Source organism: Pangasianodon hypophthalmus, chromosome 11, assembly GCF_027358585.1.
Source record: "Pangasianodon hypophthalmus isolate fPanHyp1 chromosome 11, fPanHyp1.pri, whole genome shotgun sequence".
Classification (NCBI taxonomy): Eukaryota; Metazoa; Chordata; class Actinopteri; order Siluriformes; family Pangasiidae; genus Pangasianodon; species Pangasianodon hypophthalmus.
The window spans coordinates 20,420,318-20,548,509 of NC_069720.1; the positions used below are offsets into that span (position 1 = coordinate 20,420,318).

At 38.1% G+C, this 128,192-nt stretch overlaps 5 protein-coding genes across 11 annotated transcripts; all 5 read right to left on the reverse strand.

Annotated features, from left to right (window-relative positions):
• Positions 1-39,672: 39,672 nt before the first annotated feature.
• fam174c (family with sequence similarity 174 member C) lies at positions 39,673-47,286 on the reverse strand. Its single transcript, XM_026933252.3, has 4 exons — positions 46,861-47,286; positions 43,787-43,915; positions 43,368-43,398; positions 39,673-41,876 (listed from the first exon to the last, which is right to left on the reverse strand). Exons 1-3 carry the CDS (start codon positions 47,115-47,117, stop codon positions 43,395-43,397), a joined length of 390 nt encoding a protein of 129 aa, XP_026789053.1. The 5' UTR covers positions 47,118-47,286; the 3' UTR covers positions 39,673-41,876; positions 43,368-43,394.
• Positions 47,287-51,896: 4,610 nt separating this feature from the next.
• Positions 51,897-64,544, reverse strand: ptbp1b (polypyrimidine tract binding protein 1b). Its single transcript, XM_034308714.2, has 16 exons — positions 64,436-64,544; positions 63,833-63,883; positions 62,691-62,721; positions 59,656-59,716; positions 59,407-59,579; positions 58,867-59,013; positions 57,842-57,997; positions 57,599-57,709; positions 57,078-57,258; positions 56,873-56,953; positions 56,609-56,757; positions 55,360-55,393; positions 54,410-54,502; positions 54,028-54,244; positions 53,869-53,946; positions 51,897-53,760 (listed from the first exon to the last, which is right to left on the reverse strand). The coding sequence occupies exons 1-16, from the start codon at positions 64,441-64,443 to the stop codon at positions 53,628-53,630; spliced, it is 1,704 nt and encodes a 567-aa protein (XP_034164605.1). The 5' UTR covers positions 64,444-64,544; the 3' UTR covers positions 51,897-53,627.
• Positions 64,545-72,400: 7,856 nt separating this feature from the next.
• si:ch211-262i1.4 (thymic stromal cotransporter homolog) lies at positions 72,401-75,654 on the reverse strand. Its single transcript, XM_026914628.3, is given in 5 exon segments — positions 72,401-72,674; positions 73,770-73,853; positions 74,101-75,093; positions 75,405-75,457; positions 75,554-75,654. Coding segments are annotated over 5 exon segments (1,392 nt in total). The 3' UTR covers positions 72,401-72,513.
• A 1,477-nt stretch (positions 75,655-77,131) lies between these two features.
• Positions 77,132-87,187, reverse strand: misp (mitotic spindle positioning). 4 transcript variants are annotated; one of them, XM_034308904.2, is made up of 5 exons: positions 87,005-87,187; positions 80,016-82,284; positions 78,294-78,493; positions 77,999-78,037; positions 77,132-77,917 (listed from the first exon to the last, which is right to left on the reverse strand). In XM_034308904.2, exons 1-5 carry the CDS (start codon positions 87,062-87,064, stop codon positions 77,828-77,830), a joined length of 2,658 nt encoding a protein of 885 aa, XP_034164795.2. In that variant the 5' UTR covers positions 87,065-87,187; the 3' UTR covers positions 77,132-77,827. The 4 variants fall into 4 exon arrangements, with proteins under 4 accessions (XP_034164795.2, XP_026776872.3, XP_026776876.3 ...); XM_026921071.3 differs by lacking the exon at positions 87,005-87,187 and adding an exon at positions 85,520-85,667; XM_026921075.3 differs by lacking the exon at positions 87,005-87,187 and adding an exon at positions 84,393-84,460.
• Positions 87,188-89,002: 1,815 nt separating this feature from the next.
• On the reverse strand, positions 89,003-120,508 carry palm1a (paralemmin 1a). Of its 4 annotated transcripts, none has more exons than XM_026922664.3 (9): positions 120,187-120,508; positions 106,983-107,028; positions 105,590-105,670; positions 100,573-100,700; positions 99,194-99,302; positions 97,603-97,624; positions 97,128-97,202; positions 94,053-94,184; positions 89,003-92,628 (listed from the first exon to the last, which is right to left on the reverse strand). In XM_026922664.3, exons 2-9 carry the CDS (start codon positions 107,025-107,027, stop codon positions 92,072-92,074), a joined length of 1,149 nt encoding a protein of 382 aa, XP_026778465.1. In that variant the 5' UTR covers position 107,028; positions 120,187-120,508; the 3' UTR covers positions 89,003-92,071. The 4 variants fall into 4 exon arrangements, with proteins under 4 accessions (XP_026778465.1, XP_034164714.1, XP_026778474.1 ...); XM_034308823.2 differs by lacking the exon at positions 120,187-120,508 and adding an exon at positions 109,071-111,824; XM_026922673.3 differs by lacking the exon at positions 97,128-97,202 and having other exon boundaries at positions 120,187-120,507.
• Positions 120,509-128,192: the final 7,684 nt, after the last annotated feature.

Sequence of the window (128,192 nt, forward strand, 5' to 3'; positions counted from 1 at the left end):
GGAAACAGAGCATTGCACAATGTGAGATTCAGCACTGATTAATATTTCAAAAGTCGGGGTAGGCGGACAGGGAGAGGGTGGGGGGAGGAAGAAAAATACGAATGAAACTTTAATTCCCTGCTTTTAAAAATGGCACAGAGATTAATGGTGGACACTTATAAAAATTTCATCGGTTGTTATGCATATATGCATGGAGCAGAGGGCCTTGTCGACAACTTGTGGCAGAGGCTGCAGGAGTGACTGTGCTGCGGGCAAGAGCATGTACACGAGAATAATCTTCAGTCTGATTATTCTCTCTCAACAAAGCTTTTGGGGTTCTGAAAAGAAAATGGGACAAGAAACAAAACCACCTTTGAATGTTCTATTACCCTTGAATAGATTCGGAGTAAGAAAGTAATGAAGAGTAATGAAGAATAGAATGTCAGTGAATTAATTTCTTTCACCTTGCAACATCTACGTGTGACAAAAGAGGAAAGTGATCTGAATTTGGAGTTCTAATATTAATAAAATGAATAATATTAATAAAATACAATAAATATATGGAGGAATCCTAGTATATGTGTATGTATATACTGTATAGTTTTGGTGAGTCAGATTGCTATTCGTTCCTGTTCTTTGCTGAGCCGAGTGAAACCTGAGGTGGTCTTCTGCTATTGTAGCCTCATGGTTCAACATGTGCATTCTGAGATGCTTTTCTGCTCACCACGGCTGTAAAGAGTGATTATCTGAGTTACCATAGCTTCCTGTGTAAACTCTAGAAACTGCCGTGTGACAATGCCAGGAGATCAGCAGTTTCTGAAATACTCAAACCAGTCTGTCTGGTATGCCACTGTCAAAGTCACTGAGATCACTTTTTTTTCCCCCATTCTGATGTTTAATGTGAACATTATCTGAAGCTATTGACCTGTATCTGCATGATTTTATGCATTGTGCCACTGCCACATGATTGGCTGATATGTATACAGTCCTGTGCAAAAGTCTTAGGTACCCTATTTTTTTTTTTTAGTACAAACTTTGTTATAGATTTTGATTTTATAACTTCTACATTATTGCGTCAGTACAAATATAGATTTCCAAATATTAGTTTTCCAGCACAAGAATTAAATGTTACAGAAAAATGTTTGTATGTCAGTAAAGAAAGCAGCATATTACATAAGAGACACTTTTCAGACAAAAAAAAAAAAAAAAACATAATGAAGGCTGCTGGGTTTTGCTGCAAAAATAAGAAGCAAGTGTGACAGTCAAAGTCTCCAGAAGAACTGTGGCTGCTTCTGCAAGATGCTCAGTAACACTTACAGCTCATTTCCTTATAAACCTGCACAAATTATACCTGAGACTACTATTTTTTTTAAAGTGAAGGATCGTCACACCAAATATTGACTTCGTTTCATTTATTACTGTTTACTGCTCTTTATAGTATTTTTTTAAATGTAGAAACATTTAATTTCATTATTTTTGAAAGAATCTTTGCTCTACAGCATTTCTTTGCATGTGACTAAGACTGCTGCAATATATATATTTATACACACACACACACACACACACACACACACACACACATACTGTACAGTCTGTATCCTCCCTCCTCCCAAAAACATTCTAGGTGTAAATGTGTTTGAATGTGTGTGTGTGAATGGTGTCTTGCAATGTATTGGGGTGTATTCCCACCCCTTTTATAGGCTCCGGTTCCACCACAACACTGACCAGTATAAAGCTGAAGACAGACAGATAGAAAGAGAGAATTATTGATTAATTGAATAATACAGAGATTTTTTATTTATATTTATAAAATTAATATGTTTATTCTTATTTATATTTCATATTTAAATAATGAAACAATTCTTATATATTGCATTTTAATATGCAGTATAATGTATATATATATATATATATATATATATATATATATATATATATATATATACATATATATATATATATTCTTGTTTCGTATTATATATTCCAGGGAGTAACTGTAGTGTACTTCAGTAATAATAATAGGAAAACAAAACAAAAAAACATCAGCTGAATATCAGTTCGAAGCACTTTGCTTGTACAGCCCCCTCCCCCCCACAGACAGGCACACACACACGCGCACTCACACACACAAACACACACATTCATGTCTGTGGGAGGGTGTGTGAGTGTGTGTGGCTCAACATATATTTCAGTCTAGTGACTGAGGAAGGCAGCACATAGATAAATAACTGCATAAAACTTGCCTTGACTCTGACAGTCATGTGCAATCAATGAGACTGCTGTGCAAAGCTCTCTGAGATTCATCTCTTCATTACAGCAGTGGCAAAGGGCAGACGTCTGATTCACAGGTCGTATTTCTCCCTTCACCCCCTCTCTTCCTGAAGGCTTTATGAAGCCAAATACACCATTTCTGGGGTTACACGAATGAGCAGAGGGCAATGGCTTTGCAAACGACTGTCCAAACCCTGTTGCCCTGTGGCTATGGTCAAGGCCTCATCTAGGACAACAAGCACCTGCGCTATGGTATGACCTGTTGAATCGGATGAGCCAGTGTGTGACCGGGTTCAGGTCTCTCACGCAGAGGTCACATGTGGCTATATTTTTGGTTCAGGGCTCATATAATGGGTCAGCAGGGGGCAGTGTAACTAATGCATTAACCCAAATCATGCCCGTCAGTGTGAGCCATGTTAACATTTTCTTGTTTATATCCACAGCAGCAATAGATCAGTGAGCGTTTTCAAATGCATCCACTGAAAGTAATTATTAAAAGCCCTGAAGTGCCATGTTAGTGCTGCTGTAAATGGACTGTGCATGGGCTAATTTCACTAACCACCACCAGCTCCCCACCCCCCTTTATCCATCTACAGCAATCATTTGACAAGCCCCGCCAATGTTTGAAAAATATATCTGTCATCGGAACAGGTCACTTTGTGAAAAGCAGTCAGTTGGAAATGTATATAGGCCTGAGGAGAGATGTCGGGGAAAGGGAGAGAAGGGGTCACATCTGTTATTTCTTTACAGACCAATCTGTAGCACACGCCAGCAACCATGCGGTGTGTAGAACAATCCTGGAGGGAGCCAGCATACCTTTTTAATAAGCTTCAAACAGAGTTGTGGTTGGGTTGGGCCAAAGCAAAGGTTTGGCTGGAGCATTGTATTTGTCAATAAGTGACACATACACAGCAAAGGGATCTGGGTTAATGTGGCATAAGAAACTAGGTTTAATCATTGTGAATAATTAAGCTGACTAGTACAGTTATACATGCTTGATTTTGAAGCCTTGAATGAAACAATGGCACAGTATTGGATTCAGCACACCTGCATTTTATAACGCAGAACCATTTTATAACCTCTTTAATGCAATTCCTCTCCATAAAATAATTTTACTACATTTTAGGATAATCTCAATTTAGTTTCATATAAATATGTGTGTTCCTCCTGCTGTATAGCCTTTTAAACACAGTTGTAAATGAACAAACTATCGGCCTCTTGCTCCTTGTAATACCCTGTGTCACAGACACAAACCATAGCTCTGTCTTAAAATGGCTACATTAGTCTCAGCAGTCCCTCTCTAATAAGTGTGTGAACGTTATGAAGTCTCTTGTGAAGCTCAGACATAAATTTTAAATGCCTCCTGGCAAGAGGAAAGTCTGTAGTTAGTGGCTTTATGACCGGGTCCTTTAACTTGTAATCACAGGGATCATCTAACTGTAGCCTTGTAATGGTGTAAAAGCCACAATAAGCCTTTTGAATGATGAAATTGCATTGCAGAGGAGACAGATTGGGGAAAATAATAATAATAATAATAATAATAATAAAGCACATATTAGAATCATAAACTAAAATCATTACCTTTATTAGACATAAATATAAATTAGTAAAATATGTGTAGTGTACTTAAATGAATGCTATGAATAAAGGTATGTGCACGCATATACACATACACTTACACATACACACACGCACACACACACGCACACACATGCACATACACGCAAACACAATGGCTGTCTGGAAATGTGTTTATGATTGGAATAAGACGGAAATGTAGTACGTGCTCAAATTAATTACATTCTCAGTAAGCATTAGACTGAAGACAGTACTTTAGAACAAACTCTCAGGGTTTTACGTTCTTTATTTTCCACTAAACAAAAGCCTGTGTAATGAATTAGATCTGTTAATAACATAATGAAGGCATTTACATCACCTCACCAGCAAATATGAGATAGTAATTGTATAAATCAAGAGGTAAACTGTTTCTAATGCTGTTTCCTTGGCATAGGTGTGCACCTGTTGTAGATGTGTGTACTCCTGTGTGTGTAATCTTGTGTATACCTACTGACTCATGCTGTGATGATCTTGTTGGTTGCACCCCCTATTGAGTCCAGGTGGTACTGCACGAAGACCTTACACACTTGCCCATGAGAGTTTTGTGTGTGTGTGTGTGTGAGTGTGTGTTGAAGAAGGGATGGTACTGATACTTATTTGTGTTGCACAACTTCACTTTGCTGTCACACATCCATATCCTCCATGTCCTATTCAAAAATGCATTCATATTTATAGGTGAGGACGGTAATTGAATATCTCATGTATAATTCATGTATTTGCTAAAGAGAGACAAGGACAGTAGTTGTGCATGGGCTTCCAAGCGGTCCTAAAGTCGAGTCCAGTATTTTATTCTCTTCATGGTGTATGTAGTTTTATGTACTATAAACAATCCGAGTCTTTGTAGTCCATGAAACTTTTGACCTGTGTCCAGAGTTTCTCTGTTATTAAGCATTGTACATTCTATGTTGTTGCTGTGGCATATTGAAGTCTTATTAATATTTATAACATTTACTCTGAATAGCTAACGCTTTAAATGCAATTCGCCATGCCCCAACCAGTGTTGAACTGTGGCATAATGTCATTCAGGCATGTCTGTTCAAGCCCAAGTGAAATCCTGAATCTGAGAGAGCAGAATAGTGAATACTTAGTGACAATATTGCATTCTCTGTGTTATGATTTCATATTACCGAGGAGACTATGTAACATTTCTTGCAAGAAACGTGTGTGCTAGAGTTAGCTAGCCTGTAGTAATGTTGTTGATTACATTTTTTTATTTTAGTATCTACACCATTTAATATATTTACATTTAGTTGATAATAGAATAGATTACATTTCTAGCTATTATATACTCTCAATAATCTTTCGAAATTGTTTGTTCACATAGCACCTAAAGGGTTCTTGGGTTTGTCTCCTTGGGGTTGATACCTTTACAGATTCTAGGTAGAATCCTACAACACTTGGGCTCTCTTTCATAAAAAAGGCTCCATGCAAAATCCTTTTAGAAAGTTAGAACATTCATCCATCCAGAGAACCCAGTAGTGTTGCACTTAGCCAGCTAGCTAAGTAAGGAATAAAACGCTTTTACAGTGTGTGCTGTTTGCCCACACTAACATTTTTTTATTTATTAAAGAATGAGAACACACTGTATGTTTTAATCCATATTATTCATAGTTACATTTGTCATGTGACAGCTTTACCTCTGACCGTTACAAAGCGCTAACACTGGAGACTCCTTCCAAAAATGTTAGATAAATCTCCTTACAGAAAACTTCACCATATCAACAAAATCTATTTTAAAAATATGTTTATGTGAAGTGCCGTACAAGTCAACACCAATCAAATTACAGTAGCAAATATTTAGCATCAGAACATTGCCACACTGCAGTCTTCTTATTAGTGTACATATGACTAGTTAATAAAACAATGATGTGAAGGTGAGTCAAATGCAAACCTTAAAAGTGCGACATAACAGAGAAACAGTCTGTTAAATTTGTAGTTGCAAAAGTAAAACGTTCTGCTGGTCCATTGTATTCAGTAGCCCCTTCTACTGCTAACTTAAACCTGATACTTGTGTGACACCAATTTGCAATAAACGACAAATGGCAAAATTAATTAAGGGTTTGCATTTGACTCACCTTCGTAAAACATTTACTTGCATACTGTATATATGGATGTGTTGTAGGTTTGGAGTCGGGTCCAAGAATCATTTAGTAATTAATTTGAACAAATCTTGACCTGTCTATAGGCATTCTGTTCTGACTGAGCCAATGTTCAGACATTTTTCCTCTACGTCTTTGTGCCACAGTAGGCCATTGCATGTTCTGTTACTCCAGCATTCATTTTCTGCCTAGAGCAATGCTAATGTAGTGGTGGTGGTGATGGTGATGGTGTGGTTGAAAAGTATGTATCTTTGTGACCTCTAAATATTTTACATTGAAAAAGGATTCAAAAAAAAAAAAAAAACCCAAACACTTTCCACAAAACTGGACTTTTATTGCATTTGAATTAAGTTCCTCAATGTATGAGTCAGCCACCATTATGAGCTGGTCATGTAATTACCAGCTGATTATACTGATTACATTAGCCATCAGGATAAAGTCAGAGGGTGGATAAGGCATTAGATTGGACAGTTAGACAGAGTGAGTTACAAACATGTGCTCAGTCCACATTCCACGAACAGTTTTGCGCTCAAGTCTCCATCAGTGAACAGTTTGATAACTTCAGCAAAATAGACTTCATGTGAAAATTATGATGAATTTACTGCACTTTTTGATCATGTAGTACACAGCAATAGAAGGGAATTATTCATAGTTGCACTATCCGGTGTCACCCAGATGAGGACGGGTTCCCTTTTGAGTCTGGTTCCTATCAAGTTTTCTTCCTAATGTCGTCTCAGGGAGTTTTTCCTTGCCACCGTCGCCTCTGGCTTGCTCATTAGGGATAAATTTATACAGTTAAAACTGATATCCTGAATTTATATATTTCTGTAAAGCTGCTTTGTGACAACGTCCATTGTTAAAAGTACTATACAAATAAACTTGAATTGAATTGAATTGAACATTCAGAGCAGAGAAGTTGAGTTGCTAGAAGAGTGTTACGCCAGGCTAAAGGAACAAGGAAACTGCACTTTCGAGCCAGTTCTGAAATGAAATTGATGAAATTGACATTAGGTGGCTAGATGGCTAATCTCACAACCACTGTCTTTTTCATAAAAAGTATCACGTCCTGTTGACCTGTATAGTCAGCGCTCAGAGTTTAGCCAAATAGATTTCTTAGTATTGATAAATATTAAACAATTCTTTTGTATTTGTCTCTTCAAATGTATTCCAGTCAAATTTAATTTGACTAAGTCAATAAAAGATCCAGCAGCTTTGTTTATGGTTGCTGATTTCTGAATGTATTAATCTTCTCATATTGTACAGCTATTTACCAAACACGCACAAAAACCCTGGCTTGAATCCATGCCTTCTTGTTCTGACACGTGAACTGCTTGAAAAATATTTACAACATCTCTGAAGAAGAAGAATAGCAGAGGTGTTTATCGGAATCCAGGAAATGTTGCATCACCTGGAAATTTAGAGGCTATTTGGCATGCACATGCTGCTAGTTTAATTTCCACTCCCTCTCTCCATATTACCACAGGGTTTTCGTTTATAATATAATAACGGTGGAGAAATATTAAACCTCCTATTTTTGAGAGGTATGCAATATAATCGCCCACTGATCACAACATATCTAATTTGTTAATTATTTATGACTATGAAAGATCTGCTAGGCATCAGTGAGGCAGCAGCAAAAGACTATTCTAATCATGTACAAAAAAATCTTTTTTTGCAAATCAAATTGTAACTAGCTGTAAATTTCTAGTTTCCCTCACGAGAATATTACTGACAAAAAGGAGTAAAATGGGACACAAATAGTAGGACCATACATGATATCTGCTATACTTCTAGCCAATGTTTTCTTGCAAAACATTTGATAAAAAAAAAGTCAAATTAAAGGTGTTCTTGGTTGTGCTTGAGGAGAGAGAAAAAAGTCCCCACGTCCACCATTTATGAATTACAGCCTAGCAGAGTTGGCTCTGATGTATGAAATGGACGGGCAAGGCTTTTACCGAGGAAAATGGGGCCCATTAATGTAAATGGAAGACTATCACGGCCTGTAACACAAACCCGAAGCCGAACTCAGTGTTTCCACTGCCCGCTGTGAGAGCAATTATGGTGGGATACACAAATGTACCGTAATGGATAAAACTAATCGGTGCCCTCAGATTCTCAGGGAGTAATCCATTTGTGGAGGGAGGTGTCCACTCTGAGAACACCGCAAAAGCGGACCGCGCACACCACTGACTCATGCCTGTGTAATCACATTATCAAAACTTTATAAGGTTAACCTTTATGCTTGTTTCTACGTAAGTGGCATATATAATATTCATATACCTAGACATTCAATCTTTAAGTTAAATTGCTAACTGATATAATCTTGATATCCACGCACAGTCAAGTTTGGTGTATTAGTGAATAAATGTATTCACGGTGTGTATTCGCAGGACTATTTTTGTCCAAGGTAAGTGTTATATAATGTGTTATTGGTGCTTAGCTTTATGCTGTTTTGCACCTGTTGTGATATCCTAAGCCCACAGGAAAGCAGCAAGTATTCATAATTTTCTCAATTAGATTTTACAGCAGGAAGAGCAACATAAAAGTGTCAACAATGTTGTACTTTTTTTTTCTTTTTTTCTTTCTTTCTTTTTTTTTTAGATCTAGGCCGAATATTCTGGTGGCTGACCTTAATATTTCCAGACGAGATCATTAAAACCTGCCCTTGCTCAAATATGGAGGTTCATCTGCAATGTTGTAATTAAAATTAAGTGTCTACAATCCTTCTGCTTATAGATAATTGACAGCACTTCACCTAATGTGAGGAACTCTGCTGTCAATAGTGATATAGTTGGAACACCATGGTGAACACTGTTATTGTTAGGCCACGATGGACAGGACAAGTTTGATGTTGTACTGCTATGGCAGCAGAACTGAATGTAACCTGCATTCACATAGGGTGGGTTTTCATCCTTTCTGCTTCATAAGTAAGTGCAACCATAATTTAACTTGCCCATTTGCTGCTATGGATCAGTCTCAGCACAGCAGCAATACTGATGTGGAAAAAGACTTTTTCCATGCCTGTCATTTGCCCACTTGCCCCTCATTAGTGGTTGGTTTCTAATCCTGAGACCATTATTTACTTTTTCTCGTTGCTGGGGTGGTACCATAAAGAGTAAATATTTTATACCTGTAGTATGTATCTTTTACATGGAAAGGTACATGTGGTGTGCCATAATTAGCTTGTAGAGTAACGTCCAATTATATAGACTATATGGTCAAAACCATGGACATTAATATGGAGTTGGTTCCCCTTTTCCTGCTATAGCCAATACTCTTCTGAGAAGGCTTTCAGCTAGATTTTGGAATGTGGCTGCTGGGAATTTGTGACCGTTCAGCCACAAGAGTTTGGGTACGGATGTCTGGCAAGAAGACTTGGTGTGCAGTTGTGTTCCAGTTCATCCCAAAGGTGTTCATTGAGGTTGAGGTCAGGGCTCTGTGCAGGACATTTGTGTGCTTTCACTCTAACCTCAGCAAACCATGTCTTCATGGAGCTTGCTTGAAGGGAAATATTAATGCTACAGGATACAAAGACATTCTATAAAATTGTGTGATTCCAACTTTGTGGCAACAGTTTGGGGAAGAATCACATATGGGTGTGATGGTCAGGTGTCAGGATACTTTTGGCTGTATAGTGTACCTTAAAATTCCTTATGCATGCAGTTTTTACTATATTCACATTTCTATGATAAAAAAAAATGTCCTTGATGATACCTCTGCAGAAAGAAGGAATATATGTAATGGTTCAGTACTTTATGACTGAGAGTGCTATGAATGATCCACTGTCATTTGGTGGCCCCCATACACTTATATAGTCTCAGATAGGAGTGGAACTTGATGTGGTCTTCTGCTGTTGTAGCCCATCCACCACAAGGCTTGTCATTCTGTGCATTTTGAGATGCTTTTCTGCTCACCGTGCTTGTAAAGAGTAGTTATTTGTGTTACTGTAGCCTTTCTGTCAACATGAACCAGTTTGGCCATTCTCCTCTAACCTCTGTCAACAACAAGGCATTTCTTTCTGCAGAACTGTTACTCACTGGATGTATTTTGTTTTTCCGCACCATTCTTGGTCATCTCTAGAGAAAAATGTGTGTTCCCAGGAGATCAGTAGTTTCTAAAATACTCACCCCAGCCTGTCTGCCAGCAACAACCATGCCACAGTCAAAGTAACTATCCATGTGAACCTTACCTGAATCTCAAACTGTATCTGCATAATTTTATGCATTGCACTGCTGCCACATATGTGTCTGATAGAATATTTGCATGAATGAGCAGGTGTACAGCTGTTCCTAATAAAGTGGTGAAAGTGTGTGTGTTTGAGTGTATGTGAGTGAGTGTATGTGAATTCATCAGATCCTGCTGCTTCATGCCAGTTTCCTCCCTTTTGATAATTATGCACACAAAAGCTGCTTGAGTAATAGCTTCAACATGCTAAATGTGAGTCAGTGTGGGAGTAAAAAGGCAGGTCCATGAAGTAATTAGTGCCTCAGTCAGTGTTACAGTAAAGCTAACACAGAGCCATGTTCTCACTTTGGCCCAGGCCTACCAGAGCTGAACGCTCAAGCTTTCTGAGGCAGAGAAAAGAGAGAAAGTATTGTTATATGTTCTGACAAGAAGGCCAGAGTACTTGAAAAAAGCCAGAGAATGAAAAGCATTGTTTGACGTATTCTTTGATTTGAAAGGAAGATGATAAAGAATGAAAGAGAGCAAGAAACAGAGAGAGAGTGACAGAGAGAGAGAGAGAGAGAGAGAGAGAGAGAGAAAGAGGGTAAAAAACACATTCTTAATGTACTGTAGAACCAGCTGAGATCTGGACTCCAGGTGCACCCTGTTCACTCCTTTATAGACTCCTCACTTCTCAGAATCCAGAATGGTTGCATTAGTTCAGCACAAACCCTTTCCCCCACCCCCAGAGCTATCATTTCAAGAAACTCTTTTCAGTGGCCAATAAATAGTTTTACACTTGGAAGTTGTAAACCTCATCTTGAGTGGTTTCTGGCAGCTACATATTGAGAGATTGACTTTCAAAGCTCAGATTACCCTCTGACTCTTGCCACATCATTTATCGGAATTTCAAGCTATAATCTACGAGCTGAAATGGTAATTCAAGATACATATGATCTTTTAATATGACATGGTGTGAAGGCATGGTTTTCTGTCATATTTTTTTATGATTTCCAGAGCTGGAGACGTGGTAGATTACAGCTTGGAAGCAGCAGAGTGAAAAAAAAAACAAAAAAAAAAACAATCCTGCTTTTTTTACACATGCAAAGCAGAGGTGGATGCCACCCAGCTTTTCTGTGTTGTTTAATCCCAACAGATCTAATCTGAACATAATTAGCTATCAAGAAAGTTTGAATCTAATGTCTAATCAGGGGTTTGGGAGAGTGCAAAGCCAGCAATGTTGCATTAGAGAGCTGTGTGATGCAATGAGGTTACACACTTAATAAGCACTCTTGTTAATTATGCTAATAGGGTAGGAGAGCACTGCTGGGATAATGACTGGATAATATTTAGTAGCCCCATTTAATAGACATAAAGCCAAGTGATAGGGAGACCCAGCCAATTAGCTGAGCATCACTCTTTGCTTTTCCTCATGTCTCCCTCTGTGAGCCTCTCGCTTAGCCTCGAAAATCGAATAATCACCGCTCGGGTACTTGTACATTTCCAGAACAAGTTATTATGTAGGAGAAGAATGTGGCTTGTAATGTTCTGTGCTGTCAGACTGGTTTGGAATAAAAGATTATCCTGAGCAGCGATGCAAAGTTAAAGATTTTGAAGATATTTCTGATAACGCTCAGAATTGGTCCACAGTAAAAGAACCAACTGAGCAAGTCTTTGACCACAGTCAAACTGAGAGAAAACATAAAAGTAATGGGCCTTTTAAACCCCATCGGGACAAGATATCAGCATTTTTATCTCCATTTATTTCATAAATCATATATAAAACCCATTATGTGTTATGGAAGACTTGATAGTGTACAAATGTTGACCTTTTGTTTTTTTTTTGTTTTTTTTCAGCAGTGGCTTGACCATAATCATTAATAATGACATAGCCTCTAACAAAATTAAGTCGTGAGGCTATTACACTTGGCTTATGCTACAGGCTATCTAGGGAATTTTCTACAGTAGCCAATAGTACAATAGGCAGATGAGAGTCCACAACATCCAGTAATCTACTGTACAGTCTAGCATCTGGATTTGAGTTATACCTTTGTTCAGTGGTGTTTGAGGTAATATCATTAACCAGTCTTCACAGGTTTCAGCAAAAAAAATCCAGCCCAACTGAAGTCCACAAAATCCACACAAAATGCCTGAAAAATTGAGCATTATTCTTCTCTTTCTCAGCCTTTGCATGGGGAAACAAGTATTTCACGTGTATTTCTGACATGCACACAGTATCCACTCCATAATCTCCATAATCTCCATTTCCCTTATCCTAGATCTTATCAGTCTGGCAACCCAGTCATCAACCTTCCTGTCCACAGCTCCATCGCTGAGGATTTGGCAGAGTGATTCCTGCCCCAAGGCACCTCTGTGAGTGCTTATTTACCTTTCAGGCTGGTTTGCCATACAATAAAAGAAATACAATGGGGTCCACTCAAGACAATGCTTCTATTGTGCATTCATACAAATTTAATACAAAATATTTAAGTTCAAATAATTGTTTCTGGTGGTCCACTGGCTAAGGATCCTGCACTCTTACCACTGTCTCCTGGGTTTGATTCCCAGGCAGGGAACCAACCCAGCCACTGGGTGTGTACTCTCAGTGCTGGTCCCAAGCCCAGATAAAATGGGAAGGTTGTGTCAGACAGGGCATCCAGTGTAATACCTGTGCCAAATCAAACATGCAGACCAATGATCCACTGTGGCGACCCCTAACGAGAGCAGCTGAAAGAAGAACAACAACACAATTTCATTTCAAATAATATTATCAGCAATAACCTGAGACAAAATTACCCTTTTATAAAATATTTACACAAATTTGAAGATTTCTTTGTATTTGGTATGTCTCCATTTTGCTTTAATGACAGTTTGCACTCAAGCTGGCATGGACTCCACAAGTTTGTATAAAACCTGATGATTCATGTTAGATCAAAACCATGGGAGTGTCGCCTGAACACGTTCTTCATCGGAAGAGATGAATCTCAAGAAATATATGACCTTTTGTACAAAGGAGTTACGAATGTTGCAAATTTCACCATTGGCCATACAAATATTTTCTTTTCTTAATTTAATTATTACTTCTGTTTATTTCCAGTTATACATGAAATAAAAACAACAAACAAAAGAATTTCAATGTGAGCTCAGACTTTTAGGCATCACTGTATGCTGATGCCGATATAGAGGTTTAACCCTCTTTAACTCTTTTAAGGTTAAAGGCACACTCGAGCCTACTATTGATTTAAACTTCAGTTAGCTAAATGATGGGATAGTTTGTGAAGAACTCATTAAACCTGATTTAAGGAGAAATAAGAGAGAAATCATTGTGATATGTTGATTTGGATCATTTTGTTGGGCCTCATGCTATTATTGTTGCTCAGATGCTTAGGTGCACTCTACAATGTCTGATAATGACTCAGATCAGATACATGCCAATGCACAACATAAATAAGTAAACCAATCAACTTTTTCAGCCTTGATATCTTGCCTTGATCAACGTAGGAGTACAGAGCAGAGCCAAGAACCAAGAAGAAATTGTTCACTAAACAATTTCACAGAGTTAGGTTTTAATGTGCCTAGAAAAAAAATGAACTAATGGACTGATTTGGCTTTAGCAGAACAAGAAGAATTGAAGGAGGAAAAAAAGCTTCAAGGGTAATGACATCAGTGATTTGGTGGGGTGAATGTCGGGGTGGCTGTGGGTGGCTGTATCTGTGCTCTGAAACAGGGCTCGATTGCTCCCAGACACAGATTCAACCACAGAAGGCCTGATTGGAAACAGCATACCACTGCAGAATAAGAGAAAAATACTGCTGTTTAACTGAACCCAAAAGAGGATGCCTGTTCATATTTATTTTCTGCAACAAGAAACAAAACATAAGGCAAAATCGCCCTTGAATTATATGTACACATGTGTGTGTGTGTAACAATGGCTATGTGGAGGCTATAGGACCGTGGAGTGTAACCTCCTGCTTTTCCATGCAACACATACATAATAATTAGTCAGTACATTGTGGAAAGGATGATTACATGGGGAGAGGTCACCAAAAACACATGTTCTTGTCTAGGCACAAACAAGCATCCCCCTTCTCTTAACCCTGGGGCCCATGAGAAGAATATGGTAATGCTGTGGGAACATATTATCATTTCCAGGGTACGTTTTCTGGGGAAAAATAACACAGTCTCCAAATACCCTGATTGATTCTTTTTTTTTTTTGGAATCACATATGGTTGTGTTTTTTTTTTTTGTAAGTTCCTACTCTACCTAATCAAACCAAATGACCTATTAATACAATATATACTGTATATAAAGAACAAGAAGAGCATGTATTGGAAAACTGACTGTATTTTACATAAAACACACGATTGACTCCTGTATTTGCCCAATGACCTAGTAAGAAAATGAAATATGATAAACAATTTCAGACAAATGCAGCATCCAATAAGTCTACATCTAGTAATTGCCCCAGTGTTTGCAATGCAATTTAAAAGAGATTGGACAGAACAGTCTGCATTGGTAAGTATTTTGTGGCTCTGGTAACAACAGGCCTCATTTATGTATGCATGTACAGTATGTATGTATGTATGCATATAATAATAACAATTAATTAATTAATTATGTATTTAACAAAGTAAATACATCAATCAGCCATAACATTATGACCACTGACAGGTGAAGTGAATAATATTTATTATCTCATTACAGTGGCACCTGTCAAGGGTTGAGATATATTAGGCAGCAAGGGACCAGTCGGTTCTTGAAGTTGATGTGTTGGAAACATGAAAAATGGACAAGCGTAAGGATTAGAGAGACTTTGACAAGGGCCAAATTGTGATGGCTAGATGATTGGGTCAGAGCATCTTTAAAACGGCAGGCCTTGTGGGGTGTATGCAGTGGTTAGTACCTACCAAAAGTGGTCCAAGGAAGAACAACCAGTGAACTAGCGACAGGGTCATTGGTGCCCAAGGCTTACTGATGCGCGTGGGGATTGAAGGCTAGTCCGTCTGGTCTGATCCCACAGAAGAGCTATTGTAGCACAAATTGCTGAAAAGTTAAAGCTGGCTATGATAGAAAGGTGTTATAGCACACAGTGCATCGCAGCTTGCTGCGTATGGAGCTGTGTAGCCGCAGACCTGTCAGAGTGCCCATGCTGACCTCTGTCCACCACCGAAAGTGCCTACAATGGACAGGTGAGCATCAGAACTGGACCACGGAGCAATGGAAGAAGGTGGCTTGGTCCGATGAATCATGTTTTCTTTTACATCATGTGGAAGGCCGGGTGCGTGTGCATCATTTACCTGGGGAAGAGATGGCACCAGCATGCACTATGGGAAGAATGCAAGCTGGCGGAGGCAGTGTGATGCTCTGGGCAATGTTCTGCTGGGAAACTTTGGGTCCTGGTATTCATGTGGATGCTATTTTGACACATACCACCTACCTAAACATTGTTGGAGATCAGGTACACCCCTTCATGGCAACAGTATTCCCTAATGGAAGTGACCTCTTTCGGCAGGATAATGCGCCCTGCCACACTGTAAAAATTGTTCAGCAATGGTTTGAGGAACGTGACAAAGAGTTCAAGGTGTTGACTTGGCCTCCAAATTCCCCAGATCTCAATCCAATCAAACATCTGTGGGGTGTGCTGGTCATCAAGTCCGATCCATGGAGGCCCCACCTCGCAACTTACAGGACTTAAAGGATCTGCTGTTAACGTCTTTGTGCCAGATACCACACCACACCTTCAGGGATCTAGTGGAGTCCATGCCTCGACAGGTCAGGGCTGTTTTGGCAGCAAAAGGGGGACAAACACAATATTAGGCAGGTGGTCATAATGTTATGGCTGATCGGTGTATTTTCGTACATCAAACTGAACTAAAAATTCATGCCAGATTTACAAAAGTTTCAGTAACTCCGATTTTCTTTGTACTCATGTATGCATGTCTATGAATGCCAATTCTGAAGATACTGAACACGACAAAATGACGACTACATGTGAACGAGCACTTCCTAAGCTTGGCGTGCAGCTCAGCCATTACACCGCATCAAAATCTCATCCAGCCTATTGGTTTTTAAGTTGGAAATTACAGTTCTAGGGCCTCAGGTTGGATCCTGAGCTTGGATTTCTGTCCCTACTGGAGTTTCACATGTTCTCCCTGTGTCCATGTGGCTATCCTCTGGGTTCTCCGGTTTCCTCGCGCCTCCCAAACCCATGCTGTTAGGTGGATTGGTGACTCCAAATTGCTCCTAGGTGTGAATGAGTGTGTGCACTGGTGTCCCATTCAGGGTGTATTTGCACCTCATGCCAAGTGTTCCCAGGATAGATGATTTGACAGTTATTTTTTGGATTCATACAGGCATGTTCTAGAGCATGTTCAGATATAATCCAGAGGTGATGGCTAAATGGTGCACGTGCTCAGCAAGATTCAGTACATACAAGTTTTAAAAGCCATCCATCTGTTTTCAAAGGATCTCAGGCCAAAAGGCTGGTGGTGAAATGTGTCTAGGAGCTGAGTTTTGGTGTTGACAGCAGTGCAGAGAGCCTCTCGTTATGAGCGCAGGAAGGGGAAAAAAAGCAGAATTCCAATGCATTTAAAAGAGACAGACAGAAAGAAAATGGCTATCATCTTGACAACTGCAGATCAAAGATTTTACACAAATATACAAAAATATACAGATTAGCAGGCAGTAAGATGAATATCTCCTCTAATGAATAACAGCTTGGATCTGTGGATGTTTTTTTTTTTTTACAGAGTGCAGTTTAGCGGTACTGTTCTAGGAATCAAGGTTATTCATCACGGCCTTTAAGGTACAAGCTCTCCATGGCATACGAGAGCGGATTCTGATGTTGACAGTGATGCTGCTAGCTTGAGGAATATCAATGGAGGGAAGTCAATGAAAGCGAGCAACCAGAGCTGTCACCAATCCACAGCCATCATCGGCAGCTCCCTCCAGGTGACCGTGGCCCATGGGTCTGCATTGTGAGAAATATTAGCTCCTTTTTTTTTTTTTTAAACCTCGTCCACTAACAAATCCACGGTAACACAGAGCACTTGAAGCAAGGTGAAGCGCTTTTTATCTTGTTTCTCATTAACATGGACCAAAGACAGGTCTATGAGGCAGGGCCTGGAAGTGAGGGCTTAACGAAAGACCTGATGTCAATCACTTTTGGGTTTCAAGGAAATAAAAAAAAGTGCACCCTTGTTCAACAGTCACTTGAGGATTCATCAGGCATTAATTAGCTGTACTTTATTCTGTTACTGAGGGAGAAAAGCTTCCATCCAATAAAACGACCCAAAAAGCCTTTCAGGATTGAAGTAGCAGAGGCAATTGATAAAGCTTCCAGTAGTGAGCCTTATTTTTTGAAGGGAATGCAGGTTGGATGAGGAAGAAAAGGCACCTTTCCTTCTGCCCTACTGCAGAACTCACAAGTGAAACCAATTAGGGTAATTGAAAACAGAAGATGTGTCCAATAGTTTCAGAGGAGAATGCAGCAACAGTGAAGTGTAGTTAGAGGCCGCACAAGAATAAGAGGAAAATTGGCAATTATTTACGTCTCACATGCCAACGCAATTATCCAGCCGCTCTACACAGGAGGGGGTTCTTGTAAATAAACAATAGGACAGGCAAAAAGCTGGCAGGTGGGGGGTATTAGGTGAAAAATTTGCCCGCTGGGGAGAAAAAGTCCTCTTGATGTGAGGCACTGGACCATACCTTTTGCATAATACCCCTTTTAGGAAAAAAGCACCAAGTTGTCAGAAGCATCTGAACGGTGGACACACTAGCCAATGGACCTGTCAGGAAGGTCTCATGGTGAGCTTTAGCCAAATATTTTGCCTTGCATGTCAAATCATGCATGGGTGCTCATCGTTCTCTTGTTTCTTGTAAGTCAAACAGTTTTTCAAACCTTTTTTTCCCCCATTTCTTCCATGTCTCCGATGGCAACACGCAGCAATTTGTATCGATCAGTCTGCCAGCTTTTGTGTGGGCTCTTATTCAACAGGGTGACTCTGAGGAAGCAGCGTTTATTGATATCAAAATATGGCAGGCAGGTGTCTCATAAGTAGTTAGCACAGCTGGAGAAAAATGATGGGGGGGATTTTTTGACACGTTTGCTCCTGTTTTGGGCGAGTGGGATGCGCCTGTTGAAATTAGCATTTAAACTACTTGCTCACCAGGCATTAGCTAACCTTGTGCGCTCAGTCAATATGCCCCCCGCTACCCTTTAAAAACTCCTGTCACTCTTTTATGACTTGCTATGAAATGCTCCAAAGCCTACTTGAAGAGCTTTCATCGTTGCAGTCAACACATGGCCTACAAACATAAGCGATGTTTCAGTTAGTGAAGGTTTGGATTATGCCATGTCAATTTGTATTTATTATTTAAAGAAGCGGCTAAGCCTTTTGGGGCTGAAAATGAGCCCAAAAATGATATAGATAAGCAAACTCACTACTAGACTGGGTTTCAGAGCACTGTTACTGGCATACGCCTCTTCCATTGAGGAAAGCATAAGTATGTTTTAAAGGTAAGGCAGTCATGTCTAAGAAATCACTTACCTGGGCGAGCATGTCCTAAATGACAGGTGAAGAGCTGTCAGTCAGTCACTTTCCTGGCATTAGTGTGTACTGTGCGTGTGGACTCAGATGTCAGTGCCAAAACTCCTGATAGCTGAAAAATGGCACGTGCCATTACTCCTGCTCATATCTGTGTGCTGGGAGTGCACTTACCCGACTGTTGGTGAGTGGAGACTGAAGACTGAGAAACATTAATTCACTGTTGAGCTTACAATTGTGAAAAACATTTCGTCTGATGAGTTTTCTCTTTCTCAATTAATTAAACATAACCCATTATATGCCTGGGCCAAAAAAAAAAAGGGCCAAGCACAAAATGGAAAATATTAAGCTTTTAATGGTTTCAAATCGTTGGTCAGAAAATGAGCAAGAATTAAACAAATGCACTCCTGAGAGCTCCTGTGCCACCATTTATTCATTTAGCTTTGCTGCAGTGAACTGTTTGGGGAAAAGCTAGAAACAGGTGTCTTGTACGCAAAGATAAAATCATGATAAGGATTAAAATGTTTTATGTAAAATTCAAACTAATACATGTCTGGGTGTGCAAAATTTTACCAAAATATCTTCTGGGATATTTTTTCTAAAGGTTTAGACATTATTTGGTTATCTGCCACACTTAATGCAGCCCATCACAAGCCACAAGGCTTAAACATTTGAAGAAATCAAAAGGAAAAGCTATGCCATACTAGCTTCCTTTATCTATTTGTTAAATTCTTGCTAATTTCCGGACCAATGATTTGTTGTTAAGACCATTAAAAGCTTAATATTTTCCCAATTTGGGCTTGGCCCATTTTTTTGCCCATAGTGTAGTAAAAAAATTATTTCTATTTTGAGCAAAACAAATGTAATCTTTGATTTAGCTATTACCATGCAGCTCTAATTCCAGTGCAGAGATTTCTGGGCTGGCAGTTTTCCCGCGTGGACATCGACACCTAATGTATACACATAGACATATTTTTCTGACCCTGGGAAAGATTCATCTATAGCAGACCAAAGCACAGGTCCATACTAGTGTAAAGAAGTGTAAAGGTCAGAGATAGAGAAAGCCTGAAGCTCAGAGGTATGGCTCACTATACATCATTCAGCAAGTAGCCCCAGTATTCTAAACATGTCACAACCCGGTGATTTCCTGGTTTATTTATACTGTTCAAATCATTCCAGGCTATAAAGTAAATACACAGAAAAAACACCAACCCCCTTTTTTTTCCTATCAATGCCCATCAACATTTCTCATATGTATACATACTCATCTACTGAGCTGCATTTAGACTTTCACAACCTGATGCGATGATGCCTGAGAGCCATTTCTTGTCAGCTGTATGAAATAAGGTCAGGCTGCTGCTGCTAACCCTAACCCCTCAGAAGCAAACATTTTAAATATTCAATTCAATTCAATTTTATTGGTATAGCACTTTTAACAATGGACATTGTCACAAAGCAGCTTTACAGAAATAAATACATTCAAATTAAATTAAATCAAAATAAATTGTAAATATGTGAATTTGTCCCTAATGAGCAAGCTAGAGGTGACTACTCTTTATATTACTACTCTATTATACTCTATTATATATTATTACTCTAATATTACTCTTCATATACCTTAACATATCATTTTAATCAACATGTCCCCCCTCCCAAAAAAATTCAGCTTTATTATTTTACATAATTTAGCCTGCTAGTTCACAAGCTAATTTTCCCGCTAACTCACGAAAAGCATTAGACTACAAATAAACTTTATCTATTTGAATCTGTCATTGACACTAATAAAAATAGTACCTATTTTGTTACCTGCAATCCTATGACTTTTAGTCATTTTAGTCTCACTATTACAAGTAATGTGGTCATGTGTGTATGGAAAACATCATGTAAGAGAACTGCATGAAGCAGAAAAAGATACTAATTTAGCAAAATTTTTCTGGAAATAACCTTCATAACTGCAGCTGACAGCGCTTGTAAGCTAACTAGCCATGCTAACTAGCCCTTGTTTTTTTTCTTCACAGCACAACACCAGGTGTAAACATGTAGATAATTTCCTGATTGACTGGCTGATTCATACAAACATGGCATCACTGTATACCATTTCACTCTAAGCCATTAGCACATATATTTCGCTCTTACCAAGCAAACAGATTTAGACTCCAAACATGAAAATTAACTCGCATGACTAGGAAGGTTCTAACATGGTCCCTCCATACGTCCCATGTACGTAAATATGCTTACGGCGCTTGTTAATTAGCTAGCTAGGTCACCTATTTCTGGCAGTAAAGCTAACAAACCTTGTTACTACCAAAATAAGTTGTATCAAGTGAGCAGTCTAACTGTGCTTGTAGAAACTCAAGTGAGCAGTCTAACTGTGCTTGTGCTTGTGGCGCTAACCAACCAAGAGGTGCTAATGACAGCTATAAAAAATCATTAGGATATTGTTGCGCATTGAATTTTGTTGTTCAGAATTTCCTAACTTTTTACTGTGTGAATATAGGCGATAGTTGAGTCCATTTAGCGACCTAGCTAATATGAACAAACTCTTCTGACCATTATAGATTCTGAAATATAGCAGTTTATGTAGGTGGGCATGGATGGGAGGTCAGGTCAAGACATTACTATGAACTTAACTGACTATTCTTCCATTTTATATCATGTCACACTGTGTAATAGCTGCCATTTTGAAGACATTGCATCAATCTTATTATGTCTGTGCATCATTAGGAAGATTTGTTTTCATTTTTCATTTATACTGATAATTGACTGCCTTAATACACTTCACTACATACAGGACATCATCAACACGCATCAGTGCAGTCAACCATCCCTGTCATGCTGCCTCATAGTTATGTTAGCTAGCTAGCTATGTTAACTGGGAACTTTATCTCGGCAGCAAGCATTGCTAACATTAGCAAAAGTGAGTTAGTTAGCTGATATCGACTTAACCTTTCTTTTCCTATTGAAACCTTCTGGGATTCTTAACCCACCATATGTGTCAGGCCTCTGTTTGCTTAAATGCTTTGAGCTGCTTTCTAGAACACAGATAGTTTTTTTTGTAAGTTTTCTGCCAGTTTAAGTGGAATCAGCAGTTCAGGAGAAAGTATATAAGAATCACAGTCTATTTTATCAGCTCTTTCGAAGTACCATGTATTCTTTTCTGAAGTAAGATGAGTAATTTTATCTATCTTTTACCTCTATTACATGACAGATAAGCTACGATACTTCATTTCCCAACCATTCCGCACTGCAGCCCTGCATGGCGATGGCTCCCCCTAGAGAAAGGGAGGACATGCTAACAGAAAAAAAGGATTTAAAATGCACAGCTACAAATAGCATGTTTATTGAGTTTACTAACAAGCAGAAGCAAGCTGAGTTCATAGAGAATATAGACAAGAAGAGGCTGTAAATTGTATATCATAGAGATCAGAAACATCTGAATGGACACGATGCACCTGTGTAAACAGAGATACGGCCTGCATGCTAAAACATTAGCTGTAACCTGTTTCCCTGCTAAGCAGGGATATTATCTGCTGTCAAAGATAAATAACCATTTGAAAGGCTCACTTATGAAAACAACTCAGTTTGCTATGTGGAAGAAATAGAACAGGGTTTTATTGGAGTCTTTTCATGATGAGTGGTAAGATGAGAGTGTAAGACAGAACAAAACAAAATAAGAAATACAAGAACTATGAAGGCCTTGGTTTGAGAAAAAAAAAATGCAATAAATTGTTGAAAGAGAATAAGAAGAAAGAGTGAAAAAAATACCATTACCTTTATTTATTATAAATAAGTTTAATTAAAGCTGTGGGTTAACTGAAAGGATAAAAATACCACTCTGAATGCCATAGAGTCAATGAAAAGCTCTGTGTGTGTGTGTGTGTGTGTGTATAATTAATGGGCCTGTACCAATACCTAATTAGGTGACAAATGTTCTAAAGACCTGGGCTGCGATGAGATTTTGAGCGATCGCTTCACGTCTCTCTGCCGCAGTTAATGTCATTGCGAGGCTCATCATTGCTTCAGTCGTCTCATGAGGCTGCACTAAATGAACTTCACAGTGGCCAAATCGGGTCAGCTTCCCCTCAGCATGATAACACTAATGTCTCTCAGCTTTTCCTCTGACATCTAACATTGTGGATGAGCGATGACAAGTCCTGTCATCTCTGTTATCCTGCACCTTACAGGCAATCTGTTGGGATAAATAGGGGCCCGATACATAAATAATTATTCCAAAGCTATGTCTCTGACTGGATAGATGGAGGGTTTCTTTGTCTTCCTCCTGCTCTCTGTTCTGCCTCTCTTTCCACCAGACAGGAAGTAGTTGAAGCATGGCACCCACTCAGTTTCGACAAGCCAGTCTTCCTTAAGGATGTCAGCTCAGTACACAGCTCTCACTCTCTCCACTGACAGCTGGTTTGGGAAAGAAGGGAGCAAGATTGATAGATAGTGGTGATGGATGAAGCCCAGAGGAGCACTGAAAGACTTAGTGAGAGGCATCCGTAAATGAATACTCAGACCAAAATTTAATCACCAGGCCTACGGTATTATAAAGCACAGTATGGACTTTTCCACAATGATGGAAGTTTCCTAGGTGGTGTTTCCATTCACAATGACATCAACATACCGTATTTCCCCCCTTCTTCTTTCCAAAATCCAGTTTTTGTCCTCCCTTACTAATAAAGTTAGCTAGATGTTGTGCAGGAAACCTCTAAATAGGAAGACATCCACTCTTCTACCTAGCAGTCATAATCCAAATGACAGAAATAGAATTATAACACGCAGTGGCGTCTGTAGGATTCGGTCCTATGGTATGCACAAGTCCATGGCACAACAACACACCGACCACATCACTTATGCTCATATCCCTAGAATTGGGTTAAACCCCCACCGCTTCTGAAACCAAAACTACACTCATGGTAGGTTTTATGGTCGCTTCAAGTGTGGACCATAAGGCAGATTTTGGTTTTATTGTTTAGCACTAAAAACCTTCCTGTTTGGAACACGCAAATATGGCTGCCCCATTGAGTTAAATAGGCTTTAAGGAGAGAAAACTCAAAACGGGGAAAAAAATATCTAATGTCTACCGTGGACAAGGAATTATGACAAAATATAAATCGTTAGCTGCTTTTAAAATGGCGTATTATGGACTAGGTATGGAACACAAACAGGATGTGCTGTAGGTAAATAATCAGCCTTGGGGTGGTGTGATGCCTCCTGATATGAAACAAAGCTCCTCAAAAATTGATTATTTTCCTATAACAGTATGCCGTTATATTTATCTTTTTAATTTATTCATTTATCTTATACCACAGCAATTTGCCAACGATTTCTATTTATTAAATAATGACAGTTTTAATAAGAAAAAAAAATCTTGTCCCGTAACTGAGAACACTCTATCTTAAAGACTTTCACTGTGTCAGAAAACATAACGAAACTCTGACAGAGACTGATGGCTCCTTAAACAAGCCTCACTAGAGCAACATCTGTACATATTTACTGTTAGATAACAACAGGTTTTATTTTTCAATCAGCTTATTGTTAAGCTTGATATACACATGTTAAGTACTAGAACAAGCCCATTAATATAAACCTGTGATTTGACTTGCAGTTGACATCAAAGCTGCTGTTATAGAAAATTAATCACCACCTTCTGACCAATCAGATTAAAGAATTTTAACAGTGATGTGATATAAATTTTTTTATTATATACTATGTACCTGAGTATGTAGTACTTGGGTTTTGTAAATGGAACACTTACAGATATTTTACACTGAACAGGAAAGTAGCTCACGTCACTGACCCATGTCAGAACAGCGTCCACAGAAATCAAGCACTGTTTTTACAATGCAGAATGTCCGCTGTAACCGTTTATGGGTTTAGTACACCCTGTGGTATTAATAATAATCCACAGCCCCCTGAATTCCCTCAGCGTGAACACAATACTTGCACAAACAGTATGCATAGTATATCATTTGAGACCCAGCTGTTACCTTATACATAGCCATATGAAAAACAAGCTTGTTATTTCGCAGTAAAAAACAGTGAAATATTTAGTAAAATATAATGCTAGGCAAGTTTAAGATAATTACAACGTGGAGTCAAACTATAACTCTTGGCTATAAATAACGGCTATTGAGTCTGACCTGAATGCATAATATAAATCGTATAAATAAATAATATAAAACATTACCATCATGTGATGTTAATGTTTTATATTAAGGTTTCCTTAACAAAACATTATTTACTGCATTAATTAACATTAATCCACAGCGCTGTTGAATTCTCAAATCTGATTGGTCAGAAGGTATTGATTAATTTTCTATAACAGCAGCTGTTCCACAACATCAAATTTAAATAAATTTAAATTTATTTAATGTCATTCTTTTATTAGTAAAACAAATATAAAGGTTATGTAAATGTAAAGGTAAACAAAGTTAAAACAAGTATTAATTGATATTTGCTGCACGGTTAACTAAACCCACCTGCACTGACTAATGTTTTTTAATCCGTGGCTACAAGTAAGTCCACATAAATGAGCAAAAATTTAAATAACAGCATGGTCCTAAATGTTAAGAACGTCCTAAACTCTGGTCTCCAGGTATCAATATTAAAACTTGCATTTAATACAGTTATGAATTTTGATGTACTGGAACCGCAAACATGTTCATTAAAGTGTTGGATCAAGCTGATCATTGTGGATTTTCCGTTACTGTTGAATTCTCAAATCTGATTGGTCCGAAGGTGTTGATTAATTTTCTATAACAGCAGCTCTGACAGTAATGCACTTGCATTTGCTCTAATACTTTATTGTTTCTATAGTAACGGCTGATTCACTGGGACTTGTATGGTGGACTTTACACGTAAGCAGATTTAAAAAGTGTGTAATTGTTGATATGGTGAAGCTCTGAGAGAAAAATGAGAGACTGGTGAGGGAACAACTAAATTATTACATGGATGTTCTGCAATAATAAATGTAACTATAATGTATGACCTTTAAGAAATCAACTATTTGGTAAATAGGTGTAAGTATAAGAGGAATAAAACTCTCGCTGTGGGAAGCTTAATGTAACGTGCTGCCCATGTGACTATAGCGGGTGATGTTTTTTACAAGATGTTCTAGAAATGTTCTGCAAGTTCCTGATGTACTGTATCAGAAAAGGTGGCTACCATATGTATGTGCAGATGCCATGAGTCTGTAAAGTGATGATCTGACCCTGGCAAACATGATCACAGATCTGTATATAAATAAATACAGTCTACAGTGGTTGTAGTGCAAGAGCATTTTGAAGTATTGATGCTTCTGTAAAGTAACCTACCACAGCGGTGATGGTTTTACGGCCCACCATCATCTCCATGGGGAGACTGACAGCAAAGTTAAAGGAAGCGGCAATAGTTTTGTCAGGAGGAGCTGCATCGCCCCCACAGACTCAGTTGCGGAGGGTCGATAGTTCCTGAGTGTGGGAAGACAGTGTGCCGGGTGAAAGAAATATCGACAAGCTCCTCTGTTTTAATACAAGGCCATATGGAGAAGCAGCAGGGTCCAGCTGTCTTGATAAACACCCTGTCTGTATACAAATCAATTTCTGGCCTGTGCCCAAATGTGCGGGTCACTGAAGCGTAAAGACAACCTACACAGAAACATAGTGGCATCTGTAATGCCTCCATTGAAGGAAGTATAATAAAGCAGCATCAATAGCTTACATGAATAAGTCAGCATCTACAGGTGCAACCTCCTTCTTGGAGCTCCAGAGTGTGGGAACGCTTAGCTTTTTAGAACGTGATAGCTTTTTCGGTAGGAGATCCAGGATGAGTGTGTGATCTTGGCATGCATCTACATACTGCTGCTTGAGTGTTAGAAAGGAGGGAGGGACTGCTGTCACCGCAGCACTGGGCTAGATAGAATTGCCTCAGTCTGGTGCCACCGTCTCACACTGTGGCACACGGAAATGTGCACTTAAATGGGTTTTTAAAGCGCTGCCCATCGCTTCTTCTTCACGCCACCCCACCGGTGCACCTGTGGCCAATCCTGTTCGCTAGGCGTGTATGAGGGAAGGGAAGGAATGCTTATTTTAAATTGTTCAGAATTCAGTGTAAATCGTATGTATATAAACATACAATATGTATATAATTTAGTTAATTAAAAAAAGATGACTTTCCTATAAAGTTTTCTTCCCAGCTAATTTATGAGTCAAGAAAGGCTTACGTTGGCAAATATTCATCATCAGTAATCTCTTTATCCTATCCAGGGTCACAGTGAGTCTGGAGCCTATCCCTGCACTCAATCAGGATGGGACACCGGTCAGGCTGCCACACAAACACAAATTCACACACTCAGAGGACTCTGAGGAAATCCACACAGACACATGGAGAACATGTGAAACAGACAGTATCCTGAGCTCAGGATTGAACCACAGACTCTAGAGCCATGAGGCAAGCAGCACTACCTGCTACACCACCATGCACCAGCTTCAATTACGTGAACTAAAATGGATTTTGTCAAGTTGACACGCGAGATCTGTGTGAATTCGTGTCAGAATCAGAACAGTGACTTTTTCACAGACAGTAAGGCCTTTTTCACCTGATCATTAGCTTCTCAGACTTCTCAGGTCCGATCTTATCAATCATGCGTCTCTTGCAGGGGGACTACAGAGTTGATGTCCAATTACACACAACATCTCGGTGTCAGTCCCCTGACACTACTGTCAGCAGACACACACAGCACTTGATACGCACAATTAACAAGCTACGCTTCAATGCGATGCTAAGGTACTCATCAGTGCAGGGAAAGACAATGGTGGCATGTACATCAACATGTGACCCAACTGCAGTGTTGCTGGAAACATGGGGGAATAATCTATTAACGGCACCGACAGGAAATCGAAAGGGATGAGAGGAGAGATGATAGCTTGAACTGTGAGCAGGAAAGCATGAAGGAAAAATGAAGGCCTTCTCCCTCTCTCTCTCTCTCTCTCTCTCTCTCTCAGTCTTCTTTCCTGCTCACTTGAGGATGCTGCGTGCACAGGCATTAAACGGCATCAGGAGATAAGAATGAAATGTCTACATTAGGAAGAGCCTGCATATCAGCCAAACGCATAGACATGCAGGAAAAGATGTACACACATATAAAAAGGCTGTTCACCAGGTGTGACCAACACTCAGCACTCAAATTCACTGACACTGAGCATCACAGCGCGTGTCTCGAATGAGGATCAACGGGATGCCAGGCTATATCAGAAAGATATGTTGTGTTACAGAGGGTACATAAGTCAGAACAGAGAGGCAGTAGAAGCCGTTTAGCTCTTTTCCTGCAGTCACTGAGTCACACAAGGAGATATCTGGTCTACCTTTGACCCCAGAAGATAAATACTGGAATTCAGTATTCTTTATGTGTGCTGTCAACAAATGAAATTCGACATAGGGAAGGATTATTGATGGTTTACTGACAAGCCACAGAGGCCCTGCCTATTAGGGGGCCCCTCATTAAGCATACATTTGAAGTGAATGATTAGACTGATTAACCGCTGCTAAACCACACAGAAAGTGACAGAATCTGAAATAAACTGGTTAATGTAAATGGTCAGTGGGTCTGAATTTGTTACTAATGAAAGGTCAGTTAGGCACTGACTGTTTTTAACTGGAGCTACATACTGTAAGTGGATGAAAAAAACAGGAGTAATCGTAAATCCACACTAAATTTGTCAGTGTAAAGAAAACTTTAGAAACAAAGAGAAGCCAGAGAATATTCATTTTCCCTAATGGGTCAGATTAAAAAAACAAACAAAAACAAAGAATTTAAATGGGCCAAAGAAGACTTAACATATGCATTGAAATATGCATTGGTTCAAAAGTAGCAAGCAGCGGAGAGAGGCCCCTGGGCCCAGGATTTATTAATCTGTCCCTGCTTCTACAAAAAAAAAAAAAACATAATTAAAGTAGAGATCATTGTATGATAAAGCATACAATGCTTAGCTTTGTACCCTTTCAAAAATATAGGAAACTGGATTAAATGTTCAAACTATGTGTCACATTAGCGCCGAAATCAGTGCCAGACTATGCTACGCATCAGCCCGTGCACATCATATTACACCCCTGAGCTCACGCACACGTTTTCCTTATAAGCACTGTATTTAATTTTTGTGTGTTCCTTTGTCTAGTGTTTGTCGTGTGTTGTCTGCTGTCTGTGCGTTGCTCGCCTCGTGTTCATAGTTTCTGTTTCGTATCTGTAGCTCGTGTGTAGACTCCTAGTTCTTGTGCTGTTTACATTTCTAATTTGAATCACTAATCCGAATCCAGAACTAGTCCATAATCCAGTCAACTACTTCGAGTGCCGGTTTCCTTTTGCATAATGCTACCCTTGAATGTAGGAGGAGCTCTCAGGAGGTGGTGGGGTGGCGGCTAGTGATGGGAGTGTGTAAAAAATGATAACATGATAAAATATTTTACAATAAAACATGTGGTCTTCCTCAAAGGGTGAACTACTGAGCATGAGATTTTGCAGTGAATTTGTTATAAAGGTGGCGAGTGACCCAATGGCCAGAGAGCCATTACTTTTATAGTGGAAGAATTTTCACTAAGAAAAATACTGGGCCTGTAGTGCCCTACATGCATTCTACGATGATTCTGTATTGATTGCGCCTGACCAATCAATGGTCTGCACCATTTGCAGCTATGCCCCCATTCAGCTCAAATGGTACCTCAAAAGCTATGGGTACTTAGTGAGGATATGGGTCACTTATTTCCACTGATGGGAAAAATGCTATAGAGTCACAGTAACTAAAAATCCCGCATACACCCATTTATTTTAATAGCCTTTTGAATGTTTTCTTCTCCACAGAGATGAGCTTTGGCACTAACCTCAGAAAGATCTTATCTTTTTTTTTTTTTTCATGCCTCAGCTTTCCCATTCCCACATTGCTGTCCACCTAGAATCAACAAGACCCATCCCTGTCCTTCCTGGTATAAGAAACTAATCTAAATAACCATTCTGTTGCGTGATCGTTATCAGAGCTTCCTTCTTTCTGATTGTCCGGATGCTCCATTTCTGTCTCATTTCCAGAAGGTTTATTTGACTTTGTCTTTCAGCACATTGCAGGCTGAAATACACCCCGTGTTTAACTGACCAAAAGAGCAAAACTGAAGTTCATAGGGCAAATTGTCAAAGGACCATGAATCCAGAGCATTAAAAGAATTTTTAGGATTTTAGAAAAACATGAGCTGAATCCCCAAAATTAAAGGCAACTCACTCTTATCTATTTTACTACAATGTTCAATCACTATCCAATTGTTAGCATCCATGAGCTCATGTATGTGGAAGAGGGCAGACAGTGATTCCTGGGAGTGTGTTACGCTGCCCTGTGATGCAGCAGTTGGCTGGTTTTAAGTGTTTTGGAGGAAGCATGTGTTAGCCTCCACCCTCTCCAGTTGGTAGCTGTCATATAATAGGAGAGAGCTGGCTGGTGGGTGGGGATGAACACACTGATGGGGGGAATGGGGGGAAAAAAATCTGGAAATACAGATTTATGAAATTTTAAGTAGTAACTTAGTGAAAATAACAGAATGTATGGAAAAGTAAAATAAATAATATGAAAGCACTTTAAGGAATGACACTACATGTAGAAATGACAATTTTGGTCACATTTGGTTATCAATTGTAACAATAAACTAAAAAAATAGAAAAATTTTTCTATAAAAATAGAAAAATGCTTATATCACTGTTTATATCCACTCGCAATCTCCGCATTGTCTGAAACTTAGCAACATTTAAGAACTCTTAAGCTTCGGTCCCTTGACACAATAATGTCATGTCATATATCCCTAAAAAGCATGTTTACACATGAAAACTAATAAACATTACACATAAAACGTATAAAAATCTTATAAAGCACCACTTTAATGGAAACACATTAAACATTTTATTTTAGTTTTTCAGTTTTTCTCAAAATCATTTTTTCTATATATAGAACCAAAAATCTCAGTTTCTACATGATCTGCATTCATGAAATTTTCTTTTCTATTCCTAATTAGCAGGATCTTACAGAGCAATTTCCCAAAATGTTCCAACACGAAAAAAAAATCAACTGGCGAACACTGATTGTGATATTGCTTTTTTTTTTTTTTTTTTTTTAATTACCCTATTCACCTGTACTGTCTTTTTCCTTAACCGGATTTATGGAGTTACATTATAGCACCTGGATATGATTACCATTTTCACTGCAATTAGAGATTAAAGTTAAAGCCCCGGTGTTTGAGACTTGAGCCAGACTTTCTCCTTTGAAAGTTTGTACTCAAAGAAGTGCCTTAATAATCCGAAAGTGTGGCATGTGTTTCAGACTCAATGTGTGGTCTTCTCCACAGGGGTACACCATAAGAAACCCACACTGAACTGAACCACAGAAACCCTCTAAAGACTCTCCAATCCAATCACCAACTCTGGCATCTCAAAAAAAAAAAAAAAAAAAAAAAAAACTTTCCCACTGTGTCTATCTTCAAGTGAGAACAAAAAGTTTTAAGTCCTATTTTACACCAGCTGTATAAAAGCCATTGAGGGACTCAACAAATAAGAGGGAATGGACTATTTTTTACTATTTTATGTCACCGTGGAAAGATCTCTAGACGAAGAATGTTACATTTCCTTCGCTGTTCCCTCTAGAACGCAAATGACTTTTTCATCAGGCTAATAGGAAACTACGTGTTATTATGTCCTGCCCCTTGACACCCTGATTATGAAATGGCACAATGCAAAGAACGGCAGGGGTGTGAGCTGAGGAAGAAATGAGCAGTAGAGAAGCACGGCGATTCATTTAGAACAGAATGCCGTCTTCAATTCATTACTCACAAGAAGCAATATTCACCTCATTAAACTAAAATAAAGCAAGAAAAACGCCATCTTGCTGCCGCTCTTTGCCTCATCACTGATGCCTTGGGGTAAGCTCAACAGCCTGTTTTCCTGCAGCATCCCTCCTCTCTCATGCTTCATCAGTCTAGAGGAAATTAAATTGCAGTCATTCAATTTCTGACCTCCTTTCCAGCACAGTTATCTGCTTTATACTTTACATGTACTTTACGAAAAGGCATCAGAGAAAGGTGAGTTACATGGACAGAGATTAAGAAGTGTAATGAGGTAGAAAGGTTTTTTTTTTTTCTAAATTGAATCTTAGAAGGCCAGGTCGAGTAGTTCACAGAAAAAGTAAAAAAAAGAAAAAAAAGCAGGCTTACGATATAAAAATGACTCATTTTGTTCCCATTAATTTAAGTTGCATCATGATTTTGGAATTGGTTTGTCGCTGCAGCCCGCAGAGATACACGTGTGTCTGCTTTCTCATAATGACTTTTTTCAAAAGCTATTATTATTTATGAGGAAATAAATAGAACTCACGTATGCAAGCTTAATAGAACATATGTCTACTTTTTGGTCTACTTATTTCTTTTTGATTACAAATGGGGACATCTCTTGATGAAGCCACCCGTTCAATTTTACACAAATCTACACTTTTTTTTTCGTGTTAATTCACATAGACTTGAAGGAAATGCAAAAAAAAATCACAGCAGCGTTGTTCTGATGGACTACTATCCAGGATGGAAAGCTTAAAAAAAAGAAGCCCTTTATATGATCTGGCTGAAAATAAATGAATACAAAACTCTGAAGAGGTTAAAAGGTCCACTGAGTGAACAAACAATGAGTTCGGCTCTTTTTCACCAGGGTCAAATGTACAAAGTCAGCACAGGCCAGGACTAATTCATAATCAAATGCCGAGGAGAAAGAGAAAGGTCACGAGCCCCCGCCTTTTCTAGTCTACAGTCCCACCTCCACTCCAGAGGAGGCTGCATGTTCCCAAACACAGACTAGAAGCTTTTGTCCATGAGAGACACATGCTTAAAAAAAGAGGGCGTCAAAGGAGCTCCAAAAAAGGAGAAATCTTTAATCACCTTCTTGAAAAGGTCTATTGAGCAGGGTTGCGTCCCCTCTCTTCTCTGAACTGTCCGTCAGCCTTACAAGGGGGAAGTTTGGGAGCTGTGACAGGCGGGACGGAAGGGCCCAGATGGGAAAAGTGGAGAGGGGAGGGAAGGCTAGCGAGGGATTAGGCAAAAAAGGGAGGAAAAAAAAAAGGTGGGTGCAAAAAATTCTCTCCAAAAATGACTTGGGTGGAATGCTTGCCGCTTGACTGCTGCGTGTGACCGAGCTGGCATCCAGACGCTTTCCCACAATCCAGCTTTGTTCAGCCGTGTGTGCAAAGCGGTGGAGCACTGAGGAGAGGGAGAGAAGACGAGGAGAGAATGGAGGAAGGATGAGCGACAGATATAAGAATTGGACGAGCGGCTAGCTTCTCTTCTCCAAAGTCCCAATCTCTCCATCTCATTTCCATAAGATTTACTGCCACAAAAAACGCCTCAGTTGCTTTTTATTATCCTCTTCCCCCTCCCCTTATTTAACTCTAAAGCGCAGGAGTGTGTGTACTCTTTGATCCAGTCAACCTTCCTAGTGGTAAAGCCTCTCGTATCTATCCTCGACCCCTGATGTGAAACAGTGCGTAATAATATAACGCCCCAGCGCTGGACTAAATCAGGGTTCATAGACTAGGATGCATCACATATTGTGTAAGATCTCACAAAGTCAATGCGTTCACTTAAAGATTAGCATTTTCTCTAAAAACAGCCTAGAAGTGGTAGGAAATAAGCATCTGACTCACACAATAGCCAGCAGGTAGAGTCTATATAGTCTTTTGAGTAGGGATGTAAATGAATATGAATACATTATTCGTAATGAACAGATATGAATAGGAAGTTGACTAGTTTTATTTATTTATTTATAAATATTTTTAAAGGTTCACATGGAACGTTTGTGTCTAGAGCTGGGATCATGTGTTGTGCAGGATGTGAAAAAACTTGCATGAACAGGAGATTTTTACTTTAATGTGGGTGAAGCCCGCATGACAAACAAAGACCATGTTTATTAACATGAACATTCTGTACATATGTTGATTCATTCATCCTTAGTAGCTGCCTGGTCAAGGTCGCTGTGGTTTACAGTTTATTAACTAGCTACTAGCTACTAGTTGGTTTATATTTTGGGAAATAGAATACATCTAAGTATGTTAGACAATATATAGCAAAATAATAACAGCAGGATTTAAAAAAAAAAACAGTTTGTGCACATCTCTAGTTGAGACCAATTATGAGCTGGACTGATGTAGCTGAGTTTGAGGAACTGTCAGAGCCAGAATTCACACACCATGCTAACAGTGCTGATATTTCTACCTCAGGGCTTTTTCCCCCTAGTGTCTTCCACTGTTTTCAGTGTCACAGTGGTAGAGTTAATTTAAAAAAAAAGAAAGAAAATAAGAAAGAAAAACAAAAACCTCACTGGTTTAGGCCACGCCCACATCGTGCTTAAAATCTGAATACAGATATGGATATTTGGAGCACAGATACAGATACAGATACAGATACACATTGCATTCCACCACTATACTATAGAGGCAGATATGAACAGGCCTAAATATTTGGATCTACGCAGTTAGTTAGCAACAGTGTAAAAATATAAGCTCTAAGCCTTTCAAAATGATGTTCTGACTGTTGGATTGAGATCTTTGTCCTATCTATGAACCTGAGTTAAACATTTTAAACAATTCAGCAGCCAGTGTGCGTTTCTCAGATTCTTGCTTTTGAATTTCAGACAATGAACTCCTCTGTTTGTACACTTATTTATCCAACATACAGAAAAACTCCAATACAGAAGAGCTCCAATGCTGATGGGACGAGCCCTTTTCGACTTCAACTGACTCGACGTTGTTTATCAGGCCATTTGTGATTATGCATGTGTGAATGGGAGAGCAGGATCGAGAGAGTTCCAGGCTTCCTCTACTGCTCAGTAGATCTTTTGGTCTCGTCTCTTTTGTTCTGTTACTTCCTTTGAGGCCGCAGTCTTCTCCTCACAGCCTTTGTGTCCTGGATGAAAAGGGCGCAGTTTATTATGTCCCCCTGTGGCACTCCGTCAAGCAGTGGCAGCCCCGGCAAGCCAACATGCAGCAAGGTCAGGAGGAAAGTTCACCTATGACTTTGAAAGCGAGACAGAGGAAGCCCGAAAGAGAGAGAGAAGAGCAGAGAAGTAGGACCTTAAGGAGAAGAAGACACAGAAGTAAATGTTTTTTTTTTTTTTTTAAATCTTTACTATTCAAATATCATCCTAAATTTGCCAGCCAACCTTTTGTGGCCAGGTTTGTAGCTGTTCAAATGTCAGTCTGTGTAGATTTTCAGTCGTCAAGGTCATCATTTTAACTTCTAAGATTTGTGTTACGATATATTAAAAAATGAATTCACGTTTAAAAATGCACATTATACATTATTGCTCTTAATTACATGTTTCAGAAAATAAAGTTTCTGAAATCTGAAATATTATTGAGTGTATTATTTGAGAATAATTCCACATAATTGTAACAAAATAAATGGTGCCATTTTTTTTTTCAAAACAAGCTTCAAGAAATGAACATTTTAGATTAAATAAATAAAAAGGACAAATCTCCGATCTACACTTGTCTTAAAATACTGACTTTTTCAACAGAGACGTCAAATACAATGTATCACAGATTTAAACAGATGAATTAGATAAATTTTAAAGAAAAAATTAATACCAAAAAAAAAAAAAAAAAACAGAAATGTTTTCATGTGTTTACAATATTATCATTCAAAATAAATATCATGGCATATTATATAACTATTATACCACAGTACTGTTTGAATTCTCAATTCTGATTGGTCAGAAGTTGTTGATTTATTTTCTGGAACAGCAGCTCTGACAGTAGTGCTGGCTTTTGTATAGTTTCTATAGCAATAGCTTACACAGGGACGTGTATGGTGGACGCTTCACGTGAACGGGGTATAAAAAAGTGAGTAATTGTTGTTATGGTGTTTTCCCTGTGGTGACTTTGATGCAGTATTTATGGAAGGAGTCTCCAGTGTCAGCACTTTGCAACAGTCAGAGGTAAAGCTGTAAGTTTTCTGAGACTGGAAAGAGGATTTGTATTTTGCGGTTTCTCGGTAACATGACAGATTGTATTTATTTTGATTTCATTAACTTACTTGGTAAGGAAACGACTGTTTATAGCTGCTATAACATAAGTGATAACAGGAACTTAACTTGTTTTATTGACGTTCCACAATATTACACATAACTATATATTAATAAAACGTATGATGTGTCATTCTTTAATTAATAAAATATTGTAATAGTTGGCAAATTGCTGTGGCGTAAGAGGAATAAAACACTTCGTGATCAATCCGTCATTCATGTGTCCTTGATTATTTTCCTTTAACAGAATGCCACCAAGTGTATTATTCCTTACATATCAGGACATGGCTTTTGAGAATTTCATCCTCTCTCGTTGGAGCTTCATTGTAGATTGTAACATGATTGTAAAAGTTCAGTTGGCTTAACTTCCGACAAATATCTATTTACACCAAACCTCAGCATTTCTGCCACAAAACAAAACCATGTCATTTTATACTGAGAACATTCTAACGTATCCGTTACTCTTTCACAGTGAGCACCACATACCCCAATTTTGCCCTATCAAGTGATATACAGCAATGATTTGAACGAAAGGTGGATCATTACACCTGTATGATGGCATCATAATATAAATTTCTCCCACCACTTCACCCCTAATTTCAGCAACTTGTCTGTGTCATCTTGCCTCTGCCTGTTGCTCATATGCTGACATGAGGTATTCAGAAAGCCTGATTTCTGATTTCCCAAAAAGTAACTTTTTCTTTCTGCGCCAAATAAAAAAGCATAAGGTAGCAAGGAGCATCTGCTTTTCACATCTTTTCAGGATGAAGCTGCTGAATCGAGCCAGAGAATGTAAGAATATGAGTCATCAACAACACTCGAGCTGTTATGAAAAGCAGGAAATGCACAGCAGGAGCACACCTCTTCACTGAGAATGAGTGAATGAACGAATCAGTTTGTATCATTTCCAGTCCTCCCTCTCTATCTCTCTCTATTAAAATAAATAAATAAATAAAAAATTTGGGGAAAAAAAAAAAACAGATTTGATTTAGGTTTCTCATTGTGGTGCAGCGTATTTTGAGGTGGAGGTCGGTGTGAAGGCTATTTTTTCTCTCAGGAACAGAAGTGGATGTCATATTCACGTCCCCTAATGCTGAAACTTTCAATGTTTATTGTTGGGTCTTAAACATAAATCTGATGAGAGACTGGATGGGTTTGCTTCTAATCTGATACTTTTACAGTGGAATTACCCGTGATAATTGGAAAAAATAATTGGAGCAGAAAAGTATCCAGCAGGATTATGAATAGTTACACTCACAATAGTGTGAATGTATTAATATGAATGTAAACTAATAGAGTACATTTTCTGTTATACGAGCATATATTGTAATTGTATGTAGAATTCAATTTTGTCTTTAGATACTTTTAATAAAGAGCGAAACTGTTGATTTACTGTAATATACAGCTTTTTCTTTCTTTCTTTCTTTCTTTCTTTCTTTCTTTCTTTTTAAATAAAACATTACAGGATTTTGCGAATACACAAATATAGAGGAAATATTATTTATTTTTTAGATAACTACATAAAAGTAGAAAGTTTAAAGCTTGAAGTTGTGTGTTTAAAGATCACATAAGCTGCATCTTGTATTTAAACCAGAATCACTGATATGGCTGTAAATTAATCACAGCTTAGCTGGTGGATTAGACAGACACAGAGCGCCACCTGGTGGATGCACAAGAATATGTTACTGAGATTAGAATAGAATAGAATAGAATAGAAGAGGCAGGAATGATTTGCATATCAATGTTTATAATCTTCAATGTTGCAAAAGATGTATTTTATGATTGAATTCTGAGATGAAATTTTTTTTGGTCTCAACTTCTTTCGACATGTTGGTCAGTTTTCACTTTGGTTAACAGTTTCCTACATTACCCACAATGCCATTTGACTACATTCTGACAGTGGCACCAGTGAGAATTATCTCTCGCCGCATCTCTACTTAAAGAGGCTGCTGCAGCAGCGCTTTAATCTTTTAGGCTATCCGGCTCTCTTACCTCCTCTGACAGATCAGATTGCAAAGCTACAAGTTTCATGTTAATACCTCCATCAGCGCCACTGTGCTTTATAACTCGTACATCGCTAACTAGCTGAGTTCTGCTGCAACTCTGTGTCATATTGCTTCATTGTAGTGTTTACTGTCTCCACTAATTCTCCACCAAATTTCTCATTAACGTAACACTGAACTTCGCTGTAAATGGTGAGATACTAAGCCCTCGCTCTTTTGTTTCTATCACTTATATTTGAGATTACTGACTTTTTTTTTGCCTGTTAAACTCCACTGTAACGTGTAACTGCGCTATCCATGTCTCCCTGTGATGTCAGGGTGACATATAATCACAAATCTTACAGGAATTGCAAAAACACAGAATTATCCACCAGAATTACTAAACACATCACAAATATTTCAATACAAAACATTTAAGGGTTGAGTTTTACCTTTACCAAAAGTCATTTTAGGCCTGTGAACAAGGCCTTGACCTGCTCAGCTGTGTGCGTATTCACTTGCAGGTCACTTTGAATAAAAGAGTATGATGAATAAAATACAGGTTAAATGTAAACAGACCAGGGGGCACAGTGTCTTAGTGGTCAGCACTGTTGCCTCACACCTCCGGGGTTGGGGGCTCGAATCCCACCTCTCCCCTGTGTGTGCACAGTTTGCATGTTCTCCCAATACATTGGGGGTTTCGTCCGGGTACTCCGGTTTCCTCCTTCAGTCCAAAGACGTGGGCTGATTGGCATTTCCAAATTGTCCATAGTGTGTGAATGTGTGTGATTGTGGCCTGCGTCCAGGGTTTCCCCTGAGATAGGCTCCAGGTTCCCCTGTGACCCTGTGTAGGATGAGTGGTACAGAAAATGGATGGATGGGATGTAAACAGACCATGATTCCTAATATAAACATGTTTGCGCAGATAATTTATTTCATACCACAGCACTGTTAATTTCGTAATTCTGTGATTCTTCTTGTCAGAACATGTTGATTAATTTTGTATAACAGCAGCGCTGATGGGAATGCCTGCTTTAATTCAAATCACAGGATTATATACAGTAAATGCACTTGCTCTTATGTAGTACAGAAGGAGTCTCCAGTGTCAATGCCTTATAAATGTCAAAAGTAAAGCTGTTCCTTAAGTTTCCTGGCATTAGGAATGTCTCCGGGACAGATGTCTTTGAGCTTTATCAGTAGCAACATCTTACACTTTATATTACTGCTAGAGTTTAATGTCCAGTAACATACACCTCATGGCTGAAAGCATGTAGACACCTGACCATGACACCCATATATTAATATAGAATTAGTCCCCACTTTGCTGTTTCCACTCTTCTGGGAAGGATTTCTTCTAGATTTTTGAGCGTGGATGTGGGGATTTACGCTCATTCATGTTCCAGTTCATCCTAAAGGTGCTCAGTGGGGTTGAGGTCAGGGCTCTGTGCAGGACACTCGAGTTCTTCTACACCAACCTTGACAGACCATGTCTTCATGGAGCTCGTTTTTGTGCACGGGGCATTGTCATGCTGGAACAAGTTTGAGCCTCTTACTTCCAGTGAAGAGAAATTGTAATTCTACACCATACAACGACATGCTAGATAATCATGTGCCTCCAACTTTGTGGCAACAGTTTGAGGAAGAACCACATATGGGTGTGATAGTCAGGCGTCTACATACTTGGACTTAGTACTTGCTTTTCTGTTGCTCCATTCATGAACACAGAAGCGTAATTCCGACAAATTCAGTAATAAACGACAGTGTGTGTGTTGTTACTTATATTATTATTGTAAAAGTGGTATTAATTAACAGAAAATATATTTACATATTTAATCATGACAGCTGTTAGCTAAAAATGTCAGAATCATAGACAGGATGTAAAAATATTTTGTCAGTGTTTTCTGTTCGCAAGGCAGTGACCTTGAAAGAATGTATCAACACACACTTAGCTAAAGGCTCTTTATTTCAAAAAAACCTCCAGAAAATGCTGTTAATCGTCAACAGCAGAGCTTCAATAAGAGCGACAGAGGCACAGCCCCCTAAAACATCACAGCATGGGATCCATTTGAATGAATTATACTGCACAAATAACTGGACTCCAAATAGAAGTAAACATTCAGCCAATCAGAGGGAATGGTGTTTTGTGTGTGTGTGTGTGTGTGTGTGTGTGTGTGTGTGTGTGTGTGTGTGTGTGTAAGAACATTAGTTAGTTTCCTATTAGTTTGTGTGAAAAGTGTGCACAAATCAGCGTGAATGATATTTGACCAATAACCTCCCAATTTGGCTTCATCTTTAAAGCTTTAATAACAAAATATTGACAAAAACATGTCAATCAATATTCCAGTCATTTATAGAACTTTTTAAAGGTTGTTTTAGAAATATATTAAGTATGTTTTTTTTTTTTTTTTACTCTTTTTACAAAGAAATTTAAAGCTTTCACAATATAGGAATGCAGAAAACATGTTTTGAGTCACAGATCACTTTGAATTACAGCCCATCTAAATAGAAAACACTTAAAAGGCACAATTTCTGAATGTTAAACACCAAATATTGACCTGGAGCTTTTTTTTTTTCTCATGCATCCACCCACATGAAAAACACTAAACACTTGCATCAATATTGAGCTCGTCTTCTAACTTTCACTCAAGACTAAAAGGGAAAAAAAAAAAATACAGCTACCTTCACCAAACCGAGGAATATTAAAGACAGAAATGTATTGTTTCATGGTCAACGACTCGAAAGAAAAAGATACACCCATGTTCACTGTGAAGCAAAGAAGGAACCAGAGATGAGGAACATTTCGATACAGCATGAATGAAATGAATAGAAAATAAACAGAAGTCTAGCACACTTACATGATCAACCAAAAAAATCAGTTCGAGTTAGTGAAGCCACCCTTAGTGCACGGAAAAGCAAATGTTCAGTTTAAAAAAAAAAAAAATTAAATAGGAAACCAAATTCTCATGCCTTCAATTTATCAACACGCTTTCTTCCTTTCCATTAGTGAAGAACAAGCAATAAAGAATTTAAAGTTTTAATGAGGTGTGCGAAATTAATTTAAGGGAATGTTAAAATATGTAAATAAACACAACCAAATGTTTTCTTTCTACTATACTCAGGCAGAAAATGCATTACATTTAGGGTTGTTTTTTTTTTTTAACAACATATAGCTTTTCCTCTACATTGTTTCAGTAGTGAAGGTAAATTAGAGTTACATTTGCATCTCAGTTTGGGTTCATTCTCTTCTAATGGCCTCCTGCAGATGATAGACAAGCTATAACGAAGCTGCAAAAAAAAAAAAATCCCAACCCTAACCCTTTTTTCCCCAAGTGTAGAAGGCTCTTGTCATTTTCAGCTGAAAAAAATAATACACCTTCTGCAGACTTCATTACTAAATTATAAACTTTCAGGATTTTCTGTGTTCAATTTTCCTTTCTGTGTACTGAAAAAGAAAAAAAAACATTAAATGTAATATGAATTAGAGATGTTCCTTTAGTGCAGAGAACTAAAGATTTACAAATCTGTTACCCTGGTAACAAAAACAAACCTGAAACAAAAAAAATCCATACAATTTCCATACTTTTTCTTCAGGTCTGGATATGAGTGCATATATAAATTCCATCATTTTCCAGAACAGCACAATAACCCTGTATAACCCAGCTTTTAATCAAGAAAAAGCAGCCTCGAGGACATGCCACAGAGCTGCACAGTGTTTTGATTGTTAACCGTTATCACAATACTCGCTTTTACAATACTGATATTATACTGACAAGCAATATAATAATATTGTATCAATATCGTGCAGCTCTGTTACATTAGACCATATGCTCCAGAATGCTGTAATATGCACATATTAAACACACATGGTAAAATAGTATGCATGTCATAGCATTAAAAAAAAAGGAAAATTAAAACAAAATCATTGAAAGCAAAAGTGAGGAAAAAATCAAAACACAATTATCGCATCTCCAGGAACTCGTTCCGCAGTTTCACAGCTGCAGAGGGGCTTGTGGTAAGCAGTTTTAGTATAAAACAGGACCAAAGAGAACAGGATTACTCAAAACACACCACAGCCCGAGGTCCATCTTTCCAACGAATAAACTGTGAGATGGTCTTTTTGGTCATTTTTTGGTCCGTTCCACTTTATTGCTGAAAAAAAAAAAAAAAACAGGCATGATCAGTGACGGCTGCTTAGATGAGAGTGCTAATATCTAATATCTACTAATATCTACTAATATCTACTAATATCAATAGCTCGAGTTGAGTAACGCATTATATGTCAATTTCTCATTGATGGCATAATAAGCATAATGTGGCGCAAACTATTACACACACACTTAAGGCTGTATTACAGCTTTTCTCTACTCGTAAACAAGATGGCTGCCATGTATATCCTGCAGTCGTTTGGAGCATTGTTTGTGCACGTCCTCAGAAATTATTGCTACGCATCTGCATGATGCAATACCATTGCATAATAAATAATGAAGGCAGTATAGCACCATGTGACACTGTCTCCACCTCTTGACTGCTGTTTGAATTTTAAAAATCTCCTATGTAGCCTTCAAACCTCATGAAAGGTCTGTTTTGTGTACCAGTCTTTTGAATATTCAAGTGTTTTTTCTTTTCTTTTTTTTTTTAATGTAAGGTGAAAGTTTTCTATTTGAGACGCAGATCATGACAACAATCATGACGACAGCGGAAAGTTATAAAAAGAAGCAAGGTTTGTCAGTGCGTTTAACCTTGCTTTGCATAAAATCAGTTTCGACTTGGAAACCAGATGGACTGGGATGTTTTGGCTCTGATGTGCCATTTAGTGGATGTCAGTTTTAATGCTCCAGATGTACATATGATTTTAACAAGTGGGTAAACAACGTCGCTGCTTAAACCAGACTTTTAAGGCAGCTGTATTCATGATTTCAAATTTTTTTGTGTTTCAAGTCCATAATGGTCTACTGCATTTATGCGGTTTCCTCTGAATATCAAACATGATAAACGGAAAAGCTGTAACCTTGCTGAAAAGTTGTAGAAAAGCTATTTCCGTGAAAAAAAAAAAAAACACAAAATTTGCAGTTCTATCATCTGTCCTTTTCTGTTGATTAGACAACGTGTGATTAGTTTTAATTTTCCTTCCAAAATGTATTTGGGGAAAAAAATGATAATGGAGTAAATAATCCACTTTGGTCGTGTTCGTTACACCCACAACTATATTTGACACGCGTCTTCTCAGTCGCTACTGATGGCGTGTTACGGATGTGTCAGCGACATGCTCTGAAAAATATCACTCTGTGTAATCACATGACTGTCAGTGAGAGGTTGTGTGAATCTCCAGTCTGAGCTACAGAGAAATCAGCCCCAGCGTCACTTCTTCATACCATTCTGTGCATTTTTTTAAGACCATTGGTGGTGTTGTTGCACTTAGTTCCCTTGAGACTTTTATTAACAGCAAATAATCTGATTTTGGATGCCAAAAATAAAGGCTTATAACTGATGTCTTTTTATTTTTGAATGAAAGAGAGGTTTAGCCTTGCTGGCCCATTTATAGCAGGCACTGCTGCACATGATAACGTCCAATAACACTGTTCTTTATCATCCAACAGTAACATATAGAAGCAATATTCAAAAATAAAATGTGTTCATTACCTTCAGCGTCCTCTTGGCCCTCAGGACTCATCTGATAAACACACAAACGAACAAAATCAGCAAACCGATGGCATAAACATCTCTATACAAAAGTGTAAGCGTGGACTAAAGAGGCTAAAGATGACAGTTTTACAGAGCGGCAGGTTTTCTTACGCACATACAAACAGGTTTGTTTTACTAGTCTTATAATGACTTTCCATTAACATAACTATCAATGCAGCTAAGTAATGTTATGCTACAGCTAAATCTAACCCCAACATTAACCTCAGTAACAAAAGGAAACATTCTGGCTCTTTTAGCTTTCTAAATAAAAGCAGTTTTCCTTATAGAGACCAGCCAAATGTGTCTCACGTGTTCCTAGCCTTGTGGAGATATATTTGAGATAATTTGTCTCCACCAAGATATAAACACACACACACCTTCTCAGTGATTTGGCTTCATAAACAGTGTTGTCGTCTTCGTCACTTTCCAGCTGTGCCATCTCCATTGTGTCGTCGTAGTTTGCTAGAAGTCCATATTTTTTTCTTGGTGTGGAAGATTTCTTCAGACTAAAACCATATGAATATAGCCATAAGTTACATTTTGTCAACTTTTTTCCCCCCAATGAAGCACCACCAACTCTCTCTCACACAGTCACATTGTCATAAACACAGTACCAAAAAAATACACAAACATTTTCACATTAGTGAAGTAAAAAGCTTAACAAGGCTTAATGTGACGCAGAAACCCTATAACTGCTGTGTACGATGAAAAGAATCACAATATTGAACAACTGATTTAAATGAAGACTCTGCGCTTTAATATTAACGCATGGGGGTTTTGAAAGAAGACAGGAATCTGTGGTAAACTGTTTCCTCATAACGGGTTTCTATAGAGCCGGAAACATGCTGAAAAACACAACAGAAACCATCACAGAAATTTGAATAGTTTCCACTACAAATACCATTACAAACCATCAGCTAACCATTAAAACCATTACCATTACTGGTCCTTAATGGTATCCACCAGTAGAAGGCAACAAATTACGAGTAGTGACCCACAGGAACCATTACAGTTTCCATTAAAACCAATACAACTCTCATTATAACCATTAAAACCAATACAACTCCCATTATAAGCATTAAAACCAATACAATTCCCAATATAACCATTAAAACCAATACAACTCCCATTATAAGCATTAAAACCAATACAACTCCCATTATAAGCATTAAAACCAATACAACTCCCAATATAAGCATTAAAACCAATACAATTCCCAATATAACCATTAAAACCAATACAACTCCCATTATAACCATTAAAACCAATACAACTCCCAATATAACCATTAAAACCAATACAATTCCCAATATAACCATTAAAACCAATACAACTCCCAATATAACCATTAATACCATTACAATTCCCATTATAACCATTAATACCATTACAATTCCCATTATAACCATTAAAACCAATACAACTCCCATTGTAACCATTAAAACCAATACAACTCCCATTATAACCATTAAAACCAATACAATTCCCATTATAACCATTAAAACCAATACAATTCCCATTATAACCATTAAAACCATTACAATTCCCATTATAACCATTAAAACCAATACAATTCCCATTATAACCATTAATACCATTACAATTCCCATTATAACCATTAAAACCATTACCATTACTGGTCCTTAATGGTATCCACCAGTAGAAGGCAACAAATTACGAGTAGTGACCCACAGGAACCATTACAGTTTCCATTAAAACCAATACAACTCTCATTATAACCATTAAAACCAATACAACTCCCATTATAAGCATTAAAACCAATACAACTCCCAATATAACCATTAAAACCAATACAATTCCCAATATAACCATTAAAACCAATACAACTCCCAATATAACCATTAATACCATTGCAATTCCCATTATAACCATTAAAACCAATACAACTCCCATTATAACCATTAAAACCATTACAATTCCCATTATAACCATTAAAACCAATACAACTCCCAATATAACCATTAAAACCAATACAATTCCCAATATAACCATTAAAACCAATACAACTCCCAATATAACCATTAATACCATTACAATTCCCATTATAACCATTAATACCATTACAATTCCCATTATAACCATTAAAACCAATACAACTCCCATTGTAACCATTAAAACCAATACAACTCCCATTATAACCATTAAAACCAATACAATTCCCATTATAACCATTAAAACCAATACAATTCCCATTATAACCATTAAAACCATTACAATTCCCATTATAACCATTAAAACCAATACAATTCCCATTATAACCATTAATACCATTACAATTCCCATTATAACCATTAAAACCATTACCATTACTGGTCCTTAATGGTATCCACCAGTAGAAGGCAACAAATTACGAGTAGTGACCCACAGGAACCATTACAGTTTCCATTAAAACCAATACAACTCCCATTATAACCATTAAAACCAATACAACTCCCATTATAAGCATTAAAACCAATACAACTCCCAATATAACCATTAAAACCAATACAATTCCCAATATAACCATTAAAACCAATACAACTCCCAATATAACCATTAATACCATTACAATTCCCATTATAACCATTAAAACCAATACAACTCCCATTGTAACCATTAAAACCAATACAACTCCCATTATAACCATTAAAACCAATACAATTCCCATTATAACCATTAAAACCAATACAATTCCCATTATAACCATTAAAACCATTACAATTCCCATTATAAGCATTAAAACCAATACAATTCCCATTATAACCATTAAAACCAATACAACTCCCATTATAACCATTAAAACCAATACAATTCCCATTATAACCATTAAAACCAATACAACTCCCATTATAACCATTAAAACCATTACAACTCCCATTATAACCATTAAAACCAATACAACTCCCATTATAACCATTAATACCAATACAATTCCCAATATAACCATTAAAACCAATACGACTCCCAATATAACCATTAAAACCAATACAATTCCCATTATAACCATTAAAACCAATACAACTCCCATTATAACCATTAATACCATTACAATTCCCAATATAACCATTAATACCATTACAACTCCCACTGTAACCATTAAAACCAATACAATTCCCATTATAACCATTAAAACCAATACAACTCCCAATATAACCATTAAAACCAATACAAATTCTAGTTTTTTTTTAGCAGAGATTTAATGTAAAAGATGATTGTGTAGTTTATCGTTATTATTGTTGTTGTTGTTGTTACTGTGTTATCCTTCAGGCAGTAGTAGATGGTGTGTGAGAGATTTGGCAGTTGTTTATTAATATGATTATGAATTTTTTGCATGTCCAAATGTTACGCTACGATAGGAACATGTGACGCTATTCAGTACATTAGTAACGTGTGGTTTTAGGTGTATTGTAGGTATCAATGAGCGTAAAAAGCGTAACCTGCGCAGACTCACCGAACCGCTCGAACAAGGAAATAAAGCACTCCTATAATAGTGATGCCGATAAGCACGTACAAAGCCCTCTGGATCATGGACCCCTCCAGTTCCAGACTGTTTAAAGTGAAGTTCCCGGAGTGTTTAGTGCTCGCGGGTTTGTGCGTAGCGACGATAACGGTACCGTTTCCATCTTCCGCCGCTTTGGTACTCAAATCGCCTTCGACCAAAGAAATGGTCAGTAAACAATAAACCAAAACGAAAGCTATCTCTTTCATTGCGACTCCTTTTATACGGAAATGTACGCACACGTATATGTACAAGGAAAAATTGTCGTCTTGCCGTTTTGAATGGAACCGGTTTAACAACAACTTAAAGTCCGGTTAGCTATCTGTCTCTAACGCTGTCACGGTACTTCCTGTTTCCGAATGATGACGACATCACTTTCGGTGCACCAGTCAATTCTGTCCGGACGGGAAATAGTCACGAACAACGTATTTAAGAAAAAGCTGTATTTAAATATTTAATTAATTTAAAAAAACTACTTTTCTACACACGAAACAGTTCAGGTTCTGTAGTAGAGCATTTCTTGCGGTTTATCTAATTCCATGCATTTATGTAAATTATTTACATAAAAACATTAGCTTCTGAAGGCAGCTCATTGGACCAGAAGCGAGCTACATTAGATATAAAAAGTCTACACACCCCTGTTAAAATTGTAAGATTTTGTAATATAAAAAATGGAACCATGATAAATCATGCCAGATCTTTTTCCATCTTTAATGTGACACAACAACCAACAAAGTTCAACTGAAAAACAGAATCATTTTAAGGGCGAAAAAAAGAAAACAATAAAAACTTTCAGTAACCTGCATGTAACAACAATTTCTTATATTCTTCACGACTGAACTATGGGGTGGGGTGGCTAGACAGAAACCCCTTCTCACACACACACACACACACACACTAATTAATAATAAAAAAAAGATATGTTTGGCACAAAAGCAAGACAGCTTATCACCCAAAGAACACCATTACCATGGTGAAGCATGGTGGTGGCAGCATCATGCTATGAGACTGCTTCTCTTCAGCTGGGACTGGGGCTCTGGTCAAGATGGAGGGAATCACAAATTTGGCACAAAACCTGCAGGCCTCTGTTAGACAGCTGAAGATGAAGAATAATTTCACCTTCAAGCATGATAACAATCCAAAGCACAAATCCAAGTCAACACGGCTTCAGAAGAATGTTTTGGAATGGCCCAGTCAGAGCCCAGATCTGAATCTTATCAAAACCCTTGACTTGAAGAAAGTTGTGCACAGGATATCTCCTTGCAATTTGATATAGCTGGACCATTTTTGCAAGCAAAAGTGAGATAAAACTGAAAAAATCAAGATATGTTAAGCTGGTGGACCCTTTAAAAAGACTGAGGGCTGTATAACAAGCATACGAAACAAAACATGACCACTTCAAATTGTATTTTGTCAGTAAAATTTGAAACAGTTCTGATGAGGTGGAATAAAAGAGTATGAGTGATGGGAATGTGATTTATCATGGCTATGCCCCAAATCTATTCAATATACTATGCCACACACTCCACACCACCTAGTGTACCATTATCAATAGTGGTGCACTTTACAGACATACTATTCAGTACAGTGGTTTGCGCTGAATATGGAAGTGGATAAACATACACCGATCAGCCATAACATTATGACCACCTGCCTAATATTGTGTTGGTCCCCCTTTTGCTGCCAAAACAGCCCTGACCCATCGAGGCATGGACTCCACTAGATCCCTGAAGGTGTGCTGTGGTATCTGGCACAAAGACGTTAACAGCAGATCCTTTAAGTCCTGTAAGTTGCGAGGTGGGGCCTCCATGGATCGGACTTGATGGCCAGCACACCCCACAGATGTTCGATTGGATTGAGATCTGGGGAATTTGGAGGTCAAGTCCACACCTTGAACTCTTTGTCATGTTCCTCGAACCATTCCTGAACAATTTTTACAGTGTGGCAGGGCGCATTATCCTGCCGAAAGAGGTCACTTCCATTAGGGAATACCGTTGCCATGAAGGGGTGTACCTGGTCTCCAACAATGTTTAGGTAGGTGGTATGTGTCAAAATAGCATCCACATGAATGCCAGGACCCAAAGTTTCCCAGCAGAACATTGCCCAGAGCATCACACTGCCTCCACCAGCTTGCATTCTTCCCATAGTGCATGCTGGTGCCATCTCTTCCCCAGGTAAACGATGCACACACACCCGGCCTTCCATATGATGTAAAAGAAAATGTGATTTATGTGATAAATGTGATCCAGTTCTGATGCTCACCTGTCCATTGTAGGCACTTTTGGCAGTGGACAGAGTTCAGCATGGGCACTCTGACAGGTCTGTGGCCACACAGCCCCATATGCAGCAAGCTGTGATGCACTGTGGGACACCTTTCTATCATAGCCAGCTTTAACTTTTCAGCAATTTGTGCTACAATAGCTCTTCTGTGGGATCAGACCAGACGGACTAGCCTTCAATCCCCACGCGCATCAGTGAGCCTTGGGCACCAATGACCCTGTCGCTAGTTCACTGGTTGTTCTTCCTTGGACCACTTTTGGTAGGTACTAACCACTGCATACCGGGAACAACCCACAAGGCCTGCCATTTTAAAGATGCTCTGACCCAGTCATCTAGCCATCACAATTTGGCCGTTGTCAAAGTCTCTCTGATCCTTACGCTTGCCCATTTTTCCTGTTTCCAACACATCAACTTCAAGAACTGATTGGTCACTTGCTGCCTAATATATCTCAACCCATGACAGGTGCTATTGTAACGAGATAATCAATATTCAGTGTCAGTGGTCATAATGTTATGGCAGATCAGTGTATAGAATAGAGAAAGATAAAGAAACAAGGAGAAAAAGCTAAAAGATAAAGTTTTTGGTGTTATCCATGACGTTATGTTATTTGTCGGTGTTTCTTTCTCTTAAATAAATAAATAAATAAAGGCTGGTATAAATGGGCTAGCAGGCCCCTGTCTTTTTTATCTTCCAAAGAATTATTTTGGATTTTTCTGGAAACAAGTGCAACAGCACCACCAATGGTCAAAAGAAAATACATGTAATTGTATGAGGAAGTCGCCCTGGGGCTGATTTTTTTCTAACCCAGACAATATATTCATTCAGTCTATAAAGAAGACACATGTAAAATACAGTCACAGGTGTCATGAACATGAACGAGATGCATTATTTATTCTATGATCCTTTTAACTAGACCTGCCCGAATCCCGGGATATGCACTGATCATAGTAAACCCCCTTTTAGGCAACCATATGATACACTTAATGATCGATTCTGTCTCTATTGAGCTGTACATGTGCTCCTGCTGTCTGATCTGCTTGATCCTGACACACTTCTACTGTGCTTCTCGGGCTTCTCTCACCTTCCAGACCTGCCTGATTTATCCTAATTCTTCTCCTGCTTGGGGCTTCAACACTTGTAACTCACTATCTGCTGCCGTGGATGGTCCTACATGGATACTTGAAAGATTTGCACTTTCCAAAAACAGTTTATTTCCAAGACTCAGGCTTTCTTTAGCAGATAATTTCACCTGCACACTGTAGTCTTGTACCTAAGAAAGACCATTATGCTCAGTGGAGATGGCACAGCTGGAAAGTGACGAAGATCAAAACACTGTATGAAGCCAAATCACTCAGAAAATCCTTTCAACACAGTGCTGTTTGACTTTATAGTATACAGAAGAATCCCACTATCCAGCGTCACCCAGTAGAAGATGGCTTCCCTTTTGAGTCTGGTTCTTCTCAAGGTTTCTTCCACTTGTCATCTCAAGGAGTTCTTTTCTTGTCACTGTTGCCTCTGGCTTGTTCATTAGAGTAAATAAATCTACATCCATATTTCTGTGAAGCTGTTTTGTGAACATGTCTATTACTATGTCAAAGATAGTGTCTTTAATAAATCCATGAATTATGTACCTGAAAAGATCATGAAAAACAACATTAATTTTGTTTATGCTGTGGTGATGGACACAGACAAATACAATTATTTAGCTTGATACCATCTCAACCCCACCTGTGGAGGTTGCTGAAGCAAGATTATTAGTTACAAGGGTCCCTGTTTGTTTAGAGCAAATTTTGTCTGCCTTGATATCTCCACTGTCATCTATGCTACTAACCATTTTCAACAAATTTAATTAATTACAAATTCCTTTTTCTGTATGAACACCCATGATTCTTCTTTATATGCCTTTTTAAATAAATAAATTACAATATTTACAATTCCTATATTTTGTGTCAGTGACAGTGTGTAACCATAAACTCATACATTTAAGTTAAACATAAAAATGGGAGTTGATTGTTAACAAAAAAAATTGGCATAATAAAACTATATACTTGTGATAGTAATCCGTTTAAATTCTCATCTTTCTTGCTTCTTCATGTCTGAGCGTGATTTGAACTCGAATAACATTCCGTAGTCCAGTAACTTTCTTTAGGTAAAGACTAATAACAAAATTAACTGGAAAATGTTACACGGTCAAAAAACTGTTTCGCTCCAATATTGCATCACAAAAAAAACTAAAGGTCCTTGCCGGAAATGACATCGTTGTCAATATGAAATATAATACACATTAAATTATTTACTTTTATAATTATTTTAATTGCTTAACACACACAATTATTTATTCCACAACTATATAAGAAACCAGTAACATATTTCTCTTACAATACTGTATGCCATAATCAAGTTGTGGCAGTAAGTGACTTTTATGGTTTCTATGTCGAGAGATAATTTTCCATTTAATAGGGTTAGTGTGCACCAATGATCATTTCTGATTCTTACCATTATTTTTGGGAGGATGATCAGAGAAGCATGACCTTACATGATGTTACATTTGATTGCAAGAAATGCAGCGAAGAGGAGTCTTGCCTTGTCTAGGAATATTCACTTTTTTTTTTAAATTTGTCTGCTTACCCACCCTGACTGAAATAGAGCTTTTACTACTAATACTAGTTACAACACTATTCACAACAATGAAAACTTCTAGACAGCATTCCAGTAAACAAATGTTTAATGAAGATAAATAGAAAGTACAATATCCATTTGAAGGACTGTATAAGAAACATTAGATTTGGAAAAGGTTGTATAATCCTACTTTTTTTTTTTTTTTTTAATAAATCCAATATTTTTTTTTGGTTTTTTTTGCATGCTCATGGTCCATTAATGTAATCAAAATATACATTGGCTTTCAGATATAAAAAAAAAAAATCTATTGCTTCTTAACATTGTGGTATAAAAATAGTATTTACACCTCATCTATCCACTTTAAGAAAAAGTAATCATTAAAACCGTTAAAGGCAAATGCTGTGCAGATGCATAAGACCTGCCATTTTCAAGAGACTGGATTATATGGTCTTCCAAAACATGGCAACTGGTCACGTTATTTTCACTTTAAAAAAAATGTAAAGATTAGGAAATCTGTGCTGTGGAATGCTTAAGGTAAGTCTTTTCTGGAAAGCAAAGACATTGGTCCCATGCACAGTCAAAAACCTAATATGCTCATGAAAGTCCTGTTTCATAAAAAACCACCATACTCTACTGTATATGCGGCCAAGATTAAGAAATCTATTTAAAAGAAATAAGACAGTATCCCAATCAAAAGACATGTAACTAAAATGCACAGATTGCAGGACTACAAGAAAACAAATGTGAGCAGTAGAAAAAAAAAAAAAGAGCCAACTTACAGCAAGCAATCAGCATGCAGTAAGCAAAATCGCAAATTATAGTTACTGGTTGGTAAGAGAAATAAACCCTAAAAAGCAAGTGATTCCCAACATATAATTTTTTTTTTTTTTTTTTTCCATAAACACAAGCCACATGAACACTTCTATATTTCTATCTGGCCAATTCTAATTGGGAGGAATACAATAGTCTCATAACTGAAAGCTGAATAGATGCTTTGGTTTCAAGCTGTAGTGTACATATAAAAAGGTTCAAGAATACACCAAATATCAGGCATTATAATAGAATAGTTACAAAACAATGCCTTGTGATACATTAAGGCAATACTTAAGGTCTATGAAAAATACAGAACAAATTGTATAGGCAAAGAAGTGAGCAAGCCACTGACCAAAGGCCAACATGCAATGGCCAACAGCATCAAAACACAAACATACTTACAATATGATTTGTACACAAATTATTGCATTAAATAAAAAAAGGAATGTAAACAGTCTATGTCTATCGTTACAGTATGTGATAAGACTCAGAGCTACCGGGAATGTAGAAAGCAAAAGGGAACTGGCCTTAAGGCAATGATTTATCAAAAAAGCCCTGCAGCTGTATGAAACAAAACTAACCTCTCAATTCAGCTACATGAGGATACACACATGGATTGTAAACTAAAGTCTTTACAAACATTGGTGTCGTATCAGACAACATTGTTTATACGATATCAGAAAGCGCTTAGCTGCAAGATAATGTAAGGCACAAAAAGTACTTCTGGGGGGGAAAAAAAGAAATTCAGAGCAGCACTTTCAAGGCAAGGGTCTACCAATGCAAAATCTTCGGAAACTTATAAAAGGCTCAAGAGGTGTGATTACAGATAGACAATCATCCTTACAGGCATTTAAAAAATTAAAATGTTATATATGAACCACTAGATATTACTTATAAATACAATAGTGGAATGATGAAAGTTTTGTGGTTGAGGCTTCTGACAAGTCAGCAACTTTACTGTACGTCTTTAAATGACTCATTCCAGCTGCAGTCACTTTTATCCTGTTCAAATAGTTGACTTGGAGAAGGACACTCTAAGATGGTGGTTCTCACCAAGATCATGGTTGTGGAACTCAATGAGGGACTCGATTGCTTCCTCCACTGAACCCATTTGAATCAGAGCCATCTTGCGGTCTTTCCTGAAAGCAGACATCATGTTAGCATACAAGAAAATACGGAGGAGGAGGAAGAGGGAAAAAAAATTGAAGTATTAACCAGTGAAGTTTAATGCACTGTGAGGAACCTACTGAAAGAACTTAAAGTTCTTGACCACAGCACCAGAGCTGGCAAAAAGCATCTTGAGATCATCTTCAACGACTGAAGGGCTATTAAAGACAGAAGGCACAAGTTAACATGCAGCTCTTTTTAAAAACAAACAACTAAGCAGAAACCATATCTTTGCTTACGGGATGTTGGAGAGGTGCAGAGTTGAGGAGGGCGGGAAGATGTTGGAGTAGTTTTTGGAGCCAGGCTTCTTAAAACGATGGAGAGGAGAGTTACTGTAATCCTTAGTGAGGCCCTGATCCTCATGTCCCTCACGTGGCAGCTGAACAGTCGTGTGTTTGGATAAAGTGATGCGCAGCGCCCGTCCATACAACTTCTGTCCATTCAAATGGCTCATAGCTAGGGGAAGAGAAATTCATACACAATATGGTAATTTAAACACTTGCCAAGGAAGTTGCTATACCTGCAAGTTGATATGTCTAATCGTAAAGTTGATGCCATAAAAATAACCTGCATCAAATAACTTAATGTGTTGATAAATAACCAATAATGGGAGATGTTCACCTAGCTGAGCCTGAGTGCCATCGGACATTTGGATAAGGGCATTCTCCTTTTTGTTGAACATAATTTTTACTCTTATCACATCACCATATACACCTTGTGAAGACAAAGGAGAAATATGGTTAGACACGAAATATAAAATGTACTATACAACCATTTAAAAAAACAACAAACAATTCCATCAGTAAGCTTAGGGTTACAATCAAGACACTCCATCAAACAGAGTGCAGTCTCCTTCTTATAGACAAAAGGTGCCATTGAAATATGTAAAACTTCAATAGATCTTTTTTAGCCGAATGTTACCTATTGCAGTTGGACATGACCTATGCACAGGTCTACCCAGGTAAATTCAGTGTTAAAGTATTTAAGATACTTGGCAAGGTTTAAAAAAAAAAAAAAAAATTTATAGCCAAAAGGACAGATGGGAAAAAAGTGGGCAATTTTACAGACTGCGAAAGAGGAATGGACTTTTGCATTGCCATCCTTAATGTATGAATTGAGAAAAAGTGAAACTCCATGGTAAGAAGGCTAGCTTCAGGTCAAAAGGTTTGGTGGGGGGAAAAAAAACAAAAAAAACAAAAAAAGAAACAAAAACAAAGCTGTTTTAACAAATGGATAAATGACAGGAGTCTTGACTATTAACCAAAGTTTAAAAGCTTCCCTCAAAAGACATGCAAAACAATTTCAAAAGCATGCATCATAAATGATAAACAGTCTATTAAAGCTCAAAAAGATACAGCATCTCAGTCAGTTTTGGAGTGTACCATAATGGTCACAAATCTAAAACACGCCTAAAAACAGAGTTTTGGCGAGTGCTGCAACTTTTTGGATCGTATCTCATCTCAGCACACACAACAGCAGAAAACACACAAGCACTCAAAATGCCTTGTGAGGGAAGAAATTGAAAGAACAGAACAAACAAGTGATAACAAAAGATGCTAAGGATAACATACCGAAAAGAATAAAGAGGCATTGGGGCGTAACTCTCTTTAGAGGACAGCAGAGGAAGGCAGCGGAGGGAAGAAGGGAGAGGTAAAGATCGGAGGCAGAATGGAGGTTCAACATATCCACAGCGAGGAGGCAGTTCCACGGGAAATGGCGAAAAAACGGTGGTTGGATCATGAAGATGGTTAATGGATTGGGAGAAGAAAGAGGAGGGGAGAGGTGGACATGAAAGTGTAAGGAGTGAATCGTGTTCAGTGTAAGTATGTTTGTATGTGTGTTTGATGATGTAAAAATAAAAATGAGTGGAACACATGTGGGCAGCCATTTGGCAGGCAGACATGGTTGCAAAAGAAAAAAAAAAAAAGAAAAAAAAAATGGGGTATGGGGATTGGGGAGGGAGAGAACAGGAGGTAAAAAACAAAGTCAGTATACATATGGAAATACAATAGTGTACAGGTTAACTTTTACAGAAACTAATCCAACAGAAGAAAGTGTTGTTTTTCTTGCAAAAATTAAATTAATAAATTGCTCAAGACAACAAAAGATAAGCTTATTTGCTAGAGCCTTTTTAAAAGAATAATCAAACCATTTACAAGTTCATTGTATCAACTTTTCATTAAATAATGAAGAAATCTCAAAGGGTTTAAAGCTTCTGGCGTTTCAAACAAGCCACTTTTGTTTTTTTGATATATGTTATGCAGCTGCCGAACTTTCATAAAATAATCTCTCAATACTCGAACTTGTGTAAATGGGTGAGAATATTCTGGTAAAATGGATCAGCTTAAAAAAAAAGAAAAGAAAAAAAAAAAGCTATGAAGCTTATAGTAACTTAGGGACGTTAGGAAATAAGATTACAAAATTAAAAAGAAGGCCTGAACACTGGGAGGAAACAAAAGCAAAGCTTCAGTTACCTGAAATTTAAAAGTGCCATTCTAGACAGTATACAGAATGCATTCAAGTTAAGTACAATTAACAGAAAACTTTATATGAACTGCTTAATGGGACCAAATTTGGCTTTTTAAAAAAAAAAAAAAAATAAAATAAAAAAAAAAAAAAAAAAAAAAAAAGGCCAAGTTATAAATTCAAAATAATCTTCAGTCCTAACCTATGCATAGTACACTAAATCTTAATTCCAAATAAAAAGAAACTGCTCTTGAAAGGATCATCACCAAAACATTGTATAAAATTATCTATGATCGACACTTGTATGAAACCACGAAGCCTATTTGCTAAGTAATGTAGATGCATGTCACTAACCTCAGGATTCAAGTTGCTGACCAGCATGACACAGTGGCCAGCGGGAAGAGTAGGGAAACCCAGTCTGCCCGCTGCTGCAGCAGCTGCTGCCGCTGCACTGGGAATGGCCAAAGAGGCCAGGGCTCCAGGAACACCTGGCATGGTCAAGCCTGAGAGAGAAAGAAAGAAAGAAAAATATCAGCACATTGTCCAACAGTCAACTCCTGTGTTTACTGTCAGCAAATCGAATAAGTGAAAATAGTAAGGCTTGTGATGTCCACAAACCTGCAGCCTGCTGAATGGCAAAAGCTGGGGGGAAGGCATGGGCACCGGCGTACGGCGCAGCAGAAATGATCCCGGGAGTAGCTGCAGACATAAACTGAATATTCACTCTGGGCATAAAACGATTAGAGCAGTGCTGCAGAAGTGAACCCGAGACTATCATGATAAAAGGTGATAAAATGGCACTCAGGTGTTGGTTAAATCTTACCAAATGCAGCTGTTGCCATCGCATGGTGGTCAATAGCGGGCTGGCCGTCTCCTGAAGGCAGGTCAGGCCGTGTGTAGTCCCGACTCTTGTCGTTGTTGTACTTAACGTTCAAACTGGTGAGCTTGGAAAAACTGATGCGCAGAGTGCAGCATGCATTGTAGATGTTCTGTCCATCCAGAGCCTGTGTAATGACCACAAAGTTAAATAACAGGAGTTGCTTAAAAATTAGTCATATTAGTCTAAATTCAGTATACAGAATTTGCTCCCCCAGGTTGCTAATGCTCATGTCATTATTATAAAAACCTATAAGCATTCCAAAGACTAAAACATATACAAAAGGGAAATCATTTAATTGTAGTGTCAAGTGTTAAATCAATTTTAATGTCCATGATAGTACACACCTTGGAATACACAGAAAATAAATGTAATATGTACAAAAACTATCTAGGTAATACTCAGGCTGCACGAAACAATTAAATACTAGATATTAACACAAGTGCCCTCTAGATGGAGCCACTCACCAACTTTGCATGCTGAGCAGTAAGACCATCAGCAAACTGTAGAAGAGCTTGGAACTGGTTGTTCTTGGTAAAAGTAATCACTTTCAAAACAGTGCCAAACTTGGAAAAGATCTGTGGAAGACACCAAAACATTAAACAACAAAACCCAATGTAACGCATCATAAGCAGAGCAAAAGAAATGCCCATATATAGCCAAATCAAATTCAACAAGGTACAGCTTCTAACAAAGAAAGAAAAACCTGCCTGGTGCAGAACATCCAGGGTGACTGGGTAGAAGAGGTTCTCCACCACCACTCTGAGGACAGGGCTAGGGCCGCTCGCACCGCCTGCTTCTACACCACCTAATGACATGCCGCCTGTCTGGACAGCATTTACAGCCTGCAGTGCTGCCTGTGCTCTCTGATGTTAAAAATAGGACAGAGAAGAAAGTGTTTGATCAAAAAGCAGTGGTCTACCTGAATTATCCAGCTTTCTCTTTCATTTTAAAAGCAAGATGGCATGAACATGAATGCCTACTCCAAGTCAAGTCAAGTTGCATCAGGAACAAAATATTGCATCACTTGGACCATAATGCAACTTATTGCATTAGACAACACAGGACAGTATTGATTGATTATTCAAGTCCATCTTTACAAAAATAAAAAAAAGACAGTACATTTAAACATTAAGAAATATAACATGAAACAGAAAGGTTGTCCAGCCAAGTTAATTTGTTCTTAAATTGCCTGAATAATTGATTACCTATTACTGTGCAACTTCACTTAAATAATTTATCTTGAGGAAAGAAGACTCTTAAATGCTTATTTAAACAGATTACACAACCAGAAGAACAAACCAAGTAACCACCAATGGAATCAGTAGGTAGATAAGCCTCAGCTGCAGAATGCATTAAGAGCAAACAGCATGATGTCCCCACTAAGAATGTGTTTAGAAAAGAAGGATAAACTTTTGGTCTCCCCCTCAAAAAAAAAAAAAAAAAAAACGACAAGCTTCATGCAAGCTAGTAAACAAGTTCATCAGTCCATATTAACATTCCAGTGCAGCTGGAGAAACAGTAATCACAGCTGCACGACAACACAACCCTAATAGATACAAGTTTTAGAATATTTACTTAGACCATTCATTTTTGATTATTCAGTTTGTCAGTTTTGTCAAATATGTAGATTGTTAGCATGCAATAACTCAGAAATAAGAGGTGAAAATAGCACAGAGGGTGGAGAATGGAAAAGATTGGATGAGAAAGCCACAAGCTTTTACTGAACACATACCACTTGATTTGGTGAGTTGTCCGTTTTCAGTTCCTTGTGGTTGGAGTACTGCATAAAGATGGGATGATTCCTGATCACTGGTGTGACTGAGGAGTAATAGCTGACCATAGTCTGGGCTGCCTCCTCTGTATTCATCTCAAGGAAAGCCTAGACACATGAAACACCGTCAGCAAACTTTGTTTTTGGTTTTACTGTCCGTTTACACTATTGCAACCATTTCCACATTTATATATGGAAGATGTTTAAAAGAGTTACATATTAAGTAAGACCATGCGTCTGAGTACTAGCTATTCAAATTTGGTAATTTTGGCTTGGGTTCATCAAGCATGAACAAAAAATTGCTGCCAAAACCATATGTAGCATTTTGTTTAGTGGTATGAGAACTAGTCTGAACAAAGCTTCAGATTAATGATCTCCCCGTTGGGATCCAAATGAATAAACGTAAATTTACATAAAGAATTTAAATATGAACAGGTCGTCCGGGTTGTCTCTATTCAGTATTCACCCTCATTATAAAGGTTTTGAGAAGTACATGAGTACCTGGTTCTTTCCTTTCAGCATGAGCAGGTTGGTGACTTTGCCAAAGGGAAGGCCTAGAGAAATGACCTCAGCTTCATTGATGTCACTGGGGAGCTTGCGTACATGTATGACGCGGGATGGAATACCGGGACTTCTGATGTCACCTTTGAACTTCTTGCTGTCGTTGCCATTAGCTGGGATAGAGAGTGCATCATTAGACCAATTTGCTGAGATGCACGCAAAATGAGGTCATGTTTCTCCAAAACATACCTGCTGAACTCATGATATATGGCCCGTTGGAAACACAGGAGAAAAGTTCGTCAGATCCTCTCTTTAAAAAAAAAAAAAAAAAAAACACATTTGTCAATCAGTAGCAACACAGCAAACAGGCAGCCTACATATGCACAGGCATTCCACACAGTATCAAATCAAACAGACAAGCCCCTACACAGCGGAAACAAGAAGGGACATGCTGAAATGTTCAGGAAGTGTCGGAGTAGTCACAATTCTACAACAGAGTCAGCTAGCTGACCTAATAAGGACAGCTTTGGGCTATATTTTACTCACTTTGTGTTGTTTTTAAAGAAAAGAAAAAAAAAAAAAGTAGGCATTGTGAAAATGAGCAGTCATTCTGTGCAAAAGGCAGGTTCATATTAACCAGCAGCCCTAAACATTCCCCAACCCCACCAGCCAAAGAACAAGAAAGGAGACTCAAGTTTTAATAGCAGGTGGGGGTGTGAGGGATACACGGGTTTCTGGGTCATCAGACAAGAGGAATGAGTGGGAGGACTCACATTTGCAAGATACTTGTAAGAGTGAAAAAGACAGCACATACTGGTACGGTTTGATTTTGGTGGTGGGTGGAACAAAAAAAAATAAATAAATAAATAAAAAAAACTAACTCTGATGCAGTTGTACAAATTTGCCAAAATAAAAGTGAATTTAAAAAACAAAGTGCAGAATGCTTTCTGCAGTGGGCATATTTTTTTTAGCAACAGTCTATGGTGGACGTAGCCATCCCAGAATACTCCACAGGCATAGTCAGCCATTTCATGCCACCCAATTTCAGCAGCCTAATGGAGCCAGCAGAGCCACATGCATGCATCCTCCACCACACATTTAAAATTCCACTGCTACAGCAATCAATAATTAGAACCATATGGAGAGCTGTAGAGTGAGGGCACCACTAAGGACTGTGGGGCCAAAAAAAGGGTGGGTAGGCTAAACGTTTACTGAACGTCATTGCTTAACCACTTCATGTTGGTTTTAGCAATAAAGCCACTCCCCAACACTTTCTTTACAACCTAAAAAAAAAAAGCCTGACTGCTGAGTCTGCTTTAATCAGGCATGCTCTTACAAGTAAAGACAATTAAAATCATAAGCATGTGAAACCTAATTCATTCATTCAACCTAAAGTCATTTCAACGGTTAACAAGAAGGAAGGACACAAAACTGGGAAATTTTGAGACTATGACACTGCAGGGCCTGGCAAATGACACGAAACCAGGTTAAAGAGGTTCTAAAGGTGTGGAAAAAGGGAGGAGGGCAGGAGGCTGCAATGATTCACAGCGAGAATGTGGCTGTTACCATGAGCGCCCTGATTGTCATTCGCTCACCATGGAGACCTTGTGTCTACGGCTGCAGGTGACTGAAACCCAACCCTGTGCTCTCGGGCTTGAATACACAGGGCCGATTGTCTTCAGGGGTCCAGGTGTAATGTTTCGTCTACTGTTAGAGCCCATCAAAGATTTACCACCCCAGGCATAGAGGTTATAAGGCTTTCAGGAGTTTTTTTTTTTTTTTTTTTTTTTTTTTTTTTTAAACCTAGTACACACCATGCTCTACACCTGCTTTCAAATTAAATTAAGCACAAGAGGCATGAGTGTATCAAGTAAGCAATAACCTGACCCATTAGCACTTCCCCCAACCACCTTCTCTCTAATCAGCAGAGCTGAACAAACCCAAGAGCAACATGTGTGTCCATAGGGGAGAGGCAAACATATTTGCATGTAATGAATAGGCTCTATTCATGTCATCGTGTCAACACCCAAAGCCCATTTTTGAGGAATGCATTTTAAAACATGTCTACTCACACAGTTAAGGCAAACAATCAGCTGGCATAATGCAAACCAGCCCTTAGGTACATTTGAGAGGACAGGTGAAAATGATCACTAAAGACCACAAACCCTCCTGCATCAATGAAAATACCCAACAACTAGCCACGTAGAAACTGATCAGATGGAGATGGGGAAGAAAAGAAAAAAAAATCCCTTTCTTAAATACAGAATTTATTTCTACAAAATTACTTCTGCATTTTACTTCAACACAAGACTTTACTTCTACACATTAATCAAACTGTGGACTTTCTAAAACATCCATTTTAATGAAAATAATTAGTTCAGGAAAACAGCTCACCTGTAGGACCTGCACATTTTATAGCCTTTTAAACCCTCATTCAGATAGATAATGAAAATACTAAGTTCAGATACCATACTGCACCAAAATACTAGGAATTATCTTGTACACAGAGATAACCAGGTAAATAAGAGAAACTGGCATGCATCTCATCCACAAGCTTTCTCCCATGATTCAACGATTTGAAGACTAACTAAAACTCAACCAATTGTCAAAATATAGGCTGTAGAGAAATCTTCTTGCATTATAATGTCTTAGAAAATGTAATGACGTTTCAGGCCACTCAGTGGCTTTGAAACATACAAGCCAGTCAGGTCAATGGTGCCTATGAATCGCTCCTTTGTTCTGAACACTCCAGGTCCTCCCAGCTAGCTACATACCACACGTGATTATCTTTAGTGAGAGACCAGAGAGGAATGCACGTAACATGTTAACCAATGTCAGTTGATCCAAGACGCTGATGAGTTTTGCTACTTAATGCCATCAGCACAAACAGTTCAACGCACAGGCCCATTCAAGCAAGGAATGTGGAGAAATACAGCAAAGGGCAAACTTCTCATGCCCATCTTTAATCTCAACTGAAATCCTTAAGTAGAACAACATAACTGACAAGAAAAAACATGAGACACCCACTAGAGACTTAAACTTGGCAAACTCACTCCAATTCCTCTGTGCCTACATTAGGCGCAGAGTGAAAAGTCATGCTGGTTTGAAGGGAGTGGAGAAAACTACACCCTTCAGATACACAAACAGGCAACCAAGTAAGGTTTTAAAAAAAAAAAAAAAAAAAAAAAAAGAACTAAAGGAATGAGCAATATAGTCAGTTTGCAGAAAACTTAATCAGTGAACACACACAGGACAAAAAAAAAAAAAAAACACCCAATGCCTACCTTTGTTCCAACTGCAATATCATGGACAACGCTGTAAAGAACATAAAGGTAAGATCAGACAAGATGGAAGGAAATGCTGAAATGCTGAATGACACAAACATTTAAACAGAATGAGGAAAAAGACTTTACAAGCAGCACTGAATTCCAGTCAGTGTTATCATTGTGTCGAGGATTTATCATTTTGAAACAAAACTGAACGTGAAACTTTTTTTTTTTTTTTTTTAATAAACCCTACAGTAGTAGGAATGACAGAAATGTCAAATTAATTTGGGACACCAATGCTATGAATATGGCTTGTACCATCACGAAGGAAGGATGTGAATCTACCCAAACTAGGGAAAAAAATGCTGTAGGGCCTACTTCACCAAGTCTCACTTGAAACAAGAGGCATTTTCAGGGAAAAAAAAAAAAAAGCTGAGTTGAGGCAATAATTCTCAGTGCAGATAGTATGGGGGTGGACTGGACAGTCTAAACTACAGCCTGTGCTTCTCTTCCCACAGCAAGTTAAGAAAATATGAGCGGCATTTTAGGGCCAGGCTCAGACGCCCTTATCCACCCCCCAACATCCTGTTCCTCCTTACAGGAAACACCACGAGCCCAGAGCTGCTTTCACAGCTAAGTTACTTAAAGCTTGTTCAAATAAACCCCAAATAAGAGCAAGTCATGTGCCTTGTTGTTGGGTTTTTGTTTTTTTTGGTTTTTTTGTAAAACGTGGCGGATACAGGAAGCTTGGCTGGGCCACAGCATGTGAGGCTTCTGGTGAAAACGCCTCTTGAGGAAATAATAAGACAAAAACTCATCTAAAAATAGAAACAACCAAATGGGTACCATTCTTAAAATCTAGATCAGGGATAAAAAGCGATAAAACTTTTTTTAAAAAGAGCCTTCTTAAGCATCTACAATAACAATAACAACAACAAAAAAAAAGAGACTCACTGGAAAGTAACTTCAGGAAAGTTAGAAAACAATAGTTTGGTATACAGTTAGACTTGGGGAACTGTAGCAATACCCTGCTTGCAACAATAACGTGTCTTGGCCAATAAAGGCTACTTTAAGATAAAAAAAAAAAGTTACAGCAAAATAAAATGGCATGATTGAATGAACCATGAGACAGTCTTCCAGGAAAACTGTACTGCACTTACTCTAATTCTGCGTAACTCGATCCCATAGGATACAAGTCAGTCTCTAGGCGGCTGCATAGAGAGAAACATGTCAATGCCACAGAAAAACAAATCAAATCAGACTCAAGTTACTGCTAACACATTACAAATGTCTGTCTGGAAATGTGCTCGAATGCAATGCAACAGGTAACCGGAAAATCCGAGGCTAACAATCGGTAACGTTTACGCGTGCGGCTAATCGGTAAGTTACGTTAGCTAGGAGCAGGTACGGATGTTGATTCCTTTTTAGCTAAGGGTACAAAACTACAAATATCATGCAAACGCGCTTGAAACAACTTAGTATAAATAGAAAGGGGGGAAAAACAACCTGTAATCAGGTAAACGCTAACAAACTGCTATCACCTAGAGCAGACAGTGATGCGTGGAGGATTCGGTTGGTTTCCATCGCAACCCGCGAGCGCAAACGCTTAGCTTGTACAAGTTACTAAACTAAACCAACACCAACTCCACTAGTCACTAACTATCCGGGAAAAAAAACAGAAACACACAAAACCGCGAAAAGAACTGGACGGAAAAAATGTTTTATTGTTTTTTTTTTAGAGTAAAAGGTAACAATAAACTTACCCGTCCATTGCACAAAGAGGAACTTGAGGTCTAACCAGGAACTTTGTGGCTTGGCGGAGTTTTCTTATACCCCGACAAAATGGCGGCGCGCTCTGAAGACACTCGGCAGCTCGCGGTGATTGGGGCGCGCGAGTGCAGTGGGCGGCTGAGACACGAACTGATTTCTGATTGGACGAGACTCGACATGAAAGCAAAGGGCGGCTACAGGTTTCGTGTGAACAGACAAGAGTTGCTATAGCACAAGTTCGTGTTTTTATATGTTGCTTTTTCCGTAAATTACGCTACATTTAGTTGTAAGATATAACCACATTACATTTAGATATGCCCAAAGTATAATGTGTGTTTCTAAGGAAATAATTAGCCTGTATTTTTAGGCACACTGTGGTCAGTCAGCTAGTCCCCCTGGAGGCCCCCTTAATGCTTTTATACAGAACTTCACCTAGCAAGTATATTCTGATATACTGTCTGTGGAACCTTATAACACATGGTTTCTCTTTCAAAAGGGTTTCAAGTAGAACCTCATTTGAAAGCTACCCCGATGAAAATGTCAGTTTAGGTATGACAGGCGACCAAAACACAGCAAGACCATCTTTACTAGCTCGTAAGCGCTGGTAGAAAGGCAGCAGTTTCTGACTTACTAGAACTACTAATGCTACAACATAGACAAGTCATTTTGAAGAAAATAAAGCATCAGTAAGTCAAAAACATTTATTGACCGTGGTCTTCCAGCTTGACCAGCTCGGCCTGTGATTTGGTAGCTGATTGCTAATCAGACTAAACTGGATTTTCCAGCAGGATAGTACCATTTACCTTCCAAAGAACTTGTAAATACCCACTATAGTTAGAGTTTTGAAGGTATCTTCAATTGACATATGACTGTTATGGCCGTAAGAAGATTTAAAAAAGTGTTACCTTATTTCCTACAACACTCACAAACAAAAAAAAATTATTAATATGCATTTTAAAGCACTGACTCTAGCAAAATGGGTATACAATTCTGACCAAATTAGAGTAACAGCCAGGGTTTCAGGAGGGCAGATAGGTAAATGGACAAAAGACGCTGACAGTCTTCTGATCAGACTGTTATCTTGGATTGTCCATTAAATTTTAGCCATCCATGGCATCAAAAAGAAACCTAATTCATACTGATGTCCCTGGAAACCTTTGCACTGAGACGGAGTCATCTGACCACCTGGCGTAGACAATTTCCTACTTATCTTTTACAGAGACACGCCATACATGTTTAACCACTAAACAAAGTTCAGTATACCGGCCTAGCTGTAAGATATCTACATGTAAAGGAAATGAAATGGATAGGATTCTCGGTGTGTCACTATTATTAGAATTATCATACTTTAAATCTTAAACTAGCTGTATTTTGTGATCTTATCGAGTACTGTATATAATTTGGTGTTATTTTTAAATGTTTCTATATACACAGACTTCAATTTTTTTCTGCCACAGTTAATGAGAATCCAATTAAATTAATAAGCTATTAATGATTCTTTTAAAAAAAATGAATAAATGCATTGAAAAGTACAAGAACAGAATTTTTATTATTATAATTTTAGCCCACCAAAACATCTTTTGAAACATCCGTAAGGACACTAAACTCTTCTTCTTCTCCTACTGCCTTCTCGAATAAGGGCTTGGAGTCAGGTATCATTATGAATAATTCCACTGGGTTTCTAGACAGGTACAGGTTACACACCTGGTTCAAGATAAATAATGGATTACAGGCCAGCAAGAAAAACTGATACTTATTGTGTCTAAGTGAAATGAGGTTCGGTACCAAAGATGGGAATGCAAATACCATGTCTAAACAAAAACAGCTGTAAAAACCAACACAAAATTAATATTTCTTTATTTTAGGACTTTGTTATTGCTTTTAACAATTGTTGTAACACTGTTTAGTTATGCTATTTTATGCCTATGTTTACAATTTTGCTTTAACCTTTGTACTTCATACTAAATGCCTTTCTTCTATTCATGTTGTACTTAATTTCTAATTTTCCTTTTTTTGCTTTGTTTAATTGTGGGTGGTACAGTGGTGCTATGGGTAGTGTTACTGCCTCAAAGCTCCAAGGTCCCCGGTTTAGCCCTGAGCTTGGGTTACTGTCTATGTGATAGTGTTCGTGTGGATTTCCTCCAGGTTCTCTGGTTTCCTCCCACTGTCCACAAACATGCTGGTATGACTGGCTAGTCTAAATTTCCCCAAAGTATGAATGAGTGTGTGTTGCGGCCCTCCTTGTGGCCACCATTCCCCTATTCCCATCCAACCATTATACCGTATTTATTTATAATAATATAAAATGGTGTCACAGAGAGTGGCACAGCCACCTCATTTCAATCCAGAGCTCAGGTTACTGTCTGTGTGGAGTTTCACATGTTCTCCTATGTCCATGTGGGTTTCCTCCAGGTTCTCCAGTTTCATCTCACCTCCCAAAAGATGATGGCAGGTGGATTGCCATTGCCTATAGGTGTGAATGAGTTTGTAAATGTCTGAATGATGCCCTGTGATGGAGTTGTGTGCTATCCAGGGTGTATTCCCACCTCATGCCCAGTGTTCTTGGGATAGGCGAAGATCCAAAGTGATCCTGACCAGGAGTAAATCGATTACTGAGAATGAATGTATGAATGAATGAAAGTTTATAGGTTATTTTGAGACACTTTTTATGGAATATATCGTGTGGTTTATATTTTTCGTTATCTATCAGGGTTCTAATATTATATTATATTTTCCAAATCTGGTTCTAAACAGTCTAAAAGTGTATATAAGGAAAACCACCTAAACCGATGTTTTGCAAAAAAGAAATAATAAAATTTTTATTTTTTTTTTAATTATGTTTGGGGAAGAATGTCAAAACATAAAATGAAACTATGATGTCCCAATATATCTCAAAAGCTTCTTCTTTCAGTTAGGCAAAATAAACTTCTTGTTAAGTTTTCTCACTCCATCCATTTTTCCTGACCAAAATCACCTCAATACACACTACATTGTAATCACGACCTCCAAACTAGTAAGCACAAACATCTGAGGAGGACTTGAAGGTAGCATTAACTGCATTGCTTATTTGTTAACAACATTAGCCTTTAGCTTCATTTGAAAAATGAAAGAAAGGAAACATGTCTTGTGCAATCAGCAGCCCCAGAGATAAAGGAGAAGTTGTGTAAATTCAAATTTTGGCCTAACAAGAGCATTAGATTAGGTGATGGAATATACACTATATGGCCAAAAGTATGTGGAGATCTGACTATCACATCTATACGAGCTTGTTGAACATCCCATTCTAAAACCATGGGCATTAATATGCAGTTGCCCCCAACTCCCCCACCCTCTGCAGGTATAACACCCTCCACTCTTCAGAAAAGGCTTTCTACAACAATTTGGAGTGTGTCGGTGGGAATTTGTGCTCATTCAGTCAAAAGAGCATTTGTGAGGTCAGGCACTGATGTTGGATGAGGAGGCCTGGCTCTCAACTGACATTCCAGTTCATCCCAAAGGTGTTCAGCAGGGTTCAGAGTACAATTGTCTAGAATGTCTTTGTGTGCTGTAGCATTAGCATTACCCTTCACTGGAACTAAGGGCCAATGGCCCAAACCAGACCATTAACCCTTCTCAACCAAACATTACTGTTGGATGAGTTATGGATAGATTTTTCCCTCCACATGGTGCTTTCTTTAGAGTGACACCTGGTGTTAGGTTTAGGTCATCGCTAATAAACACTCAACAACCAACTCTTGGAGAAAGTCACACCTCACAACATAACGCTGATCTTTATGACTGAAACCGCATACCACCGTGCTGCAGCAGCACCAAATTTTTTTCTGTGTCAACTGCAATATAGGCTAGTGCACTAGTGCACTAGAAAGATTTCGCCCTGCTCAAAAATCCAGCTTAGTCTAACCAGCTACCAGCTGTCAAAACACAGGCTGAGCTGGTCAAACTGGTAGACTTCTAATCTTCGCATTGCCTTGCTGTTGTGTTATTTTCTTTGATGTTTATGATGTAACATTAGTAGCAGTAAATCAGAAAGTGTTTCCTTTTTAACAGCTGACAAAGGTGATCTAATAGGTTCACAATCTCAGCCTGTGTTTTGGAAGCTGGTAGCTGGTCAAACTAAATTGAATTTTTCAGCAGACTCCATAGACATAAACACCACAGACATAATATATTTTATGGTTTGGCCTTTTTTTGTAAATATGTAAACAAGGTTATGACACATGATAGAGTTTAATTGTAATTGTCATTGTAATTAAAATCTAATGAGTTGTTTATAACAACATCCTACCAGCCTCCTCTTCTCCGAGCCTCCTCCCAAAACCAGTATGATAGCAGTGATATGACAACCAATATCTCACGACTAACAAACATAGACATATAGCCTAGAGAGTTCTGTCCCTATTTGTAGCTTACAGAGCAAAAACTTCGATCAGAATTTAAATAAGGCTGGTTTAACAAGTTGAAATAAAGTGAAATTTAAGCCTTGTTTAACAATATGAAATATAAGAGTTAAAAAGACTATGTTTGACTATGAGCTATGTTTCCATTAGCTCAGTCAATTTCTTTGATTGTTTTCTCAGGCAGATGTTTCATGGACACAGGGCAACAGATGCCATGCTGGCTGACTTAAAAAAACGTAACATTGGCTCACTGTCATGCTCAAATTTGAGCTCAACTGCCACATATGGAAAGCATCTCAGAAAGAGACACGGATCTCAATTACGCCGTTTGCTGGCAGTATGAAAGCAGGCATGCCTACCTGCGGCCCTTTTGCCATCTCACAGAATTAAATTATAAGTAGAACTCGATCCAGAAAAAGAAAGACAAGCAAAGGAGGTTTTATGGGCTACTATTTAGGTGATGTGCACTTTTCCTACTAGAAGAAGAATAAGCTTTTTGACTCAGAAGTGTGTCTCAGTAGCCTGAATCTTAAGTCTCTGGTCAAAAAAAAAGGATGCACAGATAATCAGTATGCGCTCCATACCACTAGTTTGATCTTTAACTCCACCCCTAATGTCACGGCAAATAATGCAGATATGTGGAGTGTCCAAGGGCTTGGTCCAAGAACTGCCAGATCCAAAAGTCACAAAAAGTTGAGTGCAAAACATGACCATTCCTGTTAAGAAAGAATCATCACTTTCATTCTGTGTACTGCACAAACTACAACAGTGCTTTAGATGAAATGATCTGGAAGTCTTCGTACAATCCATTGCTTAGAGACCATGTGCCACTCTGGAGGAGGTTAAGAAATCTTCTGAGATGTGTTTCACTTCTCTTTTGTAGAACAGGGAAAATGCTAAAGCAGTCCTCCAAAGCAAAGGACAACTTAGACAAATGTGATTTTGTTTCCCCTTTAATGATTTATTATTTGTTTATTTTTTATAGATGGATAATGTCAATTATTAAATAAAGCAGAAAAAATCAGACTGATATTAAAGATCGATGTAGCAATCAAACAAGTATTGTCTAATAGGATAATACACAAAAGAGAAAAAGCCAAATGTCCATATAAGTTCTTATAAGTAGCCAAATATATTGAGGTTGATTGTCATCAGTAGTCCTAGTTCTGATAATCATATTAATTTGCCATCTTTCCACCCGCGTAATTTAGCTGTAAGCCTACAAAATAGCACTATGATACCACAGAAATATAGCAATGGAAGCAGGCAAAACGAAGAAAGCTCAATATTTTGCATGATTAAGTGCATAGTATTTGCACACTCACAGATACCATTTTGTGCACTCATTTCACAGTTCTTTATTAAATATATATGTAATTGCCTTATAGAAAAGGGTGAAAACACTGGCTGTTTTTACAGCAGAAGTGTCGCTGAGTTAGATGATTATTTATTACAAAATGTCGTTTTTATACACAGTGGATATAAAAGTCTACACATCCCTGTTAAATTATAGTTTTTTTGTGATCAGTCATGTCAGATCTTTTTCCACCCTTAATGTAATATAGTAACCAATAGAATTCATGTGAAAAACAAATAGAAAAACAAAAACTTATCAGAGATGCTGCTAAGACACCTATGGCAACATTATAGGAGCAGCAAGTACTGGTCACTTCCTGCATGCAACAACAATCTCTTAAGCCCTTTCTCATGAAACAAAGATCCAAGCCCACAGAAATCACCACAAACCATGTGGCAAAATGTGTTACAGTCTGATGAGACCAAGGTAGAACTTTTTCTGCATAATTCTAAGTTATGTGTGGTGCAAAACGAGTTTATTACCTAAAGAAAACCATACCCACAGTGAAGCATGGTGGTGGCAGCATCATGCTTTTGAGCTGCTTCTCTTCAGCTGAGACTGGAGCTCTGGTCAAGATAGAGGCACAAAACCTGCAGGCCTCAAGTAGACAGCTGAAAATGAAGAAATGTTCACCTTCGAGCGCAAAAACGACCCAAAGCACAAATCCAAGTCAACAAAGGAATGGCATCAGAAGAAGGAGAAGAAAGAAAAAGACGCAAAAAGACTGAGTGCTATATTCCAAGCAAAAAGTGCTTTTACAAAGTATTAGTTAAGGGGTGTGCACACTTATGCAACCAGATTATTGTAAGTTTTTTTTTTCTTTTTTCCCCTAAAACCTTTCTATTTGTTTTTCACTTGAATTCTGTTGGTTGCCATATCACATTAAAGGTGGTAAAGGTAATTTACCTTAGTTTCTTTTTTTTTTTTTCAGACCACAAAAACCTGCAATTTTTACAGGGGTGTGTAGACTTTTTATATTCACTGTATATTTAATATTGTCTGGAAATGTGTGTACATGGTTTAATGTAAACAATATTAACACCACCACAATGATGAATCCAACATGAATGTTTCATAAAATAACATATTGTAGGTAGAATGATCTACCCACTATATGTACATTTTTGCCATTTATGTTTGTCCCAACATTTCCAGTAACCAAATGACACATTGTTCCATTTAGAACAGTTCGTGATTACTGGTGGCAGCTTCCAGGAGTGGCTTTTACTCCACAAACCGGATACTTCTCCCTCTTTCTCAAAGAAACTTACTGACCTTTTGCTGTTCTACTTTCCGCACAAGTTGTCCACTAACTCTTAAGAACCAGGGTTTCCCATTGAGCATATTCACAACCAAAGAGCTATTTACAGTCTACAAAACACTGCAGTTCAAATGCCAGGAACTGCAGAAATGATATCCTTAATATCCTCCTGACCTTTCAGAGGGATGATGAAGAAGAAGAAGATCTTCAGCAGTGCAGCATCCTCAGTTGTGGTACACAGGAAGCCCTGCCTAACTTCATTTTCAATAATTTAGGGACCTTTGGGAAGGAGTCTTGGGACCTAGGGACCTTGTATTGTAACCCCCAGTTTTTGAGCAATTTTCACTTAGTGTATGAGTTTCAGGCGTCTTTGGTGGCTTGAATCATAATGATGATTATTATTTGAAATGGACGGAGAGCAGTAGAATTAGTAAACTGGTGGAAAACCCTGTAGGATGCCCAGTGCAGGATTTTATGCTGTATGTCTGGATGCAGGGCAGCTTACTGAAATATTATGACATTCTACTCCATGCCCAAAATTCACCCAAGCTGAACCAGAGACACCTGGGGAAATGTCAACAGCTGAAAAAATGTCTTACAGTGTTTGTAGCTTTTCCACTCTCGTAGCTAGTGCAATTCTTGGAGTACAGATTTTATATATTTATTTATATAGTTGTGTACCCAGTTCTCCTCTGCCTGAACTTCAGGTATCTGAAAAGAAACGTATATAGCATTTGTTATGAAAGGATTTTGGATTTTTTTAACAGTGTATCAAAGCTGACTATGTTGAAAAGAATAGTAGTGCATACCAAACAATTTGTTGCGATCATGTCTAAAGTTGTGAAAGGTACAACATACATGTTATAACTTGCTTTTTACATGATTAAAAGTGTCAGAAAGTCAGATAAGCCATACTATTTTTCAACTCTCTATATTCTTTTGGTAAGTTAACACTTTACCTGTGAACCAGAATGTACCATGTACTAGAATTTCAGAGCCAAAAGCGGGTGGTCCTATACTGAATTTTGCAAAACCTTTGCCTGTGTAATGGGAAACTCACAGGATCGGTATGACGCTGAGGTAGCTGATGGCACAAGAGAGAATGAAACAGAGGCCGCTGTACTGGTTCAGAGTGAGAGGGTAAATTGAGGTGAAGAGCACTGTAGACAGAAGTTCAGTCACAGCCAGAGCCAACTGTAGCCGCCCAAAAACACATCCTAAAATAGGGATAGAGCTTTATGTTTTGTGTTTCTCACCTGTTGACAGGATATATTTACAGACAGGTGATAAATTAAAGGAAAAACCAGCACAAAGTGTCAAGCCACCACAACCCTCCAGGACAGTTTCAGAGCACCTTGGCATAGATTCTAAACCTCTTGAACTGTACTGGAGGGATAAACACCATTCCTCAAAAAGATTGCTGTTTTGATGATGGTCAGAATCTCCCATTGGTGTTCAACTGGGTTCTGGTGATTCATCAAACCATCCAGTGAGCTCTAGTGCCCTGTGGATGGGGGTGGGCTTAACCTGGAAAAGGCTATCAGGATAGGAAGGCTTCATCATTTCTATCAGGTTAGAAACGCTTCATCACAGCACAAACATGATCAATCAGAGGAACTTTGTATTGATTTACAGTGACCCTTCCCTCTACGACAACAAGTGGACCCGAACCAAAATCTAAAATGCTCCCACAGTATATCAGAGACACTGTTTTTTCTTTTAATTTGTCATCTGAATTTTAGAGGATTTTTTTTGTCATCTGAATATTTAATAAACTAATATATTATACACTTATATAATAATTTTTCCCCATATGTCTAAATTTATTTCATGGTTTTGTGTCTTTTTGTGAAGTTCTGTCATAAGCAATAATAAAAATAATAAAACAGTTTATTTATTCATTCCTATTACATATTTCAACTATATTAGTGGTTGCTTCTTTTATAGTTATTGTTATATGGCATATTTTATCAGTATTATACTACTTTTTAGTATTACTTTTTATTTTATTTTAGTCTACCTTAAACACTTAAACTTACTCTATACTTTCTTTTATACTTTAAATATTTGATATTTGAACACTGAAATTAAATATTTAGACATACGATATACGTTCTCATTTTTCTCGTTGAACCCCTTTGAGTCACATATGTTGCAATATATTGATCATGTGAAATAATGCTGTCTGCTTTTACGTAGTAACTTGCTATACAATGTCATCACTCTGGAGTTATTTCATTCAAATATAGCTCATACGTGGGGATTTTCCATTTGTCACAACTAATCTGCTTCTCTTTTCATGCCTCAGTTACCATATTGCTGTGCATCCAGAACTTTGGAAAGCATCGCTCGCAGCGTTGGCATGGGAACACAGGCAAACATCATTATCCCTCGTGCTGTTAGTCAGGAAACAGGTCCATAGAAAATATTAGATAAGCATCAGTGGTTTGACTGGGATAAAGAGCATACAACATCTGAATACAACATTGTTTTTATAAACTGAGCAAATACTCATATAAATATATGCGATAGTGAATTACGTGAATGATAGAGTGAAACTATAGTATTATTATTTGACAAGGAGCAGTGTTTCAGTCATTCTGGGAAGACATAAGCTTAGTTTATCCCGTTCACTTCACTTACCCATGAAATAGACCCAACTCTCCACTGTGAATGCCATGATAGCCATTCCTGTACAGTTGGACACGATGCCGAGCAGAGACAGGGCCGCATCTCCTAACACACCAGATAGCGCCAGCACCCCGAGGAAGCTGCTTAAATACATGGCGTTTGTGGCTGCGCTGCCATAACCAGCCCACACTGAACTCCAGCTCAGTGGAGGTTTAAGCACATAGAGAGTGAGAATGTCCTCTGCTCCAATCATGCCCAGATCAAACAGCACCATGGCTGACATCAACAGCCCTACTGCTACTTTATCCATCCTCTCACCACTTGACAGTAGCTGCTCCTTCTCATCATCCTTTTGTCTTGAACCGGAGAGAAGAAACACTGCATGAAAAAGCGCCGCTGCAGTGAAGAGCATGGCAGTCGTTAGCAGGACCAATCCTTGATGTCCTAACTGGTACACGTACCCAGATAGCAGACCACCCAGCACCCCTGCGATGCCAACACAGAGATCCACAATGTTGAGTTTTAAAGTGCGGTGCTTCTGCTTAGAGGTGAGCGACGCCAAAGCCAGCACACCAGCCCAGTAAGCAGGAGGACCTCCGCTGAGGCCATACACCATGGATCCAAGGAACAGGAACTCCACAGGTAGATTGTAGAACAGGAAGACTAGCAGGAAGCACATTCCAATGAGAGAACCCAACTGAGGGATGACCAGAAACACTTTAGGACCCTGTCGGTCTGCGATGCGACCTAGAGGGACGCTGGAAAACATGGCTGCTACTGCCGAGATGATGGAGTGGATGAGGAAGAAGCTTGAGGAAGCTGCTTGGGCTTGGTCAGGATGTCCACCTGCCATTTCCAGTGAGTGGTTGTACACTGTCAGGGTGAGAGCCATCTCAAAAAAGGAGCTGCCCAGTTTGTGCATAACCACCACTGGTTCCACTAAAGTAAAAAAACTCGCCATTACATGTGTCTGGAAGATCTTGCGGTGTCTTTTGGATGATTAACCTTTAAGATATTTTACAAAGAAGAGTGGTCATGTCAAACATACTGGCCAGCCTATCTAATGCATGTACTTTCTGAAAATATTACAAATTTACTAGGCTTTTGATTCACCTTGTAAACAAGAACAGTTTTTTTTCTCTATTTATATTTATAGCTAGATATGAGTGATGAATTTATGCTTTAAGTAATGACTTTATGCTTTACATACTCCTTAAAATATACATACATATAGTCATTAAAGATGCTATAGTTATTCTTTAATCATAAATGTGTAAAACAAATGATAATTATTTATTTGAGAAAACAGTACATACCTGAAGCACTCTCTTTGCCTTTTCTGGTATCCTTTTTTAAATGGACTGGAATGATACAAGTAAAGGAGCCAGTTTATAGGTTGAATGCCCAAAGCTATAATAAGAAAGACTGACAATGATTTTACAAATACTACCAGAGAAGAAGGAAGTTGTGAAATTGAAGTGAAATTGGAAGATGGGGAAAATAGGGGATGCCCTCTCTATCTGCAGAGCATGCAAAATCTGAGCTGTGTTGAAGAGCCGCCAGCATTAGGACTCAATATTGCCTAGAAATCTTATCCCAAACATCTAACATACTCTATTCACTACACATATACCCAGAAGTGAACAGGGCAGAGTTTCACAGAAGCATCACAGCACAGAGATCATCATTAAATAGCAGAATGAACAAACAGAGTGTATAGAGTAATTTTTTAAACAATAGATTTCATAATCAATCATTGCTAAGTGACTAATGATATTCTTTTTGTATTGGAAATTTTTTTTTAAAAATTACATTTAGTTATGCCAGTGAGGTCTCGTCTAATTATGTATGCATAAATACTTTGCATACAGAATAAAACCAAAAATTTAAACTTTGAATTTTTGAAAATGTTTAATCCACTGTTAAGATATGTGCCAGAGAAAGGCTTGGATTTTTGTTGAAAAATCATTTGTGTATTGTTTAAACACCACGTTAAAAAATGTTATTTTATTTTATTTTATTTTATTGGCATTTTTCAGTATAACATCTAATGCAAATCCAAGAGTTATAAGCATTTTGGGAAATTCCTATGGACTGTCCTATGGAATATCCTTTTAAATAAGAATAGGAATGAACATTTTTATTGAATGAAATTTGGTTCTAAATATAGAATATTTTTTGTGATTTTGAGAAAAAATGGTATTAAAATTCTGTACAATGTATGTGACTTCTTATGTTTCCATTCTAGCAGGTTATACAGTTTATAAAGGAATATCATAATGATACAAGAGTAGGCATAAAAAAAAACAACACAAAACAAAACAGTGAAATAAACATTCTTCCACTGAGGACATGATAAAATATTCAAAAATCTGAAAAATTGCTAGAAATTGTTGTTTCTACCTGTAGTGTCTTGCCTTAAGATGATCCTTTATGATGCCTAGTTCATATAAAGAGCAATAAGACCAAAGATTATAGGTTCACCATTTTTTTTTTATTCCAACTCATCAAATTTTCATTCATGAATACAAATATCACATTAGTGTACAAATGAGCATATTCATGTAGATTCTTAATTGGTTCATTCTTTTTAGTTAGAAAGAGACATCGGTTATGATTTAAGACACAAAAATGAAGCCTGTAGCAACTTGTTTAACTTTGCAAACATTTTTCTAATCACAAATTCCTTCTTCACTTGTTGCTTACACTGTTCCACATTATTCCACATTCTTATCCTAAAAGGAGATCACTGAATGGGTGAAAACACTAAAGGTTTTGAACCCTACTGAATTCAATACTGTTGCTCCCTCTACTGTTCACTTATTCCAGTGCATGTGTCCTTTACATCTTTCATTGTAGGTTATAAATTAATCTGCTGGTACTGAACACAGGATAAAGGGTTGAAAGGGCTTGTTCCAGCTTTGCAAAACATAATCTGAGGTCACTCATTAGACAGCCTAGTCAAGAGCTGGATGGTAAATTATTCCACCCATGTCCTGCTGAAGAGCCTGTTCTGTGAAGAGTCAATTTTAAACTCTATGTGCTTCCTATTTTTTTTTTTTTTTTTCATTTTTTGGATTGCTGTTATTAATATTGCATTAATCAGACATATGTGGTACTTAAAAACCAGGATTTCTGTTTGCAAGTAAGAAACACTTCTGATCACAAAGGAAATTTACAAAAAAGAAGCATGATTTTGTACTAAAACTTACAAATAAAATCAGTGCAATTTCCTTATAATTAAAAAAATATATATAACATGACTATTTTAAAATACAGACAGCTGTTAGAGATTTTGTTGTTTTCATATATATATATATATTTGCTGGTAATACTGAAGAATTAGTTGACATTTATTGGCAAGTATCTTCAAACTGGGGTATTTTATACCACTCTGACCAACATCAGGCAATGATCAGGCAATGACTGTCAGATATTCAGTAAAAATAAGTTCTGTCATTGAGAAAGAAACCATGTTTCCACCCAAGAACACTCAAATCATGAAATAATGGCCATTGCTCATTAGTCACGATCCGTACCATGACATAGTTTGCTGTATCTCCTGATGGCCTTGAGAATTCATGTTACCTCTATAGTTAAGAGCCACCAAAGGGTGGTGCCTCCGTAAGTACAAGGTGTCAGTTAAATCCAGCCTGTCCAGTTAATCAAGTCTGGAGATCATTGCTACTAGCATTAGTATTAAGACTGCATATTTTCCACTCGCACAGCATGTCCAGACTCAGTTGTCCTCTTCATTGGCATATACACCAGCTTCCCACCGCAGAGCCCTTGTGTTTTTGTGCCGTGTTACACGAGTGACTTCTACAACCTGCAGGAAAGAAACAATCACCAATGAGGAAGTGCAGGTCTAAAGATTCGCTATGTGTTAGATATGGATCAGACCTCTTACCTCGTTGTTAATTTCATCAACAGGCTGAATTCCAGCATACTAGAAAGGAAGACAGAGCCAATCACAGTTAAACACTTGGGGTTGTGAATCTACTGTGTATTTTTAAAATTTGAGTATATAATGATAATGATTAATTTGATTGTCCTTTTAGCTCAATGTAGTTGAGTCTGATCAAGTTCTATGCGTGTTGTTTACGCAGTCAATGGCAATTCATAGTTCAAGAGATTTCTAGCTATTATTCTTTGTGAAAGTGCATGAACAGTGAATACTTGGGAAAAGTGGCTTGTTCACTTACAGAGCTCTCCTCAAGCTTCAGTCTGACTCGTCTTTCTTCAAAGTCATCCAGCAATGTCTTTGTCAGACCCCTGTGGGAGGAGGTTTCAGTTAATGGACTAGAAGGTAGAGCAGGAACTGCCTTATGGACCGCAGGGGTTGTGTGCTTGGGACCAGTCCACGGTTGGGCTGTCATGATAGAGGAAAGTCTTGAACGGGGGCCTGTGGAAGAGAAATGAAGACTTTTATATATGCTAATCAAACAAACAATCAAATTAAACAGAAATATTAATCAGATATAATAATGGAACAGCCCCTTAAAAATATAGACCCATCTTTAAGTTGCATGTTCATGTCCATGATCAATAATTAACCTTTTGATGCTGCATTGTTCCTTGTTCACCTTGTATGTGATCAAAGTTCAGAAGCTAATTAGGTAAGCTATTTTCTCTCATCCTACATTGATGATGTCCATAAACAAGGGACACAAAAGTTAATCAGTTACCTGCAGTAAATCTGTGTGAAACAGAAAGCTTATTCACATATCCAGTCCCCTCCGAAAGTATTGGTACGGCAAGACCAATTCGTTCATTTTTGCTATACACTGAAGACATTTGGGTTTGAGATCACAAGATGAATGTGAGACGATAGATCAGAACTTAAAACATGGCAGACCACCCAATCTTTAGGCGAGCAAAAGCATTGGAACAGATAGTCTTAAAATAAATAACACTTAATATTTGGTTGTATATCCCTTGCTTGCATTAACTGCATCAAGCCAGCGACACAGTGACATCACCAAACTGTTGCAATCATATTTTTTCATTTTTTCATTTAATCATAGTTTCTTTTCCAGGCTTGTTCTGTAGCTTCTTTCCGTTGTTGTTTGTTTTGGGGGATTTCTCCCTTCAGTCTCCTCTTCAGGAGAGGTTGGCGATGTTATTGACTGTTGATTTTGGATTTTTCTTTACAACTCTCTATGTTTCTGTCATCAACTGCTGTTGATTTCCTGTTCAGTGTCTGGTTGTTAGTACACCAGTGGTTTCCTTCTTTTTCAGGACATTCTAAATAGCTGCATTGGCTATGCCCAGTGCTTTTGCAATGGCTCTGATCGAATTTCCCTCTTTTTCTGAGCTTCAAAATAGTTTGCTTTTCTATTGGTTTTTAACAACAAATGCAGTCTTCACAGGCAAAAGTCCAGGGCTCAAACCAAGAGTAGACATTCAGGGCTATTAATTATTTAAACATTCTACATCTAACAGGGCACACCTGGGTAACAGGAAACACCTGTCAGTCACATGTTACAATATTTCTGATCACTTGAAAAATGGGTGGGTTCAGACAGAAAGTACCATGTTTTAAGTTTTTCAGGAAATCTGATACCTAGTGTGAAAAATGTAAACGCAGCCTAATATATGTTTGAACAAAATTTAAGAACGATCAAAGACGTATAGATACTGAATTGTGATCATAAACTTAGCTTGATCCTGTGCTGGCAAGCCAGCTAACTTATTATTCCTTGTCATTTCCGTGTTTAAATTCCACATTGAGTAATCTGTAGATATATAGTTGGTATCACTGGGTCATATCAGGGTTCTTGTTTTTTGAACTGCTCTTGTAATCTAATAGAATGTGAACCTCCTGCTTCCTGCACAGGTAATCCTACTGTAAAACCAAAAATTTTTGGCCTGACTCAAAAATAAAATAATCATGCATGTTGAAGTTGAACAATCAATTGTTATACCTGGCACTGATGTACAGGTCACAGGGGTGGGATCCACATTCCAGGAATTGGAGGAACTGTAACTGGTCCTCTGTGTAGATTTTTGTGGTAGGACAGCTTCTACCACCACTAAATTGTCATAAGAACTGTTTATTGGAGTTTTGTCATTATTGTTTTGCCCAGACACCTCATCTGAGGTGATAGAAGATGGCAATGGGGGTTCTGAGGCACCTGAGAGATTGCTTGTTTCTCGTAGTTCTTGAAGCTCCTGCTCTCGTCTGAGGCTCTCTTCAATCTCTTTGCGGATTATATCTGGGGCGTTTAGCATGCGGGGCCACTCATTTGAGCTCTCAGAAAGAGATCTCCAAGCTCCTGTAGATCTGCTGCTACTTAGAGGTTCAGATGGAAAGGAAAGAGGATACGTTGTGGTAAAGGTTCTCCGTGACTCTTTTGGCTTATAATCTGCCATCCAAAATGGTTGGTTTGCAGTTTTGGTTTTAGAGTTTTCTTTTTCAGCCCACTCCTTGGTGTATGGACTCGTTCCAAATGTTCTGTCTGGAATTTTTCCGATACTTTCCCTCCAAATCACTGTATCATCTGGGTGTCGATGAGGGCAGCAGGGTGAGAGAGACTCCTTGGAGTCAAATACCTCCCTTTGTTCTACCTGCACAGGGTTCTCTGTAATTGATGTGTCCTCTGTAATAATAGATCTGCCCATGGGATTTATGCTTGGGCTTGTGCTCGAAGGTATAATGTCTAGTTGGTCTGATAGAGACCCAAAAGTTCTCTTCCTCTCACCTTGATTATGTAGACTTCCTCTGTCATAAAGGCCTGGGTTCTGATTAACCCTTTCTATCTCACGTTGAATGAGTAAGCTCATTCTGTTGGACTCTTTTGCTTTGATAGGCTTTATTTGTGGTGTTGGTAGGGACAGAATAGGTTTGGTCTTGATCTCAACCATCTCTGATGTGTCTGGGAAAAATATGCCTCGTGAACGCCTGAGGTCTTGCTCTCGTTCCTGAGCTATTCGGATCTCTCGCTCAATGGGTGTTTCACTCATGCTAGCCACAGACGTGTTGTCTAACATGGAAGGTTCAGTGGATAAATGTCCAACACTTGTGGAGCCCACATCTTGGTTGTCAAGTCCCAAGTCTACTTTATCTATCAAGCTAGTTTGAATCCTAGCTTCTAGATCCTCTTTGATTGCCTCGTACTCTTGTCTCTTCCCAGAGTCATCCTTTAGGGTCTCAGTTTTGCTAACATCCTTTGTGAATAGTTTAGCTCCTGCAGACAATGATCGTTCCCGTAGTTGTGGAGAAAGTGTCGCTTGTTGAGAACTCTTCCAGAAGGGGTTTTGCTTTGTGCGCTCCATCATTTGGAACTGTTTACGTGCTGCATTGAAGTCAATCTGCTGGTTGTCAATGGTGCCAGGCTCTGCTTCAGACTGCAGGGGTTTTGTGCTCACAGGGCTATAGCACAGACTAAATCCCTCAACCAGACGCTGGGGGGAGTTAGTAAGATCCAGGCTCTCCAAGGCACTCCACTCCTCTTTGAAGACAGTGCTCCTTTTAGGTGCCTGACTCCGGATGATCGCCATTCGATCTGGCCTCTCTTCATCATTGTCCTTTCCTGATATGTCAACAACATGGTATCGGTTATTGCCATTAGTCTCTTGGAACAGCTTCTCAGGTCTTCTCTCCTCCATGTAAGTCTGCAGCTTAAACCTGCTCTTTTCTTTTAGAGTTGATAGTTTGGCCTGTCTCTTAGGTGAGACCATGTAAACCTCATTCATCTCAGCTTCTGGGCTTGTTGGGTCATCTACAAAGGAGTAGAAACCCACATGGGAGTCAATACTGCTTGCAGAACCAGGGCTGTTAGGGGTACTAGGCCGCCAGTCCTCACTGGTACTGCTGCCTTCAGAAAAAGCCACTTGCCTGGCACGGACAACATCCCCAAAACCCTCTCCATTCATAACTCTCTCAGAGTACTGGGACACTGAGATGTTATCAAAGTTGAATGAATGGGAATCCCCATTCTGGCTGAGATTCCAGCTCTTCTCTAAGGAATATTGCTCACTGCCAGGGCTCAACAAGGTCCGGAAGTCAGACTTCTCTAATTTAGGTGTCAAAGGTTTCATCACCCACTGTTTAGGAACACTAGCCATGGTGATTCTGGATAATTGGTGGTCCTCAACAGGCACACAGTCTTGTGATGCAGAAGTTTGATATGAGTGACTCAGAATCCTCCCTTTCCCTCGGCTTTGTACATCTTGAGGACTGTTTGACTGTCTCTGTAAAAGCAGGACACAGTTTTAATTTTCACTGCATTCATTCACTGACTCTGTGCTGAACAAGTTACAATTTTTTATTCTAACACTAACCACTAACTTGATTTATTTTAGTATTTACTTGGAAAGTGTTTTAAATAGATAGTACATTTGATTATACATTGCTAACGATGAGCAATTTTTCTAAAAATGTGAAAGGCATGTCTTGAAATACTTTTACTTTATAACAGGTAGTTCAGTTTTAAAGATGAAGCACATGATACCAAATAAAGTCCAGGAGGATCAGCACTCCCTCATTTAATCATTTACAATTCTTTATCTTTAAAGAATGTAAGCTTTAGTTTTCAAACAATAAAATATTTCACACAAAGGGGGTTGCATTGAAATCAGAAAAAAATACTGGACGCCTAAAAGATAAATCATCCAGGGTGTGCGATATCAATCAATCAATCAATCTATCAATCTATCTATCTATCTATCTATCTATCTATATATGTGTGTGTGTGTGTGTGTGTCTGTGTGTGTGTGTGTGTGTGTATGTATACATATATATATATATATATATATATATATATATATATATATATATGAATATCTGGGATTTTTTTTTTTTTCATTTAAATTTAGAAATAAACAACAAAGTTTTAGAATTTTGAAATAATTAAAACAAAGAAAGTAAATGTTCAATATCTTGTTTAATGTAAACAAATTTGTGCTATTGACCATGTTAACTGCTTTGTACAAAAGGTCTGATTTTCTTCATGCCTAATCTCTTCTACTGAAGCATGTGTTCAGATGACACTCCGATGGATTTTTTCCAAAATGGGTCATCAGGTTTTGCACAAACTTGTGAAGACCATGCCACCAGGAGTGCACACTGTCATTAAAGCAAAAAGGGGATGTACCAAATACTAAATACTAATACTAAGACAAATACTAAGAAACTCTGAAATTCATGTAAATATTTCAAAGGCTCTATTTTTCACTCAAATTATTGTCAATAATATAATTTATATATATAGTTAAAGTATATATACTTATATACACACACACATATATATATATATATATATATATATATATATATATATATATATATATATATATATATATATATATATATATAGTTAAAGTCTATGTACAATTTTGATTAAACATCTGATATCATGTGAAAACATAAAGTTCCTCAGATAAATATTTTAGTAAATAATAAAGGTAAATTTAGTGGTACAGAGTTGTGCATGTCTCTTACCTACCTCAAAACAATGAAAAGATTAAATGCCACACCAAGGTGAATGCAATGAAGTCTTGTTTTTATGCTAACAATACTTCCAGTGATAAAGACGAGACACTTGATCCAGCCGAATGTAGCGAAGCTCTTTAGATAACACATGACACAGTGGACTGTACACCCCTGATAAACCTTCTGCACTGCTACTTCTTGGAACTTTCCATCTACATGCAGCTGATTGGATGAGACCATTTAAAAGGGTTGTCCTAATTTTCTCAAAACATTCCTGCAGAGCTCTGCAGCAGTGATGCACCATATAGAGGAAATATTAAATTGAAATAGACTTGGCTAAGTGAGCTCAATGTAATTGTCAGTGATAAATACTTCATGTTAAATGTTAACAATGCTGCAATTAAGATGAAAATGAACAATTTTGGCAAAAGATGGCAATTTTTTTATTGCTAGATTCCCTAACCACTCCTTATCCTTCAGCATTCCTACCATAAACTTCCTGAACATGAATTTAGTCGACTTTGTAACATCACTGTACCATGAAGTAATCATTTATACCGAGTTCCCTTACTTAAAATGATTAAGATTTATTCACCTCATGTAACCTTTAAACTGAAACTAAGCAGAAACATATGCATGCCACAGACAAATATCTGTGGAAAAATGAAATTCTAACATTATACATTATATCAAATATCACCATTATTGCTTCAATCAGTCATTTGGATTAAGTATTTTTACCTTATCAAGCAATGATTACTCCTCTGTGTTTCAGAATATTGTACTTACAAAATATTTCCAATGAAGATCATAAAACAACATTCTAAAGTGAGAATTTGTATGAAAGTGAACAGCTCATGAAACTCACCTTCTGTTAGTAACTCAAGCTATACACTCACACACTGTCTGGCTCCCTACAGGCTTTATTGTACCAAATTTACAGACAAAGTTCAACTGGCCACACCCACCACACAGACTTACAGTGTCTGTATGAGACTAGTAGATTAAAGGGTTAAGATTAAGATTAATGGGAGCTGTTTAGACCACAGAAAAGAAGCCTTGTGCATGCAGATACATGCACACTACACACCACACACACACATACATACTACATGTACAAAAAGATGCCATAGACAGTAGAAGAACTAAACAGCTAAATACTATATAAATATTTAGTAAGGAGAAAAACTCCCGTGTATTACCAGTAACAACTTTAGAACAATAGAGATATCTTGCTGTCCAAGGTGGAAAAAGGACTGAGAAATTATACTTATCCAGTTAAAAGTGGAAGTATCCAGCCAAAAAAAGTCAAAAAGTCAAAAAAAAGTTGCTAGTTTTAAATGTTGTCAAGTATTAAAAAGTAAAAAGTAAGTTTTTAACTGATGAAGGTCACCACAAATGACAAACTCGTACAATTCATGGTAGTATCTCTCTGCATTGATTAATTTGATTGGCTGCTTTAAATTGAAGTATAAATAAAATTACAAATAAAATGCATGGGATCACATTCTATTGACAGATAGCCTACAGTCCTTGGCTGGATGAGAGAAGACAAGACCTTCAAAATTTGTAACGAGTACTTTGATGATCTAAATAAAAATTTAGGGGTGAAAAAGTATGTTTTGTTTTCTTAGAAATTAGCAATTAGTTGGTAATTAGGTAAGAGTTTTCAATTACTCCATATACCCCATAATAATACTTAAATACAGTTAAACAAAGTACGATTACTCAAGGATTTTCCACCCCTGCTTGCTGTCACCACCAATATTTTTACAAATAATTAAAAGATATTAGTTTTTACAATTGTCAAATTAAAAATGTGTCACTTCATAGGTATGACCTAATAAACAATGTACACAAAAACCAATTTACTGAACTGTGAGATATTTTTGAAGCTCTTTTAAATCTATAAACAAGCAGAATATAGTTTTAAATGCCATAGCTTTATATCAATTTGGTCCCTGTCCAATGATTTACACACGCCACTGTATATACCTTACGTGGTCCCTGGTGGTCTAGCGGCTAAGGATCCCGTGCTCTCATTACAGGAGCCCAAGCTCAAGTCCCAGGCAGGGAATCAACCCAGCCACTGGAAGTGCACTCCCCGTGCCAATCTCAAGCCCAGATAAAATGGAAGGGTTGTGTCAGGAAGGGCATCCGCCGTAAAAACCTGTGCCAAATCAAACATGCGGACCAATGATCCGCTGTGGCGACCCCTAACGGGAGCAGCCGAAAGAACAGCTGTATATACCTTACACATGATTAAATTTAGTGAATTTTTAAAAGCTTTCCTCAAACAGTGGCAGTGTTTTTGAGTACCACTGTTGTAAATATTGACTTCTCAAAGGACTGTGGATGTTTTAAAGTAGGTTATAAGCAAAGTAGGTTATATACTCAAAGAGTACAGCTGGTAAACAAATTAAATGACATCTAATCAGTAGACAAGAACTATTTAGTATAGTTGCAGAAATGGGATTGTATCTGTTCTTATTACTGTGGTACACTGTCAACTTATAGTGATATGGCAAAATGTATATGGTGTAGTTTTGCATCTAATAATAGTAAGATAATATAAACTTTTCTAAAGTAGAAAACTAAAGTGTCTTAATAGGGTAAGTATGATGAATATGATATGTACAAAAATATGATGTCAATGTAGTATACAAAATTAAAGGTAGCATACGGCATAATGTGCAAAAAAAAAAAAAAAAAAGCAGAAGAGCTACTGCAGTAAATCAGACAATTGTCTGTGTGCAAAAGTACACTTTTATTATTATTATTATTATTATTATTATTATTGTTGTTGTTGTTGTTGTTGTAGTACAATTTTCCAGTTTTTTGCTTTGTATTAAAATTCATTTGAGGAATATAAGTGGTTTATGTTTATACGGTTTTGCATTTGAATTGTACTGGAATGGGACTAAACAGTTAACAAGTGCAGATTAAAACTAAAAAAACTAAAAATGGATGAGCACAGGTTAAAAATTATAATAGAAAAATATTTGGCTCCAGCATTGGTTAAAATATTGCTGTGTGTCTCTGCGTGACATCTGTGTGACATTCTTATGACAAATCCTGCAAATGCCACAAAGCCTGACATCTGGTGGAAGATCACTGTAATATAAAATATGACATATGCTATAGCAAAGATTTGTGATAGTTTAGAGTGTAAGCAATGAAAATGTTTTGCCATTTAAATTTGATCAATATCAGATAGTGTTTAATAGTGTAATAATACACTATTGTTTTATAGTGTAACAATACAAACATTGTTCCTGAAGTTACATTAACATTTTTCTTTCACAGGAATGAGAAAGTGCCAAAAATGCAAATTCTGCTCACTTTAATTCATGAGTCGAACATATTGTATTCATTTACATGAGATGATCCACTACAGGCTTCTATTTTCTGATCCCTGGACAACTCTGGACAGCTCATAGCATGTTGTGTCTATACATGTGTGTGGAACATTTCTCTTACCTTACTGTTATGCTCCAAACTGTGGCACAGCACTTGCCATGGAGGTGTGTACTTAAACATGTCTCTGCTCTGTCTGCGCCGTGTTATTCTTCAGAGAGTGTGTGCTGAGGTATGCAGCACCCTTTTGTGTTTGTTTGAAACACTCTCCAAGGTAGAACAGCAGTGGGCAATCAAGCTCAACTCAATTGTGTTGTGGTCACGCTGGAAGAAGAAGGAATTGTGTGTGTGCGTGTTGTCATATCACTGATCATTATTACTTTTTGTAACAGCTAAGGCACAGAAAGATTAAATATTTGAGCACTTAATTGTGTAAGATTCACTAAATAGTTAGCATTTCAGTAAGACTTCATGCAACAGTATTAAAGCAAGCGTACATATCTTGTGAGTGTGTGTGTATACTCTCTCTCTCTCTCTCTCTCTCTATGTATATATATATATATATATATATATATATATATATATATATATATATATATATATATATATGTATTTATAGACAGCAATTAAAACGTTTCAGATGTAATGTATTTTCAGAAACATGTCCATACAACATATAGCACTGATAATATAATAAATATACTCACCACATTCTTAATGGTGTGATCCAGGAAATCTTCACTCAAAGCGTTACAGTCTGTCCATCACAGTAGTCCATGGGAGTAGGGCCTGGCACTAAGTCCTCACCCATTGGTATTGTTTTGGGCTCTCTCGCCCAACCTCCCTTTCATTCTGGCATGTATGCGTGTGTGGTGTGTGTGTAATTGCCTCTCAGGGCACCACTAACTGTGTGTGTTCCAGGAGGTATTAGTCAATGAGACAAAGCCCAGTGTGGGTGTGATGAGACCTTGCTGTTGTTAAAATCTGGCCCCATCTGCTGTGTGTGTGTGTGTGTGTTTGTGTGTGTGTTTGTGTGCATGTATGTGGGAGTTTGGTGTGTATCCTGAGAGTAGGGATATCAGTCTGGAATGCTGCTGACCATCAGCAAGCCCTAGACAAAAGCAAAGAATAGCCACATAATAGAGGCCCATGTCACCCAATAGGGGCAAATCCAGTCCCATTAGTCAGTGACTATACCAGAGAGAAAGTTTTAGATTGTTGGCCTGGGGAATGTATGCTTCTGAGATCTAGCAGGAATGAAAGAGAGATGAACTGACACTTTCCTGCCAAGACATTGTTTTTCCTATAGCAGTGGTTCACCCACCACTGCCAAAGTTGTGTTTATTATTGAGGTCTTATAGTTATTTGCTTATTTGACTAATTTAATGGGTTTAATCAAAACCATAATAACTGAAAAAAAGTAGCTGTTTCTAGAAAAACTAAGAACTCTATCTACAATACATAGCCATAATAGGATTGCACATATTTGAGCAATGAATCTAATATTTGAATAGTTCCTAAAACAAATCTGTACTGAAGGGGCCATGAAATTTTGTTTTTACAGCTAAAGTGGTGTCAAATTATGAGAACCCTGACCTGTACTACAGAAAGTAGGAGTATAATGATTTTCAGTGATTGAAATGAATCAGGGCAACACTCATAAATTGATTACTATTGAATATGAATAAATTATTATCAAAAAAGGACAGAAAACTGATGTGTAAATAATAATTAATCATTTTAAACTGATTTGTAAATAGGCTAATAAGGTGATTTGACAGTAATGCTGTCATTCTCTACATCATGGTGAACAGTAGGCCTACTGCAGATTCTGAACAAAGTTGGTCACATATCGATTGCAGGCTGCTAAATCAAATCGTATTGTATTGTAGAAGATTCAGTGGTATTGTCAGTGGAATCGAAATCGTATCGTATGATGTGGGACCCATCTTACTTCTTTTTTTTGTTCATGATGATGTCTTATTAAATGTGAAGTACCACTATCTATGTTATCAGTTTATGATATCTTGTGAATATTTTCCAAATATTTCAGCACCTGCAGACCTGAAACTTACTGATGAGACCCTGAAGAGAGCATAAAAAAAACAGACGGGACAGCAGTATCCTTAAAGCACGTCACATTTTAATATCTCATTTAAAATTCGTTCTACAGCACTTTCAAGTCGGTAAGAAAGCAGACCTTCACAGCTGAGAAAGCGCACAGAGCCGTGGCAGTGGGAGCACACACACCAAAAAAAAAACTAAGATGGGTCTTTCCTCGAGGAAGAAAATGGAGCATTAAAGTAGATGAGAGCTTTGCTCCAACACAGGAAGTGACCTCATCTACACTATCAGGCTTTCACTCCTCATGCTCCTAGACACTATGATCAATACATCAATCTCATGGACATTATGGATGATATAGGGCAAGGCTTCAACTACAGGGAGAGGGAGACATTACCGACTGATGAATATGGATATGAAGATATAATGATCAATATATCTATAAAAAGCATGCATGTGTACAAAGAGAAAACGCCCTGGCAAGGGGCCGGGCTACAAGGCATTAGGGGCCGTGGAAAACGTCTGAACTGGAATGTTAGTACTGACAGACAGTAGGGTGTGCTGCTGAGCAAGTCTGAGGTAAGTGATGGTGCTGAGAGTGCTGTGTGTGAGTCTGGGTGATGGGAGAGGAAGCCCAGATTAACTGTAGGTTCGGGTTAGGGTTAAGGATACAGATCAGATCAAGATCAGCACTCAGTCATGTTTGTGAAGGATATTGTTTTATGGTTTTGTATAACCACACAAGGGTAAGCTGGATTCTGAGACATCGACTAACAATCTTACTCATTCCGAAAGGAAATACTATAAATATGGTCATGAAAATTCATTTAAATTGGAAAATCAAATAAATGACACATAGGGTTCCATATTAAGTACCACACCTTACACGAAACTCAACGAGCCTTTCTAAATGAGCAAACTGTTTTAGCCACAAGGCACCCAATGAAAATCTTCCCAGAAGAAGTACTGGCAATGCTGTTATATTGAAAGGAGAATGCACACACACACACACACACACACACACACTTGTACAGACACATACCAATGCACCTGCACACTACCAAGCCACCAGTTACTTCCCGACTATTGTGGTAGTGGCACTAAAAAAGCGCAACGCAACTTCATACTCCTACATACTAATGTAGTTATAATGTATAATGTAATTCACTATTATGTTACAGATAATAAATGAATAAAATTACACAAAATATTAGCAATAAAAATGATTTGTTAACACATAAGATTAAAAAAATAAGGTGTTCTTTTGCAAAAGTTGATGCACTGCAATACTGATGGCACTTGTAGCTAATGTTATGGGGCTAGCCTTGCTGTTTCATAAAACAAATAATGTTGCTGTGTGACAGTTTGGCTCAATTAGCACCACACGAATCTTTAATCAGTTCTCAGAAATCCAACCAGACAACTATTTCTTTCACGCCATTCAGTGAAGAATTTGATATAAATAGCTAGCCTATTTAAAGGGTCACGGCATCACAAAGGGTCACGGCATCACAAAAAATCACCAACTTCTTGTTTTTAAAGTGGACAGAATTGGCTTTTCTGACACAGGATAATGAGATACTATATTCAGCTTCAGTGCAGCCACAGATTTGAGTGGAGTGCTTGAATGCATGGACACTAACACCACCTCTTCTTTCTTTACTATGACAAATATAATAAGCACTACTGAACATACTGACTTTGCTGATGCTGACTTGCGTACATGAGTGTTCTTGCATAGGTTCGGCTCCAGCAAATTAGTCGATTCTTTTAAGAAGTGGATGGCTCTGCCTGAGAGGAGACTAAAGGCAGTGTATATTGGCATGTTCAGGATGCCACTTTGGACTGGCAGCAAAGCCAGTTTTCATCATAGGCAGCTGTCGACTTGGTTTAAATAATCAAACTAACAAAATTAAAAAAGGCAGTGCCTTTACCAGCCATCCAAACCAAAAAGGCTAAGTAGATTTAACATTTTGTTGAAACAGGTGCAGTGGAGGCTAACTGAGAAAAATACTGTATATGGGGAAAAAATTGTACTTTTCAATATTTTAATATTTGTAATACCTTGGTTAAATCTCTGATAATCGGGGAAAAGTATGTTGAATTTATCTTACTGAGAGAAAATATGAAAAGACATGACTGTGTGTGTGTGTGTGTGAGTGTGTGTGTGAGTGTGGGTGGTTAGTAGATGCAGTTGGGAGATGCAATAAAACATCTTGTACTGATAAATGTGAGGATCTGCAGCGCCACTGACATGTGATTATTTATGGCAATGCCTGACACAAAACAGAAGTGGTTGAGTGTTCAAATAACAGACATACCCACACACAACCACACACACCCACACACACACACAGATTTGCCATATTAAGTTTGAAGTCAACAGACCACTAAGCATCTCTACTATTGAAATCCCATTACACTTACTATTCCAAGAGTTACTTTCAGACCTCACTCTCTAGTATGAGGAAAACGCTCACAGCTTATTTAGTCATAAATATAGAATTGTGCAGAATTTTGAGATGATCAGCCTCCGCACTACCCCGGCAGTCCCTCTCACCCCCGACCCCACCCCATTTTTGGAGGACGATAAAATGCAATAACAGGACCAGAGAGCACTTCACACACCATGCTTCTGCAAAAAAAAAATGTTAGGGCGCTTGATAAAGGAACATAAAATAAATATATATTAAAAATAAATGATTCATATAGTGTATATCATATACTGTAGTTACAGAGATATCTGAGTCCTTCTTATGTAAAGATGAAAAGTGAAAAAAGGGTTTGTTGATCAATGCTTGGTAACGTATAGCAAATATAATGATGCTTCATCTGCAAACCTCTTTGCTGAAGGTATCAGGCGCCACTCATGTAACAGCTTTTGTCTTAATTGCAACTAAACCAAAACCAGAGGAGGATAAAGAATAGGACAGGAACAACAGAAAATGGAAAAATAAAGTAAAATATAAAACTGGTACAAATGAAGTAAGAAAACAAGAGCTTTCTATCAAAAGATACAAGATGTTTTCTCTCCTCTCTTTTTTGTTGGTATTATTTTGTCTGTGAGGTGATGCGATGCACCAATCTGAGAAACAAAAGTTCCAAGTTCCCCTGTGAGGGAGTTTTTCACATGATGGAACAACATTTGCAAGGCTGCTTTTCTTTGCTTTTAATTTCAGCAGCGCCAACCTCAGGTTCACCCTCTTCGCCTTTCTCTTCCTGGGCTTTTGCTGGCTCAGCCGGGCCTCCATTGGGTGGTGCCTGCTCCTCCTTGGCTTCATTCTTGTTTTCTCCATCCTCGATGACTACCAGCTCAGCCTTGATTGTGGTGCTTTCAAGCCCCAGTACCTTCTTCGTCTCATTCTCGTCCTCCACGTCCTGGTAGCCCATGAACACCATTGTGACCGGCTTCTCCGCACTGGCATCATTTACATCGGTCTGGGGCACAGCTGGTGATGGTTTGGCTTCTACACCAGTGATCTCTTTGACTGGAGTAACCCCAACCTGCTCCGTTCCTGCCTCGAGCTTCTCGCCTGCTTCCACCACCCGTTGGGGTGTGGCTTTGCTGCCGTCGCTCATGGAGGCCTCGTCAGCCTTGTGGATGAGCTCCTCCACTTCGGACGAGCTGAGCTGATGCACGCCATTGGTCAGTGGGCCATCTGTCCCACGCACCTCATGCACCACTATAAAACAGGCAGGAAAGAATGAGGTCTCATTAGCAGACTTATTTGTACCTTATTCAATCCATTTACTACAAGGCTCTCATAATCCTAATTTGGTTCACTATACTTCAGTATCAAGTACTGGCTTTGCAATGCTGCTAAAATTATTTCTTAAAATATATTACAGACATCACTGTTTTCCCCTACATAAAATGCTATTCAAGAAATGATTAGCGTATTTTAAAGATGCAGTTTGTAATTTTTAAATGTCTTTCTGGACCTCTAACAATCATAAAACGTGAAAAAAAAAAAACCTTAGAAAAACTCTGATTCGCAATAATCCTGCATTGGGTTTGGTTATTTTCTTTCAAGCATCTGGTTACATTTTTTTTCTGGCCCAGAAATTAGCTCCGCCCCCAGCTGGATCAGCACTCAGTTCTGCTAAATTTTGTTACTTTTTCTTTCCAAGCAGCTCACAAGGAAATCAGTGTTTCAACAGAATGGATAGGACAGGGAAAACTTGCCAGTGTTGACACTGCACTTGTATTTGCAGCCAGCAGAGGGCTCTGAATATTACAAACTGCTCCTTTAATATGGACCATTGACAGAATCAGAAAGGATGTAAATATAGTTATTACAGCCTTATTGTATAGAAATGTAGCAAAGTGATCAATGGCCACGAGGGGAAGATTGTGAAGTAACTGTGGGGTGAAAGAAAAGTTCACTTCACTTGCTGCCCAGGACTCGTACAGAGCGTTTGGCAAGCTTAGCGTACCATAAGCAAAGTGGCTAAGAAGGACAAATGATAATTTAGAACTAATAGTCTATCAGCATTAGCTGTTGGAAGCATTAGTTTTGACAGTAGTGGGGGTACATGAATACAAACAGATTAACAGACACAAAAATAAAGCCGGTTACCTTATGTTAAAAAAAAAAAAAGAAGCTAATTGTTTTTATCTGCCAGAAACAAATCACTGACAAATGGTAAGGGAGGTAGCTTCAAGCACACACTACTAAAATAAAACTTAAAAAAAACCTAAAAAATAAGCAGAGTGAAGGTGAAAGTCATGCCTACAAACTAGTGACTGAGTTCAGTACAAGCAGCAAATTATATGTTTTAGATAAATTGGAATGAAAATAACTGAAAATCCCAACAGTTATGCCATGCTAAGCTGACAAACCTTTACGAGAAGCTGCTATACAGGTCACTTTGATTGTATTTATTTTAAAAGCAAGAGTTCTGATGATTCTAATGAAATTATACTCATTTTGTCTTTCTACTGAAAGCTTGATTCCACTAAGTAAACTACTCCTCCTTACATTTTTTAACAGTCTGTGTATTAAGTTCTTAGATATAAGAAGCTGAATGTGAACTTCTCGTAAAGCAGTCTTGTATTTACAACAGCTTTACAGGATATCCATCTACGTATTCCTAAACCAGTCACCTTTCTGTTCATCCTCATACACTTTGACCCCCTGCTGAGAGAGATCTTTGGGCAGTAGTGTGTTGGTGGACAAGACTTTGGTCTCGCCTGTGACCAGGTCCTTCTCAACTGTGATCTCTACGGAGTACATCGCTGGGCGGTCAACAAGAGGAAAGATTAACATCCTGCAATGGTGAGCTCTCGTTCTCCCATAAACAGACACTCAATCACTCATCTTTATATTTCTTCTTTATTTATTAATTTATTTGTAGAAATGGGACTCCAATTATGTTTGTATGTGACCATCAGAGCAACATACCTTCTTAGCCTTGGCATATCAGTACATAGCAGCATTTATTTTAAACAGTACTGATTACTGGATTTATTTTATATATTAAACAATAATCTTTCCTATCAGTGATGGCTATTCATGAAATTAGATGTGAAGGCTATAATCTAATATTTATCAATAGCTTAACTATCAGTGTTGAGCAATCATATCCCAAGGTCTAATTTATGGCCCCACCCACAACTTCATGGCATAATATATATTTTTTCTTATGACCATTGGTGGTGCTGTTGCGCTTGGTTTCCCAAAACCCAAAATAATCGGCCTTAAAACAACTGTTAAGAGCAAATAATCAGCCACCTGTTGCACCAGGGTATAAAGTCAAACCTAAACCATACTTTAAGAGTAGTTAGGTTAAAGCTAGTACAGTGTAGAATTTCAACTGCACCACAGACACTTAAGGTACGATGTGTAAAGTGATTGTAAATCAAAACTTTGGTGCACAGTGTAACATATTTCAGCTTCACCAGCCAAAGAAACATGCTATAACATAAACTTGATCTATACTCACATCTATAAATACGAGATGTGTTGAGACATGGGGAAGCACTTAATGTCGGTCTTTTTTTCAATTTAATATATTTAATATATTGACCAATTAGCAAAATCAATAGGATTGTGCTTTACATTACAGTTGTGACTCAATTTATTCATCTCTTGTATTTTATACCAGTATGCCACATATTTACAGCATTTTAGTAACAAACCATAGTAATGAAAAATTAAACTTAATCTGCATTTGAAGATATAAATGTATAAATCACATTTATTGTCAATATCTCAATTTAATGACATTGAGCATTACCCAAGGAAAGAGTTCACTGCATTGGTTGATATAAATATAGTCTACGTGTACTGTTTAAAAAACTGTATTTCTGTTCTGTTGTTCTGTGCATGGCAGAATTGTTCATTTTGAACTTCATTTTAAATTACACAGTAGTTTTATTTATGGTGAATGTTACACCTACTAGGGCACAGGTGTCATTTTTAAATTATACTTTAAGGCTATGTACACTATATGGCCAAAAGTTTGTGGAGACCTGACCATCAGACCATCAGCTTGTTGAACATTCCATTCCAGATTTAGTCCCTACTTTGCTGTTACAACAACCTCCACTATTCTGGGAAGGCTTTCCACTAGATTTTGGAGCGTGGCTGTGGGGATTTGTGGCTGAATGAACACAAGCGCATTAGTGAGGTCAGGTACTGATGTCGAGTAGGAGACCAGGGGTGCAGTCAGTGTTCCAGTTCATCCCAAAGGTGTTCAGTGGGGTTGAGGTCAGGGCTCTGTGTAGGACACTCTACCTCTTCCACACCAACCTTGGTCTTCATGGAGCTCGCGTTACGTTCAACGACCACAACAGAATTTACGTTCAGCTGGTCCAACAGGCTGCTGATGTCAGATGCCAAAAGTGAAACCTTATATTGATGTGGGATATGGATCAGATTGTAATTATAAAATTCATATAGTATTGCTCAAAAAAGTTGTCTACTGTTTTAAATTCCTTCAAATAGTATATGGTTATGCAGTAAGTGAGGAAGAAATTTTGCAATATAATAATTGTGTTTGGGAAACAAAATTTGTCGCAACCTCATTAGTTCTTGATTAATGAAGAAATAAAAAAAAAAAACTTCTTGGTAGTGGAATCTTGTGTACTTGGTGGGTCACAGAAAGATAAATATTTTGTAGCCTTCAATTATGATTTCAATTACAGTCTTTAGAGCTGCTGATGGCCCATTTGTTCCCAATGTTATTTTGTTAAGTATTGTATTCAGCCACTGCAGGCTGCCATGACAACAGCAGCACCAAGGTAACCTTTTCATAGGAGTTCGGCTGCCATGGCAACCTCAAATTTTGTGAAAGAATGTACCTAAAAATAACACACTCTGCAGTTTTTCTCAGCTTTACATTTTTAAGTAAAGGACTTCACAGTCTGAACATACTGAAACACACGGACACTGAGAAAACACTGAGAAAAGACAGTAAGAGTTAGAAGACACAACATTAGATGAAATGAAGATGAGGAGAAGCTCTAAACTGAGCGCCTGAAACATTTTAGCAGTGACACTAGCTAAAAATAAATACAAATCATTGTATATATATGCAATGTATATAAATATATGCTTATATATTTATAAAATACGCTATATTAATCAAAGATAAGCACTCAAAGAACACAATTATCAAAAAAAAAGTGCTTTTAATAAAGACAAAGATATATTGTATGTAAATATTTAACTAGCTCTAGTGTGGCCATTTATCGTAGCCTACTTTTTCAAAGTTTTATTTCTTTTTCAATCTAAGCTTGCCTTTACCCTCAAGAATAATTTAAATAAATGAAAAAGTCTGGAAGAAAGGCACCTCCATTTAGAGACAGACAGGCTCTGCTGTGAGTGCTATAAGGACTAATCAGTCCCTCACTTTCTCAGGGTATTTCAAGAGCCCTTAAAGGCCCTCCACCACATTCACCACTCCTCTCCAGGCAACAGTGTCACAGACAATATAAATGTTTGATTAATGAGTAAGACAAGGCCTCAGGTTATGAGAATACAACTGAAGATATCCCAAAAAAGTTTCAAAAAAATTCTGTGATAGTTCTAATAGACCATACATTTTCATGTGTCCAATCATAATGCTGATAAAAAATTTTTAACGAATAGATACAATAAACATAAGGCTGAGGCTGGAGTTATGACTGAGGGTTTGGGTTGAATGTCTAAATGAGCTACGCTGGTCAGGCACTCACCTGCTCTCATCATGTCAGAGTCACCCCTGGATTTCTCCAGACGAGGGCTGACGTGAACTTTGATCTCTCTGACCTCTAATGAAGGTCATGAAACAAGGATATGAGGAGCAAAGGAGGACAAAGTGATAACAGGTAGATGTAGGAAGACAAAGAAACAGATGCTGAAGAGGTGTGATGGCTGAAGAAGATTTGTTTAAGGACCTAGATTTAATCTTGGACTTGACTGAATGAAAACGAAATAACTGTCTGCCAGCTCACTGATTAGCTACTGTTATATCTCCATCCTGAGTGATGAGGCGGGTTTGTTTTACTTTTACTTAGACACTACATTTTTTTGACAAAACATTTTAATAAACATAGCTGTGGTTGAGATTGAATTAATTATAATAATTAGAATGTGTTATATATAGTGCCATATATTTCGTGTTTTATGGCACTCAGTGTTGCTGTACACACACATACACAAAACAATTACCTTTAACGGAGTCTCCCGTGACCTGAGAGAGACAGACAGAGAGATAGTTGAGGGTTATTCCAATTTTACTTCAATGAATCAATTATTCAGTGCTGGTATCTTTGACTCTGATTAAACATACATTTATATACTAAAGGAATTTCAGTAAAGAATCTTTATTCACACACTGGCACAGTTAAACTCGCTTAAATTTATTTACACAGATTTGCTTGCTGTCTAAAAAACCCACAGCTAGCTATCTCTTTAGGATACAGCTGTAACAATCAAACAAATCTACTTAAATGCAAAATGACTCAGTTGTTTAACAGCTCAGTGTGTCACAAGAACAGAAGATTTCAAACTGAAAGGCTGCAGGACAATTGGGAATTGGTTTAATCTAATCGACTGATAAGAAAAGTCAACTTCCGCATACATACAGTATTTCTAGTAATGGCTGATTGTGAAAATGTATTAGCTCGAAAATGAAACTATTATGACTGAGCAATCAGGCCAAATGAAAATCAAATCTAGATGGTGTTTTACAACTGACGGAGAGGCTGCATAAGTCTACAGTCTGGGCTAGAAACGATTCAGCCCCAGTGTTGCATCTTTTTACCATTCTGTGTATCTTTCTTCTGAGCATTGGTGGTGCTATTGTGCTTGGTTAAACCAAAGTCCAAAATAAACTTTAAGAAGTTTGTTAACAGCAAATCTAACACCCATGTCAAAAATAAAACATTATGTTGATGTATTTTTATCTTTGCAAGAAAGCCCTTCTACCCCATTTATACCAGCCTCTCCTGCAAATTTCATATATTTTTATGATTACAAAGTCTCCTTTTTAGTGGTAGTACAGGAGGATTAGGATTGTAATATATAATTCAGATCAGCGAGATGTTTAAAATGTTTAAAATCCTTCAATTTGAATAAATGTGTAATTTGAAAATCTTTTAGATTGCATGTTTGGGTAATTGAGAGCATGTAAAAAAACCTGGTCCCTGCCTCAATGGCAAGCCTCAATGGCATATCTCATTACAGATCTGCTTTTTTCCTAATTAATGATGATTAAAAGATCTGCACAGAGAATCTGCTCAAAGACGAAGACAGAGACCGAAAAAAAAAAAAACATCTGATATACTAATGCAGTTTCTACTGATGGGGAAGTGGATATTGATCAGCACAGGAAAGCACAATCAGAGGCCATAATTACAGCAAACATTTCTCTTTACTGCTGCTTTCCAAGGCCCTTTTAAAATACTTAACTGTTAAGACAGTGGAGATTTATCTAGATCAAGGTCTGTTAATTTCCTACCAATTGTTGCCACCTTGTCCATTTCACAGCTGTTTTCCTCAGTGATAAGTGAAACTCTTCTACAGTGTATACTAGACTTAAGTGTATCTATGCTGAGTGTGCATAAAGACAAGTGCATTAGAGGATATGATCTGGAAGTAGTGGACATATAGACATAGCAGAGTCATTATGGCTACTAAATGTCTGTAAACGGAGCCTGTAGGTCTCCAAATCTACTCCTAAATCCTTCTATGCAAGCTGCAACTGTCTGTGACAGTCCTCCTGTGTGTTTTACTTTAACTGTGACGACATAAGGCTCACCATGTTCTCTACAGTCTTGGGTTCCTCTTGCTGGGCTGCATCTGACAGGTTTTCTTTGGTGGACGTTGCGGACACACCTGTCTCCAACTCCTCCAGTTCCTGTTCCAGTCTAGAGCAGGAACACAGAGTACATGGTATGAGAGTATAATGAATCCGATACCTGCTTCTTATAGTCTACCTTGATATACAGTATGCACAAGAATTTAAAGGAAAAATCCACCCAGAAACACATTTAAAAATATGCTTGAAATATTAAAATATTTGTGATTTGTTTAGTGATTCTGGTGCTACTTTGATGGTTGACACTGTACTTCTGTTATTCCCCTGAGAAATTTGTAGCTGTAACGCTGCTATGTTAATATCACAGGAGAAGATCGATAACTCAGTTACAATGACATTTAATAGAAGAATTTTTTAATGATCTCAAACATAAGAGATAAGGGGTGTTCAAGTAACATTCAATGTTATATTCATGAGAAATTCAACATAGAAGCAAAAGTTGGACTCTAAGTTCGGGAATGAAATACAGCTATATGATGCAGTTGCACAGAGACTCGGCTCGGCTAGTTAGAGAGCTATGAGATGATGAGCACGATTGCATTGATAAGCTTCTGAAGCAGAGCGTACAGAAGAGGACGTAAGAGAGCTGGACAGGCTAAAGGATACATTAAAGAGTTGCTGCATCAGTCTCTTCAGGTAGAGATGGAAGCAAGGACTAATTCCCCCTGGCTCCACTATCAGCATGTAGTTTAACTGTATTGTAGATAATGTAGGATACATAACTTACAGTAAAAAACAGACTAATTTGTCAATGAAAGAAGTTTATACCAAAAAAAGTCAACTGAACTGAAGCTCACATGTTTATTATACATACAGTCAGGTTGGAATTTTTTTCCTTTAAGACACCATGTTGTTTGAGCTCAGCGCAAGTTAATGAAAATTGTGGAGATCATCAACAAAGTGGAAGAATGTCATTTAAAAAGACTCACACTTAAAGGTAATTGAATTTTTAGACACACCATGATTTGATTTAAAAGCAATACTAATATGATTCATTTAAAGCTCCTTGTTCGCACCACGCCTTAACGTGTCAGCTCTCTAGCATTACATTTAGTGGTGTGCCAGACTGGAGCCAAGGCCCTACTCTGAGATATTGGTATAGCATTAGAGGGTGAATTTAATTTGGACTAAAGAGAATTACACTGATCTGCCTGCCAGTGAGAAGCCTGATGCCATTCTTTCACTAACATGAGCAAACTGAGACAAATTGGCTAAGCAGGAGCATGGCAACCTGTTCTAGAAAGACTTGTATGTAGTAAAGAAACAGTTAGTTATAGATAAGCTAAAGATACACCGATTAGCTTGACTGAAAAGATTACCTCAGAATAGCCTCCTCAAGTCCTTTAGTTTTGGCCTCATCTTCTTGAAGCTGTTTCTTTGCTTCATCCTCCTCCGAGCCAGCAGAGGGCGCTCCATCTAGCAGCCATCTCTCCCTCAATGCCTTTGACTGAGGAAAGAAATAAACGTAAAATTATTAAACATTGCATTTGCATGATATATTCAGGAACAAGGTCAGAAATGGGCTCCTCCCTGTTGCATTTGCCTTTTGTTAAAATACATTAAAATGCAGTCAAATGATGTAAACAGATGTGTAAAATGTAAATAAGACAGTAATTTTCTGCAGTGGGTGAGTACTAACATGAGTTATTAACACAATATAACAATTCAGTATGATGTGGAATAAGATTTTATATTGTATTATATTGTTTTATAATATAGTACAATATAAACGCTATTATTTTATATAATACTAATTTTATATTTGGAAACAGGATGAAAATTTGTGTGCAGATGTGTGTGTGAGTGGTGTCCATAAAGATAAACACCAGATTTACCACGACCCCGGCCAGTATAAAGTGGTTACTGAAGATAAATGAATGAATGGACATGATCAATTGTTCTTATATAGCTAGCTAATTTACAGCTGAAACTAGAATAAAACACTTAAACATAAACATAGGATATTGTGATATAACTTTTCTTTATATATTTTAAGTAATATTTGAGATATTTAATATGGGAAGGGTGCTTGGACCCCACAGATCGCTGCTTGCGGCTATATTAACTAATCAGTATTAAACTTTCTACTCACACTCTTGATTTTGTACTGAAAAACCATTTGATAGGCAAGCTAACGACATTAGTATGTTTATTTGGAAGGAGCAGATACAATTTGTACTGTAAAAACTGTGCTAAGACTGCTTGTTTGATGCTTTTTTGCATAGCTGTCACTGTTTTATAGATGTGTAGGTTAGCCTACTGGTGATAGATGTCAAGTAGCCAGTGTCAGGTAACTTGATACACAGCAGGGAACGTTGGCTTGCACATTGCTGTGAGATGAAATTGGTGGTCTTAGAATGCACTCAACTGTAGACATAGATTATGCAAAACTCACAGGATATCTCGAAACTGATAGTAGCAATGGTGAAATGTAAACAAAACATGCTAATGGACAGAAAAAATATCCTTATTATTTCAGTTTTACTCTGAAGAATGTTTCTGTTTCAGCGACACCGTTTCCTCCACGAGCCTTGATTGATGACGTAAGCAGAATGTTATTTTCTTTAAGCACTGGTCATCGTATAATTAACCATAGAGAACTCACATTATCACACAGTCTGCTGTAGATTTCGCAGAGGCGTTATTTTTGGATCATCTCATACAGTGTGACTAAGTAATAATCTTCAAAGGCTGCAAAAGTCTTGCAGGCGCTGTATTTAGAAAATGTGTGTTAGTATATTACGATTTACCACAAAGGTCACCACTGTGAATCTGTTTCTCATTGATCACGCACGTTCCGTTCATTTTTTCACCCTGCCCCCATCCTTATCCTGAGCACTTTTCAAAACAAGGTTACGCCCGTGCTCGCCTGCCCCTTTTGGCTCTCTTAGTTTGCAAGGATTCACTTCAAAGGCAAAAGCTTGCAGTCAATTAGTCTGCAATGCATGGAGGGAAGCTAATGCATCCTCCTGCCATGAGGAAGAGCCATTAAGAGGTGCTGATGCCAGCTGAGCCCCAGTTTTCTGAACCCACAACTGATCCGCTGAGAGGGCCATACTGGACACTGGGTGTGGCACTCAGTCTGCTCTTAGCTCAGCCTGTTGGCGGTAAATGATCCAAACACCTGATCTGAGGTCAGCCAAGCCTGTGCTGATTTCATCTATCACAGTCAGAATGTATAAAGTGGACACTGTGCAGCAGCTAAAGGAGGCACTGTGGATCTGTTTCTCAGTTAATTAGGAGACATTTGAGCCACTGTTGGTTCAGAATCAGCTGACTAGTGAAAAAGCAGACAGGAAATGGCCATTCATTTGAGAATAATGCAACAGACAGGCCTGATCTGACATTCACTGCTGGGCTTGCTTCCATCTCAGTTCCAGTAATCCAGAGATTGGCACAACTGAAAAATTCACAACTACGCTGCTTTTACAACTGCCCGATTTGTAACCAAGGGACCTAGTTTTGTAATTCAATCTGCAAATCAATAACTTTCCACATGATACTGGCACAATAGAAAATAATGTATAATGAGCACAGTAGTATTAAAGGTCAACTTGTGAGTTTAGAAACAAGGGGCCAGATTTTTGCAACAGTAATTTTCCGAACCATTTGTGGCTAAAAGAATGTCAGAGCAAATACTAAAGCTGTCACATAAAGACAAAAGAAAGCAAGGCACGTAGAACAGAACACTTTGCCCAATCAATCCGAGTTGTATTTTTTGGCCATACTTCAACCCCTGGAGGCTTCTTGGCATAACATACAATGCATCACAGGCCACGGACATTCTTGCTTCTCCCAGCTGTTCATGATCAAGATTTTGTAGATGTCAGTCTACTTCGTTGCAGAGAGCCCGTAAAATATTTAACATTGACATAGACTATTTTGATTTAATGATTCTATAGGAATATTGCTTTGTAAGCCACAATTCGCTGAGTATTCCGCAGTGTTCATTCAATACTCCCGTAAGAGCTGCTGTAAGACCGTGCAGCATATGTACATGCACACACACACACGCAAGCATGCACACACACACGCACATCCTCCTCCATGCTGATACAATGAGATCTAAAATAGAAGACAAAGGCCTCAATGCTCTCCTAGCATGCACCCAGTCTAAAATCATATCTTTTCTTCGGATATAAAACTGAAAGCATAACAAAAGGCAAGCAAATTAGTGTACTAACAGCGTAGGGCTTAGGGTGACAGTGAAAAATTGCAGAGTACTCACAATGTACAATATTCTGAATGCAGGTGCACACACTGTGCCACCGTCCAGTGATATACAGGATGTAGTCATTTCACAGTGGAAGCCAAGGAGCCAAAACAATAAAGGGCTAGTCATGATATTAGATGTGAAGGCTAAAATTTAATATCTATCAGCAGCTTGACCATGAAACTACTAGGGCTGAGCAATGCATTATATCACAAGGACTCATCGATGGCTTAATAAGAATGATGTGGGGCAGATAAAGACAGATAGGCAGCTGCATTTATGTTGTCTAATTTTTTAAGTACATTATATGGCCAAAAGTTTGTGGAGCTCTGACCATCACACCCATACGTGCTTGCTGAACATCCCATGTCAGATCAGAATCAGAATCAGAATCACCTTTACTGCCAAGTACCGTGGGTTTACATGTACAAGGAATTTGTCTTGGTGGACTGGTGCTTAAGCATGTAATAAGCATGTTTACTGTAATGTACTGCACTAAAGATGTAGTCCACTTTACTTTTATAATAACCTCCACTCTTCTGGGAAGGCTTTCCACTAGATTTTGGATGGCTGTGGGGATTTCAGTCATATTCATGCCTCATGAATGTGACTGCTCATTCAGTCACAAGAGCATTAGTGAGGCCAGGCACGGATTGTCAGGTGAGGAGGTCTGGGGTCTAGTCAGCGTTCCAGTTCTTCCTAAAGGTGTTCAGTGGGGTTGATGTCAGGGCTCTGTGCAGGACACTCGAGTTCTTCCACTCCAACCTTGACAAACCATGTCTTCATGGAGCTCGCTCTGTGCACAGGGGCATTGTCATGCTGGAACATGTTTGAGCCTCTTACTTCCAGTGAAGAGAAATTGTAATGCTACAGCATACAAAGACATTCTAGAAAATTTTGTGCTTTTGTTTGAGGAAGAACCACATATGGGTGTGATGGTCAGGTGTCTACAAACTATTGGCCATATAGTGTAATTCAAGTCAGTAATGCTCTACTGTCTTCATGCATCATTTCTACCCCTCCTCTGATGTTTCATTCAAACAAACTTATGATTCAATCACACGTCTTTTTGTCCTTTTGTTCACTGATTGGACAATGTGTGTGATGGGACACGTATCACAATGTACTGCATTTAGTGTACAAACATAGTTGTTAATGCAGCACTTTAAAGTAAAGTAAAGTGCCAATTTCAGAGATTAATTTTATTCAGTTTAAACATCACATCAGCTTCTCTTTCAAAAAGCCAACTGCCCACTATTCAATGAGCATTTTTCTCCCTCTTTCTCCCTTTCTCTCTCTGTCTGTCTTTCTCTCTCTGGCTCTCTCATTGCATTTTGCTGACTGCGAATGCGAGCTCCATGGAAACTGCTAATGGAGAGGTTTTTGGATCTTATCTCTGGCCAGCGCTGCAAAAGTCCTCCTTTGCTGAAGTTGCTCTTTAAAGTTTGATCACTAACTCTAAAACACATGTATGTGGATTAAAACTAGTTTCACCTTCTTTTATTGAATATTTTCGTAGTAGAAACAAATTCTACCTTGTAACATGTAATAAGCATTCAAAATGGTTTGTGCTGGTGTGTCATAAATTTTGTCATAAACTTAGGAGCGCACAACACTCTGAGTCAAGTTACAAAACTGTGTGCACTACAACTAAGACCTATTTAACCAGAGGAAGCATTGTCCCCCCACTCAGCCAACACAGGATGTCCTATCAGCCCCCTCCACCCCCACCCCCAAAAACACCCAAAACAGATTTTTCTCTTCCTGTCTCTGAGAGATGTATGTCCTTGGCCTGGGTTGAAACCTTCAGGACACTTCCACACAGAGATACCCAGAATCTCCAGAACACCCCGTAAAACCTTTTAGACTTGCCTTAGTGTTAAGCTTTATTGCCAAGAAAGCAGGCAGTTTACTGGCACAGCACTCATAAATAAACAAGACAATGCAAAGTGAGTAATCTTCGGTGATAACACTACAACAATTGGGTATAGCACCTGAAATGTGACCTGACCGTGATGAATTTCTGCAAGACACGCTTCTCACTGTGCACCAGTCCAGCAGGGCAAGCCTCCGAAAAAATGTTACCATTTGCTTTCGGTCATATTTGATGCCAAAAGTCTTACCTTGAGGTGCTGCAGCTGTCTGCGGTCATCCTCCAGTTGCCTTTTTTTGTTTTCTATCTCTGTTTGTCTCTTTCTCTTCTCCTGAGAGGGAAAAAAAACAGGTACAGTGTAATTCTGTATCAGATTTGAGCTACATTCCAAAGTTGCTTATGTTTCTCATGTTTCAAAAAGTGCATGGCTGTTTTACTCACATCACAATTAATGATTACTATAAACTAAACAACAAAACCTGCATATCCTGCATACACACACCTGACCCTGCATACACACTTACACTAGCTCTAGGCTGTGTCTCTAACTTTACCCTTTACCCAGTCACTGACTTTCAGTGGACGGCCTTTTCTAGACAGAGACATGGTTGTGCGATGTACTTTCCAAATTTAAAAAAAATGGATTTAACTGAGCTTTGCAGGATGTTGAAAATTTGAGATATTTTTATAACTGAACCCTGATTCTCAGTCCTGGACTTGTTTAGATAGCTCCTTAGTCTTTGTGATGCTGTTTGTTTAGGTATGTTCTCTAACAAACTCTGGATCCTTTCAGGAACACGTGTTTTTAAACTGAGATCAGATGACACTTTAATTGTGCACAGATTGACTCCATTCAACTGGGGCAAATACTTATAATCACAATATATAATAAACATAATCACAAATTTCTGGGGTTTTTTTATTTGTAAATAATGTTGCAAGCTATATATGCTCACACACTTCAGTATTATAGGATGTTTTGTACTTTGTGTACATTCAGGACATATAATCTCAATTAAGTTCATTTCAATTCCAGTTTGTAACACTACAAAAATGAAAGTTCAAGGGGGGTGAATACTTATGCAAGCCACTGTCACAGCATATTGTACATGGATAGTAAATTAATATTTTCTTTTACCCCAAATCACAGACTAGATCATTTGTTACTCTTATTGTCGCATTAATTGCATCATGCATCATGTATGTGGTTTAACCTATTAATAGAGTTAGGGTGTATTTTGGTCCTTTTTGTTATTTCCTGTAATGAGTGGAATCCGAGGACGGAGAGTGAAGATGGGGATGGGGGCTGTGTGTATTTGTATGCATGTCAATGGGTGTGCCTGAGCAAAACATCACATAAAGGAGCCAAACTCCATCTCAGAGACTGAAACGTGACTGTACACACATTCCTGTCAGAATTAGTAGAATCCTTGACACAAACAACATAAATGGACTCCAGGGTGTTTGTTCAGAGTGGCCCTTAATGATCAAAGAGGACTTTAATTTCTAAATGAACGTTATTGGAATTTTTTTAAAAGGAGTCTTAGTTGAATGGAGCGTTTTGAGGTTATTTTGAAGTATTATGTATAAATCATGAGATCTGCAGCAGTCAAAAGAACGTGTAGAATAAGCATCTTACTTACTGCTATAGCCTGGAGCCTCTCCTGCTGTGACAACGCCTCAGACATCCTGAGAGAGAGAGAGAGAGAGAGAGAGAGAGATGAGAAACATCTCTAAAGAGAACAATGCAGTAAGCTCTGTTTCTCTCTCTAAGGCGATCTGTTGTGTTTTCTCTGCCGTGTCCGGAGTTTCTGTACATTTTCAGTAACAGTCCAAGAATGGCTATGCATTCAGTTCCTTCCTTTGTAAACAGGTTTCTTTGGTTTGCACAACAACATTATCACTCTTCCTCAGAGTTTCTGGTTGAAGAATTTATGGTGCGTCATTGACAACCATACATTCAGTTTCTGTATATTACTCCCTTTATATTAATATGGCGGGATGTGGCTGCTGTTGGTTGTAATTAAAATGTATTATCCTCATAATCGAACCCATATATAAATATATGTATATATGAATGTAATTGAGACAGATAATATCCATATTCAATATGTTACACTTTGTATCAGACCTCAATGTAGAGACACAAACAGCAGAAAAAAGAGTGTCAAAAGTTGTGGAGAAAGAGTGTCAAAAGTTGTGAAGAACTTCAGCCAAGATGGCACATTCCATTAGAGAAAGAAGAAAAACACAGAACCAGACAATATGTAATATGATGGGCCCTCATGAGAGTTCTATCACAGCATCTTTGGTTAAATAATTTGACGAAAAGTTTCAGCTTGGGAAGAGGCTATAATATTTCTCACAGCATTTCAGTAATAATAAACCAGGTTTAACCAAAACAGCAGTAAACTATTTTCTTACACTGTATTACTCAACAAGCATCCATTTTGTCTCATTTCTGGCTTCATGCTTTTGGAGATCCATGAGTTAGGGAATATTTCAAATATAATGTCTGTGATGCATTTTGGTCATCCAAGTGATTTTGAATCTGTTTAGAACTAAATCAAGACAAATGAATGTGTCCTTAAAAAAGATTTTGACACTCATCTTCATCAGCGCTGAACTGACACGTTCAAAAGACAAGTTTCCTTAATAATGGACGTACAAATATCAGCCCTTCCAAAGAAAATCTACAGTTCCTGAACCATTGTACATTTTGGAAGTGATAACGTGAGAGCAGTCTTGCTAACTCAGTCTCTTTTATAAAACATTACACGGGAAATGAAAGTAGCACTTAAAATCAACTTTTCTTATCTCCCAAGAATAGGACATGACTTGTTTTTCGGGAACCTGACCAGCTCCATTTTTGTTTTGTCTTATTCAAAGAAATAATGCAAGCAAGAGGAAAAAAAGAGAGGCTGGTGAAGGAACAACAGTTTGTAGCTGCTATAAGATAAGTGAATATCTCGCAGACATTCCACAACATTAATGCAACTACAAATGGATAAAAACTATTACCACTCATTCATTAATAAATTAAAAATTGTAATCAATGGCAATATGCTGTTGTATAAGAGGAATAAAACCATTTGGGATGTGCTGTTAAAGGAAAATAATCAATTTCAGGGTCTCACATCACAGCATGCCCCGTCTTACTGGATTCTTTCTCTTAAACCCAACTTAGCAGAAATAGAGAGATTAACATAAGTACACGTTTTTGTTTTTGTTTTGTTTTTTTTAAACACCCTACAGGGGTCTTCAGTTTGGGCCCCTGAAGAACCCTTTAGAAAGCTAGAAACATTAATCCTCCAAAGAATCCATGAGGAAAGCATTTTTTCCCCCAAAAGTGCACTTCAGTGTGAAGAGCTGTTCTATATACAAATGAGAAAAGTGTAATGTCTCGTTCTACACTGTTAGATTTTTTATTAACCATTTCTGAGACGTTTCCCCTTAATGGCTCCTCTGAGTCCAAGTACTTCATATTCAGATATATAAGGATGTGTCATTTAAGAATACTAAAATGACACATGACTGTTTAAAAGCAGTTATTTCAGTTATTCAGCTAAAGCTTGGATGAGAGTCAGACACATCTGTGAGAGAGCATTGTTTGGTTTTGCATGTCACTGAAATTAACTTCATCTCAATGACATTAACTTAAAAGTTCTGAATATTTTATGAGCTAAGGCTATTAACGGGTTGTAATAAAATCTCAAACAGATAGATCTTACCTATTCTAGGAGCCAATAAATGAAAGAGGAGATCTGGTTCAGGATACTTATTTTCTTCTCATTATTTATTTCACACCCTGCCAGTGCGCAACAACACATGCCTCCACCATCTTTTGATCTCTTTAAATTGGCACCATACATTTCCTAAAATGCCTCCAGAGTCACTCTGATGGACACGCCAGAGGAAAAAGAGCACTGTTGGAGCGTTTGAAAGATGAGGAGAATGGAGATCTCATGAGGGTCATGAGGGAGTAGAGGAATGTGCGGATGCCCCAGCCTACGACACCCTGCAGTCTGACATATGTTTCCCATCATAACCACCCCCCCATTCACACTGACTCAATCCCCTAACATATAACACACACCACTTGTACAAACAGGAGAAAGAAGTGAATGAGTTTGGAGAGGATTGAGGCATCACAATGCTATTCTGAGTATGTTGTGAGCACGTCCTCCTTTTTGAAAGCAGATGGAAGAACTGTGAATATCTATTTCAACATCAGGAATCTCAGCTCCCAGCAATCAAATGGCCCTTGTTTCATGTTTAATAAAGTATTAACTAGCAGCATAATGCTAAGCTCCTGGTGCATAATATAAGCACACTCAGCACCTTTCACTTCCCGCTCCCGCCAGCATAACACGACAGGATGCAGCACAAAACACTGCATCTAAATAATACACTCAGCTACTGCAGCTACAAGTGTGCTCCTACAAAAATGTAACACTCTTGAGGTCTGAGCACACAAGAAACATGGTGTGTCTCAATTTCTGCACTGGTACGTTCAGGGTTAGTCGGTCAAAGTTATTGTATGAATATTACATAACTTCTCTCATGGGTGTGCTCAGCATCTCGGACAGATTTAAGAGATAAACAGCTGCAGGTTCAGGGTCATTCAGAGAAGTGAAGATCATATGTCTATCAGCGATCAAATGCAAATTCCTCTGCCTTTCACATGCTTATTAGCTACAACTAGCAAAAACAATGGTTTGTTTGGTAATCTGGTCATTCTATCATTACAATACAAAGAGGTTAAGAGTTTTGCATTCGGAATGAACTGATAGTATAACTATATCTAAATTGATACAAATACAGATACAAATAAGAGGTGCACTATTTGTTTATGTTTTTGTTGTCGATTTGTTTTAGAGGTTCACAGGACATCCTCCTCAGACTAGTGTTGTGCACTAGGACTGGGATCCTGGGAGATGTAACAAAAAGTTAAGATTTTTTTATTTTCATGTGGGTGCGAGCGAGTGTTCAGATATGAAGCTCGCAGGACAAAGAAAGACTATGCTCATTAACATGAATGTGCTGTGCCACAAGATTCATTTACGACATCCTTAGTAACTGCCTGGTTAGGGTTGCAATGGTTTAAATTAGGCTACTAGTTTGTTTTTATTTATGGGAAATAAAAACAACTGAATTCCAAAATATCACATGCACGTACAAACAAAAATAACAACTATGCAAAGTGGGATTTAAAAAACAATTCTGCACCCATCTCTAGTTAAGACCAATTATGAACTTGAGTGATGTAGCTGAGGTTAAGGAACTGTCAGAGCCACCCACTTTGGATTTAACTCTGCATACAGATACAGATATGGATAGTTGGAGCACTAAAAAGATACAGTTACAGATTGCAGACATACGCTGGGTACCAATTAAGTCTGATATGTTAGGATCACCTCTCACTCTCTCCATTCCACACATTTCCAAGCTGTACACTATGTACAAGATATGAGTCATGTTGAGTCTTAGGGGGAGCGAAAGTATGTTCCACAGATGATGTGTCCTGATGCCAGAATCACCTGCCTTTTCAGAGCATAGATTAGCTCTAAATAACTCCAAATTCAAACATCAAACATTTGATCATTATTTCTTCCAACTGCACAATGTCAGTGTGTTTCAGATAGACTTGTCATCAGGTCATTACTAGGTTCATGTTTCTAAAACTATTCTCATGGGTAATAAAGATATAGCTGGCACATAAGAGTACTAGACGTCCATAACAATTTTGCACTCATTAAAGCCCATGCAGTGTGGAGCTCAACAGATGTAATGAAATTCTCATAAATCATAAAATTCACTACACCTGTAAGTTGCTACTTGTAACAAAACCATCCTTATTGTAGTGCTGCTTCTCAGTGCACTGGAATACTAGGGACATGGTTTTCCTAGCCACTTTCCAATGTCTTTGGAAAGCAGGTATTTGGAAAGAGATTTGGACTGAAGGGACTCTTTTGGTGACTATGTCTCGCAGAAGTTAGCAAATTCATCAATATCAATTAAGGCAGCTTTAAATCTACAAACATGATTAGTTAGGAATTTGTCAGCAGTCCTTCGGTATATCAAGGATGCATTCATTTGAACGAACAAACTATTATGAGCTTTTTTAAAGTAGGTAGTATTCTCTTATAACACACTTTTAATAAATCACTGTTCGTAGGAAGCTAATTCAATGTGACTAGCTTATTTTTATGTGTGGGGATATAGGCCTACTGGTATACACATATATCATACCATACTGCTCATAACATAAGCTCAATATTTAACTTGTGCAGTGGAAGTAGCTAATCCATTTGTGGATTTGTGGAAGGTTGACCATGTTTCAAGGGCCAGCCAATTGAATGACCACAGAGGCTTTGTGGTAGACCTATCTATCTGGAACTATCCATCAAACAAAAAAAATATAGTTCAATGAGAATTATTTCCAATGCTTTTCAATGTAAATTCTTTCAACATTTCAAAACACATTTTTGTAATTAATCACGTCTTACACCAATTAACTTCCTATTATTGCTCTGTTTTTTCCCTTTCAAAATCAGGAAATGCAGGAATGCATGGTATTTCTCTACTCTTTAGAAATGAATAAAAAGCAACTGAGCTAAAACAGATGTTTTTACACTGCATTGAGAATTACTTGTGCTGGCCAGCCAATCTAAGCGTAGCCATCTCATTTTTTCCCTGTTTTTTTTTTTTTTTTTCAACTTCAGCAGCCTGGAGCAGATTTCACTGAGACAACTTGTCTGAGGGCAGATGACTAACAGTGCTGGGTAACAAAGTCTTTGACTTTGGCTTTGAAAATCCCACAATTTATGGTGCTAGCTCTAATTAAGTAGTGTGCCAAATATCAATCTCAAGAATAACTGGTAATCTGAAATGATTGCTTTCAGATGTGTGAATGTGTCCTGCATCTTGTCTCTGCTAACCACTGGATGCAAGGGACAAGGTAGAGGCTTCTGAGTTAAATCACAGCCCAGGCCGTCACACAGTTAATGTGAGTGTTTTTGTCGTTATGTTTCACAAGAATTGTTGCAGCTCTTAAAACAGCCCCATTAACAGCAACAGAGATATGAAGCACCACCCATCTAATTTCCCTGTTGTGTACTGGCTTCAGAATGTGGTTTCAAGTGTATCCACTATATTAAAAAAAGAACAGTACTCCTCTCAAACAGCAGCTGATTCAAGATAAGTGGAAAATGACAGTGGTATTCACTCGCCTTGTATTACTGCAACCTGTATTAGAAGGTCAGTATCAAGCACTATTTGCTGATTTCCATGCTCAAAGAACTTAATTCAACTCACAAATTATTCACCAGGATTATAGGTGTTGATAAGCAGGAAACTCACCAAAATATGCTGGACTCCAGAGGCACAGAACTGGAGCACACCTCCATTATGTGATGAAAAAAAAAGTGATGTCCATCCAAACCGATAAACAAGAACTAAAGTTGCAGCATGTAAAATTTAGTTTTAGAAATGTCATGCCAAATTTGGCATGTTTACTACCATCCATGACTGTTTTGTAAAGCCAGAAAAAAGCCTAAATCCAGTGACATTAGAAGATTTGGTTGTACATGGGATCCACCACAAAACCCTATGTGGCTTATCCTATATAGCATCATCAATGGTAAAGCCAAAAAATACTGGAAGTCTAGACAGCCAGCAACAAGGGACATTGACAGAACCACAACTAAAAGAAGTCCCCCCCAAATTAATCTGCCACTTTCATAGCTAACATAATTTTCCATCTAGTAATAACTGTCAGGCTGACCAAATTGTAGACAATATAGCATTTTGTTTGTTGTTATAATACTTCTTAAATTAGCTGTATGATTCTGCAACCGAGTGGAGGACCAACAGAACTAGTATTGGGTGGAGGATCCAACTTTTGCCAAGGCAGCCTTAATACCAGCCTTTAGTGCATTCAGTGCAGCTGCTATGCTGCACTCCTGCATTACACTCCAATCTTTAGTTTGCTTTGATATCACACTAGCAGCATTGCCTGCCAAATGGGCCTCAAGTTCAGAGAATGAGATGCAGCCACTGAAAGCACATCAGAGTCTGTCTCTGTATGCGAGGCAGCTATACTATACTCCCTTAAGCTCTGTACTTCAGCGTGCTATTGCAGTTCTGCTAACAGTTCTTTCGTTTGGCCTGCTGCCAGCTCCTGTACACAGTAAATGCACACTCTCCTCATCCATGGCACTGCTCAGTGGACTCTTCTGCCCACTTTTGTTCCTTCTGCAGCAACACAGCAGAACAGTTTACCTTTTTCTTCCTGGCAAGCTCTGTAGCCATATCTGCTGTTCACTTCACTCCTCGTTCTTCCTGTGCAATGCCAGAAAAAGGTGATGAATAGACAGTGATATTTTTATAGCCTTAAGGCCTTAATTCACACTGGAGATGGTACTGAATTTTACATGCAACAATGTTTCATTTTAGCCATTGTGTAAAACATAAGACCACACACTGCATTTGTTTTACACAACATCAGTAGTTGGGTTAAACTGGTGCATTTATTGCACAGAAAAAAAGGGGAATATGTGGTCAGTCAGATTTAATAGAAAATATTACGTATAGTTTACATAAAAATATATTTCTCATCAAAACGTGACTTCACTGCTTATACTAAATTTAATTTAATTTAAGCAAGTATCTAATCTACTTGTTTGATTTATGTACAGTGAGGATGGTCAAGTCATGTAGTATTAACGTGATCCGTTTACATTATAAAATCTTGTGAGGATGTTGGTGTTTAAAGGAGGAAATGACTATAGTATTAAATTAAAATGATTAACTTATGCGTGGCCCGCAAGCACAGCGGGTAATGTTGCTGCCTCCTGATGCCATGGCCCTTGGTTTAATAAAGGCTTTGAATATATATAATCAAATCATGTTGGCTGCATGAAAACAAATTGTGTTAATGCGACTCAATTCATTCACGTGCAACCAACGTACAAATTTGAATTAAGTAAATGCAACAAACACCTTTTTTTCAGTGTGGGTGTCTAAGTTAAAGTTTTAAACACCTCTACTTTCTTTTCACTTGTGCATGTGCCATGATTGTGCAAACTATTCTTACATATAAAAGTGTTTGTATGGTAGCAATACTCATAGAAGAGACATATCACTGTTTTATCACAGTTCCACTGTCTCATGTCATGTTTTTATTGAACAGTGTTGTAATTACAGCTGGCCAACTTTGGCTGTCCCCATTCCCCAGGTTTCATTGACACAGTTGTACATTTGGCCATTAGTTTTCTTGCTAAAAATAAAAAAAGCTGTCCTGCCTGTAGTTCATGTGAACCGTGTGAGGTGTGAATTGAATGGACAGAGACCACACGCTGCTCCTGACACTTACATGACACTTCATTTTTGCAGTATATTAGCTAGCTTTGGTAGAATTGTTTTTTTTTTTCCTGAGCTGTGGTAGCTCAGCATTTAAAGACGTTGGACTATTGATCAAATGGTTAAGAGTTCAAATCCCAGCGCTGCCACTGCTAGACCCTTGAGCAAGGCCGTCAACTGCTCAGCTGTGTAAATGTGATAACAAGAAAGTTGTTCTGGATAAGGATGTCTGCCGAAATGCTGTAAATGTAAATTTTCAACTTGAAGTTTAAATTTAAACTGTATTTTATTGTGTGTATCATAATAAAATCATTAAAGATATTAAAAATATATTACAGCAGCATGGTGGTGCAATGAATAGCTGCATCACAAGTTCGATCCTAAGCTTGGGTTGCTGTCTGTGAAGAGTTTCTCTGTATGTTCTCTCAGTCTGTTTGGGTTGCTCCGGGTTCTCTGTTCTTTTTCCACCTTCCAAAACTTGCCAGTTGGTAGATTGGCTAAGATGATAGCACCTAGGTGTGAATGTGTGTGTATGCATCCCTAGTGTATACCTGATGTAATCCTGCCTCATGCCTAGTGTTCCCAAGAGAAAATGTATTATACTATTTGATAAATGCCTATCAAATCATACGCTATATGGCCAAAAGTATGCAGACACCTGACCATCACACCCCTATATCGTTCTTGGTTATCCCATTCCAAAAGCATGGGCATTAATATGGAGTCCCCACTTTGCTGCTATAAAAGCCTCCACTGTTCAGCGAAGGCTTCTTACTAGGTTTTGGAACGTGGCTGTAGGGATTTGTGCCCATTCAGCCACAAGAGCATTAGTGAGGTCGGGCACTGATGTAATGGGAGAAGGCCTGGCGTGTAGTTGGTGTTCGGTGGGGTTGAGGTCAGGGCTCTTTGCCGGCCATTTGAGTTCTTCCACACCAGCCTTGGCAAACCATGTCTTTATGGACCTCGCTTTTTTGCACAGGGGCATTGTCATGCTGGGACAGGTTTGGGTCGGCTCCTTAGCTTCAATTAAGGGAAATCATAAAGTTACTGCATACACAGACATGCTAGACAATTGTGCGCTTCCAACTTTGTAGCAACAGTTTGGGGAAGACCCATATATAGGTGTGGTGGTCAGGTGTCCATATACATTTGGGCAGATAGTGTTTGCTATGGTTTAGTGTGCTATGTTCTGCTATGTTCAGTTACTATAGTTCAGCTGGTTATGCTGTAGTTGGTGTTTTAAATCCTTGTCTTTTAAAATCCATCTTTTAAAATCCATGTGTCCCTTTTAAACTTTGAGCACCTGCCCCTAATAAAATGTGTGATCACATTAACTATGACACAAGATTGAACAATTAAGCTAACATGAAAAATTTAAAATAGCACTAATAAGGCTAATGTGAAATGGGGCAAGCCCAGCCAATATGCAGTGCCGGTTGTTCATGGTTTCATTAGATTACTTATTTGGGTGAAGCAGGTGCATGGGTGTCTAATTAAACTGCTGAGTTAGGAGAAGTCATTATAATTCTAGTATCATTTAAAAAGTGTGTATTCTGTCCTTCTGTTTATGTGTTTGCAGTACCTAGCTTTACAGTATAATTCAATGTGTCTACACTCTAATAATTTGCAAAATTAAGAGCCATAGCAGAATAATGACTATGCAAAATGTCACCACTGCCTACTCAACTGGATAACTGTTTACTTCTGAATGCAACAATAAGCCAAAGGCCATATCACATGAGCTGCATCCTGGATGATTAATTATCAGTATATAGAGAATCTAATGTGTCATATGACTCTGTGCACGCAAGTGTCATAAGTACTGTGCAAGAACTATTTTCTATTTCTTTTTTGGTTTTCAGTGATAATTGTCCATTCACGTGCAACAGCAGAACCTTAACAACATGACAGTGTATAAACATAAAAGTTACACTGTTTCTAAGACTTGTGGATAATGTCATATCCAGCATTACTGAGTAGTTCTCACTGCAAAGGCAATAACAAACTAACCCTGGGGCATCAGCTAAAGGACAACCCACCCACTGATTTATACCCTGTTAAAGACTGCATATGCCCTTAGGCTCCACACTACAAAGTGACCCTGTGTTCAGGCACACAAAATGAAGCAAAGGCCTAACACAGTTATATATCCCCACCGACTGAGAAACTAGACCATGAAAACCCATTCTGTCTCTGTGAGAGGTGAACCATGGCTGCTAGTGTGAGATATGAAAGCATAACAAGCAAAAGGGGAATGTACAATTAGCTCCAAAGCGCTCTTGTCATTTTAACTAACATGTTATATAATATTCCTTTTTAAAATCCATAGCATGCATACTGAAGCTATTGAAATATAAAATATCTATCAGTGGAATAACAACTCTTTTGTGCAATAATGTGTTTCCAAGGTTGTAGCATTTTTCTTAGTGATTCTGTTTTCTGGCCTCATTTTAATTTTTGAATTCACTGTAACCTACATACACTCTCCATCCACTTTATTAGGAACAACTGTACACCTGGTCATTCATGCAACTGTCATTCATGCAATTGTTGAGGTCAGAGGTGAAAAAACAGACTGGTTTGAGCTGACAGGAAGCCAAACCATGGTAACTCTAATAAGCACTCTTTACAACCATGGTAAGCAGAAAAGTATCTCAGAAGACACAACCTTGAGGCAGATGGGCTACAACAGCAGAATACCACATCAGGTTCCACTCCTGTCAGCCAAGAACAAGAATCTGAGGCTACAGTGAGCACAGACTCAAAACTGGGCAGTTGGAGATTGGAGAAAGACCATGCAACATGTTAAAGTGGATAAGTGTATATCTTCTGTGGTAGTTCAAAATAGTCAAAAGTGATAAGAATGTATACAGCTTCCTCAGATAAGTATTACACTTCAATAATTTCACTATCAAGTTAAAGTAAAATAACAGTTCTATGTTTAAACAGCAGGTTATACCCTTTTTTTTTCAATAGCAAGACCGAAAGCTACTTTCAGTGTGTCCGTATTTCATTTTTCACATGTAACCATGTCATTGTGAGTGTTTGCTAAGCACAAATATTCCTATGTAAAGAGCATGCTGAACTTGACATCTTTTTGTGCTGCTTTTCAGTTAAGTGCCCTTTCAATGGGATTTGTCACAAAACTGCCCACTGAAGTGGAAGAATGCTGTCAGTTTCTATGGAGACCTCACCCACGAACTGTCCAAAAAACGAGTCACACAGCATGAGCAGGGTAATACAACATTACCATGAGCAAGACAACTGTAATCAAAACAAGAAAGAAAACTGCTATTGTTTAAAGCTTCAAATCATTAGCTTCTACCGTTAAAAGGAGTGATTCAGAGGGGAAAAAAATTACACAAATTTCTATTTAAAAAAGACAATCAGGCTGGAAATGAGTGTTCACATTGTGGTGCCACAAGGTTAACATATCAGAAGTAATAGAAGTATAAGAGCACATTACCATATTGCATATTGCATCAGTTCAAAAGCATCACAGACTTGCTTCAAGCTGTTCTTAAAGAAACTCAAAAAGACTGTGTTTTCTGATACAATGATCTGTTAAAAGGATGATTTTGGCATGCAGCCTGCCCAGTAGTTTGCTGGCCATTAGCTTCCATTATTAGTCCTATTATCCACATAGCTCCAGGGCCATGGCTGTTCAATTAATTGTAAGGTAAGTAGAAAACAAATGCAAGTTTGATGTTCTCCTGAACCTTTTACTGCAGCAAACACAGACTTAATATGATACATATTTAATGTGTCTACACAGACTACTTAACCAAGCAGTTTTGCAGCTAATCATTTTGTTCACACATGGAAAGCATTTGACTGTCATAATTTGTAAGTACTCCTGAGTAGAAGAGAAGCAGAAGCTTTCAACCGAGAGTAAACTATAGGCGATGTATTGTCTTGAAGTTTCAAAGCAAAATCAATGATGATCAGAGCAAGTTATCTTTAACAGCACTTAGGCTTAGTGAATTATGGAAGGCTATCAACCACTAATGTGGGCTAATTGACTTATGTGATTTATGATCAACGTATTAGTCGGGGTTTTCAAACCACACAGACCTTCAGAAGGGACCATTCTCTCTCGAGGAGAATATGTGGTTCTACAGCAAGTTTCCCCCAAGAGGACAGTGTGAGGTAAGGGCTCAGTTATTCAAATAGACTACATGGTCCCTTGGTGAGATTGCAGAAGCCTGAACTGAAAACTACACTATTATAGTAGATGAAAGACTGCGGGAGTGTCTGTGTAAAAGGCCAAGCACTTCAACCTCTTCACCCTCGAACAGTTGCTTCAGGAATCTCAGCAAAAAGCCCTGCCCATATCAGATAGCACATGCCTCCCCATTAGCAATGGGAACACTCAACGTTCTGTCTGATATCCCAGCTACTTATTCAGAGTATCACAGTTATTCAGCCAACAACAGACCACACAGATCTTGTGCAGGTTGTGAAATGCAGATCTCACTTCTCTTTATGCAAGAGTCTGTTCAATCTATGGAATATTTACTGTGGAAATGTCCAGAGAAGAGACTGTCCTGTTAATGTCAGTCTGTGCACTCCACAAGTTTAATCAGCAAAACACTCCATTAAATGGTAAGAATTCACCCACTTTAAGTCTTCTTAACACATTACCCTTCTTGCAAACAAGATAGAAATAGACAAGGTAGAAATAGTAAAATCTGCATTTTATCAGTAAAACCACACAGCAAAACTAGACAGCAACACAATATAGAGACCACACTCATGGATGCATGGATGCATAATGGTGATGATAATGATGAAGCATGCTGCTGCTGAAGATGAAGGGACAGTTTACATCCTGAATCCTTTACATTCTCCAGCATGCTCGTTAATGTCTGAGAGTCGAAGACAGAAACATGTGCATGTGTGGATTGCATGCATTAAGGCTCCTGCACCGTTATTCCAGCCTACACATTAATGCACCGCAAAAATAACACCAGTACTGTGGCAATAAATAAATAAATAAGTCGAACCGCATTTGGTCACTATGTCGTACAGGCCATGTTTGTGCAGGATGCACAACATCTAGGTGAAAAGCATGCATTTTGATCCAGACGTCAAGTATATGACACATCTTACAGAAGAAAAGCCTCACTGTTAATTATGAGGCCTTGTAGCTGTGTGTAATACGTGTGCGCATCTGCATGATCGCATCTGGGCGCTTTTTTTTCCCCAATCTGGACAATCCTAGCCACTGACGCGTTCAAACAGCCTAAAGTAGCGCCAAGTAAGACACAATAACAGTTTTTGTTTGTTTGTTTGCTTTTTGCAGATCAACAAATATCAAATAAGGCGCAGTTCCACACGCGCGAGCTGCCACAGCTGGAACGCATCATGGATGAGAGGATAAAGCGCTATCTGCAGGTGTGGCATCGGGAAGGAAACTCGTTAAAAGGGCCAACACATGCAAAGGAAATAATAATGATTAAAAAAAAAGAGAGAGAGACTTACGCTACAATGTTAGAAATGGTCCTCCAGGTAGTCCGCGTGTAACTGTGGCTTTTACGGATGCGCTTTCTTCTATTTCTTCTATGAAATGCGCTACGACATCAATGTGGTTCTCGGTCTCCTCTCCGTCTCCTCAGTATCTGCTGCACTGACACAGCAGCCTGATCAGATCCTTTAAATCTTAACAGAACAGAGCCGAAATGAGATGATCCCGTGTCCAGCACTCCTCATTGCCTAGTCCAGTTTGTCCTGTCCCCTTTTGTCGGGGTGTGAGGACTTCAGGGTGGATGGATTTTCAGGCTATTTTCATCCGCCCAGGTGATGAAAAGAGAGGTTCAGTTTTACCGCCCTCTCGTGGATGGGGAATGGGTTTCGGAGGAGCCTTAGAGACATTTTATTCTGACTCTGTTTCAAAACACAGCTTATGCTGTAGGTTTAGAAAGCATGATCGAGCTATACATGATCCAGGTTTACATAACCCAGCTATACACGATAGAGCTACAGTATACATAACCCAGCTATACATGATAGAGCTATACATGATCCAGCCTTACATAACCCAGCTATACATGATAGAGCTATACATAACCCAGCTATACATGATAGAGCTACAGTATACATAACCCAGCTATACATCATAGAGCTATACATGATCCAGCCTTACATAACCCAGCTATACATGATAGAGCTATACATGATCCAGCCTTACATAACCCAGCTATACATGATAGAGCTATACATAACCCAGCTATACATGATCCAAATTTACATTACCCAGCTATACATAACCCAGCTATACATGATAGAGCTATACATGATCCAGCTTTACATAACCCAGCTATATATAACCCAACTATACATGATCCAGCTTTACATAAAACAGCTATACATGATCAATCTATACATGATCCAGCTTTACATAACATAGCTATACACGATCCAGCTATACATAACCTAGCTATACATGGCCAAGCCATACATGATCCAGCGTTACATAACATAGCTATAATTAACCCAGCTATACATGATCAATCTATACATGATCCGGCTTTACATAACCCAGCTATACATAACACAGCTATACATGAGTCAGCTATACATCACGATACATGATTTGGGTATACATGATTGAGCTATATGTAATCCAGCTGCGCATGATCCACCTATGCACAATCCATCGATACATTATTCAGCTATATATGATGGCCTATGTCCTACATAGGGAAAACATACATGTAAAAGTCATTTTACATGACTTTTAAAATGACTTTTAAAAGTCACACCACACCACCCCCCCACCCCCACCCAAACGCTTAATTAATATCCCTTCCTGAGTTGAAGTTGGTGTGTTAGAGCAAGGAAACGAATAAAATGTTCAGGACAGGGGGTACTCCAGGACAAAGGTTTGAAACCTGTTATCAAGACTATAACCAAGGATGTCAGAGAATTATTTCAACCTTGAATAGTTTGTTCCTTAAGGGTCTCTTGCACAGTTAGGAGTTCTACATTTGGAAGAGGTTCTACCTGGATTCCTGTACAAAAGGGAAATACTTCATACTTCAAGGATCTACATCATGTTTAAGAGCTTTCCCTTCAGGACAAACCAGCAAAGAACTCTTAAGGGTTCTAAATTTGACTTTTTTTTCTTCTAAAGGTGTACATTAGGAAACATGTCCTTTGGCTATATTTGCAGTCCTTATTGTGAATTAGGCTGATTCAGTCACAATCAAATATTGTGTGCATACTTGGCCACCTAGTGACATGTCTATAGAAGTACATCAGCAAGAAAAGGAGGGAGAGTCCCCTTGCATTAATTCGATTTCTGGACTGGTAGACAGTGTGGTGTGCTTCCTTTTTTATTACTTTTCCAAAGACTTTTTTCACTGTTAGAGGAGCTAACATCCTAAAGCGAGTCTGAGTGGAACCATTTTTAAAAAGGAAAACCTTTATCATGGTGTTCTACTTGGAAGTGGTGGCTCAGTGGTGAGGCTTTGGGCTCTAATCAGGAGGCTGTGAGTTCAAATCCCAGCAACGTCATGGTTAGGTCCTTAAGCAAGACCCTTAACCCCAGCTGTATGTCTGAACTGTAAGGTTAATTTTTTTTAGGGATTAAAAGCATCAGGCATATGAGCAAATTTAAATCTTTAAATGTTCCTCCAGAGAACCATTAAGGGTAAAAGGTTTAACATTTTTCCACTAGTACAGCCTATTGATGCCTTATGCAACCAGCTCTTACAGGGAACTATTGATCATACCACTACTATAAAGTGGTTTATAACAGGACACAACACACAGAAGAGCATTCAAATGTCAGATTTTGTGGATTGTAAACAGCAAAAATATCCTGTGTAGAATTAATAACTCTACTCACAGTGTGAGCACCAACAGCATTAACACACACTGTGTTGTATTAACACCTACAGGGTAACCTGCAGTGTTGAACAAACATCATCAGTGTTGAACTGACACTCATAGTTAGCTATGCAATTAATGTTTTAAAAATCCAGTGAAAGACAAAGCAAGTTTACTTGCATGTTTATCTTTACATAAAGATTAGAAAAATAAATTGTATTGATTAATTAAGAAATAATTGCTATGAATTAAAAAACAGGCAAGGAAAGGAAAAAGTACAAACTTTAAAAAGAATAAAGTTAGGAAAAAAACTGTATTGAAACAAAAGATGGATTACAAAACCATTATGCCATTTGTGCTCTGAAGGTCAAGGAACTAACCCACTTGATTTTATCTTTTTTTCATTCTGTTTTCTTTTTAAATGTTTCAGTAGTGGAGATTGTTGTTATAGTTATTGTGTAGTTGTTATATATATTATAGAGTAGTTAAAAGAATAATTAAGTGGTCACTTGAATTTTACTGGGTTTCATCTTAACCTCAACAACTTGAGAGCAATATCAACTTGAATCTAACTGCAATTCTAACAAAACTAGAAAGTGTGTTGTTAATATTAAGCAAAACGATCTTTACTGCAGCCTAACTGGTTTGGGTTTGTTAAAAATAAAAATGTCTAATGGCTCAAATATGTACATATGATGACTAATATGTGACTAATACACCTAATGTTTTAATATTTGGATTATGTTCATAAATCATACATAGGGCCATAGCTTTATTTTAGCTAGAAAGGGTTCCTGGCAGCAAAAGGTTTGAGAACCCCTGCTGTAGGCTCCATATAATGCTCTCCCTGTCCAACAGCAATGCTCTCACACTCTCCCATCCTCCTCTAACCGGTTTCCTCTGCAGAGATTCTTTTAACAGATCGCATACACACAGCAAACACACACAACTCTGCGCCTGCCTGCCAGTTGCCATGGAAACTTGACATGTTTTTCTCCATTTGCTCTGATCAGTGGGAATGTTGGTGGCGCAGAATGCTGGAACATTGCCAGCTCTCTCAGGAGACTCTCTCACTCATCCGGACACAAAGCGGCAGAGAAGGAGGGGCGTGGCCTTCTGGTCCAGCACTGTATATCATCACCAATGGGCATCCTGCAGTGTGAATGAATCATTGCTAAGGTTACATTACAAGAATATGTTCTCATCCACCTGGTAAGTAGTGTACAAATAAGTCCATGTACCATCTAGAGAGACAATTATGTTGTGTTTTATTTGTCTTTGTTCCAGCACATATCTATATATGGATGATTACACTCTTTGTGATATGTACAGCCCCCCTTTCAAATTTGGCAAATTACCATAATGCTAAATAAAATATTTGCCCTTGTTTTTGCAGTAGGCTTCTGCCTGAAGTCAGCTTGACACACACATAATTAAATGCTGGATTATTCCATGGTGATTCTTTTACTGGACCTGTAACGCAGCCACTGGCGCAACAGGAAGTGCTGCCCACTCAGACTGAAGCATTTTATTTATTTATTTATTTATATTCATAAGCATAAACAAAGATATGTTTAAAAAACCAAAATTGATAAGGAAAAAAGTATTGTGTCAGGTGTGCATGTATGGATGCAAGTGCAGCTGTACAAGGCTTTATTAATCGTTGCAAACAATACAAAGACATAGTCCAAAATCAAGTTCAAGGTGCAGGCAAGGGTCAGGTGATCAACAAATAACATAGAACAGGGCAGTCAAGAGTATGTCCGACTATCAAAGAAGTCAAGATATAATCAAGATATACAGTATATACTGCAGAAACTGTTCTCGTGCAAATTGCAACAGATGTCATTATAAAAGTCCACTGCCATTGGTTGGGAAGATTTAATGAAACAAGTAACAATTATGGTAAAGGCAAAGTAGCTTCCTAAAGTTCTCAAGGACAACATTATTAATCACTTGAGTGGAAAAAGCTACAGAGCCATACCAAAGACCATAGACATCCCTGTCAGTACAATTGGTCCGATAATATGCAGGTGAAAAGTTCCTGGAACCACAACTATTAATCCCTGGACAGGTTTATCACGAAAGATTTCACAACGCGCTCTCTCGCCAATGAAAAGGAAAGTAAGTATCACATCCACCATGGACAATTCCCACCCCTAGACTGCTGGAAGGCAACCTCACTCACATTTTTGAATATCTTCCTTTGTTGTCTGCCTCACTTCCTGTGTTTGTGCACACCAGTCAGTTACCGTATATAAGTTCTGTGTTTTCCCTCCTCCTTTGTTGTTGCTGAACAATATGTTGTTCGATTTGCCCTGTGAGTAGCTTCTGTGTCGATGAGTCTTCCTCGCCTAGCCTTACCTTGGTCTAGTCCTTTGTTTTAGTTTTTCTAGCTTTGGGTTTTTTCCTGCCTTTTGTTTGTTAGTTTTTTATTTAATAAAGACTGCACTTGCATCAGCCTCCCTGGATTTGCGACAGTAACAGAGAAGCCAGCAAACATTCAAAAAGAGTTGCACAGCAACAGTTACACAGAGAACAATAAGCAATGAACTGCACCACAATCATTGCCCTTCATACACCTCATACAATACTCCTGTGCTAAAAAAGAAGCACAGAGATGCATGTCTAATAGCATTTAGACAAAACATAACTCTTTTGGAACAATAATTCAGCTTGTCATGTTCGGAGAAAGAAGGGTTGTGCGTATGACCCCAAGAAGACCATACACACAGTGAAGTACAGAGGTGGAAGCATCGTTATATGAGCTGCTTCTCTGCAAACTGTACTGGGTATTACACATCATCAAATGAAATGTGAATGGAGCGATGTATTGAGATATATTAGAGGAGAATTTGATCTCATCAGTTAAGAAACTGAATCTGGGGAGATGAACGTTTCAACAAGACAACAACCCCAACCATACAGCCTAAATACCTTAAGAAGGCCTTGCATGACCTAGCCAATCTCCTGACTTGAATCCTATTGATAATTTGAGAGGAATCATCATAACCTTGAGGAATTGAAGATAATTTGTCAAGAGGAATGGGCTGAAATTGGACCACAATGCTGCAAAAAGCTAATTACCTCTTACTGTAGACATCTCGAAGCTGTAAATGCCAACAACAACTTTGCAGCAAAGTAATGTTGGTAATTTGTGGTGTCCAAATAGTTTTCTTCCAATCAATTTCATTTTGAAATGTATCTTTGTTTATGCTTATGAATACATACTTTTTATTATAAGTTCAAAGTAACGTGACATTATCTGTGTAGCTTAAATAAAAAAAAAACAATGGTGTATGAATACTTTCCCTTCACTGTATTATAATACAGATTTGCTATATTTGTATTGGATATATGTATAGAAGTGAATAATACCTACATACAATTATTGCACTGTATGTATAAAAAGGAAGATATTACACAGAAAATTGTATTGTATCATAAACACAAAAACACAGTGCTGACACGGACATCAAGTTTACGGTGGAATTAAGTGTTCATGAATCTGATTTCATGTGGGAAGAGGTTGTTCCAGTGTATGGTAGTTTTGATGCATATGTCTGCAGGAAAGGAGGTCATTTATGTGGTGGGATAGGTGCAAGGGGTCAGCAATGACATTTTCTGCTCGTTTCCTCGTTCAAGAAAAGAACAGGTCCTAGAGAAAGGGAAAGTTTATGCCTATGAGCCTTTCAGCAACCTGACAACACCCTGCAGTCTGTTCATTACTGGTTGGTGAGCCAGACCAGATTTTCATACATCCAATTAAAAAAAAAAATATTCTAATTCGAGAACACTTAATGATGTAGAGAAAAAATATCACTGCTATACATCCGAACATAAACTGTCATGACAACTCATGACATCAAATGATACGACATTATTTACAACATGCCAGTTTTATGTTTAAGAAATGTTACAGAATTACATTGATGAATACTGAGGTGAAATTTTTGATTTCATTTTTAATTTGTTCATCGCACCTTTTCTAACATAATTTTTTAAATAATCAAACATAACAACTTTCAGATGTCACCACTTTTTTTTTTTTTTTTTTTGGAAAATGCATGATCATTATTTTACTTACCTTAATTTCCACTTGATAAATGCAAAAGATTTTAAAGTGCAACATGTTTGGCATTTGAGATGATGAGAGAGGTGAGGAAAATCACCCATAGTTTTAATTAAAGCTCTTTAAATTTTAATCAGAAGGAGTGAATTGGGAATGAGAAGAGAGTGAAAATGTCATCATCAGCATGCTCCTTCCATTCTGCTTTGCTCTAAAGAGGAAATTCTGGCTGCTCCAATGCAGTCAAGGACATCATAAATTACACGCAATCAGATTTGCTTTCTACATCTCAGCAGGAGGTTAAACTGAAATCTGCAGAATCAGCTTATTAATTCTGGAATCAAAATTAAATGGACTATTAGACATGTATTAGATCAAAAGCTGCTGGTAAATGCACTTTTGGTGCATTCAGGATAATATGAAATGTATGGATGTATGGAAGTACCTTAAAAATCGTTTTTGAATAACTGGTTATAACTAGTTTCATCCTGATATCTCTTGTGATCACAAAAAATTACCAGGAAATGCCTTATGCCACATTCATAAAACAGAATAGAGTGTGTTCAGGATTTTACTGTAGGCGTTTTACTGTTGCCTTGTCTAAATACGTGCTTCAGCATGGTGACATGTATTGCCTGTGTCTCTGATTGTGATTTTAAAGCCCCTCCTCACCCTGTCCCTCACACTCTTCTCATTAAAATGATAAATTGCTTCATACTGCTCAGCACCCGGATGCCATGGCAACAGCCAGAGCCCCGTTTGCCTGGAAGAAATAAAATAAATAAAGGAAAAGTACATTATGGACTGGCTGTGGAGGATGGAGGGGGCGTTTGTAAAGTGTGGAGGATGTAAAGAACACCAGTCTCCCAAATGTAGAAGGGAGTTCAGGTGGGCTTTGTTAGCCAGTTCCTAACCAAGTCTTCATATCTGCTGAAAGAGCACAGTGCATTCATCCATCGAGCTGAGAATGTGTGTAAATTGCATCGAATCTCCCTCCACATTCAGTACCACTATGGCTGTGGCATATGAGAACAGCATACAATTAACCCATATTGTCTAAATATTATGCTTTGGTATGAATATTAATAGCGAAATTCTGTATATTTGATGACATATCTGATAGTAATTTATTACTTTAATAGGTAACAAAGTTCTATATCTAAACCTGCATCCTGCATACACACACCGGCCACTTTATTAGGAACACCTATACAACTGCCCATGCAATTATACAATCAGCCAATCATCTGGCAGCAGTGCAATGCACAATGTCATGCAGTGAGAGGTACAGAGCTTCAGGTAATGTTCACATCAAACATCAGAACTTTGACCATGCCCACGGTCAAAGTTGGTGCCAGATGGGCTGGTTTGTGTATTTCAGAAACTGCTGATCTCCTGGGAATTTCACACACCAGAACAGACAGAAATGCCGTCTTGATGAGAGAGGTCAGAGGACAATGGCCAGACTGGCTTGATTTGACAGGAAGTCTATGGTAACTCAAATAATCACTCTTTACAACCATGGTGAACAGAAAAGCATCCCAGGATGCACAACACATGGAAACATGAGGTGGCTGGGCTACAACAG

Bases quoted from the DNA above. Each gene is read 5' to 3' on its own strand.
- misp (XM_034308904.2), bottom strand. From the start codon at position 87,064: ATGTTTAAGTACACACCTCCATGGCAAGTGCTGTGCCACAGTTTGGAG. The intron at 78,038-78,293 runs GTAAGTGAACAA...CTTCCTTTCTAG, and splicing joins TGAAGCTTGAGGAGAGCTCT to TATGCTGGAATTCAGCCTGT. The intron at 77,918-77,998 runs GTAAGAGGTCTG...TCTTTCCTGCAG, and splicing joins TTGATGAAATTAACAACGAG to GTTGTAGAAGTCACTCGTGT.
- palm1a (XM_026922664.3), bottom strand. From the start codon at position 107,027: ATGTCTGAGGCGTTGTCACAGCAGGAGAGGCTCCAGGCTATAGCA. The intron at 97,625-99,193 runs GTGAGCCTTATG...TGTCTCTCTCAG, and splicing joins CCAAGACTGTAGAGAACATG to GTCACGGGAGACTCCGTTAA. The intron at 92,629-94,052 runs GTGACTGGTTTA...CCTGTTTTATAG, and splicing joins GTATGAGGATGAACAGAAAG to TGGTGCATGAGGTGCGTGGG.
- fam174c (XM_026933252.3), bottom strand. From the start codon at position 47,117: ATGAAAGAGATAGCTTTCGTTTTGGTTTATTGTTTACTGACCATTTCT. The intron at 43,916-46,860 runs GTGAGTCTGCGC...ATATGGTTTTAG, and splicing joins TTCCTTGTTCGAGCGGTTCG to TCTGAAGAAATCTTCCACAC.
- ptbp1b (XM_034308714.2), bottom strand. The intron at 57,710-57,841 runs GCAGGTTTTTCT...TGTCTTCCACAG, and splicing joins CCCTGGATGTTCTGCACCAG to ATCTTTTCCAAGTTTGGCAC. The intron at 56,758-56,872 runs GTTTGTGGACAT...TTTCTCTCTCAG, and splicing joins TGCCATTCAGCAGGCTGCAG to GCTTGACCATGCCAGGTGTT.